This window comes from Sciurus carolinensis, chromosome 13 (genome assembly GCF_902686445.1).
Source record: "Sciurus carolinensis chromosome 13, mSciCar1.2, whole genome shotgun sequence".
NCBI lineage: Eukaryota > Metazoa > Chordata > Mammalia > Rodentia > Sciuridae > Sciurus > Sciurus carolinensis.
This window is the reverse complement of record NC_062225.1, coordinates 81275168-81397063: the sequence shown is the minus strand read 5'-3', so window position 1 is coordinate 81397063 and position 121896 is coordinate 81275168. Positions and strand designations below refer to the sequence as shown.

The window sequence follows — 121896 nt, the reverse complement described above, 5'->3', positions numbered from 1 at the left end:
CCATAGTGCCACAGGTTGGGGACTGAACCAAATTTAAATGTAACACATGGGCTTTGGGGGTACATTTCAGATCCAAATAACAGCATCTATGTTGTGTGTCAGGTCATAAATTTAACCAGAATGTCATTGCCTCCGGACATCATAAAAACTTAATCTTTCTTCCTACAGGTAATTTTCACTCAGGAGAACTTTTTAATCATACATTTTGGATCATTTGGTTTTCATCACAGCAATATTTCTGATTCAATTCATAAATCCCAGTCAATAGTTCCTTACATAAATTTAAGCATCTTGCTCTCCACATATAAAGGACCAGGCATTACAAAGACATGCAATCCTCCCCTTCTCAGTAACTATGCTATTTACATCTTGGCTCACTACGACTTATCACATTTGTCAGTTTGAGAATGATCTTAGTCATTGTCAGTGCAAAGATTTGAGAAGGTAGGACTGAAGATGAAGGAAGTCTTTCTTCCTTGTTTCCTGGGACTTCACTCTAGGAGTTGAAGATCAACTGTATGATGCATTTAAGTGACTATTAATAAAGAGACTCAAGCTGGACAATTAATATACTACCTTTCCCAACTCACAAAGTCATGAGCTTAATATGTATAATTTTGTTTTATTTTTAGAAGTTACATGTATTTTAAAAGAACAATTTCTTTTTATTCTTTTACTCTAATATTACTACTACTTGGAACATAGATGAAAATATTTTCACTTAATGATGGTTGAAACCAAAATTCTGTGAGACCAAAGCAATGAATGATCTTCAGTTCAACAGGAGACATTCAGATACCTGAGTATTGTATTTCCCATTCTGTATTTAGAAGCATAATATTCAAAACTGTCAGAAAAATTCAGTCACTGAGATTCCTTAGGTGATAAAAGTTAATGCATTTGGTAAATTCTACTCCATTTATTTGAAAAAGCACATGTATGTTAAAATAGTTTTGATGCAAATGAGTTATAAATGTAACTTAAAAATCAGTTTTTATATGGTCAGTGAATGTTTAAAACACTCAGCACACATTTTCCTCTTTCTATAAATTCGTAAATCAGAAAACACAAATTTTTGGATTTTTCATTTGGCAGCTTATCTCACTTTAAATCAGAATTAGACTCCTCCATCACCAAAACCAAAATCCAGTTTTTAATAACTATAGAAATGTTACTGCTCTTAAAATACTGCTTTTCTTAAAATATTTCCTTTTCAGTTTTATAAATACACATTCTAATATTTATTGCTAGTAATATAAGGAATGCTTCTTTTTGATATTCAGTGTGTTTTTTTAATAGTTTAGCACTAATTCTAGTATCAAACAGAGAAAATAAGGGCAACAGTTTTATTCATGTTTTCTTAAAAAAGTCATAAATAACTTTTTTTTATAATACACTATGTTTGATCATTCTAAGAAGCACACTTTTTAACATTTCTGAAAATTGGGATGTCTTATTGTTGTCGACAGCTTAGCATCAAAGGTGTTCTGGCTCATGCGGCTACTAACTGCTCTCCTGCTCCACAGCGGCCACCCCTGTCAGTTTCCCCAGCTCTTCTCCCAGCCCAGTCTGCACAGACCCTCTGTCCTGTATCATCTCAGCTGAATCTGAAGCTGGGAGCCCCTGGACTGCAAACCGAGGGCTTTTAAACCAGACCAGCAAGCATCAGGACAGGGTAGAACACTGCATCATTGCCCAGCTGACACTGGTTACAGATTCTTATATAGGGCACAGGTAAAGATATGAGGAGAATGTCAGAGTTGGCAGTGCTTCAGTGCTTCATAAGCATCTTATAAACAGGCACATCTTACATTTGATGATATACAATAATAAGAAGCCATAACCCTAACCTACAGTTGCACCCCTGGGGTTAAAAACTGGCTGTAGGCAGGGATTTTGCCCAACGTACTTCTGTTCCTGTGGCGGTCCCTCACAACCAATAAATTTTATTTAAAAAGTAGGTCTATGTAAACCAGTTTTCCTCCATTGCCCACACTTGCACCACTTCTGCCATGTGAAATTCCTTCCTTCACCTACTCCTGATAATTTAATGGTAGAATGTAATATTCTGGAAAAGCAAAACTAAATATAATCAGATACTCAAATTTTTATTTTAATTCTTACAAAATACTATAGAAATAAACCCAAACTAAACAGATATGTACATATGCATATATATAAAATTTTACTTCTGAAAAACAATCTACAAAATTAGATGGTAAAAAAACAAAACCAAAAAACAAACAAAAGGAACTCAAAACAAACTTAAAACGATTTAAAACCAGTACAATGAATGTGATTTTCTCAAAGGAAAGTAACAGTAATTTTCGATTGCTGGTTTAATATAGCTGGTTTCCTAGGCTTACTTAAACACTTTATTATGGTCAGATAAAAGGAGATTCTTTTATTTTAGAGTATCTCCAGTCTCGTTTTATTCAAATAGTCCAGAACTTTTCCCCTCACAAACCTTTCACCATGAGGACAAGGCATATTAAATTACAAATGAACTTCAGTTGTCGTCATCTTCTTGAGTCACAGGTCGGAAAGGCAATGTAGTTTGTCCTCTTTCAGGATCAGACATTCGAAGAATTCTAATCAGTTTACTTGAAGGAAGTGAGCTAGAGGAAGCAAAATTAATTACTCAAATTTCCAAGAAAGTTTTTGTTCATTGAAAAAAAATCTAGGTGTACAGCACTTGCCTACCATGTGCAAGGTCCTGGGTTCTATTACTAGCATGTCAGGGGAAAAAAAAGCAAGCAAATTAATGCTACTTCATGAAAATATAAATCTAAATGGTTGTTATTTGCTAAGAGTGGGATAAAAAATCTAATATCAGAAGTTCTAGGAGAAATATAATTTGAAATATTTGTTTTCATTTTTAAAAATTAACTTACTACTAGATCCCATGGGTTTTCAGTATAGAGGAAAAAGAAAATAAAGGAGAATATTTTATTCATGGGTTTTCAGTATAGAGGAAAAAGAAAATAAAGGAGAATATTTTATTTTACTTATTTATTTATTTTTTAAATCTTATTTTATTTTATACCAGGGACTGAACCCAGGGATGCTTAACCACCGAGCCACGTCCTCAGTCCTTTTTTTTTTGAGATAGATCTTGGTAAGTTGCTTAGGCTGGCTTTGAACTTGTGATCAGCACCACAAGGTTGCTAGGATTACAAGCACGCACATCCTTGCCCAGCTCAATTATTTTAAAACTCTTACTCTTGTCTATCCAAGAAGGAGTCACCAGAATATTCCTGATCAAAAGTTAAAGTCCCCATACCATCACAGGGCCACTTTAGAGGCAGAATATCAGCTCTAAGTGACAATGCCTGACACACTGTAGGTACCCAACAAATGTAGAAGGAACTCAGCATAGTAGAAGGAATTCAGCATAGTAGAGTTCTTTATTCAGAAAGAATAGTATTTTTAAATCCCCAAGAAAAGAGATAAGACTAGGGAAATCATGCATTATTTCTCTGTACTACATAGAATTACTAAAATTATTTTATATTATTAGTTGGTCATAGTAACCACAAAGAAACAAATTCAAAACAGAAATACTAAGAAGTTCATAATCATATTGTAATCAGTTTGACTCAGTTATGGAATGGAGATCACACAAACAAAATTTTAAAGAGCTAGAAAAGGAGAAATCATTCTAAAATCTCCTGAAATAGTGTAGGTTTTCTTTTCATTGGTCATTTATTCATTTGCATTTAAAAGCTAAGATAAATGTAAGTTTTCAAAGAAACAGAAGATCCCCCCCCCCTTTACATATATATACACTCACATAAAGTTTTAAGAAGTTACCTCATGCTTTGAGGGGTAAGCAAGATAAATTGTCTAAAACGCTGGGAATCTGCCATCTTAAGTATCATGTCCATTGCAATTCTCCTGTTAACCATATCCTGAAGAACAAAGACAAAGATTAGGATTGGTACTATATTTTATCACATTTCTGTAAAACCAGCATTCTACTGGCTGATACAAACTCCTGCATTTACTTTGTCTATGATGCCAAGGAATTCATACATGGAAAGATAGAATCAGAAACTATTAGGGTAGAATAACTGAATAAATATATCTTCCAGGTTATTCCTATAGTCAAAATATTGGCATGTATGGGCCTGTAGCTCAAATTCAAGTAGCAATTAAAATAATAAGAAAATGTGCAAATGACACAACTAAATGCTAAGTATAAATCTAATTAGTTCAGTAATGGTTTAATCATTCAGGGTAATGATAACAAAAGTGTCTAGTTTCATATTTATCAAGTCTCTCAAATTGTCCCTCTATGATTAAGGGACAATGTTTTCAAAGGTCTATCTTTCCTCATTACCTTCTACAGCTTGTATGATTGTAAACTAATTTGAATTTACAGGTCAATTTCTTGAATCTTTAAAATAAAAGTTAAAGAGGGCATCAATGTATACAAAAGAATAATGCTTCATATAATGCTTCATTAGAGTGAGAATTTGAAACTAAATGAATAGACCCTGCTTACACTTTGAGTTAAATAACAGAGAACAAAATCAAAGTATCCCTCAACCACCTTGAAAATTCCTGAAAATTAAAATCAGAGACAAATGAATGCATATATCATCAAAGATCTTATTCAACTTTATATGTGGCAGTATGCATCATGTTGAGAACATGGGCTTTGGAACCAAATGGGCCACAATTTTGGCTATATTTTCTAAAAGAGAAAGAAACTGCTCAGAATTGAATTTGACATACAATATGGGCAATAAGACTACATAATGACATTTCAGACAAAAACACTGCATGAGAAGAATAATTATCATCTCTGACTTGTAAATTAGCTTGAAGATAATTCTTAGAAGTGTTCTGACCCATCTTTAGCAATGACATAAAAGGAAAAAACTGACAGTGAATAATTATAGAGCACTAACAAATATAAATTCTGATTTGTGAATAATTATTTACTAAGTATTTATTATGGGCTAAGCACTAGAAGACATAAACATAATTAAGACATAGTTAATAACCTCAAAAATGTTATAGTCTGCTGGGAGATTCAAACATGAAAGTAGGTGATTATAACAATGAAAAATACTATAGTACATAATATACAGTATAAAATTTATGTATCTTCATAATATAAAAATAATATGTTAAGGCAGCGTCAAGGAAATTCTTAAGACGTTCTAATCTTGCTTGAGAGGATTTGGGTGGTCATAGAAGGCATCATAAGGGTGACATTTGAGCCAAGTCTTGAAAGATAAGCAGGGCCTGACACACAGTTAAAGAAGGCCTGCTAGGCAGAGACGCCATGTTCAGAAAGTTACAAAGAGCTGAGTGCAGCTGAAGAGGTCCACAAATACTACCCCACGAAGGGTCTCAAAATTACACTACAGAATTAAGCATTTCACCCCAAATATAATAATTAACCACTGAGGGGCTTTAAATAGGTGAGATCAGATCTATTTTAGAGAATATAAGCCTGCTAAAAAGATAGAGGACACACCAATGGAGGAGCAAGGCAAAAGTCTGGGAATATGGACAAGAGGCTCTCAGCAGACAAGAGAGAGAGAGGGATGATAAGCACCAGAGTCACAGTGAGAAGGAAGAAGAGGGCAGAGACTGGCTGAAGTAAAAGGGAAGGAAGAATCATAAATAAACAGCAGGGTTCGAAGTTAGGTGACTGTGGTGGTAATGACAGTTTGCTACTAAACAAGGTAGGGAATTTAGGAAAAGCAAAAGGCTTTCAGAAGAAGACACACTCAGTCTCAAACAAACTCATTTGAGAGGCTGGTTGTTTACCAGGTGATAACCAGCGGGCACACAGATCTAGAACGTAGAGAGATGTCAGGATGAGAGGCTTCCAACTGGAAAGTGCCCATTTGCAGTTAACAGCTTTGGGGACTCTGTGTGTCTGTGTGTATGCACACACACCCAGGAGTGTGTAGGGAGTAGGAAGGAGGATACAGAGTCCTAGAAAATCAATAATAGTGTAATAAGCAAACAAAGAAAACATTTAAGAACACCAGAATTAGAGAAGGCAGCCCAGGAGAATGAGAACAGCAGAATACAGTAAAACCAGGAAGCAAGTTGTGAAGCTGGCAAGATGAGGGATGGAGGACAAGGTCTGTGGTGCCATGGACTTGAAATAGAGTAGGTGTAAGCTCATTTATGATTTTTGTTAAACAAGTTTTGCTGGAGTAGGGTAGCCTAAATCCAGACCACAGTGGACTTAGAGAAGCAGGTAAGAGAGTAATTGCTGATTTGAAAGCACCATGTGAGGACATCACATGCAGGACCTCACTTGATCCTCACTACAACCCTGTGGGGTAAGAAGCATTTTTTTTTTTTTTTTTTTTTGCAGTACTGGGGATCAAACTCAGGGCCTTGTGCTTTCGAGGCAAGCACTCTACCAGCTGAGCTATCTCCCGAGCCCGGTAAGAAGCATTTATAACCTGTTCCATTCATGAAGAAACTGAGCCCCCAAGAGCTAAATACCTGCCTCAACTCACTTAGGTAATTAGTGGTGGAGGTAGGCCTCAAATTCTAGGTTTTTAAACCTCAAAGTCAAATGCTCTTATATCCTTATATTATATACACTGCCACAGGAGAGCCAACAGCAAATAGTAAAAGAAAGAGTGATGACCCGGTGATGATTCTGTGTTAGATGTAAGAGCCTGAGCATGTTTCTGAGTTGATGGAAATAAGCTAGGGAAGAGGCTGAAGGACAGTCTATTGGCTGGACAGATAGGAGAGAAGAGGTGAAATTCAGGACGGTCTCCGGATGCACAGTAAGGTAGCAAGAGACAGAACCCCAACTCTAGGGTCTTCCCTGCTACCACAAAGATTGACAGGGCAGGCTCTTTCCTGTTATGAGAAAAATTAAAGCAATATCTGCTTTCTAAGTGTACATTTTAAACTAACAAAAATTACATGCTTTAAAATTTAACAGTACCATGTAAACATCAAACTCATCCAGGCATCTGAAAGGTGATTCGGCGATGGACCACAGGGAAAGAATGAAGCACACCGTAGAGAAAGAACGCTCACCACCAGACAAGGCTCGCATGTCATTGAAGGCGGCTTTATTTCCCTCTCCAGGCTGAACCTTGAAGAAAATGAGGTGACAAGGAACAAAAACTAAGTGTGGGAAAAGTCAACTCTTTACAAGACAGGTAAAAAAGGCATGGGTTTACAGCATCAGAAGGAATGGATTTAAGTTAAAAAAAGCGGGGGAGGTAAGTGGGAGGGGATAGAAATAAACTGATTTGGTGGTGTGAAAGTATTTATTCCATTCAAAATATTTTATAGTAAGACAGTGAGCCACATAACAGTGTTTTTTTTTAACTTTCAAGAGAATCAAATTGGAAACTTTTTACTGTAACTGAATCTAACACATCAAAATTCCAAAGATTTAATAAAGTTTCAATGTTAGCCAAACATTATTTATCAAAATAGAGAATTTAAACTAGTCCTGACACTTTCTGTCTCAAACATTTAAGAGTGCTGAGATAATATTTTGTTACCTGAACTACAATGACATCTAGTGGTTACGCTGCTTTAAAAAGTGTAATTATTCAGTATAAAACAACACCAGACCAACTGGAAGATGCTTAACGGCCAAGGAATCACAGCAGAAATGGATTAAAATATATGTTTAAATAATTCTTCTTTGCTGATTTAAGTTCATGGGAACAATAAAAAAAAAGCAATGAAATTAAAAACAACCTCTTTAACACAATTTCCTGATATGATAATATAAAATCCATTAAGAGGAGTTCTATTTCATTTTGACAGAATTTCAGATACATGCATATTCAACAAAGTGAAAAAACAGCACCACCCAGTTTATACTAATAGCACTTAGTTGCCAATATTTTCCAAATCACTATCTGAAAAAATGTTGCTCTCAAATAAGCAATCTTTAATATAAAAGTTTCAAAAATTTTAAATGTAAACATATACTCAATATGTTTTTGAGGATATAAGCACTCATTTTTCTTAGGTTTATGCCCAAGAGTGGAACTGCTTTCTTTAAAAGACCTTGACGGGTTTTCAAATGAATTCTACAAAATTATACTCCCACCAGAAATGTATCAGGGTTCTAAATCTACATCCTTACCAATGTAAGATTTCCAGTCTTGTTCATTATAGTCATCCTAATAGAGGTGGGACAGAAACTAAATCTACATCCTTACCAATGCAAGATTTCCAGTCTTGTTCATTATAGTCATTCTAATAGAGGTTGCACAGTAACTTACTGTGGTATAAATTTGTATTTCTTTGATGACTAACGATTCTGAGCACTGTTCCGTGTGTTTATTCATTCTTTGGATATCTTAATTTACGAGGTTCTTGTTTAACTTTTTGGATATAAGTTTTTTCTTAATATTTATTATTCTTTAAAATTCTAGCTGAGTCCTTCATGGTACATACGCAGTGCAAATATCTTCCCAGCTTAGAGCTTCCATCATCACATTTTTAATATTACTTTTTTGATGAAGAGTAGTTCTTTATTGTAATAAATTGTCAGTCTTGATTATTGCTTTTTGTGTCCCACTTTACAATTCTTCATAAAAGAACATGAAGATACTCTATTAATTTGAATTAACATGTAATAATTAAACATATTTAGGAATATATAATATTTTAATACATACACACAGAATGTATTGATCAAGTAAAAGTAATCAGCATTTCCATTTCCTTATCATTTCTTTTGTTTGGAGCCTTTGTTCTTCTTCCATATCTTCGTAAAATAAATAATATGTTGTGAACTATAGTCACCCTGCTATTCTGTGAAACAAGAACTTATTCCTTCTGTGCTTAAGAACTCATTATTCAACCTTCTGCCCCCTTTATCTCCTGCCCTTCTGACCTGCTAGTAAATCGCTATTTTATGTTCATATCAAATTTTCTGAGTTTTCACGTATAAAAGATAACATGGGGTACTTGTTTTTCTGTGCCTGGCTCATTTACCTTAATATGTCCTCCAGTTCCATCTATTTCACTGCAGATGAGAGGACTTCATTCTTTTCAACAGCTGAGTAACTGACACATTTTGCTTATCTACTGATCTACTATGGGCACTAAGGCTGACACCATGTCTTCTTGACTAATGTGAAAAGGACATCAATAAACATGGCAGCGCAGCTATCTCTTTGGTATGCAGATTTCTTTTGGATACCTACTCAGAAGTGGGATTGCTGGATCATTCAGTCATTCATTAAATTCAAAAATTCATTTAATTCAAAAATTAAAAATAATTTTTTGAGGGACCCTCCATTCTCTTTTCCATGAGTGTACTAATTTACATTCTCACCAATAGTGTTTATGAAGACAAAGGGGAAATAATTTAAAACAACATTACAGTCAATAATCTTTTGGACAAGACCCCAAAAGCAGAGGCAACAAAACGGAAAATAGAAAACTGGAATTATATCAAACTAAGAAGCAATTAACAGAGTGAAGAGAGATACCCTGTAGAATGGGAGAAAATATTTGCAAACTGCTGACCTGACAAAGAATTAATATCCAGAATATAAAACAAAAAATTCAATAAAAACAAGAAAAAATCCAATTAAAAAATGGGCAAGCAATCTGAAAAGACTTTTCTCAAAGGAAGAAATAAAAACTGCAAATAAATTTATGAAAAAATGGTCAATATCATCAGTCATCAGGGAAATGCAAATCAAAACCACAATGAGATTATCTGGTCCTAGTTTAAATGGTCATTACGGATGTGGAGGAAAGAGAAGACATTCTCTTCTTCTAGCTTTGCTGCTTTATATTTTACATGTAGGCATGGAGGTCTATAATCAATTTTTGTTTTGGTGCCAGGGATTGAATCCAGGGGTGCTTAACCACTGAGTCACATACCCAGTGGTTTTTTTTTTTTTTTTTTTTTTTTTTTTTGAGACAGGGTATTGGTAAGTTTTTCAGGGTCTCACTAAGTTGCTGGGATTACGGGTGTGCCCCACAGCACCTGGCAACTTTTATGTATTTTGAAGCTATCTTATTAGGTATATAAAAATTACAGTATTTTTTAAAGTAATTTTTACCATTTGTAAAATGCTTTTTATGGTATCTTCTTGAATAAAACCTATTGTTTGATATTAATATTGTTTTACCAGATTTCTTTCAGCTAATATTTGCATGGTACACATTTTTTCCATATTTTACTTAGAATAGTTCTCTGTCCCATGTTACAGCATTAAAATTTATTAAGTATCTCTTCTTTGTTTGTTTGTTTTGTTTTTTGCGGTGCTGGGGATCAAACCCAGGGCCTTGTGCTTGCAAGGCAAGCACTCTACCGACTGAGCTATCTCCCCAGCCCTGTATCTCTTCTTAACAGAATAAAGTTGGCTCTTACATGCTTCTATCCAGACTATCTTTTCCTTTGAGTTCAATTATTTATTCCATGTATACGTAATATAATTACCGGTGAATCTAGCTATAAGTCATTTATCTATTCTTCTAGTGGTTGCTCTAGAGATTATAACACATATCTCTGATGTATTAGTTGATCATAAATTAGTAATGGTATTACTTCTCAAAATGTGAAGAACCTTACAACAGTTTAACTCCATATGCTTTTATCCCCTTTTAGTGCAGTCATGTACTTCACTTTTTATATCTTGTTAATCCCTCAAGACACTATCTCGTTGCTGTTCTAGACAGCCAAAGCTATTTCATATCAACCCACACATTTGCCTTTCTTAGGGATCTCTGTTCCTTCAGAAGTTCCATGTTTCTATCTGGAATCACTTTTCTTTCACCTGAAGACATTCCTTAGTACTTCTTATGAACCAAGTGCACTGGAGAATTTCTTCAGCTTCTGTCTGAAAACTAAGACATTCCATCCTCATTTTTTAAAGATCATTCTGTTGGTTATAGAATTCTGAATTCCAGGATTTTAAAAAACAGTATTTTCAAGTCACATGATATTGATCTTCCACAATTCCTGTTAAGAAGTCTGCCTTCAGTTTTACTGTTGCTCTATGGAAAGTAATGATTTATTTTTTTCTTCCAATAATTCTTAATATTATCCCTCTGCTTCTGGTTTTCACTTGTTTGACTTCTATGTGTTTAGGTGTGACTTTCTTTATATTTGTCTCACTTGGGGTTTGCTAGGGTTTCTGAATTTGGGTTGATGTATCCTTCTTTGCTTATTCTTTGCTTTATTCTATAGGAACACCTCTTATACTTACGTTAAACCTACTGATTGTGTTCCGCATACCTCTAAATGTCTGTTCAGTACTCAGTGTTCCTTACTCGGTTTTCATGCTTTTCATTTTAGATACTTCCCTTTGACCTCCTTTGAGTTCTGCTAATTATATCTTTCTTTGTGCCTAGTTGGCTGTTAAATCAGTCAATGAATTCTTAATTTCAGAAACTGCATTTTTCAGCTTTAGAGTATCTGTTGATTCTTCTTCTACATTCTAATTCTATGTTGAAACTCTGCATCTTTTTTGTTCATTTTGTTTACTGCTAACTCTACTTTCTTTAACCTGTTAATTATGGTTAAAAAAAAAATCAGTCAGCTCTTTCTTGTTACTATTATCTGTGAGTCTGTTTCTACTTTCCACTTTAAAAAATTATGAGTCACATTTCCAAGCTTATGCATTTATTAATTTTTACAGCTTTGAGGTATAAAATACAACTGCATATATTTAAAATATACAATTTGATTAAGTTTTAGCAAATAGGCACATGTATGAAACAAATGAAGATAAAGAATATAGTCATCATTTTCAAACTTTCCTTCTGTTCCTTTGCAGTCTGTATCCTGTTTCACTAACCTATCTATCTTAAGGTCTCTATACCAGTATCCTGCTGTCTTTATTACTGTAGTTATATAGAAAGTCTTCAAGTCCTTTAATTTTGTTCTTCCTTTTTGAAGCTGTTTTGGCTATTTTAAATCCTTCCCATTTCCATGTACATTTAGAATCAGTTTGTAAATTATCTACAAAAAGCATGCTGGTATTTTGATAGAAATCGTGTAGAATCGACAGATCAATTTGGGGAGAACTGAAACCTTGATACTGAGTCTTGATCCATGAACACCATATTTGTGCCATTTTCTCAATATTTCTTTTTAGTTTCCATTTTAGAGGACTTGCATACCTTTTGTCAGATTTTTGTCTAAGTATTTCATATTTTGATGCTATTATAAATGATATTATTAAAATTTCAACTTCTGATCATTTGTTGCTAATATATATAGTTCATTCTGCGCATTGATTGTGTCTACAACATTGGTAGGTAGTTGTACTTTACAGTAGCTCTTTCTGTAGATTCCATCAGATTTCTGCCACAGATGACCACGTTATTTGTGAATAAAGACAATCTGACATTTTCTTTTCTAATGCATGCCTTTTGGTTCTTCGTCTTGACTTTTAGCATTGGTCAGAACATTTACTACAATGTTGAACAGAAATGGTTGAGTACAGATACACCTGCCTTCTTCCTAATCATAGGACATAAGCTTGATATTCTGTGTAAAACAATAATGGAGGCTTCAGATGACGTAATATTTCACCAAGGGGTAGGGGAAACATATTCTTTTATGAAATCAGAGGCATGGTAAGGCTGAGAAGTCAATCTGGGAGACAGCTGGGTTGCATTTGAGTTGCAATTTTAGTAAGGCTTAATTTATCTTTCATTCATCCCTGTTCCTTGAGCCAGCTGTGCACAACTTCAGAACTCTGAAACCTAAGTCACATGCTTAACACTTCTCAAATATCTACTGTCTTCCCTCTACAAACACCAAAATTCCAGAATCAGCAAATGCCTCCAGGAAAGAAAATATTCAGTAACTGTCAGCTTACTTTAGGAAGGCTTTCCTATCCCTTGGAATTCCAAGTTGGCTGTTGTTTCTATAGCTTTCCAATGTCTTCAAAAATGAATTTTTATTATTTCCCTGGTTTTCTTGTAGTTTGCAGTGAAAACAATGAGCTGTCATGACGTATCACCTCTTTACCCACAATTCCTCACAGTACTTTTACATTTCTATCTTTAATGACAGGGTCTCTTAATGTCCGATTCATTCTACTGACCTTCCTACTCCCATACTCCCATACTCCCTACCCTCCGCCTAATCCAAAGTATATGTACGTATGATGTGTCAAAATGCATTCTATTGTTATGTGTAACTATTTAGAAAATTTAAAAAATGGTAGGTGAGAAGCTACCAATGAATCTTCAGTGGAAATTTAAACAAAGAGAGGGTAAAAATTAACTTCCTAATTTGGTTAAAATGCAGAGGTTCCAAATGACAGATGTTCTAAACACATAACTTACCTTCCAAGGATTAAAATGAAAGGATAAAATTTATGGTACTAAGAGTAATAAGTATTTGAAAATTTTCCCCCAGATTAGTGTGTGTAGTTGTTCTTGAACTGACTACACAATTTCTAATGCCATAGCCCCATACCCCGCGTTTTAATACATATTACTTACGAATGAATCCACAGCCACAGAACCCACAAAGCTGAATGTGCTTTGCCTATTCAAAAGAGACTGGAGCTAGGGACTACCTCAGAAGTAAACAATGGAATGACAATTATGTGAGGCAGAACCTTCCTGGTTTTCAGCAAAGTAACTAGAAACTATGACCTTTCCTTAGTGTCCCACATAATTTAAAATGCTGTGTAAATTTTTAAAAAGGAACTAATGAAGTAAAAAGACAAGATAACCACTTGCCAATGACAATAAAGTTCATAATTATCATCCTAAGAAAATAATGTGGTTGTCTGGAAAAAAAAGCAAAACTAAGCTAGTAGCTTTATTCAGGAAGATAAACTTTTAACACATTAGCAAAAAAGACTATCCTTAACTTAGAAATAAGTTCTTGTTTTCCAAAGACAATAGCTTAAAGCTCATGAATATTTCATCAAAAGAAAAGCAGCTAATTTTCCTAATGATTACGATGCAACAAATTAAGATACTTACTGATATAGTAAGAGTTTCATTCTTATGGTCAAAATTCATTTTTCCACAATAAGCTCGCTGAGATAATAAGTTGTCAAAGTACAATTTGCACCGTAAAGTCAAACACCTTAAAATGAAGAAATTGAGCATATTAAAAAGAGGATAAAGATACACAGAACTATATTTTCACCATGATTTAGGCAAAGATAAATATGCCACAATGTTGACATTGGTTGTTCCTTTAATAGGTGAGTTTTACGTGTTTATTTCCTCCTGTGTTTTTATACTCATTTGTGTTCCCACATTTTAATTAGTCCATTTACTTTTATAATAAACATCTATATAATAAAGATGTCATCCCACATTTAATATACCCCATTATACAAGTCAGTCCACATGAATATACCAATCATTTGACTAATTTATATGAGACATTATTAGTCTAACACATAAGACAATCCTTGTCCTTAAAAGAATTAAGCTCTAGAGGTATTAAAATTAAAGATTAAACTATTCATTGGCCTATTTCCTCCCAACTACACAGTATCAAAAAGGGTCAGGGCAATCTCTTTATTGTTATAATAATGCTTTATACAATGCCTGGCACAATGCAAACTCTAGTTTCTTCTCTACATAGTAGGTGGACGTTGTACTACGAAGAACTTTCCTTTTTTCTTAAATATTACTTATTTACCTTTTATTTATCAGGTTGGAATTAGAAATTTTTATTTTACTCACTGTACCATTTTATCCAAACTACTTATTATTGTTCTTATTTATTTTGATCCTCACCTTTGTCCCAAATTTTGCCAATGAAAGCCCCTTCAAGTTGGCTCCTATGTCCTTTAATTGTGATCCTCCCCACCACCCTTAAGTGCTTTCCTTCTTTTCTGGCATAGTAAGAGGCTCTCTTGTACCTTCTCTGCCCAGGTTTGCAACTAGCCATTTCTCCATGAAACCCTGGTTCTTTTTAGCATAGAATGGTATTTAGAAAATAAGTAGAATGTTCAATTCACAAGCTGTGTCTATGCATGTATATTTCCATACATTTCCTACATTCAGGAAATAAAGAAAATAAAACAAAATGGCAGCCAATGATACATCTCTGGCTAGTTGAACTTACTGATAGATGTTTTATTTTGCCTTTACATTGTTTTGTTATAATAAAAATTATTTTAAAAGTGTGAAAAAAATAAATTCTAGATAGAAAAGGCTTTTTTTTCTTTAAACTATCTTTACTCATTAATTAGTGTAAGGCTTATTTCTTAAGAATAACTTTGATTTTATTCTTTTCCATTGTATTTCCTCCCTAAACTGTTTAACTCCCCACACTAGGAAATACTGACAGTATGAGTTCTCTTCAGCAACCACTACTAGCTGGTTTTCAGAATTCCCGGTTTACTTTTTTTCTTGCAGTTTTAATATGTATTCTTCAATTGCTTCCATTCACAGGATGTCTAGAGATTATTGTCATGAAATGGCAAGGTTCTCCAAAGTAAAGAAGCAAACAATTTAGAAAATTTTAAGCATTTTTATTTTCCTCCTAAGACTAGGTAAACAATATAGATCATGTCAGCAGTGAAGCATCATATCAAGGTAATAAACCACAATAGCAATACTTCTTAAAAATAAATTTAAATGTCAATTTCTGGGTAATCATATACAAACAAAATTACTCCACCTGGAAACACATAGATATAGAGATTGGGTTTAGTCTTTTGCCTAAAACTAAAAACCTAGATAATATATATGAAACAACAGTTTTCAGACTGAATATTGGATGGCACAGACAGCTAAGAGTCACAATGATCTCTGAAAGACACAAATTAATTGAGCCCTATGAATATCCCAACTCCTACTCATTGAAAGAGTAAGGAGAGTGGGTCTCTACGTAGAGCCTGGTATGCTTCTTATTAGGAGACAGAGCTGTAAATCTGGGGAGCAGAGGACTAGAGAGGAGAAGAGGGCATACAGGGACAACTCCAGAGATCCACCAAGGTTTTGCTCCAGTCTTGGGCTGACTACGATCAGTTCACATGTGTGAAGACACTAGTGAGCCTGGGAAAAGCAAGCAGAAGCACCCAGGCTCCCACAGGGCCATGAAGAGTTCATGTTCCCACTGGCAGGAGTGAAGAACCTCATAATTCACAAGACAGAGTACTCAGAAAGAGTACTGCCTTGATGTATTAACCCCAATTAAGGCTGCATTTAGTTCCACCTTAAAAGCAGCCTCAATGGGATAAAAATTAATCCCATTTAATTCAAGTTTAAATAATACATCTAAAAACTGAAAAACACAACTGTGAATATCCCCAATACAAAGAAATGATAAATGTCTCAGGAGATGGATATGTAAATTACCCTAATCAAATCATTACACATTGTCTACATGAATTGAAATATCATACTATAACCTATAAATACGTATTACTATTGTGTCAATTAACAAAACAACTGAATATGCATTTCAAAACTAACCTACTTATTAAGGAATATGGTCAACTGTATTTCTCTTTATGGCTTTATCTAAATTTCTCCATATGTACTAAAGCTAGGTGTATTTTTACTCATTTTATGGTCTAAAGATTGTAGAATTTTGTATATAAAGATAGTTAAAAAGCATGTTACTAAAGGAATGCCACTGGGAAAAACAGAGATGAGTGGGAGGACAAGGGTATCTTGGATCTAGATATGTTCAGAGTCATCCCTCCATATCAACTGTACTCTCATTTAATTCTGCAACCTGCGGTATTAGCTGGGGTCAATCCATTACTAAGAATCTGTGCACATGCACCTCTGAATATGCTGTTCATATTCCTATTTATTTATTCAACCAATGTATACCAAGTGCCTTCTATATTTTGGACACAGTTGACAGTGAGGAAACAACAGTGAGTTAAACAGTTTCTGCATTGACAGAGCTATCTTATTCTAATAGACCATGGTAAATCAACTGGGATACTGCCTTAATAGGCCCCACCAACTCTTTTATCTCCTAAGACCAAACCATGTACAAGTGCAAAACAGGCTTTTTCATAACCAACAAGTTCTCATTCAAAGAACCTATTCAAGCAATGAAAGCCATCTATAAGCCATCTAGTGAAGAGTATCTAACAGAGTAGCAAAGTTGGACAAGCTTGCTTCCTATTAAAAGTTCCTTCAAATCAGAATTCTCTGATTACAGAATCCTAAATGACAAGTAAGTACGGTTTCTGTTACAAATGAATAACACAACATACATTCTTTTAACTTAGTTTTATTATCTATAAAGCATAATGTGAAGAGAAAAATGCAAAATATGCAATTTTTTAATATACTCACCTTCTAAACTGTTGATATGTTTTGTATCTATGGGTCATTATTTCTTCTAGTAATTTAATAAATCTTTTTAAAGTCCTTACTTTATTATCCAGATCAAGGTATGTTTCCCTTGCTTCCTGGTACTGCCTATTTTAGGAACAAAATATTAAGTAATTAAACATTCACAAGAAATGCAAATCAATCTCAAATGCAATTAGCTGGGAGAATGGGAGGGTAGAAAATATGATGAGTACAAAGTAACAGCTGATCTCCTAATTCCCAGTCAAAACACACCTCCAGAATGAACAGGTTCCACAGAACAAATGCACTACAGAATGAGAAGAATTCAAGCCACAGAGAAGGTAGAGTAGGAGAGAATACAGGTTGGCAGATCTCAGAGATACCAGCAAATACACACCTTCTCAAAGTGAAGGGGTCACAAGGAAAAGTGTTTCTTTGGGGAAGAGATGGGGAGCTTAAGGTGGATGCAATTCAAAGCATCATATGTATATGTACGGAAAGATCACGGCCAAAATCCATTAATTTGTATAATTAATGTGTGTTATTGATTATAAAAAAAAAGGTAAGTGGAAAAAAATGGGTTTCCCTTAGTGACAGATGTCCAAAATACTGAACAAAGGGTTAATATTAAATCTCTCTACCCTGAACAAGATAAGATCAAAGAGTCAGAGAAGGAAGGCAAGGCTACTCAGAAGCGCTATCAGAGAAGGCAGTACTGACCGCCTGAGACCGAAGTAAGGGAAAGATCCTACCTACGTATAAAAGGAAACCCTGGTCCAGGTTCCCAGAGTTACCCTTCCCAGCCTCCAAATAATCAGTCCAGGAAAATTCAGCTATTAAAAAGTGAGTTACAAAAAAATGTGTGGATAAAGATATTTATGAGAAAAAGTTATAAAGGTACAGCAAAATTCTATAAACAATAAAAAACTTACTAGAATACTACCAAAAAGACAGATAAAAATTTCAATTAAACAGCATAAATAAAGGAAACATGATTCAAATTCTAGTAGGAAATAATACCGCCTCAAAGTAGAAATAAAATACCTCAGAGAACAGGTAATGAAAGTGATTAACTGGAAAGTAGGAAGAGGTAAATTAAGAACCTGGAGAACCAAAGGTGGGAGAGGTTTGGGCTGGACTGAGAATTGAGGAAGAAAAAGAAAAAGAATGCAGATATGAAGTCAAAATGTGAAGATGCAGAGAGGCAAGCAGAAACATGGAAAACACATTAATAGAAATAAAGAACAAATAAAACAAAAATTTTAAAAAAATGGTTTGACAAAATGATAGAAGACAAAAGTATCCAAAATATGTATAACTGAAAACCTCAAAACAATAAAATAGAAAATATTCAAAAGATAAACAAAATTCTAAAAGACTTAAACTTACATATTTTAAAACACATAATGCATATAGAAAGGGAAAAGAAATCACAGAAACTTACATTACAGACAAGTTGCAGGACTTTAAAGAAAAGTGCAATTGTAAACAAGATACTCAAGAGAAAGTCTTAAGTCAAATATTTTACACTATACAAAGCTATTCTCTAAAATATAAAAGCTAGAGGAAAATACTTATGAATCTGCAAAAACATAGACAATGGTCACATATGAGACATTTTATAGGAAACAGAACAACTTTTCAAATGGTTGCATTTGGAAAACAAAAAAATTAATTCCTCACACTAAACACAAGAATAAACTCCAAATAGAACAGAGATCTAAATATTAAAAAAATGAATATATGTAAATTATAAAAATGCATAGGTGGTGCCTCCATAATCTAGATGTAGAGAAAGGCTTTTAAAATATTTGATACCAAGCCAGGATCGGTGGCACAAGTCTGTAATCCAAGCAACTCAGAAGGTTTATGCAAGAGTATCACTAAGTTCCAAGCTAGCCTCCACAACTTAGGGAGGCCCTGTTTCAAAATAAAAAATAAAAAATGGGGATATGGCTCAGTTAATGCTTATAGTTAAGACTTCTTGGGTTCACTCCCTGGTAACAAAAAAAAAAAAAAAAGTTACACCAAATCCAGATACAATAAAACAATAATAAAAAGAACTAAATAATCTTTTAGTGGAAAAAAACAAAACAAAACAAAACAAAACAAAAAAAATCCCAATTAAAAGAACTCAAATGATGAACTGAGTAAAATACTAGCAACATATGGCTAGTATTTCTAATACATATTATCTAAATATGCTTTAAAATTTTAAATTTAAAGGAAAAATGTTTAAAATGCTATAAAAAGTGGGAAAGAATATAGATAATTCAAGGTATAAAACTGGTTTTTAAACATATGAAAAAGGTTTTAGTTTTATTGAAAATGATGGAATATAGTTAAAACTACATAAATATTCCATTTCTCAATCACAGGACAGGAAAACTACTTAGAACCTTTATAAAATATACTCTGTTGGCAAGGTTGTAGGGAAGCATCCTCTCAAACAATGTTGGTGCAAATGCAAAAATGTTCCCCAACCCATGGAGGGGACTTAGTAACATCTAATAAATAAATCACTCCTGTCTTCTCTCTTTTTACATGAAGTTTTTCATGGTGTAACAGCTGCAATCTTCTGTAATTTAGCCATTCTTCAACAGTTGCACACTATTTCTAACTTTCCAGTGTTACAAATAATGCAATAGACATCTCAACACAAACTTTTTCTCAATTTTATATTTTGTTACAGCAACAAAATAACCTGGATCATTGAAATTTCAACAAACATTTAGACACACATTGCCTAAATGCTTTTTCAAAAGACTATAATAATAACTAATATACATGTTTCCCACCTATTCTGTTTACTAAGGAGCATCTCACTAAATCTTCTAACCTTTTAAGGTTAAGTATTATAATCACACTCATTTTGTAGATGAGGATATTGAGGTTCAGGGAGAGTAGATAACTGTCACAGCCATATCAGTAGGTAACAATAGTACTGCAACTCAAACTGAAACATTCTTTCTTTAGAATCTGTGCTCTGATTAAAGTTTTAACTTATTTTTTTCATTAACTTATTTTTTTCCCGGTTGTGCTGGGGATCAAACCCAAGGTCCCACATGCCAGGCAAATGCTGTACCAGTGGACTATATCCCCAGTCCAGAGTTTTCATTTTTACCAGTAATGTAAAACTATCCATTTCACTGAAATTTCATTGGCTTAAAGTACTAGTGGGTTTTCTGTAGAATTTAACATGATGTATTTTTGATTTCCATTACTTGATTTGTGAAATGGAATATTTTCCTGTCTATATGAATTTTACAGGTATAAAAAGAATTATGTTATAAATGTCATTTCATACTTAAGAATTCAGAAAAGAAAATGTTACAGTTAATTTTCAGTAACACATATATAAAAGACTGGTTCAGAGTTGGGGAATAGCTCAGTGGCAGAGCATAGCATGCATGAGGTCCCGGATTCCATTCCCTAGTTTTATACACACACACACATACTCACGCACACACACACTCACACAAAGTAGTTCAGCTACAACAATATGCCTTAGCAACACTTCATCCAAATGAAAGATAAACATTTTTTATGTCCTGCTAATATGCTTGGATAATAAGCCAGAAAAGCTACCAACCACTTACCTCATTATTTCCTCTCGATCTCCATGACTAGCATGTTCTGCCTGTATCTTTTGTCTTAATCGATTAATTTCCTTGTCTAGAATTGATGCAGACTTTTTTACTTCTATTCGCTCTGGGCAGATTTGTCTTGCTTGTGACATTTTCTCCTAAGAATACAAATGTTTAGTATCTTTTTAATGTTTTGTTTTGAGATAGGATCTTATTATGTTGTCTGCACAAGCTGGGCTTGAACTCATGATCCTACTGCCTGAACCTCCAATGTAGTTGGGATTTCAGGTGTGTGCAATTAAACTAATCTTCAGTATCTTTAAAATTTTTCTTTTATATAATTCATTATACCATTTTTGCCAAAATATGCCAAGTAAAATTCTGAACTTATGTTCAAGATTTATATTTTAATTACACTTAATATCAATGTTATTTATCTAAACTTTATATTAAGGATACAGCTCAGAACTATTATAAATCTTCAAGAGAATATTACTTTAACTGTGTGTAATTTTGATAACTTGTAAGCTCTCCACAATTTCCTTTGAAACAAACTTTAAAAGAGCAGTCACAAAAAGTGGCCCACAAGGAGCTGAGGTGTCACACAAATTTTCCATGTGCTTTACGATGCATACTAAACATTAATGGAATTGAAAGTGCAAACAAAAAGACCCTAGTATTTGTAAATGATGCAAAAATACAAAGAACTTTTACATACCAACATTTATTTTATACTCAAAACCTTCTCTACTAAAAGTTTTAATAGTGAAATGGATTACAGGATTAAACTGCTTTCTTTAAGATATATAAAAGCAAAACTAGAATCCATCTAGTTGTAAGACTAGTTTCAACTTATTCCCTGAAGTCAAGGTTGCTACTTAGTTGTCAACAAGTATGGTTGGCAGGAGCTAAAATCCAGCCCAAACCACACCCCAGAGACTCAGATGAAGGGGTGACTTTTTCTGACAATATGTTGGCTAAGCAGGCATCGAAGGAGCTATATTAGCCAGGAGAGTGCCATTTTCTCAGCCATGCAAACCTCTATGGGATTGCTGGAGTCTTGTCTATTAAGTCTTCACACTTTGAGGGTCCCTAAGCCTCCTCTTGTGGTGATTCACCCAAACACCTGTTAGTCTATAAGAAACAGAAATTCAGACATTTGTCTGTTTTCAAAAACATGACATTAGAGAAAACACACTTTAATAATCATGAGTAAGGCTACCAAAAAAAATTAACATGAAATAAAAAAAGTTATAGTCAACCTCCAGCTCCTTTACTTTCATGTCCAGTTCTCGTTTCTTTTTATTTAAGGTATCCAAGTGTTCTTTTTGTTTTTCTTCATAATGCCGCTTCCCTCGTTTTTGGTTATCCACTTCAGCATCAGCAAGATTTAATTCATCCTGTTTGAATAAAAACAAAACAATTTGTAAAGATTATTTTTAAAAAACTTGCCAGTCCAGGTATAAAATTAACAACTCAGTAAAATGGATAGGATTATGTTGCATGAAAAGACAAGTGTTAAGAGTTTATGTTTACGTGCTAGGGAGATAGCTCAGCTGGTAGAGTGCTTGCCTCACAAGCACAAGGCCCTGAGTTCAATCCCCAGTACCACGCAAAAAAAAAAAAAAAAAAAAAAAAAAAAGAGTTTATGTTTACAACATGTCTGAAGTGAGGAGTTTCCCAAAATTAAAAAATCATTTTATATCCAAATTTTTATAAGAAGTCTCCATACATTACGGTACATTCAACTCTATTTTTGTAAATAAGGTATTTTTAAAGAATCATTTGCCTTAAAAAACTTAATGTAAGTACTGGATATAAGAGTGTCCTCTTAATTTGTAGGGATATAGTTCATGGACATTAACGAACCTTATATGTGCTATGTTTTTCCTATATATTAGGTACAAAAGATTAACAATAACAAAAGAATAATTATAACAATATATATATTTGTCAAAGTGGTCTCTTTCTTGAAAGATCAACACAAGTACTACTTTAAACTGCAGTTGACCATGGGTAATTGAAACCAAAGAAAGTAAAATTGTGGATAAGTGGGGACTAGTGAAAATAATCCTAGAAAATATGCAAACTACAGTAATAGAAAATAAAATAATGGTTATCTAAAGATAAGGGTCAGGAAATAGGGAGGGAGAGATTAAGAAAGAACATAAGGAAACTTATGGGCATGAAGGATTATGTTCTTTTTTCTGATTGTAGGGAGAGTTTCACAGGTTTACAGATGTCAAAACTTACCAAATTGCACTTTTTTTTTTTGCTATGCTGGAGATTGAACCCAGGGCCTTGTGCATGCAAGGCAAGCACTCTACCAACTGAGCTATCTCCCCAGCCCAAATTGCACATTTACATATGCATATTTATTGTACATCAATAATTTCACTAAAATGACTTTTAAAAAGGCTCCTATGGGGCTAGGGACATAGCTCAGTTGATAGAGTACTTGCCTCGCATGCACAAGGCCCTGGGTTTGATCCCCAGCACCCTGGGGGAAAAAAAAAGGATCCTAATGTAAGAACCACCAAATAAATTTTAGTAAGTTTAGTTAATTTTATTTGTATTTTTGAGTCTGACATTGGTCAAATATACCATAATCATGTTTACCTTCAAGAATCATAGCTGTAAACAGAGACAAATAAACAGAATCCCAAACAATATCATAAAAGAGAATAGAAATTCAGAAAAGGAAAATAACTCTATTCATATCAGAAACCAAGAGACCCTCCTACTACTACAAACCATTTATCTTCATAGGCTCAATGTGGATGTCATTTCCTGTACAAAGGATTTAATTTATACCAAAAGCATTACGTTTGTGAGTGCAAATCAAAATAAATTGTTCAAAGTGGGGGAAAACAAGACTACCTAGGCTAAGACTTCAATGACTGCGTATTTAAGTGGCGCACTCTACAATCTGTACCACCCCTCATCACACAATGAAAATCCTACCCGCAAAAAAATTATACCTGGAAGCTGATTATATATTATGATAGAATATTCTAAGGAATTAAGTTATTTTGTTTCCTAAATCCTCTTGGTTGGGCTGTTATTGACACCTTGTGTGTCCTGACATGGAGAAGGAGAAGTCTCCTCCTGGCTGATTACATGCAGGTTTACTAAAGGACCACTTCCTACCTTTCAATGATCTGCAGCCAAGGTTAAGAGCTAAGATCAAGAATTCTTATTCCTTCTGCCCAGTTTCTGCTCTTGAACTTAATTACGGACTCCCAGATCCAAGAACTGCTTTAACCTAGAGATCCCTAAAAGAACAGAATACAAGCTGGGGGTGTAGCCCAGTGGTGGAGTGCTTGCCTAGCATGCATGAGGTCCTCAGTTTCATCCCCAGCATCACAAAAAACAAACACAAGACAAAAGTCACAGAAAATAGCTTGTTCCTCATCATTTCTCATTTTTACTTTTCCTGAGACAAATAATTTACATGCTAAGTTTGTTCTTTTCTGTATGGAGTACAACATTTTGATTAAGTAACCCTATTCAATTATCTATGGGTAAAATGTTTCTCTATGCTTTAAAAATAATTTCACTGTTAACTCCTGAGTTCTGAATTTTACTTTTTCTATTATTGAAATTCTTAATGTTTATTTATTCTATTTATTTTCTTTAAAAAACTAATTTGATATTATTTTCTATTCTTAAATTTTTAGTCTTTTTAGTTCTTATTTCTTATAGTAACTATTTTCTCATCTATCTTTCTCAATATTCTGAAAAATTTTCCTTGTACTTTACAATTTAATTTTCTAATCCTCCTAATCAACTCAGTTTACTTTCTCATTTTCATTCTTCTCACTCTAAGAAGAAAAAGTCCAGTCACCTTGTGCTGTCAATGCAGGTAGGAACCCCAGTGAGGCCCAGGATGCTGAAGAACCCCCCACCACCACCACCACAGGGAAGAGCTGTTCTGTGCAGCTCTCCTCCAACTCTCTCCCACCTTCTCCCAGCTCTCCACACTATGTTTCTAAAATTTCCAATGAAGACAAGTAAAGTACTGTAAATGCTTTTAAACTTTAAAAATATTTAAACACATTTGGATTCAAAGGGGGCAATTTCCCTGAAAATTAGAGTGATATCGGTAACTCTCTCCCGTAAAAATACACTATTACATCTTCTCAGTGTCTCATATATAAAATTTGGGGTTCTGAAAATGAGTTATTCATAATGTTAATAAGCTACCTAATAACTAAGTTATTTAGCAAGATGGAAAATTTGCACAATTTAATTGTTAATTTTATTTCCTTAAATTTAGCCTCAAAAAACTTAAGTTAAAAATAAAAAACTGACTTCAGCCTGGAATGTAACTGAGATAGGCTGATGAATGGGAGTTGGGCAGGACTTTATTTCAAGATGTAGTTTACAGTAATTAATCCATTATTGAAGGAAAGGGGGGACAAAAGAACAGGTAAGTACATAAACTGTATAGATGTATAAGATGTCCCTGAACTTTGGTCCTGGGAAAAAAAAAAAAAATCACAAAATAAAGAGGCAACAAAAGTTGTAATTGTCTGGGGGAAAGAGAAATTCAGTGGTTTATTCTAAAGGCAAAAAGCAGAAGTATTTTTATACTAATTGAAAACTGATGAAAAATCTGGTTCTACCATTCATAACACTCCATTTTATGTGGTTATATTTACATTTAATCAATAATTCCGATAGGGTAATATCCTTAAATACACTTTGGACATAAAACTAAAACATAAAATACACCACAAACAGGGTAACAGTGATAAATACCTTAAGCGGATCTGCTAGCTCTGACAGTTGATTAATTTTCAGTTTAATTGCATCATACTTGTTTTCCGCTTCAACTTTAAGACTTTTATGATGCTCCATATTTTCTTTTTGTTGCTCCATGTTTTTCTCAACCATTTTCATTTTGATTTTATTTTCTTGAGCCTCATCTTCCTGATAATATTTAAAGATCACATAGAGTTAATAGACTTAAGTTATGAAACAGAAAAAAAAATGAACCAATTCTGTGAGGAAAAACTATAGGCTACAGACAAACTGCATCAAAGATAAGCACATGAGAATCTTTTCATATCCTTAATGGTAAATTTGGAAATAAAAGTACAAAAATAAGAAGGGAAGATATTTAGCACACAAGTCAAACAATATTCTGATTGAGATCATAATCAAAAGAAATAACTTTTATTTACTAACCTTTTTTCAAAATAGTTAGTGGTATAATATATATTACCTTATGCCACACAATGTGTGAGATGTTATCAAAACTCAAGACAGTCCATGCCTTTATGAAATTTAATCTATCAATCAAAGGAGATAAAGCAGAAAACTAAAAAGTAAAAAAGTGGAAACATTTCTAGTAAAAAGTCACAGCAGGTGCCATGAGAGTGAAGTTCTGCTAGCCTGGGACTTTGCTGCTTTGTTCACTGCTTATTTCTCAGCACTTAATATACTGCCTGATAAGTAGACAGTTCACAAATAGTTGCTAATTTTTAATAAGATGCATAACTTATCTGTTTACTGCAGCTCAGAAAAAGCTAAGCTGAATGTCATGAACAGATGTCTGAAGAAAATAGAGAATAACAAACACATGGAGAATTAAAGTGGGAACCATTAACTTAGGAAAAGAGAAAAACAAGGAAGAAAAGGCAGAGAAAATATGGTTGACTAAAAGGTGGTATTGCCATCTCTGTCTACTTGTACTGATGCTGTTTAACTGAGATGACTAAATGGGCTATTGTACAGAAGCACAATTAGGTTTTTGATGAAGTTTTATTTCATGAAGCAGAAGACAATCAACTATGCATATTAAGTTATATACACAAAACATGTCTGAAGGTCAGGCAGTTTCTAACATAATAATGCATGGAGATAGCAAACATAAAAAGTAGCTTTAACTGAAGGATTAAAAAAAAAAAAAAACCCTGAGACTTAATGGTCATGAACTTATATGACAGTTTTATCCTTAAACATTATATTCAATTAAAGAGAAGAATTTTACCAGGGTTGCAATATCTACAGACTGGTGTTCTTCTATATTCTCAAGTTCCCGAATTTCAGAAATACTTTTTCTTATTTTCATCTGAAAGTAAAATATTTAAAATTTAATAACATTAAAACAAAAAAAAAAAAAAAGAAAAAGAAAATACTTAGAAAGGATAAAGGATGCACTAATCCATAAAGCGCAATGACCGAGAAAGACCCCATGACTGACAAGAGGCGCCTTCCAACCAAAGGAAGTTATAAATTCTTCCAGCATCATTCTCACTGCTAATCCATTCCCCCCGCAAGAGATAAAAGTAATCCACCTTAATATTAAAAATGATGACTTTTTTGAATACACAAAGTATTTTTCTGACACACCCAAAATTTCAAATAATTAGAGATCACTCTAACCCACTGATTCTTAAAGTAAGATCCAAGTAAACCTTGGGCATCCCCAGACTCTTTAAGGGAGTCTACGTGGTCAAAATTATTTTCATAAAAACACTAAAACATAATTCATCACTCTTAGAAGCATTCTCTCACAAACGCAGAGGTGGTTTATAAATATATGATGCACAATATCACAAAGGACTGAATGCAAAAACTAATATAAATCAAGTGAATTTTAATGAAACGGACGTTAGAAATTACAAAAATCTAAAAACGCCAATCTCACTAAAATCTTTTTGGTTTTGAAAAATATATTTTTCATAGTATTTGAAATTAATTATTAAATATTCTTAGTTTTATGCTTAGCCAAAACAACCAAGAGGCAAAAATTTGACTTTTATTTTTATAAGTGTTCAATATCTCTAGTAATTAGAGAAAGGCAAACCCTAAGATTTCATCTTACTCCAATTAGAATGACTATTAGCAAGAACACAAACAATAAGAGATGTTGGCGTGGATGTGGGGTAAAAGGCACACTTTTACATTGCTGGTGGAGTTGCAAATTTGGGCAGCCACTCTGGAAAGCCGTGTGGAGAATCCTCAGAAAACTTGGAATGGACCCACCTTTTGACCCAGTTATCTTACTCCCAGTTCCATACCCTAAGGACTTAAAATTAGCACACTACAGTAACGCAGCCACATCAGTGTTTATAGCAGCTCAATTCACAATAGCTAGATTGTGGAAGCAACCTAGATGCCCTTCAACAGACGAATGGATAAAGAAAATGTGGTATATATACACAATGGAATATTATTCAGCCATAAAAAAGAATAGTATTATGGCATTTGCAGATAAATGGATGGAACTGAAGAATATCATGCTAAGTGAAATAAGCCAATCCCAAAAAACCAAAGGCTGAATGTTTTCCCGATAAGTGGATGATGATATATAATGGGGGGAGGGTATGAGAGAATCATGGAGGAACTTTAGATTATGTAGAAGAAAATGAGAGGGAGGGTGGGGTATGAAAAATCGTGGAATGATTTTCACCCTATGTACATGTATGATTACACAAATGATATGAATCTAAATCTTCCACAACCACAGAAATGAAAAGATGTACCCCATTTGTGTACAATGAATCAAAATACGGTCTGTAACATTTTAAAAAATTGATAGATATAATCCACATAAATGAAAGTTCATTTAAGAATGTAAGGGCTTGCGGTCAAAGAGTTTGAGAATTTCTACTTGAAGTGAATGACCAGATTTTAAAGTAAACTTGAAAGTGTTAAAATGAGAAAAACAAAAACAAAATGAGGTGGTTTTCTTTCTTTACCTTTAACTCTTTATAATGTAGTTGGCACCTTTTAAGAAGATCTTCATTGTGTTTAATATCCTTTTCAAGGGCAGACAGATGCTGCTGAAGATTTATTATCTGGGCCTTCTTATTTTCAACCTCATTTTCCAAGTCACTTTCAAGAGAAGATGAAAAAATACTTTAAATCTATTTCTCAATGTAATAAACACTTTCAAACACTTTCAATTGTTACAGAAAAGCTTGTTTGTAATAACTTGTTTACAAAATCCTCTTCTATTAAACCAGTTTATAATTTGGGCAAATTATTAATAAAATGAAAATCTATTACAGAAATGTTAAAAAATATCTTCCAAACTGAAGTCAAGTTTTATTTATTTCCTTAACAAGTATTTACAATATGACTTCCATATGCCATGAATGTGTGCACAGGGGTAGGAAGAATTAGAAACAGAACTAAGGCAGGATTCCTCAAAAGGAATAAAACCAGGAAAAAAACTGTCACACTAAAATGTGACCACGACACATTATTACAATATCTATAGAACGATGGAAATACAAAAGCGAGTCTGGGAGAAAAGACAACTTCATTGCATTCTCTAAAGTTTTCATCAGCTGGCCCAACCAGGGGAGAATTCAGAAAAACATACACAAAGGCAGAGTGATGAAAACAGATGTAACTAACAGCTCAACATTTTCTGCTGATGGGGAAAAAAATGCCAAGAATGTGTAGGGAGTGAAAAGGAGGTCAAGGAAAAGAAATGGAGATAAGGACCCAGATGCCCAACCCTCCAGGCAAGAGTCAAGTGGCTTTAGATGTTTCCCTGCCTCTCAAAGCTGTGTGCCTGGAGACAGAAAACCACCTTTGCGGTTGTGAACAACTTTTTCCTGGTCAAGAGGGTTGGCCAAATTATACTGAGATGCATATTTTCCCACATTTTAATACCTCTGAAATCTGAAACAATTTTTTAGTCCATGCTTCAAAATCACCAGCATTTTGTTCCTTTTTATTGGTAGGTGAAATAGTACATAAACTATACACTGGTATATACCTTGGGAGAATTTTCAAATAAAAGAAAGCTCACTAAATGTCAGTTGAATAAATGATGAATGATAAAAATAGAGAAAGCTATACCATTTCTGATAAAAATGGGACCAGTTGCAAAATTTTAATATGGCTCCACAGCATCTAGCATGAAATATTTACTTCATCATATACAAATCTATACCTTTATTAACTAAGTCATTTTGCAAATGACAAAATTTACCAAGTAAATAAATATGGAATGGAACCTTGAGACTAAACCAAAAATTAAAATAAAAATGATCAAAGACTAGTGTTATCATACAATTTTCTGAATATCAGCAAAAATTCAAGCAATCAACCTAACTCATTCACAAAATTGCTAAACATGACAATTTCATTTTTTCTAGATAGGACTAAATGCCATTTTCATACAGTGTTCCTCTTTAGTTTTTAATTCATTCTTACATGGAGAAAGAGCACTTGCTACCAAATGAAAGAGTTGTTTGTGTGCGACTGCAGGTACACTCCCTGATGATGTGGACCTGGTTCTCACTTTGCACTGTGCTTTGTCTGTTTCCTCAGCACTGATAACCACCTGACCTGGCTTTCATGCAGTTTACCTCCCCTTGCTTAATTCAAGTTCCAGGAGAGAATTTTTGGGTACTCTGTTTCCAGCTGAACTTGGGGCTTAGATTAAGCCCAATACATGCATGGCATGTTAGGTTACATTAGTGATCACTAAATATCTGTTGTCTGAAGAAACAAATGAAAGAAAAAAATTTGAAAAAAGGACTTAAAAAATGAAAAGGTAACATTTTTTTCTGGTACTAGGGATTGAACCCAGGGGGTGCAGTACCACTGAGTTCTGTTTCTATTTTTTTCTCTTCTAATGACAGGAACTCACTAAAGTTGCCCAGGCTGACCTTGAACTTGCAACTCCTGCATCAAACTCCTGAACAGCTGGGATTACGGGTGTGTGTCACCATGCCCAGGTAGACGATATTTTTACAAAATTAGTAATTATTCTGAAAGCTTGCTTACATATTATGTAACTGAAAACCACATTGGGATAATGAATAAAACCAAATGTCACTTTTTTTCTGTTGCTAAATAAGAAGTTTTACTAAACCTTCCAATATCCATAATTATTTTATACTGCTTTCATAAATCACATGAAAATAAGTATTATTTGAAAATAAGAAATCTATTACAACTAAACTCTCATTTTCCCTAAACAATCAAGTCATTTAGAATACTTTGCTCAATTTTCTTAGGTATTTCTTTTACTTACATTCTATATTCCATTTAAGATCTTTAAGTCATTAATATAGGCACAAACAACTGAATTAATTCAAGTCAGAAATCATGTTTTTTATGATACAAAAAATCTTTGTGCATACTCTTGAATTAATAATTTTTTGTTTAATTTCTCAGTTTGTCTCCTATAACAGCTCTGTTTTTCTAGGCATGGGTCTAACTGGGTTGACGGATCTTTCTAGAATGGTACAACTCAAAGTACCAGTCAGAAACATAAGAAGCGTTAGCCACAATGAAACCAGCAAATGACCCTGAGAAAAAATCAGCAGAACTCAATGGTGGACACAGTAATATAGTTCATTTACCATCTAAATTAAATTTCTTTACAAATCCTTGTGGACAGGTAACAAACACTATGCGATCAAATGGTCAAGAGAACATATTTTGCGTTCTAAGCCCTGAATACTGTTGTCAAAGTGATGAAGGAAAATAAATGTCAACTCAGAACTTCACATCTACCTAAAGGATCTTATAAGAGCAAACACTTAGATAAATTAGAGTTCTTTGCTGAAATAACTTTAATGAATGAAAATGAACCGCCAAAGGAACTGGGAATAATGCAATAAAGATCAACTTGACTCCAACCTTATTTCAGAATCCACGTCTCTGCTTAGAAACTTAGGTCGTGTATTTTCAGATGAATAATAACGTCCTGCAAAAACTTGATCACCATCAGCAGTAAAAGCTTCTCTACAATTTTTGGGTGGCTTTTGGAACTGCATTACTGCACGAGCTACAGAATTATTCTAAAAGAATAGAGGGGAAAATACATTTTTAAAACAATGTCAAAACATTTCCAATGGACACAACTTAAAAATATTACCTGTCTTTATTACTGTAAGATAATTCAAGTCTTTTTAAATGTTCAAATGAAATACGTCCATGAAATTAACATAAAAATTTCAAAAACAACTTCCAGATTCAAGGAATTAAAACTATTTAGTCATTAAAACAACTTAGAAAAAAATGTTTTCTGATAAATCGGTATCTTTATTTTTAAATTCTCATATAGTATTCACTTCAAAGTAAAATTTATTTTAAGTAACTTTTCACATAAATATATTTACTTTAGAAAAGTTCATACAGATATTGTTTTTTCTAAATGCTATGAGTGGCTAGTAAATTCTAAGAAAAGAGAAGCATATGAAATTATATAGGGAAAGCCTAGAAATATTTAAGCCCTGGAGGAAATGAAAAGAGAATGAGGTTTAATCAAGGCCTCATAAACCTCTCTAGGGACAGACCTTCACATCGAGGCTTCATTATTTATTTCCAATTATTTTTCTAAAACCTGAAAACCAAACTCACAATTATAGTAGAAATATTCATATGTACACATTTGAGATATCAAAACCCTTATTTTTAGTTTTTATGAATGAGAAAAAAAGACTTTATATTATGTTGTCTTGATTATGGATTTGTTTTGAATTTCCTTGCCTCCTGGTTCAGCAAACTTGTCAAAAGATGAAATGAAATATGATGACCTAATCTAACAAGTATACAAAAATATACATACAGATGAAGAATAAATATCTAATTTTTATAGAGCACAGTGATAGGAAAAAAATTTACAAAATATCAAGTAATTTATTTAAAAAGTAGAATTTTTATGTATATATATATGCATATATATGTATACACATATACACACCACACTTGTATATATATATCTATCTACATATAGATATATACAAAAGCAAATAAAAAATGAATTTGGTAGCCAATCAAGTAAAAAAAAAAAAAAAAATATAGCAGTGTACCAAAAGAATAATATTCATTTGTGACCTTATTTCACAAAGAATAGTTCAAAGTTATAAAGTTATCTGGGGAAGAAAACATACAAACCAACTAGCTCTATATTACCGTATAGGTTTTCCTAAGTATAAAGTATAATAGTGAAACGTAAAAATATTTCACAGTAAAGAAAGAATAGGAATTTATAAAGCCTCCTTGTGTTTTGAAAATTTTAAAGTAACATAAAATACAATGAGCATCTCATCTTACTTTGATTAGCAGCACTGTCTCTATGCCCCTCATGTCGATTAGACTATTAGCAACAACTGCATTATCTATTTCTAAAGCTGTCAGAACAGTTGGGAACTCTGGATGATGAGCAGCTCTAGGAGACAAAAGAGGCAAAACTTACTGAACTTTATAATTATAAATATGTATGTAAATTTTATATACATAAAAGTTGTATATATTTAAAGGGTAAGATTACTTAATCATTCTCTCCTTTTTTTTTTCCCGCAGGTGAAGATGCTTCAAAGAGTTTAAGTTCCCTATCGTCATAAAGCTAGTTAAATAAGACTGTGCAAGTACTTAAACTAGGCAGTACAGATTTAGAATCCAGCTTCTTAACCTTTATGCCCTTTTACTTATTATAATTAACAGAATTTCCTTAAATCTTCCACTACAATCATACATAAACCTAAGTCAATTAATTAAGATCCATTAGGTCCCAAGTTTTCAATTCTACATAGGATGATGGAACATAGTGAATTAAAACACATCTTAATTAGTTAAATAATTATCCTGCTAATACAAGACAAGAAAAAAAGAAGGAAAGTTTATTACCAACAGAGGAGAGAAATAATTCTTATGAATTGAAATTTGGGCTCCTTAAAGAAACATTCAATTTTTCAAGTAAACATTGAAACACACAAGCTATTAAGAGCACTAAAGGATGGACATACTAAGAACAGTAGGTACAGGAGCAATGAATTGCTGAGGGGAAATAACTACAGTATTCTTAGAGTTTTTACTCAGTCCTAGGATTTCAAAACAAGTATGCGTCTTCAAGCATTAATTCAACATGTATTTGCTGAGTACCTAACTATGTGCAGGGGAGGTGCTGCTCCAGACAACAGAGATCTTTTAGGCTAGACATGTAAGTTATTTGGGGAGTTAGGGATAAAATGTTTTCTCTCTCTGCATAAGAATCTGAGTTATGTTTATTTCCTTCTCTGATCCCTGGTTTCTAAAACATAATCCTCACCTTAAAAAAAAGAAGAAAAAGGAGGGGAAAAAAAAGCTTCTCATGGAGCTTACATTTTATTGAAGGAAAATATAAAAGGAGGCAAAGGTTGCGTATAATGCTCACACACAAAAACAGGTAATAAAAACCTCACTGGGCAGACACTTGAGCAAATGAGAGACTCATGGGGAATAACAAGTGCAAAGGCTCTGAAAACAAGGTGGCCAGGGCGCAGCAGTAGACTGAAGAGTCAGGGGGACACTTTAAATTCAAGACGGAAACAGGGTCGGAAGCCGAATCATGTGGGCCCTTGCTAAAGGAAAGAGATGAAGTTTACAGTGCTGGGTACAGAAAAATGACAGGATCTGACTGCTGTCCTAAGACTGTGGTGTCAGGAGACAGAAGTGGGAAGATAAGCCTACTGACTGCAACACTCAGGTGCAACATGAGAACGGCATGAACATGGATAGAAGCCATGAGTGTTCTGATCCTGCATATATTTCTAATGTACAGTCAACAGATGTGGCATAGCTGAGTCAAGGACGACTCATGTTTGGATTGAGCAATGGAAAAACGAAAAGGAGGGGATTACAGGAGCAGGTTTTAGGGTGGAAATCAGGAGTTTGGCTTTTAGACATGTTATGTTTGGAAAGTCTATTGGACATCTAAGTGAAAAAAAGAGCCAAGTACAGATGTAGTTTGGTGATTATATGTATTTAAAGACATCAAAATGGGTGAATTCACTTTGGGAGGAAATGTAAATCACTAAGGAGAGGTCTGGAACACTGATACAGTCAGAGGTGAACAGGAAGAAGCAAAAATACTAAAACAGAACACTTGGGGAATCAGGAAAATCAGAAGTGCTTAGTCCAGGGCACCAAGTGAAAAATGTGTTTTAGGAAGAATGAAATGATCAACAAATTCAAATACTGCTGGTAATTCAAGTTAGTAAATAAAGTAACAGTTGACTATCAAACTCAGCAATGTGAGGCTTGCTGAAGCCTTGACAAGAGCCATTTGTGGGCTCAAAAGCCAGACTGGAGTTGGTGCTGCGGCACACACCTGGAATCCCAGGGTCACTGGGAGCTGAGGCAGAAGATCACAAGTTTGATGCCAGCCTCAGCAACTTAGTGAGTCCCTGTCTTAAAAAAAAAATTAAGTGTTGGGGATGTAGCTCACTGGTAAAGTACTCCTGAGTTCAATCCCCAGTACAAAAAACAAACAAACAAAAAAGACTGGAATAGATTCAAGAATAAAGGGGGAGAAAGAAAGCAGAGATCCAGACAACTCCTTCTGAAGAGCATTCTTAATGAAGGGAGACAAATGAGATACTGATAGCCAAATGGCCTTCTCAGGACAGAGTTCAAGTGGAAGTAAAAACAAGGATAGGAAAGCATAAGGGATGGGTGCTCTCGAAATGTCAAACAGTGTCAATGGAACAAAGTAGGGATCAAGGAGATAAAGGAAAGGGAACAGGAGTCTAGAGAGGAGGAGGCAGAAGATTCTGGCAAAATTTGAGTAAGCACATATCATCATTAGATGGAGTTGCTACTACTGGTTTGCTCTAAAGCACCAACTCACCATCGTGCCTTCCTTTTGCTATCCTTCTGTGGGATTTACTTCACATGGGCTTATATTACAATAATTACATTACTATCAATTGGAGGAAGTTGACAGATGTTATAAAATCAGCCCAGGAGAAAAAGTAAAAGTAGAAAGGGCCTTAGCAATGAGATGTCAGTGGCAGACGACAAGGAGAGGACACTATGAAACAGGCTCACAAAATCAAGATAAGTAGAAAGCCTGAAGGAAACACAAAGGGCAGAGGAAAACTCGTAAGTTCAAGGAAGCATATGAGCCTCACTGGTAAAAGAAGTTCCAGGACAAAATGATTTTATGATCCATTAGGCTTTAAAAAAAACATTTAATAATATGTCATTTCTAATAGCTGAGTAAAAGGGAAAATCCCACAATCAAATTTAAAATAAAGGAAAAAATATGCTTAACATTTGACACATTTTTAATAACTCCAAACACAAGAAAGGAGTAGATAAAAAAAAAAAAAATGTGCACAGCACAAAATAGGTTGAGAAGTATCTAAGGGGCAGAACCTCTAAGAAAAAGGTTTCATAATAATAAAAGGGGTTAAAGTTTTAAGGAAGGTGTATCTAAGTGTATCTAATGCCTAAGAGAAAATAAATACACATACAGAAATATATACATATTTCCCTTAAAGCTGGCAACAAAGAATAGCTGAAGAATGTGATGAATATTTTAGGAGCAGATAGTAGTGCCTAAAAGAGTAAGTGCAAAGTATACCTTAGGAAGAGTTTGACCTAGTATATTTAAAGGACAGAGAAGTCAATGGAAAGTGTGTGGCTGAGGAGTTATTTTTTTAAAAAGGGTTCACAAACCAAGCAAGAAAGTATGTGATTCTGAGCACAACAGAACAGCCTTAGAGAGAAAGAACACGTCCTCTGTTGAGAAGGAGGTAAGAGAACACATGCAGACACGTCTACGGCTGGGTGATGGCAGGGTAAGTAGTTCAGCAGGTTCTACTACTGCTGAAAAGATGTGGCTCTTTTAATAAAAAAGGAAACTACAGTTCCTGACTATCTGTCTCCCTGGGAGCTAGGCATGTTCCCAAGTACCTTTATGTGTGAAGTAACTGAAGTTGATAATATTAAATATATTCAGGATTCTTGTCAATATCCTGTCAACAAACAGGAATAGAATCTAACTTCTTCCACTATTTTCAACAACTCTGTGCTTCAGCAATCTACTCTTGAAGTTAAAACATGGATTTTACTACCACTGGTACCTGTTCTATTAAACTCTAAATTTCTGTCTTACCACAGCTTCCAGGTTATATTCTCCCAGGCTGGTGTTAAACCTGCCGTCTAGTCTTACGTAGGCTGACCTAAACATTTCCCCTAGACCTCACTTTCTTTGAACTACTCACTCAAAAGCATCCTCAATTTCTTTCTCTTCTTCTTTCATACCTACACCCTCTAAAAACCTGTATCATAGTATTAATCCAATAGGACATATTATCTAATGTCATCTATAAATAAACACAAATTAATAGTGAAAAATCCTGCAGCCTCTGGAGGACTTTAAGTCTGCTTCCTCTTAGGTTTGTGGCAAATAATCTAAACCCTTAAATAAGAAAATTCCCAACCCTTCTGCCCAACTCCTGAGACCCAGCACTCAGCACATGAATTCGCCAACTTCCAAAACAATGGACACTATATTACACAAACTTAGCTCACCTCTCCACCCCTTCAAAGGATGCCAGAAGTCCCACATTACATCACTAAACCAACTGGAAATCACACAGGCCGTGAAGCACGTGTGCCATAGGGCAAGGCCAGGCGTTCTCCTTCACAGGGGTCCCTGGGGCAGTTCAGAGGGCAGCTGGTACAGCTCTCCAGGACTATCCTTTCTTGACTCCAAAATGACAGTGCAAGTTCAAGGATATTTCTCACAGAGGCCACTACCTCTCATAATAACTTCCTAAGTTCTCGGTCCTCATATGGCATCCCACCAGGTGTGCCCAATTCTCCCAGTCCAGTAACATTAACTTGTCATGGGTCATTTTTACCATTAAACAATGCTATCTGGTAGCACAAATGAAATTTCATTTTTATCAGGTTTTAGAAACCTGGAATCAGAGCTAGAGATAAACACAGGTCAAATTTTCAGAAGAGGGAGAAAACACTTTACACCTCACTCCCAAATATTTATATACTATAGCCTGAAGTTCAGAATCAACACTTCAAAACAGGACTTCATCTACTTTTGATAAATCAACTTTTTCCCTTATACTTTTCCTAAACCATGCAGTGGCACATCATTCAGCTAGTTACTCTAGTCAGAAACCTAAAAGTCATCCTTGATTTTTCCTTCTCTTATAATTAATAAATTTTATTGAATTTGTGCCTGAATCTCTCTCTTAATCTATCCCTTCCTATAAAAACTGCAAATGCTATTTTGGGGGAAAATAATTTACAATGCCATGCCTTCATGCATCTTTCACATAGAATTTTATTTGCCTAGAAGGTAATTAGCCTTTTCTGTCACTTGACAAACTCACCAGTTAAAAAACTGAGCAGTTATCATTTCCTTTCTAAATTCTTCCCTTAATCATATGACTTAAGGACTTCTTCATTTGAACTACATCTGCATCTTATTCAATTTTATCAAAGTCCATAAAGAATATTTAAAAAGACATACAAATTTACTCAAATATGAAGGACATGACATTAGACTTATTTTTTCAAAAAAAGAAGCACAAAAAGTGTTTATAAGAAAATGTGGAGGCCAGGCATAGCGGCGCATGCCTGTAATCCCAGCAGCTCAGGAGGCTGAGGCAGGAAGATTGTCAGCTTCAGCAAAAGCCAGCCTCAGCAAAAGCGAGGCACTATGTAACTCAGTGAGACCCTGGCTCTAAATAAAATACACAACAGGGCTGGGGATGTGGCTCAGTGGTTGAGTGCCCCTAAATTTAATACCCAGTAAGCCCCACCCCCAAAAAAAATGTGGAGACGGGAAATATATTTTAAAATACAATCTGAGACAGGGTTTGGCTATGACGCCCATAATGGCCTTGAACCACTGGGCTCCAGAGATCCTCAGTCTACTAAGCAGGTGGGCCTACTATAGCTGTACACCACTGTGGATGGCTCACCGACTGGACAGTAGTTAGCAAACACGTCAGTTCAGGTGCTCTTAAGGTTTGTCAGGGTCATCAAAGTTAACAAAGTGCTTTATGAATTCTGTAAATCACTTTGAGAGTTTAATTGTGGGTAAGGAGTGCCAATGTTCCTTCCTTAAGACCCCCTCTTAATTTGGTTAGGTTTACATCATTTTCCTCATTGGTATAATTTCTATACCATACAACATTGGTGTCCTTGAACTCTCTCCACAACAAATCTCAGTAAGAACCTCAGTCTTCTTAAAGAGCCTCTTATTTATCTTTCTCCAATGCCTACACTGAAAATAGAGTGGTTTGAAGGAATTTTATAAATCCAAAAGAACAATATGGTTAACATTAAAAGCATATTAACTCTTTCCCACCTTACACAGGATTAAGCAGAATCAGAAACAGGATTTAATTTGATTACCTGTGTCTTACATCATACATCTCATTCCGAAATTCAGAAACTATTATCTGTGGCCGTGAGGTCCCTGGTGGATAAAACCTTTTCATCAGTGCCTGAAGTATTCTTTCATCAGCATGGTTATGGCAACAATAGGCTTGGAGAAGTCCTTTTAAACAGGATTCAATAGCCAAAGCATGCTCAGGGTCCCGAAGATGAATACATGCTCCTGAAAGTGAGAAATCAAAGAGGGGCTCAAGATACTTATTTTGCAATATTAATGTAATTCTTATTATAATAATTTATAAAAGACAATATTTTCATATAAGGCTGCTTAAATGATATTACAGATCTTATTTTATCTCAATTGGAAATACCCACATACCCACTGAGGAAACACAGCAAATTCTACAAACAAAATTATCCCACGCTAATGTATGTCAACAGTGGCTTTTCTATGTTTAAACTTCTGTAACCCCCACTGGTGTTTCGAAATCAATCCTCTGTTATTTTCTATAAAACTGTTTAATATTTAGATTTCATGGAGGAAAAAAGCCTCATCCACTGAAATGAATGCTGGTATATAGGTACATATTTAAATGAAGAGACATTACTGCCATAGTTAAATGGAATAGTTTAGTATTAAAATGTATTTAAATTTATAGCATCATTTTTACATAATGATATGCAGAATTAGAGATAACTCCCAGGAGAGCTTAATTTAAAAAAATTCAAATATTAGGCATATATGAAGATAGTTAAACACAGATTTCAAAATTGAAAGAGGATTTAGAAATCATGCTGTCCAGCTTAAACAGAAAACTAAGAAAGATTAAGTCTTTTTATAAAGGCTACATAAAATTCAGGTGAGTGTTCTTTTCACTATACCTTGATGCCACTGGATTATCTCATTAATCAATTGCATTCCAAATTATTCATTATTCAATTAATGATTCATTAATTGAATACATGATTCATTAATCAATTACATCCAAATTATTCATTCACTTATTCATTTGGGGAAAAGAAAAAAAAAAAAAAAAAAGCAGATTATTAAACTCTAAAATTCCTTTTCCAAAGTTTTTTTCAAAAGAACGTTTTATGCTTTACAGGTACAATAGGGAAGCTACAAAAATTTAAAGTGATTTTATTATTATTTTAAAAACTAGTATAATTAAAGTACACATAAAAATAAACACCTAGCCTGTAATCCCAACAGCTTAGGAGGCTGAGGCAGGAGGTTTGAGAGTTCAAAGCCAGCCTCAGCAAAAACGAGGCACTAAGCAACTCAGTGAGACCCTGTCTCTAAATAAAATATAAAATAAGGTTGGGGATGTGATTTAGTGGTCAAGTGCCCCTGAGTTTGCTCCCCAGTACTCAATAAAACCTATATACCTAGATTCAATAAACACCTTTGTGAAGACAGAAACCTAACTCCTAATGTTTATTACATACTCACTAAATTATGACAAATACCTAAAGGGCCTATAGGTTTATGAGTAAAGTGTCCCCGTCTATAAGCTTCATCAATTGCCTCCAAAAGAGCTGGAACATGAGAGCCAAATCTTTTCAGTCTATCAGTTTTACTATCTTTCAGTTCTTTCAGTTGCCTCTGATTATAGGTCAGTGCATGCTTCACATCAAGTTCTTCTCCCCTAAAAAATAAAAGTAGAAAGAACAGAAGAGATATGTGACAGTTACACAGAAACAGTCATTGGTATGCCCATCATACCTGCATACCACTGAATGACCCAGCTACCCTAAAAACAAAAAGCAAAGTTTTTTATTTGAAAATAAACTATACTACAAGTCCTCAAAACTTACTAGGAAGAAAATGTTGCAAAAGTAATGAACCAGCAATCTGAGAAACTGTCCAAATGTACAAGTTTAATAAGTCTTAGAAAAGTTATTTTGAAAGATACCTTATTTGTAGAAGAAACAAATAAAAACAGGATTTCTTTTCAAATACAGAGCAAAACTATATGAAAATTCAAGTAATTGAAAAAAAAATATTTTAAGGAAGTTGTAACTTACTTAATTCTGGTATATTCTTCTTTGTCCTTTTCTATGGCTTGTTGAAACTGTTCAATCTCTTGATTGATTGAATTTTCCTGATCCTGTAAGGTCTTTACTCTCTCTTTTAACCAACATATTTTTTTTTGTCTTTCCAACCTCTCAGGTTCCAAAGACTGATCAGTGCTAACAGTAAAGAAAGAAAAGTGAAAAATGTTAAATAACATTTAAGACTGATCAGTGCTAAGAGTAAAGAAAGAAAAGTGAAAAATGTTAAATAACATTTAAAACTCATAAGCCAATAGTTACACTAACAATACAGAAAATATAATACTCCAACTACACCTAGATTACTTAGTCACAAAATGAAGTATTCGTGAAAACTGCAAAATAACTCTTACCTTTTTTTTAGTTCTTCAATTCTTTTACACAGCTGCTCATCATCTTTCTTTAGTGCTTTATATTCATTTAAGGAACGGTTATATAAAACCTAACAACAAAAAAAAAAACGACATTTTTTAGCAAAATGAAAAAACAAGTATCCCATTCAAGTCCACTTTTGTTTTTTTTTTATTTTATTTTTCCCCTCCCCCCCACCCCTCCCACCCCTCTTTTCCCTCTACACAGTCCTTCTTTCCTTCATTCTTACCGCTCTCCTTAGCCTAACTCTAAACCTAACCCTAAACCTAATGCTAGCCCGTCCCACCCCCCATTATATGTCCTCATCCGCTTATCAGCGAGATCATTCGTCCTTTAGTTTTTTGAGATTGGCTTATCTCACTTAGCATGATATTCTCCAATTTCGACCATTTGCCTACAAATGCCATAATTTTATCATTCTTCATTGCGGAGTAATATTCCATTGTATAAATATGCCACAGTTTCTTTATCCATTCATCAACTGAAGGGCATCTAGGTTGGTTCCACAATCTGGCTATGGTGAATTGAGCAGCAATGAACATTGATGTGGCTGTATCTCTGTAGTATGCTGATTTTAAGTCCTTTGGGTATAGGCCAAGGAGTGGGATAGCTGGGTCAAATGGTGTTTCCATTCCAAGCTTTCTGAGGAATCTCCACACTGCTTTCCAGAGTGGCTGCACTAATTTGCAACCCCACCAGCAATGTATGAGTGTTCCTTTTTCACCACATCCTCGCCAACACCTATTGTTGCTTGTATTCTTGATAATCGCCATTCTAATTGGGGTGAGATGAAATCTTAGGGTAGTTTTGATTTGCATTTCCCTTATTACTAGGGATGTTGAACATTTTTTCATATATCTGGTGATTACTTGTACATCTTCTTCTGTGAAGTGTCTGTTCATTTCCTTAGCCCATTTGTTGATTGGATTATTTGTATTCTTCGTGTAGAGTTTTTTGAGTTCTTTATAGATTCTGGAAATTAGCACTCTATCTGAGGTATGGTTGGCAAAGATATTCTCCCACTCTGTAGGCTCTCTCTTCACATTTGTCAAAGTTTAAAATCAAAGCTTATACATTTTTAAAAAAGCATACATAACCATTTGAAATAATTACATTTTTAAAGCACAGAAACGACACAAATTTTAATTCCAATATCTAGCCCTTTTTAAAACATGATTTTAAAAAAAAGGGGGTAACAATCATTATATTCACTATGCAGCTTTACTATTCCAGCTTGGAACGATTCTCTCACCTCAGCTTCATTATAGGCCCTTTTCTTAGCAGTGACATCTGCTTTCAATGCCATACATTCTGGTGCTCGTGCATTTGTCTCCTGACTAATCTTTTCTAGTTTATCTTGAATATCCTTGTATTTTTTCTCTGCTTCATTAAGTCTGACCTTTTAAAATAAAAACATAATTTAAGTATATTTTATTTTTTATCAATAAAGAGAAAAAATTCAAAAAGTTATGTAGTTCACATCCCCGAAATAAATTTAACTTCACAAGAGACTAGGTAAACAAATATAATTGTATAAAATACTAAAATGTAACAATTTTAATCAAGTTATCCAACAAATATGCTAACCATCTGGGGATATGAATATAAAACAATTGTCTTCAAAGAAAACAACTCATGAAAAACAGCTTAAAATGGAATCCTCTAGACTACAAAGGACAAGATATGACCAAATCTGCATGTCAGATCATTCTGAAAGCATGTGGAAAGCATGGTGGAATTAAAAAAAATAATAAAGGTTTCAGTAAAGAGTTAATATTGCAGAACAAGAATCCCAAGGGACCAAAATGAGATATTGACAATAGGGATGGACTAGAGAGGAAAAACTGGTGAACTATTTACATAGGGGTTAAGGAATCTTTTCTATCAAAAGGCAGACTTTAGATGTTATGGGCACACTTCCCTACTTTAGGTTGTACGGGCCATAGGGTCTCTGTCACAACTACTAAACTCTGTCATTGTAACATGAAACCACTCAAGGACAATATTCTGAAGCATTATTTTATAATAAAAATTCAAAATAAAATTTAGGTGTTACATGAATTAAACATAATTCATGATATGAACATTCATTCATATCATTTTAAATTAGGTTCTAAACAAAAAGTTTAAAGTCTGCTTTAGACACGTTTTTTGGTACCAAGATTAAATTCAGAGGCACTTAACTATTGATCCACATTCCCAGTCCTTTTTCTTTTAATTTTGAGACAGGGTCTTGCTAAATTGCTTAAGCCTTCCTAAGTTACTGAGGCTTGTCTCAAACTTGCAATCCTCTTATCTCAGTCTCCCAAGTCACTGATATTATAGGCATGTGCCACCATACCTGGTCATTAGACACTGCAAAAACCTTTGATTCAAAACTCATTCTACAAGCGAAAATAAAGTGTATACTTTGTGAAAGGCTCTGCATAAAGGCTGGGAAAGAAATAGATAAAATGAGACAGTCCTTACCCTTCAAAAATTTGCCATTTACTACACAGAGTGCCAAAATGCTTAAGGGAAGAAGATTTACAGAACTAATCATCATTATGAGAAAAAGAGGTAAGCATCTATTTCTTGGACTGGGTTCCATGGTTACATTGAGAGATGTCTAAGGAGAAAAATACTGACGGAAAAAAATCTCAGAATACTCTATCAAAAAATCTGAAGTGAGAGAAGTGGGAATGGTAGAACTTACATTTATTACCTGAAGAGGGTGTAAGAAACTCATCCCAGAGATCACTAAGTAAACGTTCTATTTTCACCATTTCTATTGTTTTTATGTGCTCAAATATTACCTTTGATGGATTAATGCCATAATCCTTAAAAGGAAAGTCAAGTATGACAGCACACATTTGTAATCCCAGCAACTTGGAAGCTGAGGCAGGAGGTTTGCAAGTTTGTGGCCAGACTTGGCCATTCAGTGAGTATCCATTTCAAAATATAAATAAAAAGGACTGGGGATATTGCTCAGTGGTGGAGCACTTCTAGGTTCAATCCCCAGTACTGCAAAAAATGAAAAATCAAAATTTAAAAAACCCTTAAAATGAATATATATTGAAGAAGATTACATCCCATATTACACAACCAAGAAGGGGGGCCAAAACTTCCGAAACAAAGTACAACAAAATACTACAACATACATAATCTACCCTGGCACAGTGAGTGTATGGGGAGGGAGCATCCTATCAAGAAAGAAGCCAGGAGTTCTAGAATGAGTATGAGCAGCTCCACAGTAGGGGCTGCACGACCTTGTGAATACACTGAAGTCCACTCAACTAGACCCCCAAAATGGGGAAATTGTGTAGAATATGGACTATGCCTCAAAACTGTTCAAAAAAGAAAGAAAAGGCAAGTACAAAGACTGGATCTGCTAGACAGCAAAAAATGTCCATATAGAAACCCCCCACAGAAATGACTGCCTTTACTTATCGTTCAACCAACTTCTACCTCTAGGCCCACAGGAATATGTCTGTGACTTTCTTGGATTTTTAGACAGAATACTTTTTACATGAGCTTTTAAAGTTCAGATTAAAATTAATCTAGCCTAATAAGTTATCTAACTTGTGTTCTACCTATATGAAATCCTGACAGGAAATCTGGGTTCTGGGATCTAAAACTCAGTTCCCTTAAAGTTCCATTAGCAATCTCTGGGCATTGTTTTCAGTTCTCAATTCTTCTTGAACTAGCTTGGATGCTACTCTGTCATATTAGCACCTCTCAATTTCTCAGTTCTTTTGTGTTTCAACTCCTTAAAATGAACCCAAGAGTGAAAGCTTAATATTCTAATACCTCTCTGTCACGTCCACATGTCTGAAAGATATGCAACCCTAGCCTCAAATAGACCTAGGTAGACAAACACAGTTTTGTTTTGTTTTGTTTTCAAAAGATGGTTGCCACAACAGTCCTTGGAAAAAGTGCAGGTCTACTTCACCTGAACAATAAATTCAAATATAGATAAAATATAGATTCAAACTGCCACTTTTGTAGGCCATAAGTAGTCTAATATCAGCAATTTCATAGAATTTAACTTACTACATCTGTATAAAAAGATATCATACCAACCTGTTGCTCTTCCATTTTCCTATCAAGTCTAGCAGCACGATCTTCTCCAATTTTGATATTATCTCTGATAGCATTTAATTGTTTTTCAATTTCGTTGACCTAAAAAGAAATTATACAGCAAATCATTAAGACACCAAAATGTTCCTTATGTTACAAATACATGTGAGTAAGTAATTAGGTGAAAATTACCACTGCCCAAGCCATTTCATGTTTCAAATATTCTAAATTAGTCTTCATTGTACTTAAGCCAGCAATACTCTGAAAGCGTTCTTCTTTCTCCAAACACTGGCGCTTTAGCTCAGTAAGCCGCTTAAAATGGGGGGGAAAAAAAGGATATATTTCTTAACAACATTAAAAAATTTTACAAATTTATTTCTTTTGAAAGCAATGCCTATACAAGTATCACATAAAGGTTTGTTAGAAAATGACAGAAGTGAAAATAAATGTAGTTTTGGTTCTTTGGTATACTTTTGCTAGGTGCAATAGCTTTGCTAATTTCTGCACTAAAAATTGGGCAAAATAATCTTCAGATGAAGAACATGGGAATTAAAGGTCAAAAGTACACAAGTAGAGACAAGTGCCAAAACTCACTTTCCCATTTTCTTTCTTTATTCCACATCTGAAAGATAGACTGATTTTTCCTTAAAATATAATCAGGACCCATTCCAAAGATAACTGAAGGACCAGAAGAAATTCATTCCTCAAATTCAAACAAGTTTTATTTTTCATATTCAAGTTCTCTTAATAAGTAACAAACAAAATCACCAAACATCAAATATCATGTCATCAGAACAGCCTGTGAAGGGCTTCTAGACTTCATATTCTGCACACCTGATAGTGTTTCCTCTTGACTCATGCTTTCCATATCCCACAAGAGACTTAACACTGTAGACCTTACTTTTCCCCCTATCCAACACTTCCCCTTTCTCTAGGATTATTTTAATCCGTATCACTCTCTTCAGATCTCATACACAACTGCCCCTCTGCTCCCTCACTCATTCTCCCTGTCTCCAGTCTCAGAGAATATAAAAGCCAGACAGAAACTCCCTCCCATTTCCAACAATCTTAGCTATGAATGTAAAGCAGTCATATCTACTTCCTATGGCAAAAGACGGGGATCTCATTATATCTAAATCCAGTCTCTATCCCTACTGTATGGACTGTATCCCTTTCGACTCCCAGAGGTCTAAATCCACTGACTTTGAATTCTATCTTTTCATTCTGCTTTCCACCTCACCCTCTTCACTGACTCCTTTCCATTATCATGCTTTAATCTCTAGGTAGTTAATTTCTGAGAAACAAACAAAACCACCACTACCCATCCTTGCCACCACCTCCTCCTCTAAAATTCTTCCATTTTAACTGAGTTTCATCAAAATTATCTCCATCTTTTCCATTTCCTCACATCTTCCAGCTCCCCAAGTCTGGAACCTGTTCTCCCTCTAGTAATGAAACCTTTCTTGCCATAGTCATCTATGAAGATTATGCCACTGGATACAGTTCATGTTTGTCAATACTTGTAGTATCCGACCACACATTGTACAGTTGTGATTAATTCCATCTCAATTCTCTCTTCCCTTGGCTGAGAACTGATTCTGCCTTTCTTCTCCCTCTAAGTCCTGTGACTTAGATCATATACTGAAGACTGCCAAATGGTTATCAAGGCCACTTGATTTCTGTATTCTTAACTCAATGTACAACTTTATATTTAACAATTTCACTTGGATATCATATAAGCACTTCAAAATTAATGCATTCAAAATGTTATCTTAAAAACAAAACAAAAAAGAAAAAAGAACAGAAAACCAGCTCCTTTCTAAGTTTCTATATTCCTAACTCAATATATTCTACTTACTGCTGAGGTGATTAATCTGGAGGTCAGTCATTCTTGATGCCTCCTGTCTCATCTTTGCCCCTCTATGCCCAACACATCTATCCAAATCATTTCAAAGTTCTTCTCTCCCTTACTAATGCCATCCTCCTCTCTATGAACAATGATACTTTCTTTGTTGATCTCCCTACATCTGTTCTTTCCTTAGAGCAACTCTCTCTTCTACAGAATAATCTAGAAAAGATTTAATCAAAGTCATCCACTTTCATGTCTTCCATTACCTGTAAGTTTTACAAGGCCTTGCATAATCTTGACCTCTTATCTGTAACTCCAGTGTTCTTCATTCTAGTCATTCTATAATTTTTCTAGTTTTTCAAAAGCATCACAGGCTTTCTGGTACAGCGTGCTATTTCTTAAAACACCCTTTCTTACTCTCACCATATTTTGCCTGTTATTAATCATTCTGCAGTTCTCATTTTTACATATCGCTTCGCTTCCTCAATAACTCCTCCCTGTTGCTACCTCCACCCTCTGACAGCACCCTACTAAGTGCTTCTGTACAAGTCTATAACTCCTTTGGCAGAGCTCACCTTAATCACATCATTTACTGTATTTCCTACTGAATGGTTAAGCTTAGGACCCCCAAAACACTGATATTAATTTTGTAACTATATGCCTATGGCCAAAGCACAACGCTAATAGGCACATGATATTAATATATATTTGCTGATAGAATCATTTCTAGTTTCCAACCTTCACATACTATTTCTTGAGGATTTAACTATTCAAATCTAGAGTTTGAGAACAAGGGGCATTTACTCAATTAGAAAAACATTTCTTATTAATATTATGAAGGAGGAATTTTGCTACAAGATAAAGGAAAGAAATATTTTTCACTGTTGAAGACAAAATATACCATGAAGAAAGCGGGTCTTTAAACATAAGTGTCTCAAGAAACAAATTTCTTGAGTGTACTGATTTATAACTTTTTACAATAATAAATGTAACATATCCTATGTGCTTTTTAAAAACATGCAAATATTTCCTTTCCCCAAAACAAAACATATTCCAGGAGAATGTGCTATATGGGTTATAGTGTATCCATGCACACCATATAATCAAAGTGTGAAAGAATGATGTTGGGAAAAGTAAACTTAGTTTCTTAGTTTTCACTTAATGAACCATACAATAACAATTATGAACCTAAGTTAAAATATGCATTTCTCAAAAATTTTTGTAAGTAAAAACGTCAGTGTAATATCTGATATCTAACTTAAGTCAGTCATTAGTACAATTCTGTCTCAAAAGTTCAAGCTAAAAAGCTGCTGAAACCTCAACCAGTTTTTAAAACTAAATAAAAGAACAAGATAAGGAATCAGGTAAAATTGATAGGATTTAATGTAGTGGCTAAATAGCTAAAATGTTTAAATCTTATGACTTTGATGTCTCTTATTATTAGACAGAAATGTATTCAGGAATATAAAGAAAGTATAACAACAAAATACAGCAGATGTAAAAACAAACCAAAGTCATGGTTGACAGAAATGCTGTGGTTTGAATATAAGGTACCCCCCCAAAAACTCCTGTGCTAACTAACTCAGGAGATGAAATGATTATCTTTATGAGCACTATAACATGATCAGCAGGTTAAATTCACTTGATGGATTAATGATTTTAATGAATTACTGAGCTTAAGTATAGGTATGAGGGGGTTGTAGCTGGAGGAAGTAGATCACTGGATGTGTGCTTTGGGGATTATATACTTTGTCCCTGATTCTTCCCACTCATCTGCTTCCTAGCTGTCATAAGGTGAGCAGCTTTCCCCTGCCACGCCCTTCCACCATAATGTTCTGCCTCACCTCAGGACCAGAGTGATGGAGTCTGCTGATCATGGACTGAAACTGTGAGACAAGATAAACTTTTTTCTCCTCTAAGTTGTTCTTATTAGGCATTTTGGTCACAGTGATGAAAAGCTAACACAAGGAGTACACTAGCACTCTTCATGGATGCCAATTTGGAGAGCACTTATGTGATATATATACCAAGTTATCAGTTGCTTAAAGAATGTTAACTTTATAATAATACAATGATCATTTACCCATGTGATTATAAATTAATATTATTTAATATCAGTTTGAAACTTTTACTTACTAGCCCAGCACAATAAGTGTTAGTTTTCAGACTATTTGTAGTGGGAGTTAGGGATACTTTATTATGAAACTAATCAGTCATGTATCAAAGGATAAGAAAGCAAGAGTATCATGCTCTCGAGTTTATGGTCTAATAGCAGAAGACAGGTACAAACTCATTATTACAAAACAAAAAGTAAAGGCTAATAAATATCCTTCACATAAAAACCACACATCCCAGGCTGGGGATATAGCTCAGTTCATAGAGCCTGACAAGCACAAGGTCCTCAAAAAGATTTACGCTGACTATTTACAAACCTCTTCTCCTTGATTTATCTGTTCCTTTGTTCTTTCTTTAGTTTCCATAATGTATGAATAATCTTCTTTCATTTGTTCAAGTTGGGTTGCTTTCATGAAGAACTTTATCGACAAAAAGAAAAACATAATTGGGAGTTTATAAACTTCCATAGAAAAATGTGAAAAATACAAAGAGGAATTTTGTCCATGAAATTTTAGACCAATTATGCAAAAAGATATTTAAAACATAGAACATACACATAAACACAAAAATTTCATACTTGAATTTACTAAACCTGCTATAAATTTATATCTGTACATTCATTTACAAAAGTTCTTAAAACCCCAGGGGGAAAAAAATTTTTAGGTATGATAATAAAATTTGGAAAGCTGATTTTCACCAACTATTCCATTCTTAATACCAAAAAATGGAAGAAAATATTCATATCTTTGATCTTAGTTCACCTTAAATTTTTAGACTATGAAAAACGAACTCATTCAAAAGGCTACAGTAAATTTTAATAATAGTTGATTGGTGGCTTTTTAAATAACTTAAAGCTTACAAGTTATTATGTATATATGGCCAATTGTTGCCTTGTATTTTCTTAAAGATTAGTTTCAGAAAATAAAATCTACCTTTTCAGATTAAAAATCAATAAAAGGACTTACCAAGAATATTATATTTATACCTCATTTAATAATTTTATAATCTAATCCTACAATATTACTTTAAATAAGTGGCTTTGAGGAAAAAGAATCTCAGTGTTTATTATATTAACAACAATAATGCTTGGCATATAACTGGGGTTAAGTTTGTATTTACTTTGGTAACTCTTACTTTGTATTTGTCTCCCTCATTTTTAGACTGCAAGAACTGCTTACTCATCTCTTGTGTTAAAATAGAGACTGGGTTATCCACCTAAAACAAACAAAAAGCAAAAGTTCATTTTTAAAAATTTCACTTTGATGCCTTAAAGATAAACTGAAATATACATAACAATTGAACCAGAGTGTCATCAGGATGGCTAATGATTACACAAATGGTATGAATTTACATCATGTACAACCATAGAAACGAAATGATGTACACCATTTGTGTATAATAAATCTAAATGCAGTCTGTAAAAAATTTAAAAATAAATAAATAATAATAAAAAAAACCTGCCAAAGGTTATAGCATCAGGGTAAAAATACAAAGAAAATGTCACAGATGTTTTAACACATGGAAAAATGTTTCAGAATTTCATAATACAAAAAAAAAAAAAAAATTTCAACATTTTTCCATATTAAAAGGATACAAGCTCAAGAACTTTCTGAGCATCTGGTATTAGAATGTTTCTACTTTCATCTTTTTTTTATAGATGAGCTCTCCTATGTCCCTGGGATCACAGCTGTCATGTAGGTGTATGGCTCAATTTCTCAGTCATATACTTCAAGTGATCAAGAGCCCATGTGGCTGACCAACCAGATAGCAGAACATTACTACCACAACACAAAGCTGTTCTAGATAGCATTGTGTAAACCAAACTGGGAAAGAGACACAAACTACTCATTGTTCTTTCTCTTTGATGAGAGTTTTGGCAATCTCAATCTTGGGATAGAACACAAAGGATAAAGCATTAGAATGAAACAGTGAGGTCTGAATTCCAATCCAGGCTCTATCAGTAATCACATCTAGAAAACCTGAAGTACAAATTTATTTTCTCTGGCTCCCAGTTTCTGACCTGCAAACAAAAGGGTCTGAAGTAGATGATCTCCAAGGACAATTTCAGTGCTAATATTATAGTTCCATGCATGTCCCATTTTCAAGTAGTTCATCTAAAGTATCTCAGTCTAAAAGGATTCAATCCTTATTTCCTACAGGCATGACCAATAACTTCAAAATACACACAAAACTTTTGTTCTTTCTAGAATAACGGCTTTTTCCCTCAAAAATTTAGCAACTGAGTACAGAGAACAAATAAGCAATTTTGCCTATAGTAGAAAGCAAAGAAATTTTATAGTCTTATTAATTTTTAAATAAATTTTAGCATATACCAATTTGGATTAGATGCTCCTTACTGCTCTACCAAACTAAGGTGTTGTACACTTAAAAAATCATGTTGAATTGATAACTTTTAAAGAACTTCATTAACAACAGTTATAGTACATACTTTTCCTCTGTTCATATCACTTTTTTTTTTTTTTTTTGCGGTGCTGGGGATTGAACACAGGGCCTGGTGCTTGCGAGGCAAGCACTCTACCAACTGAGCTATCTCCCCAGCCCTTCATATCACTCTTATAAGAACATTTTAATTATCTATATACCACAAGTGAAACCACACCAAAAATAACTACTTGCATTAATTCAAAACACAAATTTAGCAATTACCTGGATATTAAAATGATCCAGAATTGCAATTAGTTCTTCTTTCCTTGTAGAAACCACAGCACCTAATTATGAGAAACATAAAATGATCATACTGCTTCTAGGGCAATAAATGCAGGAAAAAAAAGTACAACCATCTATTAAACATAACTATTAATGACCTTTCAATGTATCATTAAGAAAAGTATCATTCAATACGTATAAGTCTGAGTGAACTAGGATGAAAGCCTAGTTATGGCACAAGAACACAGAAGAGGAAAATGTGTCCGTGTGCAATGACAGCATCTATACTTTCCCAGTAGCTAAACATCTTACTCTGCTCTTCTTTTCTCATCTTACTCTATTTTCTTTTCAACAACTTTAACCTCTCATCTCTTCCTTTATGTCCCTTTTTACCTTCTATTAACTCTTTCCCTAAGCTATAGAAACTATTGGAATGAAAGGAGATCTGCAGTTGAGAACAAAATGGCACATTCTGTTTCAAACTGCCTAATTTTTCTAAGCATGGTCTTGCCACTAGAATGTCCTGTGATAAAATAACTGTGTAATATATGCGTGTACCTATATGTGTGCATGTATACATACATACAAATCAACCACATTATAAGGTTTCAAGAGATTGGAAAGAAGTGTCCTTTCAATGAATTGTATTTACTAATATCATATGAAATGAAAAATAAATAAATAAATAAAGAAATAAACAGAAACCAAACCTGTTTCACTTTTTAGTTTATAGGATCGACTTCCATCCATGCTGATGTGCTGTTGCACAACTATGGAGTCACCATACACATTTGCTCTATAGGCGTCATCTCCTCTGTTCCTTAATGTTATTGTGATATCTGCTGAGCTACAAAAATGAGGTGAAGATAAGTCACATAAAGATACAGTTCAATTACAATACCAGGATACCAGATTTTCAAATATTTCCCACACCCCAAAATAATTCATTTAATTCACTGAAAACTAGTTTTATATCAATAGCTAAGGACAATAGTCTACAACAGAATAATATTAAAGATATTGTGTCTGACAAAAAAGTTGAGAACAGAAGTTTGATAAAAAATAATCCATGGGGCTGGGCAGATAGCTCAGTTGGTAAAGTGCTTGCCTTGCAAGCACAGGGTCCTGGGTTCAATCCCCAGCACCGCAAAAAAAAAAAAAAAAATCACTATTCTATGCATAATAAAAATACCAAATTTGCACACACTATTCTGTGTTGGTTGTTCCAAGCCATGAAGTTAGGCATTTTATAAGGAATATGTAAACAAGTCATACAGTTAAAGTTATGCATTTTCAACATTACACTGCCTATTATGAGTTACATAATAAAGCATCATGCCAACAGTTGGCCTTTAAGAATGATAAATTAAGAATTATAACAACAGTTTCTAAGAGGATTATAATTAAGGGAAGCAATGTTAATTTTTCAATTACTTGGCAATGAGAAATGAAAGAATCTGATATCAAGAGACAAATTGCGGGGAGTGAGGATGGATAAATGGTGAAAGATTAATTAATGGGTACTAGGTTTCAGTTAGATAGGACATGAAATTCTGGTATGCTACTGCACATGGCAGGGTAACTACAGAGGACAATGTACCATTCATTTCAAAAAGCAAAAAAGATTAAGTCTTCACCATAAAGCACTGACAAATGTTGAAATGGATATGTTTAACCTGACTTAAATGTTGTAAAATGTATACATGTGTATTATAGGATATCCTATTAATATGTACAAATTTTATGTTTTATGTATCAATTAAAACAAACCAAAGAAAAAAAAACTAAAGCTCAAAATTTCTTAAAGCTTCATTAGCATTAAAAATAATTACTTTAAAAGAATTATAATGCAGTCTACTACAGATGAATATTAAGAGTACAAATCTGAGAGATGGGGATGTGGCTCAGTTGGTAGAGTACCTGCCTGGCAAGCACAAGGCCCTGGGTTCAATCCCCAGCACCGCAAAAAAAAAAGTACAAATCTGCCAACAGCCTGTAAAAGTTCTTGAGAAGTTTAAAGCATTTATAGCTATGAATATCTTAAGATACAATAGGAAAAAAAAATCAATCCTTATTTGCCTATGACAAAAGACACTAATGAGCACTTATAATTTGCTTATATGCAAAAGCAGACAATATTTTCTCTGATTCATATGAACATCTGCCCAAATACTAAAGTCTTGATACAGAACTATTTTAATTGGCAATTAGATGAAACTTAACAAACTTGCCTTCAGGAATTTGTAAACATACTCCAAAACTTCGCATTTACAGGAAATGTAAGAAAATATACTCAAGATGAGTTTCACTGTAAACTACTAATGTGACAAGAAGTGTCTGCTCCTCCCCTTCCTCTTTACAAGTTCCCTCACAGAAAGAAAGGGTTGAGCATTCCTATCATTCCACATCCCCTCCTGCATGGACTGAGCTAAATCTAGAATTTTGTACTAATGGAGCAATCAGATACTCTTCTCTTTTAAAATTCAACTTGAAAAGAACTGGTTAAGTCCAAAAATAAGCCTTTATTTTAGTTAACATTATACTAATGTCAACTGTATAGCTTTGGTTATATAAGACAGCAACATTAAGGAAAATGGGTGAAGAATATATGGAAAATTCTTGTACTATTTTTGCAACATTTCTGTCTAAATTTTTTCAAAATAGTTTTTAAAATTCGAATTTAGACATGACCAAATCAAGTAAGAGTGATTCCTTGGTGCTATAAAGTCTGAGTTCTATGTAAGTACAGAAACCAATTTGGTACATTATACTCTAGTGAGAAAATAAGCTGCAGAAAACCACATAGACAAGATGACAGAAAGAACTCACAGATACTGGCAATGAATCACGGATTTGGAGAACACAATATCATTTCTTACACATACACACAGACACACACACAATGACAGACAGAAACTTGTACACATGAAGACACAGTGACAAAGACTAAACTGAAGAATAAGAAAGCACACACAAATTCCTCCACAGACAATGAGAAGGAAGAGTCACATACCCAAACACTGGTCACAAAGAGAGAAGGAAGGAGGAGAGCACACACAGAGAAGTACAGCTGTGAAGGTAAAGAAGGGTGTGAGAGGTGCTGCAGAGGAAGAGATGCGGAACAGACCCAAGGAAGAGAAAGGGAAGCAGAGGCCTCAACAACCAGACAAAAACAAGAGACAGAGGAGGCAGTGGTTCCTTAGTCTGGTTCCTCATAAGATCCAACTGGACTTTCTCCCTGCAGCTTCCAAGACATATATTCCTACATCTTTATGATAAACATTCTTTCCTAGAGCAACCTTGAGTAGATAAGTGGTTATTATATTATTTTTTAGTCAAATTACCTAATTAAAACAGGTCCAGTGGCATATGCCTGTAATCTTTTTTTTTTTTTTTTCATGTAATCTTAAGACTCAGGAGGCTGAGGCAGAAGGATTCCAAGTTGAGAGGTCAGTCTCAGCAACTTAGCAGGATCTTGTTTCAAAATAAAAATAACTGGAGATAGCTCAGAAGTAAAGCTCCCCTGGGTTCAATCCCCAGTACCAAAAAAACAACAAACAAAACAAAACACACAAAAAAATGTTATGTTCCTGAAAAACTGTAATTAATGAGATTTTTTTTTAAAGTTCCCCCAGTTGATTACGTACACTCAAACAGGAGAAACACTAACAGAAACAGGACAGAAGAATGACTGATAGCATGAGATATGGAGCAAAAAACTATTTTATTTCATTAATGACTACTACTAATCTATCTACATTATCAATGTTATTAAAATTTCTCTTGATTAACAAACATCTACTTCATTATCTTCATTCCTAGCTACTCCCTGCACTTGAGAGCAGGGAGTATAATATACTTTTTTTTTTTTTTTTAATATATCAGGAACTTTGGGGCACTGGTATCCTCCAGATTTATGTTTAATAACACTAAAAGTGTTTTGTGAAAAATTAAATTTATGAAATAAGCTTCATAATAAATGCTCAAAAAATTTGCATAAGGAGACAGGAAAAAGCAAGCTATCAAAGCACTAACTCTACTGTCTCCCCCTTTATAGGGATGTGGCCTTTGCTGATGCCAAATTTGGGTCAAGAGCTGGTGTACTAATGCCTACAAATATAGGAGACTCCAAAGTGAAAACAGATACTATTAATAAGAGTTCTTCCAGAATGACAACATAGGCAGTGCCACAGTAAAAATATGGGTTCTGTCTGAATTACAGAAGAATCTGCCTACCCAATGAGAGCTGGCAGCAGCATGCTCCAGTGGAAAAAAGCAAGAAGGAAATATGATGTATCTGCTCTCTGGGTAGTGAGTTCCCTACAATAAATTCCACATCCTTAAGTAAGTAAATCAGTGGTACAAAACGGAGCATGAGTTTCTGTCCCTCTATAACCATGCCATAGTCAATATCAAAAATAGAACTACTGCAAATATCCCAAGATCACTAGGGCTAGTATTAGAAAGGCTAAGAGTACAAAGAGGGAACTGCATACATTCAAGCAAGTGGCCTAAGGCCTAGTTTCATTTAGAAACATTTTCATGTGAGGAAGTACATTGGGAAAATTCATTCACTGACCCCATACCATTGTAAGACTGGTGGATAAGCAGAGGACTGAGTTCCAGGCAGTGTCCCAAGGCAGAGTTCTCTGGCATCTTCTAACCATGTTAACTAAGCATCTCCAAGAATTAAAATACCAACAAAAAGGGAGCACACATCCTGGGGAGGGGCATAGTGCTTGAGATGGAGGGAGAGTCTTCAGGACAACCTCAAGCCTGTACCAGACTGACAAGCTCCATGCTTCACAGACTTTAGCTGTGGAACACTGAATAGGCACAGAGCTGTGAATCGCAATTAGCCCATTCTCCAAAATAGTGATGACAGAATCAAAGACTATTAAGCAAAGAAACTTTTTACAGATAGCAAATGTGTCAAAGAAAGGAAAATAAAAGGAACAGAAATGGAAAAGCTCTTTTAGCTCCTTTTTAAGATAAGGTCAGTAAAAAGGAGACTAAGTTCAGGTTAAAGTTTTTGCTATTATTAATTCTGTTTTAAAATATATTAATATTCCCCACTACAAGCAGTTGTGTCCTTGAAAAGTCAATGATTTGTGTAAACTAGTATAAGTATCTTTCAAAATAGTATTCAGGACAGCTCTCAGTTAGAAGTTTCTGCTTTATTTCAAGTACTTCCCAAAGGGAAAATTAAAATCTGAAGTATTTTAATTTTGAGACATAAAACACTGAATGGTACATAAAAACATCATTTCTTCCTCAAGCTTGTATTTGAGTCATGTCTTTACTTATCTGGCTAAGTAAATGAGATTACTGGACAACTAAGAAACCAAGTTAAGCGTAAGGAAAGAGTTGGGACCATTAGCTTAAAAGTGATGAAATACTGAATTCTTTACTTCAGACATAATTTTGTTTGGAGGGAGGAGGGAATCAGAAGACTTTATTGGGCTGGGACCCAAATAAGATAAGTGGAAACAGAAACCGTGTTAGAGAATTGACATCAAATAGTCCTCTTCAAAGCCACAGAGCATGGGAAATTATTTTCTGCATATGTTTTATTCTCTTGCATCAATTTGAAATCCTAGCTTCAAGTTAAGATTGCTCTAAGGCTTCTGAGCAATACACAAAAGCTGGCAATCCAAATTAATATCCTATTCTCATTCTATTTTTGAGTAATAAAATAAGAATTTAAACAGATATAACACCAAGGAGAAAGAAAGTCTATTACATGACAAAAAGATATCACTGCTAATTATCAAATCTTCCAAAGTTCTGGGCACTGGGTGCATGAAAGAAAAAAATCTCAGGATGGAAGAGAATATTACAGTTTGGGACATTTTACCGTTATGAAACAAGAATTCCCTCAGAGGTTTCTGGAGTAGTATGAAAAAGGATAAAGATCAGCCTGGAGAGAGAGCTGCTAGTGGCAAAAGGTCATGCCTGATGTAACATACACAGTTACATACATGAGGGTAACACAGGACAAAAAGAAATATGAACAGAAAAGTCAAAAGAGAATATCAATATGACCATTGTGTAAGGGTTCAGACAAAACTACTGAGAGACATGTGGTGATTATGGTCCTCAAATCAAACTCACTGGGCAAAGGAAATAAAAGCAGAATCAGAGTAGAATACTTTCCTGGAATTCTTAAAAAGCTAGAGATAGAAACTTTGTGCAGGAACAACATGGCTGGTCACTGACTTTGCTCTCACCCCTATCATATTAACGTGGCCTTGCTGATGCTGGGGTTGGGTCTACAGTCAGAAAGGGGCTATATATATAAACATTCCCTTATTAACAGAGTATACAAATCTATCACTGCTACTGCTTCCAGAGAAGTAACAGAAGCATGACTATAGGTGGGCAGGCAAATGGCAGTAAGTTACACAAGGTACTTGAAAACAGAAGACAACAGTCAACAGCGGGCCATGTTGGCAACAAGGGCAAGAGAAAGGAATGAAGATATAGAACCTCTGTTCCCATTCTGGGAAGGCATTTTATTTCCATCCATGTCTGCACGGACTGGGAATCAAAAGTAGCTCCTTCTTACTGAAGGAATAAAAACACATAAAAAGAACAAACACTTACTTCTGTCCATCTTTCACAAAACCTTTTAAAGAGGATCCTCTATTAGTAGCGACAGCTTTTCCACCAAGACCAACTATGAGAGCTGTGAGTACTGCACTCTTCCCACCTAAAGAACAGGTGTTGAAGAAATCACATTCATTAAGAAAAAGTTGACTCCTACAAGTTGAGGCAAAAAGACTGCAGAATAAATTAGTCTTATTCTGAAACAAAATGTTATAATTCAATTTTAATTTTCTTCCAGTACTAAAACAGCAAACTTTAAAAAAAAGGATCGTAAAAATCACGAAATATTTAGCTGTCACTACTAGGAAAAAATTAGTATATTTCAAGTTTTTGCCACTAAGGAAATGGAAAGAATAATTATGATACCTTTCCTATCTGAAACTCATTATATTGTCTTGGCTCATCAGCCTAATACATGAATTTATCCCTCTATTTAAACAAATATACTTATATAATTTTAATTATATTTTAATTAAGTACAATTATTGCTTTTTCCACAAATTCTCAGACACCAGAAACTATTTTTAACATCTCTCAAATATAAGTTCGAAATGGACAGGAATGTTGTCTCTTTCAATGTTGTAACCTCAATTTCAGCATAAAATAAGACATCCACATATCTGTTGAATGAATAAATGAACTTAGATAGGAAAAAACTAGCAAAGTCATAAAGATGTTTTTATATAACATTTTACTAATTATTATCCCCAACTTGAGTATTCATTTTCAATTTTTTTGAAAAGTCTACTTATTTCTATCCTAATATAGCCAAAGCTCCAATTCAAAATCTCTGAAAATTACCCAGAATATGGTAACCTTTTCCTAAACACCATGATCAACTAAGCTAATCAACTCATCAGCTCATTATCTTCCACCATACACTCCAAATTAGCCAACATACACCAATGATTAATCCAATTTACTTCCTGCTTTCAAATTCCTATTCTAACTCTCCCTTCTCTCAATACCAAATGTATTGCCTCCAACCCTTGCATTACTTCCACCCTTCTATTTTGTTTAATAAAATCATTGTTTCAAAGGTTTTTTAAAAGAAAAAAGGCCTAAGTTCAAAACCCAGGAATCTTTTTCTTGTCTCACGTGATCTCTCTGTAGCACTGATCTCTTTCTCTGTCCATGCCCTTCTCCTAAAAACCACTGCCTTCTTGAATAATTGCAGAAGAGAGAAAAAAGAACAAAACGGACTCTGGAGCTACATATATGCCACCTCCTATTCCAGCACCGTTACCAGGTTGTAGGCTGTGGTGTCACTCCTCTCCTTGTGCACTACTTGGGTGGAGCTATCAACAGCTGGCAATTGCCGGCCTATCACAAGAGCTGCCTAAGTTGTCTTTCTGCCTCCTATATTTCCCCACTTCTAATCTATCCTCCACAATGTGGCCAGTTTATTTGTCTTGAATTTCTTGTCGGTGTCACTCCTTTACTCGAAATAAAACTGGCTCTCACTAACATCTGAAAAACTCCAAAACCTTAATTATGACATTCGAGATTCTTAACAGCATAGCCAGCTTTTGCCCCTCCCTATATATACCACTATTATTATTCATCATTCCCCATACACATCTTCTGTTCCTCCAAACATGTGACGATGAGCAATCTTTGCCTGGAATATTTAGCCGCCTTCTCAAATGAGACCTAAAGAATTTGTCATTTTCATTCCAAGTACCACCAAATATATCACCTCTGCATAAAAGTGTTCACTGGTCACAAGAGTAAGAATTGTTTTTTCATGTTTAGAGTCCCAAGACACTTCATTTGTGCTCTAACAATTATCTAGACAAGGTAGTACAAGGCTGCCTCAATCTCAATGAGGACAGTCTGCCACTCTTCTATGGTATTGACTTCAAGGTAAACAAATTTTTAAAATATGAGGGAAACTGCTGGGTACAGTGGTCCACATGTGAAAGTCCCAGATACTCAGGAAGTTGAAGAAGGAGGATCCCTTGAACCCAGGAATTCCAAACAGGCCTGGGCACAGTGAGAGACTCATCCCGAAAAAGAGAAGAAAAAAGAAAAAAAAGAAAAGGAATATTTATCCCTACTGCTTAAATAATATATTTAAAGTTAACCCAATATATTCCTAAAGTATACGATGACAGTAACTACTGAGAATATTACAAGTCAAAGACCCATAAACAAAGTATCTATCAGTAGTAAGAGATACCAGTTTCAAAAAGTGAAAAGTAAATGCATTCTCATCTCAAAGTACTATTCAGTCAAAGAGGAGGGTAAAAAGCACTTACTTCCATTATTACCAACAACAAAGTTGACATTAGAACCGAATTTAAAGGGTCCAAGCATTGAATGGCACATGAAGTTTCTTAGATGAATACTCTCAATTATTCCAACTTCTGCTGCAGTCTATTAATAAAGAAAAAGGAAAAAAATAAATCTGTCTCACTCATTATAAACTTATTATAAAATCACTCATTATTATAAACTTGTCTATATCTACAAAATCTCCTGTTGGGATTTTTATTTTTATTTATTTATTTTTTTTTGCAGTGCTAGGGATCGAACCCAGGGCCTTGTGCTTGCAAAGCAAGCACTCTACCCACTGAGCTATCTCTCCAACCCTCCTGCTGGATTTTGATAGGAACTAATTAAACTTGTATATAATTTTAGGAAAGAACTGACTTTTGTCAATGTTGAGTCTTCCAACTTGTTAAGTCTATCTCTCCACTTACTTATATCTTTGATTCTTTTCATCAGCACTGCATAGTTTTTAGCACAGAAGTTCTACACATATTAAATTAGCTGTTATGGTTTGGATATGAGGTGTCCCCCAAAAGCTCACATGAAAGACAATGAAAGAGGGTTCAGAGGGGAAAGGATTGGGGTGTGGGAGCCTTAACTCAATCAGTGAATTAATCCCCTGATGGGATTAACTGAGTGGTAACTGAACGTGGGTAGTATGTGGATAGAGGAGGTGGGACACTGGGGGGCATGGCTTTAGGGTATATATTCGTATCTGGTAAGTGGAGATCTCTTTCTCTACTTCCTGATCATTATGTGAGCTGTTTCCCTTTGCCACACTCTTCCACCATGATGTCCTGCCTCACCTTGAGCCCTGAGGAATGGAGCCTGCTGTCTGGAACTGAAAGCCCCCAAATAAACTTTTCCTCCTATATAATTGTTCTAGTTGGGTCTTTTAGTCGCAGTGGCAAAGGACTAAAACATTAGCTTTACACCTAAGTATTTCATTTTTAAAGATAATTTTTAGACCAGTTCTAGATGCACAGTAAAATTCAGAGAAAAATACAGATTTCCCATATGTCCCTTCCGGGCACATGTACAGCCTCCCCCATTATCAACACTCCCCACCACAGTGGTACATTTGTTGCAGTTAAAAAACCTACATTGACATATCATGATCATTCCAAGTTCATCTTTTACATCAGGGTTTATTCCTGGTGTTGTAATTCTGAGTTTGAAAACATTAATAATGATATGTACTGACAATTAAAGAGTGCTTTCCCTGCTCTAAAAGTCCTCTATACTCTCATCCTTCTCTTAACCCCAACCAACCACACACCTTTTAACTGTTCCCAGAGTTCTGCCTTTTCCAGAATGGAAACTTAAAATCACATAGCATGAAGCTTTCCAGATTGGCTTCTTTCATGTTGAAATATGCATTTTTGTTTCCTCTGTGTCTTTTCATGGCTTGATTGAACATTTGTTTTTAGTGCTAAAAAAAATACTCAACTGTCTGAATGCAGTGTGGCTTACTGATCCATTCATCTTCTGAAAGCCATTTTCTTTACTTTCATGTTTTGGTAATTATCAATAAAGTTATAAAAATCTGAGCAGGCTTTTGTATGGGTATTAGTTTTTAATTCCTCTGGGTAAATACTAGGGTGCAGGATTGCTGCATTGTATAATATGAGTATATTTAGTTTTGTTAAAAACTGCCAAACTATTTTCCAAAGTGGCTGTACTATTTTGCATTCCCAAGCAATGAAGGAAAGCTCCTGTTGCTCTATATCCTTGTCAGCATTTGGTGGTGGTGGTGGTCTGGATTTTCTCCATTCCACAATGTATACATTGGTATCCCATTTTAATTTGCAATTCCATGAAACATTTTATTTTTTTTAGTGATTTTAAATGACATATTTGCATTTCAATGTCTATATATTCAATGCCACTATATTTAAAATATAATTTTTGAAAATGTTTACCTTGTAATTTTGTTGAATGCACTTATTAGTTTTAAGAATTTTTTTTTTGTAAATTCCTTGAGATTTTTCTATGTAGTCAGTTCATTGCAAATAGTAACAGTCTCATTTTTTTTCCTTCTCAACTTCCATATCTTGTTTCCTTTTCTTGTTTTAGTTGGCACCGTATAAACCTCCCAGTACAGTGTTGATTAAGAGTGATGAGAACAAATACTCTTTTTAAAAAATATATATATTCTTTTGTTTTAACCCTTATTTTATTCAAACCCAGTGCCTCACACATGCCAGGCAACTGCTCTACCACTGAGCTAAAACCCCAGTCCTGAGAACAGATACTCTTGTCTTATTACTGATCTTCAGGGAAAAGCATTCAATGTTTCATCTCTAAGTATCTTAGCAGCAACTTTTTCTCTCATTGCTCCTTATGACATTAATTTCCTCTATCTCTATTTTTCTAAGTTTTAATCATGCAGGGGTGTCAAATTATGTCAAATACTTTGGCCCCATCAACTGCTATGACCATAAGCTTTGTCTTCTTTAATCTACAATATGATGAATCACACTGACATGATTTTCTGATACTGAACCAGGCTGGCATGCTTAGAAGAAACCCATTTGATCATAATGTGTATTTCCTACTTATTGCTAAATTCTACCTTTTAGTAACTGTTAAAGATTTCTGCATCCATATACATGAGGTAAATGCACACGTAGTTTGCTTTTTTGGCTCTTCCTTGTCTAGTTTTGGTATCAAGATAATGAATTGAAGTGTTCCCTCCTCTTCTGTGTTCTTAAAAAGACCATGTGGAATCCATGTTAATTCCTCCCTAAAATATTTGCTACAATTCTCCAATGAAACCAACTGGGAATGGAGATTTCTTTTTTAAAGAGGGTGTTAAAATATGAATTAAGGTTTCTCAATAGTTACAACAGAGTTATGCAAATGATCTTTTTACCTTGGGTGAGTTGTAGTTGTTTTTGCTTTCCAAGAAACCAGTCCACTTCACCAAAATTTTCAGATTTATGTGCACAAAATTGTTAACTGTATTTCCTTATCCTTTTGATCTTTTTCATGTCAACCGGGTCTATAGTCATAAACCCTATTTCATCTCTGATATTGGTAATTTATGTCTTTTCTCTTTTGTTGAATGAAGTCTGTCAATTTTACCCATCTTCTTTGAATATTTTCTCTATTAACTTTTAAAATAACTAATACAAACTCAAAAAACAGTCAGAAAAAGCTATTTGTACCTTGGCTCCTTAAAAATCTTACTACTTTTTCCTGATAATGCATTATTATAGAATATGGACATAAAGCAGCCATGAGAAACAAGCCAATCAAAAAACATAATTTTAAGTGGGGGGTGGGGGGGTGGCACATGCCTGTAATCCCAGCAGCTCGGGAGACTGAGGCAGGAGGATCTAGAGTTCAAGACTGGCTTCAGCAAAAGCGAGGCACTAAAAACTCAAGTGAGATCCTGTCTCCAAATAAAATACAAAATAGGATCGGGGATGTGGCTCAGTGGTGGAGTGCCCCTGAGTTCAATCTCCAGTAAGCAAAAACAAAAAGCAAAAAACCACAATTTTGCACTTACCAAAGTAGAGGTACCATTGGTGAAAGAAACTGTACATTCATCTTCATCACCATCTTTATCAAAATCCTCCAGTTCTTCTTGTCTTGGTCTTTTGGCATTTTCAGGAGAAAAGAAATTTTCTTCCTTTCTTTTGGCCATCAGGTCTGAACAAATATTTACAATAAAAATGAAATAAATCAAGTACAGCATGTGATTATTTGATAAACATTAAACTTAACAAAATAAGTCACACAAGCTCTGGAGGGGGAATTTGAGAGAGAGAAGAACAGTGAAAGACATTCCTACACAGTGTTTAACTTTTAGTCCACTACTTTTCAAAGTTATAAAATGACAGACTCAATTCTGCAGAAATAACAAAGATGTATATATATATATTTTGGAGTAACTGTTTTGGGGAACTATCTTTGTCAGGTCTTGATACTATGATAATGAATGCTTCATTAAGCGAAATGGGTAGCTTGTTCCCCTTTTCAGGCTCTAAACTGTCTTCTGGGGCATTGCATTTTAATGTTTTATGAAAATGAAAAAGAACTATGCTTAAACCTATTCTATTCAATAGTGAAGGCCTTTTTAAAGCTAATTTTATGAAATAATTTCCATTTTTTCCTTATATACTAGATTTTACAGGTTCACAATATCTTCCTAAACTGCCATTTTATAATTTGATTTCTCAAAACATTGATAACAAAGACTCAAAATTACTACGTTACATCTTACAAAATTCTTATCTGTAGTCACAACTTTTTTCATGCAAATTTTACTGTTTGAGAGCTGTCTTGAACATTTTTCTCTAAACTAGTTCTTGTGTTATCAAATCGAGCTTTTCTTTAAGGAGACTTTTAATGATAATTCACATATTTTTATGCAACTAAATATAAGGGGTATGTACTGGGGCTAGAGTTAAATCTCTAATTCCTCCTTCCAAAACACAAGTTTAAAAAGCAATTGGAGAGTTCTGCTTCCAGGACTATAGAATAAAGGTATTTTTTCCTACTAAAAACTTTGGATGTAATATATAAAACAAACTTAAGAACATTCTGAAAGATGAAAAGAAAGCATTATTTAGACCAGGGATCCGGACCCAAGAACAACATAGCAGTGAGTTCTCAGCTTGTTTCACGCCTTCAATATTCCAGACTTGGAGGAACCACAACTGGGAAATATCTACATGGGCAGGAAAAAAAAAAAAAAAAAAAAAAAAAAGCCCCAACAAAGCCTGATCTTCTCTATTCTTTTCTCAAGAAAAAGGATAATGAAATAAGATAGAACACTCTTAGACAATAACTGCCTTACTTCTGTCAAACACCACTGAAAAAACCAAGGCTCCTTCTCCTCTGATGCCAGCAAAGTTCAAGCATGGACTCTGATCCTGGGAAGGCTAAATAAAAAGGAGCATCTCCACAACCCAATGGAGGTACAGTCAGAGGGGGCTAAGTAGACCAAGCAAGCAGACCAAATAGGGGGACCAGGATAATGGTGTCAGAAGAGACCATTTAAAGGGCCTAGACTTCCATCCACAGCAGGTAATAACAAGGTACTGTTTACTTACTCCACTCCCTGGATTTTTGTTAGGAGAAGCCTAGTGAAAAATCAGGACCTGCACAGATATGGGGAGACCACCCTCACTGCAGTGTCATTGAGGACCACACAGGGGACTGAACTGCCTGCCACCTTAACCTACCAGTCACCACAGCTAAGGAAGCAGTTCTGGTTAAGTTCTAGATCTGACTCTCCATGACCTAATATCAAGGATGACAAAGGCTATGATCTCCTAAAAAGGTACAAAGACCTTAAAGGGTTTTTATTTAAATCTTTCAATATTTATCATATTAGAAATTACAATTGAGAAATCTATACAACAAACAACACACAAGTACACATTCTATTAGACAAAGCAATGACATCCATCACATGTTGTTACCTCTGGAAAACTCCAGAGTACACTAAACAGTAAATTAGAGTGAAAAAGGCAAATGATGTTCCACTATTATGAAAATAGTTTTGATTCTGTAGACCTCAGGAAAGAGCTTCATGGATCCCTGCACTGCACTTTGCAAACTGCTGCTGCAGAGGATACTATAGGCAAATCCATGATATAGTGCCACACATGATACAACATAGCAAGCAAGCAGTAAAGTTAGAGCAGTTAGGATAAAAGGAACCACAGAAAGACTTACAGATTCTTTATTGCAGAGTGTGGTCCAAGAACCAACAAGCATCATCCAGATGCTTCCAGGGAACTGGGTAGATAACCAAAATCTCAGGTCCCACCCTAGAGCAAGTGAATCAGAATCTTCAACCAAAAAGCCTTCAGGTGATTTATACAGAACATTTTTATAAAGTTTTGAGGACTGTGAGTAATCTTGTTTAAGAACTTGGGCTTTATTCTATTTTGAAGGCAATGTAAAAACCTAATACAGTATGACAAATCAAATGCCATTTAAAGGCATATTATGGACACACCCAAAATCAAATGTCTTCTGGGACAAAATTGCCATTAGAGTCACATCTACATAATATTCAGCGCCATTCTTTGCAAATAATTTATTCTGAATCTCTTATAGAAGCCAAAACTTCAAAAATCAAACATATTTTTCAAGTTATTTAATAACAAGAATCAATGTACTTTATCTTCAACTTGTGGCTAATTTACATCTCTCAAAATACCTACCAGGTTATTACACTTCCTTCTCTCTAACCCATTCTCTACTCCCTTTCCAAACACTAAGCAGTAATTTACTTATTGCAGAATAGCAAAAAGATGCCATTACTTTTTGATTTTCCCAACATTTGCCCTCTTAGATACTATTTTTATTAATACCTAGTACGTGATCTCAAATTAGAAAACTGATTTTAGTATTTTATCATTAGAGAACAGTGGTTTTGCAAGCTAAATCAAAGGAGAGAGATGCACTAAGGTGTTACGAACTTCTTATAATAAACATGAGAATCCATACCAAATGGAAGATAGTACAAACACTATATGATGACAATGTTTTTATTTGCTGGGTATAGCCTGGGATTTGCAGTTTGCAGTTAGGTTGCCAAGGTAACTTGCAATCTACCACACTGAGGAGCCTACCTTTTAAAATAGGAATCACTTGGTAATTAAAAATAGTAAAACTGTTCCCAATGGGATAAAGAAAGACATTAACTGGAAAAAAAACAAAAAACAAAAAAAAAAAACACAAACAAACAAACAAAAGAACCTAGAATGTACACACAAAAAAGAAAAGGCTCCTCTGGCAATTTTCAATACATAGATAAAGCTCTACACAGCTTTAAGTATTTGCTAACACAATTAAAAAAAATCTGAATTAAGGAATACATCATTTCTCCCTTTTAGGAAGCAAATACCATCAAAGCAGACACTGAAGATCATCAATTAAAAAATAAGTTCAAAAGAAAAATCAATATTTAAAGGTTCATTATAGCAAATAGAAATTTGAAAGCTATCACATGAATTTTAATAGGATTATAAATTTCTAACTTAAATTTTAATAAGTATCTAATAATTCATACTTCCTATTAATACCAAAGTGGGGACTAACCATAGTAAAAGACATAACAGAATAAGAACTGTCTAGTGCTATGAGACTTTTAGAATTATTGGGATTTTTTCGTTTTGTTTTGTTTTGGTACTGGGAATTGACCACAGGAGTGCTTTACCACTGAGCTAGATTCCCAGAGCTTCTTATTTTTTAGTTTAAGACAGGGTCTCGCTAAATTGCTTAGGACCTCACTAAATTGCTGAGGCTAGCCTCACACTTGAAATCCTCCTGAGTCACTGGGATTACAGGCATGCACCGCTGCACCAGACAGAAGTATCAGGTTTTATTAAAGGCAAGTTACTGCTATTTTTGAATCTGCCCCAGCTTGTGTTTACCTCATCCCCAATTCCACTCTTCCCACCACAAAAGACACATTCATTTTACACTAAACAACCTCACATTTGCATGTGTGGTGCTGGGAACTGAACCCAGAACCTTGTTCATGCTAGGCAAACACACTACTATTGAGGTACAGCCCAGCCCCACAATCTTATGTTTAATGTAAAGAATTAAGTATATTGTTCAGAATATATTATGGGATTCACTAGATATTAAGTATTTAAAACTTTTTTAAGTTCATTCATCAAAAATTTAAGATCAGCAAAACTGGGAAGTACTGTTCACATTTTAGGTAATAAAAATGTGAATACTCAGATTCGTTTTCAAAATATCCCTATGGTCTCAATATAGTGGACATAGGAACAGTGAGAATAACCAGATTTAGTGAGGTTAACTAGATGAAGAGACTAGATTCTTATCTTATAAAGGGCTGAACAAAAACTTTGGCCAGTATCAGGGATGAAAGGAGATGAAACCAAAAGATTTAAAAAACTGGTTATAATTCCAAATGAGTAGAATTAACATTTGTTGAATCACTATGCCTTAGTTTTTGAGATACTTTATCTTTTTTTATCTTATACATTCTTACAAATAATGCTCTTATTTTATAAAAGGGGAAGTTCAGACTCTAACAAAAGACCTGAACTTAAGTAGATACAACTTAGTTCCAACTCATAAAAGGTAATACAACTTAGCAGAGCCCAGATCCAAATCCAGGTTTGTCAAACCTGAAGTCCAACCTCTTTAATGGCCAGTTTCTTACCGGCATAAACAAATGAAATTAACAGCTTATTCACAGGCAGTGAAACCCGCTATTAATCTGTTCTTTATCTTCTTATCTATCCTTTATTTAAACTACAAAAATTTTCCTATTATGATGTACCTGTCACGTTTTAATTAAACTTTAGGCTTGCTTTATAAGATTTTAGTTTGTCTTTCATCTTCTCACTTAATGCTAACTGCCATTATTTAAGTACACAGCAGGTTTGTCAAGGAGGGAGGATAAATAATAGATTTATTTTGTTTGAAAAAAGTTTTAAGAGTTCCCAGGATATTGAGAGAGTTTTGTAGGTCGTAAAATATTCAGCAGAGGTGGATTTGGAAGTGTCGGGAAGAAAACTATAGAAAGTAGCTTGAATTTGGTGAGGAAGGAAAACATGTTGAGAATAGATGTAATTCATTCAACTAGTAAATCAAAAATTTGAACATTAATACAAGGTACTGTACTTGACCCTTTGCTAGCTGAACCTTAGGGTTTGTGCATACAGAACTGTGGCATTTAATTACAGCCTAAATATACTTTTACATAAAATGTTGAGTTACTTACTAATTTCTGAAAGTCAGTCAAGTATTGGGGGGGGGGGGGTCCGGGTGCTGTAGATTAAACCCACAACCTCAGGCACAATAAGCAAACAAACGACCAATGACCTACATCCCCAGACCAGTCAAGTGCATCTTTGATTTTAAAATTTTGTTTTAAAAATGACAGTCAAGATTTGGGTAAAATTACATAAAATTCAAGTCTAGGCACTCAGTAAAATAAACCTTTAGGGAATAAAACTTGTTTTTCACTGTAACAACTTTAACATTCCATTTGAAATTACTTTTTGCCAGAGTCAATACTAAATGTTTTATACTAATTATAGATAATGATATGTAACTTTGTTTTTCCCCATATGTAAATATAACTTTGTTTCTCTCCCATCCCCATATTTAAGAATTGAGTTACAAACTTAAGGTGGTACTAATCTGCCCAAAATCACATAACTGTCTCAAACAAAAACATATTTCTAAGCAATATACTAGCAGTCTCCAAAATTCTGTACTTGCACTCATTCAGCAAAAGAAATTTTGAATATGCATTCCAATACACATAACACAAATATGTCAGTCTGTACGCTTCACATACTAAGAGAATGAGATAAAGTAAATCCAAGTAAAAGTTCTGATATGTTCCCTCCCAGCTCCATTGGAACTCTCTGCAGACCACTCTGCACATGCTACTGCCCATTACAAAAGCCTACACGTTTCTGAACAGCTTGTCCTTTAAACAGTGGCTCTTAATCTCCTGCTCATTAAATATACCCAGAATTATAAAAACACATAACTTCGGTTTTCAGGGTTTAAGCATCAAATAGGTGCTCTTTCTAGGAATCATCCCAGAATTATCTCAAGTCCTAAGACTCTGACAGCCCTTTCTTTACCCTCGAGTCCTGTTTTCTGCAATTCCCAACCGGGATTCTTTTCCAGTTAAATTCCCCAAGACACTGGGGAGGAAAACATGCCACCACAAAACCTTCCAACACCACGATTTCATCTGGATGATGCAGCGGCGTTTCCACGAGACCGGGACTTAACGGCAGACCCCGCAGCCGCGATGCTTGTTCATGTCCCCTAAACACACTCGGGCTGCACCCGCGGGTCCCACGGATTCGGGACGCGAGCCCAGCTCCCTGCGGGACCTCACCCGTGACCGCCGACGCCGGACGCCCGGGGACGCGGAGGGCGGGCCGGGCACAGACCGCCAAGTTTCCCGCGGCCGCGACCTGCGCCCTGCGGAGAGGGCGCCGCGGTCCACCGCGCGCTCAAGGGGTCGCCGGCACCGTCCGCGCCCGCGGGGCGGCCCGGGACGCGGCGGCCCTGCGGCTCCCGTGTGGGCCCCGGGGGCCAGCCGAGGGGCCAGGGGCGGGGGACGGGTCCCGGGGCCAGGGACAGCGAAGAGCGCGCCCGCACCCTACCTCCAGCAAGTCGAAATCTCTCCAAGGGACCCGACCGCCAGGGCTGTCGCGGTGCGACCGGGCGCAAATGCCACCGTGAGAGAGTCGCGGCCTCGGCTGGCCGCTGTTGGGCCGCCGAGAATCGCGCGCCGGCCGCAGAAGAAGGCAGGAGCTCCGCCGCCCCGGCGCCCACCGCGGGACGGTCCGCGCCTGCGCCCGCCCACCACCCCCCGGACTTCTCCCGCGCCTGCGCGCTTCGGGCATTTCGCGCCACTCGAGCTCGAGTGGAGGGGCCGGAAGTGCCGGCGGGCGGGCAGAGGAAGCTGGTAGGCACGCCCCTCGGTGGCAGTGGCGGCGGAGGTGGTGCAGGCGGCGCGGCGGGAGATTTACCCACAGGCAAAGACAGATCGCCAGACACCCCGGGCAACAGGTCCGCGCATGCGTCCGCGGGCCGGCTCGGGGCAGGAAGAAGCCGCCCCGGGAGGCTCGGGCCGGGAGAGTGACTAGCCATTACCCGGAAGAGGCGGGCCGGCGGGGGAGGCACGGAATTCAAAAGTGCCCGCCGGACCTCTCTGCGCGGCCACCGTGCCGCTTCGCTGGCGTTACGAGGACTTTTTTTCCCTTTGAGAAAACCCGAAAGGTGGAGGCGGCAATAGTTAGGCTTCAGTCCAAACTGGTAAACGACGAAGGGCTTTTTCCACAACCCAGGTGGAAGGGCTGTCCGGGTAAGTCCCGTGGGACCCTGGAGAGCCGACCCTGTTCTTCCGCCGGCTCTTCGGAAAGGCTGGGCTGGGGGCGAGCTCCGAGGTCGCGGACTGGTCCGCGGCCCGCCCTCCTCCTCGACGGCTTCTGCGGCGCCCCTGGTATAAAGGGGAGGACGCGGCCCAGGCCTCTCGGCCGCAGTCCTGCCCCTGCTTTTTGCCGGCAGGTGGGCTCCGGGCCCGAGCCACCGAGTGCAGGGTCCCCATTGTCCCCCTCCGGCCCCCGTGGGACTCAAGGCTATGTGGGCGAGCCTGTCCTCTGCTCTTTTACTTTAGTTTGAATAGTTCTGTAGGAGTCGCTTCTGAATTGGGGTTGGGTATTTACAGTCTCGCCCCCACCCCCGCGCCACCCTAGAGTGTAAACCACGTCCATAGATATCGCACCGATGAGTTCCTTGGCTTAGCTTTCCGCTCACTTCCCAACCCGACGCTTATCCACCCTGTCAGTCATTACACAACCTTTCCCCCGAATATGCAGACCTCGTCGAGTAAGCTAGTCAAGTTCCATGATCCAGAATCTTCCGGGTGGGGAAAAAAAATGGCATTTGCCGCCACTCCACCCCCATCTGATGTCCAATCCCCGGTTTTCCAAGAACATTTTACTTGTGAAAGTAAATATATGTTGTGGCCTTTGCCAAGGAGCAATGCAAAGTTGTATAATCAACAGACTAAAATACGAGGCCAAATCGATCCTGGTTGGAAACTAATAGGAAACATTCGTGGAAGTTCCTACTTGGATGTCACTTCCTTCAAGAAACCTTGATGCCCAAGACTAGGTAGTGCCTCTATTTCCTACTGACACGAATGACTCGCTCGCCTTACCTCTTTGCCTGTACTGGTCACATTGTGATACTGCCCTTTTTTGTCTGCAGTCTCCCCCTACCAAGATGTTTAAATGCTAAATGCAGAACCTGAACTTAATGTTGTATCTATGGCTCCCAGAAGCATTCCTGGTGAATAGTGAACACCTTACATTTTATTGATAACAAGTCCGAGAGTAAGCCTTAAAGCTTTGGCCAAATTCATATAAAAGTAAAAGTGAGGGCTGGAGAGATAGCTCAGCTGGTAGAGTGCTTGCCTTGCAAGCACAAGGCCCTGAGTTTGATCCCCAGTACCGCAAAAAAAATAAATAAATAAATAAAAGAGAAAAAAATAATTTAAAAATCAGCATTAGTGAGATACGTGATAAGTCCCATACTACACAATCTTGCACTGAAACAAACTTTATACCATTTAGCAATCTTTATGAAAATAATCATCCGAATGGATTTGAGAAATTTATTCCCTGCCTTTTTGTTAAACTTTCTAATTTTTTGCATCAAGTTGGAATAAATTAGGAAACTTGCTTTAATAAAATGCGTGTTTTTACATAAATCAGACCACTGACCTCTTTTTGTCTTTAAATTTGATCCATTAGTAGAATTAGCAAGGTACTGTTTTTTTCTCACCTCATTCAGTTTTATAATTAACCAATAAAAACTTATTAGCTTTTAAGGAAGTTTTAGGGGCATAAATTGATTTATGGGTACCATATGGTTACATCAAAGGATTGTTTTTTGTTTTAACTTGAAGTGCATTTTTCAGCCCTTTATTTAAGTAGAAATACCAAGCAGTAATTTCTGAAGTAGATTTTTTTTATTCCAAACTACCAAAACTGGTTATGTGATTCAAAGGATATTAGAAATTTGGAATTAATCTAGTTGAATAACTGTCACTTTGGAGAAAGATTAAATGTATTTCCAAGGTCATGCAACTGATCAGTGGTATATCCAAGGCCAAAATCCTAGACTTTTTGTATTCCAAGTCTAGTGCTCTTTTCACTAAACAAAATAAATTGAAGTCATTAATAAGATATAAAGCTGTTTGATGAGTGTTCTGATTTTGATACCCATAAGTTACCTAAATAAAGTTATAGGTTATAAAGTTATTTTCTATGTTTTTCTAACTCTCTTGGTTCACTTACTTTTTTTTGTTTGCAGTGCTAGGGATTGAATCCAGGGCCTTGTGCTTGTGAGGCAAGCACTCTACCAACTGAGCTATATCCCAGCCCTTGGTTCACTTACTTTTGTATCACAACTGTTCCTAAGAACTATGAATATGTTAGGAGACACCTTTTTATATGTCATATGTACTGTATGGTCAGAATGACATTGATCAAGTCATTACATAATGAAAGATTTGAATAGAAACTCAAATCCCACACCAAAAATTTCACATTTTACCCTATTGAAAATTAAAAGCAAGGCAAAATTAGTCTTTGGTGGATTAACAGGTGTTGTAATTTTTTAAATTTTACTTGATGCTGAACATTTTTAAGTAACCTCATGTTGATTATGATCTACAAGAACCATCTATTCCTCTAGAGTAATTCGGTATCTTAAAAGCTGTTGCATTCTGCCCCTTTTGGGAATTTCATATGCTTTTGTGTCTTAATCATAGCTGTTTAGTATCACGTCAGAGAAATGGCTGGTACAAAGAACATAAGGAGTGGAAACTGTAGATGATAGAAATGTTGGATTAACTGCATTCTTAAACTAAGGTGTACTTTTGAATACATTTCATACCATTTTCCCTTTCAGATTTGAGATATTCTTTTAATATCCTGCTTTTATGAGTGGTCTTCAGAGATCGTGTATTTTTAAACTTCAGTTGTAGATATATTGCAGCTAATCCTAAAATATTGATTTTTTAAAATGTATGCATTTAGTACACATGTAATTTTACATTAATCCCTTTTGCATTCTATAACTGTCTAAAGACAGCCACCATAAATAAAGAAAATTAACTTGTGATACAAAGACTTACCCAAGAGGAAATTCATTGTCCATTACCAGAAAGATGGTGATTTGGGATTTTCTTCATGATCAGTCTATCTAATGTGAAAAGGATTGTGTGGGAGTAGACGATAGTGAAAGTGGAATCAGGGAGACTAGTCAGAAGACTTACAGTTGTATGGAGACAAAATTATGGTGGAATCCAGAACTATGCATCCTTGTGAACAGGTGGGCAGTTAGAGGCTAGTTAGGAGCTCTGGGGACATGTCTGATGATGTGGGAGTATATTAGAGAAGATGAAAACACTGAAGAAAAGGTCTAATTCCTGTCCAACCCCCAGTCTTTTAGATTGTTGCTTAGCATAGTTCTGATCCATAGTTTTTACTTGAAAGTAATGAATACTGTTAAATACTGTAATAATTCAAGAAGACCTAGTAGAAATGCATTAATGATGAATATCTAAGGGAAAAAAGGATTTATTGGATTGTGACATATAAAGAACATAGCTCCTGTAAAAATGTCCCCTTGATTCCTATCATTTAGAGAAGAAAGTGAAAAACTGGCATATTCCATAATAGGAACTCTTTGCTTATGAAAGAGAGGGGTTTTAAAGATTTTTAAATCCCATTTCTGTAGATACATGGGGACTGTGGGTTAAGGTACCAGAGTGGTTTAAAAGGTTTTGAGATGGACTAAAGAATATGGTAAACAGTAAGACTGATTGTGAAATACATTTTTCTAGAAAATGTCACATAACTAAGGAAAAATGGAGAAGAGAACACTTTTTAGCACAGATAGTAGCTCAAGTTTTACTTTCTGGAAACCAGATAATTCTGTCAGTAGTTTTATGAGCAGTGCTACAGTGAGTATTGCTGTATATAATTGTGTATACATCTAAGAGTATATCTTAAAGTAGGTACCTAGAAGAGGTATGGCTAAATCAGAAGATAATTTGCATTCATACTTTGACTACTAGAGTCAAGGTCACATTTAAAAGAAATGGGATCAGTTATGATAACATTGCTCTAGAGAGGAATTACTATTTCCTTCAGAACCAGTATATTCCAGTATCCAGTGTGAGTCATAAATGAAAACAAAATTATCCCCTCAGACTTTCTTAGTTTTATGTATTCTGATGGTTAATACTTTAAAAGTATTATTTACTTCATCGTAATGACTTTATGCACCCACTCTTTCCAGAATTAACCAGAAATTTCACATTAACTCAGACTCTGTCACAGTGGAGTATCTATGACCAGTGGAGTTTTTTGATGTAGGCAATATTAGCATTAGATCATTATTAACTACTGAATGTTTCTTTGTATTTAACTCTGCATATTTTTCTTTGTAAACTAACATGTCTGTGTATTTTTGTGCACTCTTCATAAAAATGAGTGCACAGACTAATATTCAGTGGTAGCCTGGCCACATCATAAAGATTCAGAAAAACAGGCTGAGTTACACAGCAACACTTGCAATATTTATTTTCTTTGCATCCATGTGCAATTTGAGAAACTCTGCTTTTAAAATAAATTCTGTTAAAGATAATTCAGTGATTTTTAGTCACAAAAAATCCACATTTAGGTGATAACCTTTAGACTTAATGTATTTTTGCCTCCTGCCTTGTTTTTTTGGAGTGAAGATAATCTGAGTTGTATATGTAGATAGAGTCAGACTTAATCTTTATTGCAAGTACTATATAATATCTACATCAGATAATAACAAAGAAAAAAAAAACAGTTGTAGATGTTTAAAAAGGAAAGTTTAGCCTATAAAAAACAGCAAAGCACAGAACAACATCCAAGGTTAAGACAATTTTGTTCTTAAAATGTCCCTTACTATACATAGAAAATTGTTTAGCATTATTTTCTTTGGATGGTAAAACTATATATAAATGATTTAAACCTTTTTTTAAAACTTCAAATTTTCATTTTTCTGCAATGAACATGTGTGACCATGCAGTTTAAAAAGCCATTGTCCATTAGCTGGGCATGGTGGCACATGCCTATAATCCCAGCAACTTGGGAGACTGAGGCAGGAGGATTGCAAGTTTGAGGCCAACCTCCTCAACTTAGAACCTGTCCAAAATAAAAAGAACTGGGGATGTAGTGTTGCTCAGTGGTAGAGCTAAATCAATCCCCAGTACTGCAAAAAAACAAAAAAAGTGCAGTTTTTAAAAAGTAACTCCATAATCTTCCAACCCTCCATCTTTCCTTGTTTGTTCTCCCCCCACTTTCCACCAAAATTTTCTTTCATTAACCCCCTTGGTTTTTTTTTTTCCTTTAGTCATTTCCTGTTTCAATGCTTGCTCGCTTCTTTTCTTTTTGTTTTTCCTCATGATGGAGCACTAGTCCCCATCCTCTTTTTACAGCATCTCTATATTTTCTACCCATCTCTGCATTTGTAAGCTTCTGTTATTAGCTAGAACAAAGCCAGTTAAAACTATTTTTAATGTTTCAGGTGTTTCAATTCACTTCAAAAGGCTGACTGGTGAAAGAAATGAAGATAATCATCTACGCATTTTCCTGAACTAGCTCAAAATATATTGTTTGAATTTCTGTTCTGAATGTCTGTTTCCTCTAACAATTATTTTGTGAAATATTTCAAATAACAGTAGATAATCAACAGAATGGGAGTGAATAACTTGTGGCAAATTTTGGAGCCTGTTAAGCAACACATCCACTTGCAGAATCTTAGTGGGAAAACCATTGCGGTTGACTTGAGTCTCTGGGTGTGTGAGGCACAGACAGTCAAAAAAATGATTGGAACTGTCACGAAGCCACACCTCAGGTACAGTAAAAGTTCTTAAAATGTGAATGTGTGCTTGTGTAAAGTGTCTTCTTGGTATCTTGGTTTTATTTAAACTTTATTTCTTGTTGTTTTATATTTCGAGACTTTAAAATACATTTAGCATGTCTAAACATGCCATTTTTATACTAATGACTCACAAATTTTTACCTCTTACTCTTCAAGCTTCAGATTCACATTCCTACTTATTCTAACCTATACTGCAGGATGTTACAGTTGCTAAAAGCCAGCATTTAGGGAGCCATTATCTCCATCTTACCTCACACATCCAGTGCATGAGTAAATCTTGACAGTTCTATTTCTAAAACATGTTTTGTGTTCACAAACTGCTCAATGTCCATAGATACCACCTCAGTTCATGCCACTTCTCTCATCTGTACAGCTGAAATAACACCTTCACTAGTTTCCCTTCCTCTGCTCTGCTCACAGTCTCCTCCTCCAAACCATTTTTCACATAGCAACGGGAATAGTAGTGAATCTCCCTCACATAAAAACATTCAGTTGTTTTCTACTCCATGTTAACTAAATCTTAGTAATTAAAATGTTATTGCATGTAACATTTTTGGTACTAGTTTTAATATTCTTGTCTTTGTGTCATACCATTTGACTTATATACTGTCAATATATTATGGTTAATATATTACTAATTTATATATTTCAGGAACTTATTTTTTCGTATCTCATGTTTAACACAAATGGATGTAAAACTGGTGTTTGTTATGGAAGGGGAGCCGCCAAAGCTGAAAGCTGATGTCATGAGCAAGAGGAATCAGATTCGGTATGGGCCTTCTGGAAAAGAATGGTCTCAGAAAACGGGGAGATCACATTTTAAGTCAGTCTTAAGAGAGGTGAGCATTCAGATTCAACTTAATAATTCTGATTTGAATTGAAGAGTACATTTTACTCAAAATTTATAAACTTTAATACTCATTAACTATACTGTGAAGAGAAGACAAGTTTGTATAGAAAAATGGGTGTATATTTTAGAGTGAAACTGATCTGAGCTGAAGTCCTGGCACTGGCATTTAGAAATTTTGAGAAATTACAGAAAAATATATCTAAAATACAGATACATGGTAGGACCTTGAGTATCTTTTATAACATTTTCAGCACTTAAAGAATTCCAAAACATATGAGATCTCATTAATTCATACAACTTTCATTCAAAAATTCATGGTAGTTCATATATAGATAGTTCATATATTTGGCTTCCCTTAGGGCTTGTAATTTTATAAAATAATTATTATTATAATGTATTATTTATACACTACTTATAATTTTAAAGATATAGCTTATATTTTTATAAAAAAGACTGGGTATGTAACTCATTGGTAAAGCATCCCTGGATTTAAACCCCAGTATCAAAAAAGAAAAGAAAGAAAGAAAGCTTGCGCTAAAAATATATTTTTATATTCTAAAATATAATAATACGAAGATATAGTCTTTGTCTCTTTTCGAATAATTTTAAATTACAATTTATAATTTCGTATAATTTTAAAGATTCATAATAGTGTATAAATAATTTTTATCATGGGCTTTTCAGTTATCAAACACATTTCCCTGTTGCCATATTCTATTCAAAATCACAATTCATAGTGGTTGTACAACATGTATAAAGCTGTGAATTATTTGCCTCATGTACCATTGTTTGCTTTTTAGTTGTTCTCCATTATACATGAAATTATGATGAGCATTTTTTGTGTATGTAAGCTGTCTCTTGTGATTTGAGATTTTAGATAAAATTACCCAAAAAGGAACAAAGTTTTAGAGTAATTTTGTAGCTCTTGCCAGGTTTTTCTACCAGTACAAATGTGAGATAAATCATTTTGGTGCACTATCAAGAATGGTGGAGATTGGCAGATTTGTCTTTGTACTCTGCAAAAGCAAAGATTTCATTTAATATGTATTGGACTTTTAATGGTTAGGTTAAGAAGGTCATCTATTTTGAGTCTATCTTTAAATAAGGTCATCATGTCCTTTATCTACTTATTTCTTGAGGTTTTAATTTTTTGTGTGTGCAAGTTCTTTGTATATTAAGCATATAAACTGTATGTTTGCTTTGGTTTCATTTCCCTGTTTTCCTTTTCAATTTTGGTTAAAAATTTATTTTAAAAGACACTGCATAAACTAAGTCACCTGTCTCTTGTTGAAATTTTGAGTATATTCTTAGGTAATTTTTTAAAATAGTTTTCAGTTAGTGAGTATTCCATCTTAATGACTGTTAGTAATTGGAAAGATCTCTATTGGATTCTAAATATCATGGTGCTCTAAGGCATTTTGTGTCAGTTCAGTTTTGCTGGTCTATTCATTTTCCTATTTCTGTACTCTCAGTTAGTAGGCCCCATATCCTTCTAAATACACTGCCAACATTTAGGTATGAGTATGAGAAGCACAAATTACTCAGTCTCCTACACCAGCTCCGCTACACGATGCAAGAATAGGGTAGGAAAAAATTGTAGCCAGCCTCATCACTTCTGTGCTGGTTTTTTGAAAAGAGTTGTTTGTAGTGACAAATGGTGCAAGACCGGAAATGACTTTGCTTATGAAAAGACACTTCTTATCAGGGGTTAAGGTAGAAACAGCACCTGTAATAAAACCATCTCCCTAAAATCGACTATCCAGAACCCTGAGAAGTAATTTTTTTTTCAACATAGTATTTTGTCTTTTTGAATCTTATCTACCTCGGGTAATATCTGGCAGAAGTTTTTGTTATATATGGTAACATTCAAGTGATCAGTCATTCTAAGCCAAAGGTGTTTATTCTGTCAGTCTCTAAAAGTACAAGTCAAATCCTCTTTTTTTCCAGCATTCTCAGTATTCCCCAATACAGAGAGAACAATATAGGACAGAAAAGATGAACTAGGCCATGTGCATAACTGTAAGCTACTCAGCTGGGTATCTTAACCATTAATCCATAGAAAACTCACAATGAATTATTGCATGCATAGACATTTGATTTCCTAGGAGGACACCAACAACTGACTCCATATGGTTTCTCTACAATATGAGAGTTTCATATTGTGGAGGCAGGATAAGTAAAAGAAAAAACTTTTTTAAGTCTTCAAGCTAAAGTTGTGTACTAGGATCTTCTTCCAAAAAGCTCATATGGGTTTGACCATCATGTGAGATAAGTATTGTAGTTTTGTAGTTTATGTATGTGAATCTTCATGTAGTCAGTTTTTATTGAAAAATATTTTCAGAATCTGAAGGTAATAGCATTGAACAAAAAAAATGACAAATACAGATTACTTTGTAATTGACATTAAAAAAATCTTAATTTTTGGTAACAAAAAATCTTAATACAAAAGTAACTTATCACCAGTCTTAAACACTTATCAGCTGTTGGTCTATGCCATCTATGTCTCGATCTACTGCCCTATTTCCACATTATTTTGAATCAAATGCCACCCATGATATTGTGTAATTCTCAGTATTTCAGTGCTGTTTTCTAAAAGATAGCCTTTAAAACATGAAAAAAAAAGATTAAGCACAATATGACTTTTATTATCAGACCCCAAAGTTCAGTGTTCCTTAAGGCCATGAGGTATCAATGTTCAAATTTCCAAGCATTTCTTAAATATAGTTTTTTAAATACCTAATGACTACTCTTAATACTTGTAATGTAGTAAATTAAACACTGAAGAAACTAGCAGTAGAAATGTTTTTTTTTATTTCTTGCACCCCCTTTTTGCTTCAGTGCCTAGATATGCTGGAATGCCTAGGAATCCCCTGGGTTCAGGCCACCGGAGAAGCAGAAGCCATGTGTGCTCACCTTAATGCCAGTGGTCAGGTGGATGGCTGCCTCACCAATGACGGTGATGCTTTCCTCTATGGGGCCCAGACTGTCTACAGGAATTTCACTATGAGTACAAAGGTATTTGTTTTCTTTCTTTAGTGTTTGTTTATAAGTTAGTTACTTTTTTTTAAAGGGCTGATAAAATGAAATAATACATGTAAAATGCTTATTGTAATGCCTGGCAAATAGCTTTACTAAATAAAATGTTTACTATTGTTAAAAATATCCTTGCTATACAGTTCAAAGAGCTAGAAAAGGTTTTGAAAAATCTTGCCATAAATGATAATAATAATGATAATATTTGAGGAAGTAGGTATGAGTAATTCAATTTAAAAATTACACATTATTTACATGTACTGAAATAATTCTTAGTATCCCATGCATATATACAATTTTGCTTTTTATCAATTTAAAGATAAATTTTCAAAAAAATTTTTAAAATTACCACCACATAACTCATTTTCTTAAAAACTTGGATTTCTGTACTAAAGACTAGACTTTCACATAATTTAATTTTTTTTTTTTTTGTAGATGGACACAGTACATTTATTTTATTTATTTATTTTTATGTGGTGCAGAGGGAGGATCAAACCCAGCGCCTCACACATGCCATTCAAGTGTTCTACCACTGAGCCACAACCCCAGCCCCCATAATTTAATTCTTAATTAATTTCAAGAAAATAACACAGAATTGAATATGAAATATGTCGCCTTGACCCACATTTCCAGTTTTAGTATTTTATCCTCAAAATGACCTCCAAATATGCAGAGAGAGTGTAGGCAAGATGTCCATTGTAGCATTATTAATAAGTACAAAAATTTAGCCAACAATCCAGATGTTCATTTATAGAGGACTGCTTTAATACTGTTAATTCCTCAACAGGGAACACTGCCAGTAGTCAGTTTGGTTGCAACAATTCAGAATTAGGCAAGGAAACCTATAAAGACCAAGCAAGTTAAACCTCCTGTCATACAATCCTATTTTCCCTCCCAAAATGCTAATAGTATTGCCTCAGAGTCCATATCAAATGCTACACAATCATTTAAAAGGTATGTATTGTTGACATAAAAGATACCCAGGAAGATTGTTGGGAGAAAATGTTGTAAAATGGTATTTTATGGAATTCTACTTTTACATAAAAATGTAGTTAATAATAAACATTAGCTATACATGTGTCAAAATAGTTTTTTGGAAGAATGTGCACCAAGGTATTAATAATGATTAAGGCAATACAGTTATAGGGAGTGTTTATTTTCTATAATATATATTATATGCTATCTTTTTATAAACCAAAAAGCAATAAAGAAGAAAATATAATCCACTATGGTTTATTTTTTAAACTGTTTTTGAAACTATCACTTTATTTCTATCAAAGTGTCAGAGTCTATGAAGATTCTGGTGATGAGAATGATTTTCCTACTTAAACTTTGGAATAATTAAACATTTAAAGGTAACTACCAGGTGCAATGGCACATGCCTATAATTCCTGCAACTTAGGAGGCTGAGGCAGGAGGATTACCAGTTCAAAACCAACCTCAGCAACTTAGTGCAATGAGGCTTTAAGCAACTTAGTGAGACACTTTCTCAAAATAAAAAGTGCTGGGATATGGTTCAGTGGTTAAGCATCCCTGGGTTCAATCCCTGGTACCAAAAAAAAAAAGAAAGAAAGAAGGACGATAACTGACAAATTGGTTTTTGTAATGTTGCTTAGTTCATAAACATTTACCTTTTGAAGATCATACTGCACTATTCTTTCTTTAGGACCCTCATGTTGACTGTTATACAATGTCATCTATCAAGAGTAAACTAGGTTTGGATAGAGATGCTCTGGTTGGACTAGCAATACTTCTTGGCTGTGACTATCTTCCAAAGGCAAGCTGAAATCATGTTTACTTACTTTCATGTGTGTCTTTTTGGTACCTTACTTGCTATATTAATATGAATATAGTTATTAAGAATCTACCTTGAAATATAATTTTAGGCATAATTAGTCATTCACCATAACTAAAACAATCAGCATTTCAAATGGTATGAAAGAGCTGACACGTGACACTGAGCCTTATAAACCAGAATATAATAGAATAATAAATGGTATTACAGTTTGAATCTCAGTTAAACCATTACTCTAGATGGAGAGGTTTACATTCAAGTTTGACCACCCTAATAATGTAAAGAAACATAGTAATTGCTCTTTTCTTATTTCATACCAATGCTAGTTTCTGTCATTGTTTTGTCCATTTTTTTAGTTCTTGGTATCCATTGTACCTTTCCAGTTGTACATATGCTTATTGTTATTAATGTTGCTAAGCAACATGCTTCTTGAGATAAGCCATTCATATTTCCATGCCACTCAGCATTGCACTGGGTTTTGTTCACTGAAACATTTTATTTATATCTTAGGTTGTACAAAATGGTACTCTGTAACAAGTAAGTAAAGTAGGGTGAGTGATAAATTAAGAATTATAAGACTAACCCATTTTTTAAATTTGTTCTAATTACTTATACATGACAGTAGAATGCATTTGATACATCATACATAAATGGAGTATAATTTCTTATTCATCTGGTTGTACATGATGTAGAGTTACACAGGTCATACTTGCACATAGGGTAATAATGTTCAATTTGAAAATGAACCATTTTCTTAAATACTGTGCACAAAAATAAAAATGACAGGCCCTGTAGGTACTATATATTCATATCATTGTATCCCTACAAATCATCTCTATCCTGACATTATCTATCCCTCATATTACCTCTATTCCTAAGAGAAGTACAAAGAAGAGTGACTTTTGGGTTTTTTGTTTGTTTTACTTGCACCTAAGAGAAAGGAAAAAAATAACAGGAGAGTAAAATAATTAACTGATTTCTAACTTATGTCTTCAGTGGCTACATATAGGAATCAATAATTTTTTTTTTTAAACTGGTAAAGAAAAGCAGAAGGAGAGAACTTTAAATACAACAAACCATTATTTTATTGTAATTCTCCTTCTGAAATAAAAGACACTTATTTCCTTGTAAGTAATGATATAATTAAAATCTAAGAATAGCCCAATGTTGAATTCAACAAATTTTGAACTTACAACTTGAACTCACAGAAACCAACTTTAGCTATAGTGGTGTTACAATATGCAGCGAGCCTTAACTGGTTTGATTTTCTGTATCCTTTGTAACTAAAGATTATTTCTCTTTATGGTATTCTTAAAGATTTTTAAGACAGTATACTACCATGACTTAATATAAGAATGATGATATTCAAAATATCTGACAACTGGTATGTCAAAGTCATAGGCTATAGAGATGGAACTGACTTTGTTCCTCTGCTATAGCGCAGACTAGCTTTTTAGTAGCTGGATCTTGAGTGTAGGCGAGTTGGCATCATTCAAGCTTGCAGGGTCAGGCAGACATTCAGGCTGCTTGGTTACTGGCCATTTACTAACCAGTTGGTAAGTATTTTAAAACCAGTACTCTTAGTGAATAATGGACAAACAGCAGCCTTATTTATAGCAATATATTCTTAAACTTTGACAGGAACCAAGAAATAAGAGACTCACCTGAAATTGTGATGTGGATATGTTTATGTGTATAATTTTTGTGCATTGGATTCTTCACATTTTAACTTTGTTTTTAATACTAAGAGTAAACTTGGACCTCTTCTTTTTTGATGTTTCCAGGTCTTTAAATATTAAATGTTCATATAATTAAATAACCGATTTTCCTGATAACAAAGTTAGGACAAAATAAAATTACCAAAATAATTAACTTAGTAAGTGAAAGCCCTCTAAAATTATGTCCCTTTCTCCCCTAAAATAAAGCACTGTCAGTGGTTTGGCATATAACTTCTAATTTTCTTTTGTTTACATAGTCTAATAATATAATTGCTAACAAATCTACATCATACATTATTGTGTAGTTAGGTTTCATACTTAATAATGTATCTTACATATTTTTCTATCCTCACCCAGAGTTCCCTCTTTGTTTCTTTCAGCTGCATAGTCTTCCATTGAATGAGCTTACTACACTTTATTTAAGCATTTCCTAGTTACTAACATTTGAAATTTTTATTCCCCCTTCTGAAAGGGAGTCCCTGGAGTTGGAAAAGAGCAAGCATTGAAACTTATACAGATTTTGAAAGGGCAAAGTTTGCTTGAGAGGTAACTAAAAATAACTTTTTCTCACACCATTGGACTTTCATTCTTGTTGAACTTAATAGTTTTACAAAAAGGACTATGCCTTCCAAAAGAGGGTCTTTGTATTTTTTAATTGTTCTGTTTTCATTTAAAATAATTTATTTTTACTTACTCTAAAGCTTTTCCAGAGGGAAAATGAGAACATATATTCTGAGCTCACAGTATTTTTAAAAATGGTAGCTCACTAAACACTATTAGTACCTTTTGAAATGCTTTTATTTGTAACCACAGGCATTTTGCTACAGACTGTTTACCACTAATACTTGATATTGTATTTACTTCCTATACATGAAATATTTGTGGCATGTTGTAAATATTTAATAATAATCAAAATTTTTGCTTGACTGACTTTTGTTCTCCAGGTACATATTTAGTGATACATAATTATAATTAAATTGAGCTCTGCAATTTGAGGATTCAAGACAATTGAGATTCAGATTATAATGTAGTTTAACATCTGTGCTACTTAAAATCCTGTGAATTGTATTTACATGACAGAAGCAGTCATTAATAAAAATTAGCCTTAATGACAATAAGGTATAGAATCAATGAGAAAGAAAAAACTGGGACACGGAGAATTCAACAGAGTTTTGGCCCCAGTAGTTTGGGATGGATGATGAGTGCTTGAAAAGAAATGCTAAGTGGTAGAACTGAAGAAGAAATGACTATGAAAGACACTTCACATCCCTGTATTCTCTCCTATAAAGCTTCTTTTTTAATTATAAATCTACTGATAGATCTAGGACTTCAGCTAACCCATTATTGACATCAGTGATTATGGTGCCAAAGCAGGAAGGAAAAGGATTCTTTTGGCATTGGTATGAGTGAAGGATTCATTTGGGAATTGCGAAGAATGGTAAAAAAGAAGGAAAAGCAAGCAAATATGTTAGTGGCTAACACCAGGACATTTCCTAAAACAGTTTCAGCAAATACATACTTTATGCAGTTTCATAAGTGTTTGTCTTAACACTTAAAAATACTGAAATTATATTTCTTTTTATAATTATCTATCATCCTAATTTTCATAAATTTAAACTGGTTTTCCCTAGATACTTTTGATTTTTATAGCTCCTTATCATTTATCCAGAAGCAATTGGTGCTAATTTTTAGCAGGCTTGTACTTGGTCTTTGTGATAAATCAGTCAGAAAATCTAACAGCTAAAACACAATTCTACGTACCATATATTACCCAAAGAACTAAAGAGGTCGTTTAACTTTTTATTAAAACTTTAACTTCTGTAAGTAGAGGAACACAATTCAGGGTACTTAATGCTTTGTGCTTACTACCTAGCTTTGATGGTTTTATGTTAACATGGAATGTTAGACAAAAGTGAAATTAACTTTTATTTATTAGAAATTTCCATATAATATACATTTTTTTCATTAAACGAGTACTGTTTTTGTTTGCATAGCAGATTAAGAAATGATCATTTGAAATAATGCAGATTTCTTAAAGTTTTTCCCCAGAAGCTTAATTTTTTATTTAGTTTATACATTACTGTTTGTTCTTATGTCTGATGTAGAAAAATGTTCATGTACCCAATTCTGTTTGTTTTAAAATCTGGCACTTAGAGAAGAGATCAAAGATACATAAACCATTCTCCCCATGTATTGCTGACTAACAATCTTCCTCTGAAGAAACACTGAACAAATATGTAATATTTGATTATAATACCCACGTGTATCTATACCCTTTGGCAATTCTGCTTTTTTTGTGGGGCTGGAATTGAACGTAGAGGCACTTAACCATTAAGCCACATCCCCAGGCCTTTTTTACATTTTATTTAGAGACACGGTCTCCCTGAGTTGCTTAGGGCCTTGCTAAGTTGCTGAGGCTGGCTTTGAACTCTCTATCCTCCTGCCTCAGCCTCAGCAGCCGCTGGGATTACAGGTATGTGCCACAGTGCCCAGTCAGCAATTCTGCTGTTCCTAAGGCCACATTTAAAACTTGTGACTGAGGGTTTTTACACATAAAGCTATCAAATTTGTCTTCCACCAAAGAGAACATAGTTTGGCAGGTGTAAGGGAATAGAATAAATTGACGTTTGAGAACATAGCATTTTTGTGACCTTTTTTTCCAAAACCAATTTGTATTGCAGGTTTAATCAGTGGAATGAAAAATCATGCTACTCTGCTGTACAACCGTCAGTAGCTAAAAAACTGACTCACTGTTCTGTGTGCTCCCATCCAGGTAAGCAGACAGAGGGAGTAGCCCCATAGTATGGGAGTCTGATATCCACACTTTCATTCCTGTTCTCATTGTACTTTTTCATACCTTTATTAATGACACTTTGAAGGCTTTTTCCCACTAGATTGGAAATGGCTTGGAGTCAATTTGTTATACACAGATATGGGCTCTCAGTAAATATTTGTTGAATGAAATGATGTGAATAGATGATAACTGTACAATGAGTATGATTTCAAACTGATAGCTAATTACTTAGATATTAAAATTGTCATGCTTTCAATATATAAATCCATTTTAAGAACAACATATATTTGGGGAAAATGGAACTGAAATCATTTTATTTTGTGGTGGTTATTTATTTATTTAAATGATTATTCATTGTCCCACAGTGTGCTTTTAATATGTGTAAGAATAAGGACTTCAAAGTAATTTCTAATGTGTATTTACTCTTACTGAAAATAACTTGGATCTTCATTAGTCTTGGTTAAAAGAAAGAAAAGAAAAAGGTATCACTGAGCATGGCCTGTGTCAAAAAGGCCTTTCACTCCCAAAAGAGATTAAAAGATCATATTAACTTATCTCAATATAAGTTTTCACTGATTTTGTTCATTTACAAGTGAAATCACGGAAACATAAATGCTTTTACAATATGCCAATAATGTGCCATTCTGTGGTTTCTTGATACCTTATAATTGACAACTTTAACTCATATCAAGTAATATATGTTCTTCCGTACTCTGAAAACACTGTAGAAGTTAAGCACACTTTTCCTTTTTGAGGAAAATCGAGCCCCACACCTATGCTGTAGTCATAATCTATTTATGTTCCAAGCCTAGTTTAAAAATAATTATGTGTAACTGAGAGCCAGACACTGACAGAGGTAATTAACTGGAATATGCTTTTAATATGCTAATCAAAGAAACCCTCCCATTAGTTATTCTATTAGATAAATCATCATTTTGGTAATAATTGCATTATGCTTTTCTAGCATATAGCTACTACATAAAGTTTTCACTCTATTCAACCTTAATTTATTAAAACCTTTCTCTATGCTAGGTAGTATCAATTTTTGAAAATTTAGATAATGAAAAAAAAAGGTAATAGAAAGTAATTCAGAAGCACTGAAAATTATTTTTTTTTGTGTCTCCATAAAGGCTCATCTAAAGATCATGAACATAATGGATGCAAATTATGTAAAAGTGATAGATACTGTGAACCGCACGATTATGAATACTGCTGTCCTTGTGAATGGCACCAGACAGAACATGATAGGCAATTAAATGGAGTAGAGAACAATATTAAGAGGTATGTTTTTTAAAAGACATTTTTTTTTCCTATCATGATCTGTATATATGCCTGTGGTTAAACTATTTGCATATAACCTTCTCCCATATCTAGATTAGTCATACATTTCACATATACTTTTCATGATTCTGCTCTAAAATTCAGCCATCTCAGGAGATAGTCACTTGGTATTCCGCTGCAAACTTGGTGACTATTTAAGAACTTCATGTGATATTTTTAAAAGAGAGTTTGGACAAGTTCATTTCAGATTCTGTCTAAAGTTGTCTTGATTATAATAACATATATTAAATTTATTTTCAGGAAAGCTTGCAGTTGTGAGGGATTTCCATTCCATGAGGTAATCAATAATTCAATTGTATTTTATTTCACAAACTTTTAAAAAAGTTTTATGGTCCCAATTCCTATTTTCTTTTCCCCGGCTAGGTTATTCAAGAATTCCTTTTGAACAAGGATAAATTGATGAAGGTAATCAGGTACCAACGACCTGATTTGTTATTGTTCCAGGTACCCTAAAATGAATTATTACTTCATGGTACAAAGTTAGATACTGGAAAGAGAAGAAGGAATGTTCACTGTGATTTGTCCAAGAGGTTTAAAAATTAAAACAGATAGCTGTTGACTGTTCATTTTTTAGCACTTATTTCTATCCTTTACTCCTTCACCACACAGTGGCCATACTTTCCAGACCATAAGAGAGACCACAGTAATGCTATTTTTTTTAGAAAATGTCTTAAGTTTCCATATAAGACATTTTATCAAGAACTATATTGGTGGGGGGAGGTACTCCTCCAAAGAATGTCAGGATCACATACATGATTGTGGAAGGCAATGAGTTACAAAAGTTTTTGAGATTTGAAATCTGTGACCTAGATATAAATTCAGTCTTTCATTCACTGTGTGACCCAGATGTGCATTATCGTCAAAACAAAAATAACATTACTTGTCTCACAAAGTTACTGTGAGGATTAAATGAGATTATTTTTAATCCTCAGGTGACTTCTCATTAATTTTAATTTTAATTCTAATGGAAAAATGGTAATACCTAAGAGTACTATTTGTTTCTAAGAACCTTTTAAAGTCTCATCTTATTTTTATTATATTTACAGAGATTTACCTTTGAAAAAATGGACTGGCCCAGTCCCTATGCATGTGAGAAATTGTTGGTACTTTTGACCCTCTATGACATGAGAGAAAGAAAACTTGGTAGAAGGAACTCAAATCAATTACAGCCAATACGGTAATGTAGCTTAAGAATTATATCATGAAAACTCCATGTTCCCATTAGAATATGTGACGATCTGAAATATTCATAGTATCTCTCAAAGTGAAGTATATAACTCTTTTGGTTTTCCAAAGGTGGAGGAAAGACCTCCTGGGACATTAAATCATATTCAGGGCTTTTAGTTAAGATAGCATAGTCAATTCATGTTGTGACATACTCTCCTACTTCAAAAAAAGTAACAATAGGTTATAAAAAGAAAGAAATATAAAAAGAGATAGCCAGGCTTAACAAGTTAACAATTTTAGCGGACTAGGGAAGAAACAGAAGTATAGAGGGAATTGGGAGGGGGAGGGCTGAAACTGATTTTTCAGAGCTATAAATCTAGGTGCAGCAACATCATCCAAGAGGGAAGCCCCTGTTGGGGAAAAGAAAAGGAGGGTCCAAAAATGCAAGATCTGATGGGGTCAGGTTTGTTTCTTAAAACCCATTAACGAGGCTAGAATTGTTGCTGGAAAATACTCATCAAGAAATGAAGAAGAGGAAGTGAGAACAGAGATAAAATACGAAAGAATTGAAGAAAAATAGTAGATAAAGAAATATAATGGTTTAAAAAAAATCAACAATTGCATCATGAATTCACTCCAAATCAGTTTTATAAAATAGTTAACTCTGATGGTTTTTAATTTTTTTTTTTTTAATTTGCCTTTCTGGATACTAGGAAGACTCAAGGAAATGAAGTATATGTCCATTAGAAGGAGAAGATGAAATTACAAAAGCAAATAGAAATGATTTTAAATAAATGAATATTAAAAAGTGAACTATTATGAATCTTAAAAATTAGAAAAAAAATCTTAAGAAAAATCATTTAAACATGGGACTCTAGACTTGATCACAGAGGATTAGGGAATTGGAAGACTACTAATCAAGTCACAGAAGACAACTTAAGACTAATAAATACTTAAGAGTAGTTTTAACTTGAGAATAATTTGAGAGTTTCTACCTATTTTCTAGAACCAACTAGAAGGATAAGTGGACTATAGTTTTTGAAAAGATAACATTTGAAAGTTTTCTAAAATTTAAAACAGACATATTCTGAGATCAAATTACACTTCCAAGTGCAATAAATAAATCCAGCATATCTAGACATTGAACATAAAACAAATGTCTTAAAAAGTGCTAAACTAGTCAGGAAAGAATCATTAACAAATATTGAAGACATTGATGAAAGGTTACTGGAGAAAAAGTATAGTTTCAACTATCATTCAACAGATTAATTACAAAGGAAATATGGTACCTTCAGAAGTGGACATCAACTTAATTAAATTAGTAATGACCAATAATAGGCCAGTAGATGGACAATATATCTATTCTACTGTAGTAAACTAAGAAAGACTCCACATCATCTATATGTATGTGTGTGTATGTGAGAGAGAGAGAGTGTGTGTGTGTGTGTCTGTATTTATTTACTTTTGATTTTTTTGGCCAAGCTAGAAATTGAATGCAGGACCTTATGCATTCTAGGCTAGTGCTGAACCACTGAGCTATATCTCCAGTCCTGTGTATTGTTTTTGCCAAAACAAGTTTCATCTCAATCTGATGAGGAAAATATAGTCTAATGAATCCAAAGTGAGGAACAATACACAGAACTGCCATTCTGGATTTTAAAGGGAACGTCATTATGGAAAAGAGGAACACTGCCTAATAATGGAAGGAACGATCTACTGAGAAAAATCTAACAATAAAATTATTCTTGTGCACCTAGCATAAAATTATTCTTTTAACTAATCAAAGGAATAACTAGACAGTAATTTCTTACTTTACTTAGAATAAAAATCAACGGAAATTGAATTATTCAATCTGTAAATTGAAAATTTCTATGACTTAAAATTAGACTTCATTAAATGAATTTATTTTTCAGAATTGTTAAACCCCGAATCAGAAATGGAGTTCATTGTTTTGAAGTAGAATGGGAAAAGCCTGGTAGGTATTCATTATAAGAAAAATGTTTTAACTTATATGTGTAGTAAATTGTGTGTGTGTGTGTGTGTGTGTGTGTGTGTCTGTGTCTGTGTCTAACATATGATGCATATAAGCAAGTACCACAGATTAATTTTTTAGTTTATTTGTGTAAACTAGTTTACTTGTATTTTAAGTAGACTGTTTTAGAACTGGGGATCAAACCCAGGGCTTTGCAAATGCAAGGCAAATGCTTTGCCACTGAGCTACATCCCAGCCCTTAAATAGACTTTGATTAATAGTATGATAAACTTCAAGTGATTTTTTAATGTTTTAAGTTGGTATTTATTTTGTAATGATTAAGAAAATATCAAAGTATTCTTTAAAAAATTCTACAGAAGGTCTAGTCATTGGATTTCATATATGGCTGTTTCTAAAGCAGTTGAAATTGCTGGATAATCGCAGGGTACTCTTCCTTTCTTTATTCTGTTTAATTTTCATGAGAATTTATAATTGTCACATTTCTCTTATTTTTGCCACACAGAGAAAGTTTGAGTTCTGAATTATCTTCCTAACCAGAGACAAGTAAAGCACACATAATTTAAAATGGAAAATGATCCCAAGTTTTTATCTTTTTTTGAAATTAGATTGTGTGATTATATTTAGATGAATTAAAGAGTAGATTTGTTCAATGGAAGTTTAAACTGTAGTACACTTTGAATAAAATTGTGTAAAGAATGAGGTAACCATTCTAAGCAATAGTAAGAATATTGAAAGCTAAAAAATTTGGAAATTGTATAGGAATAGTTCTACCAACTAGTGTATTTTCAGGAAAGAAAATATTAGCCTAGTTTAGCAGTACATCTCCCTTGTCTGGAGCCGAGGAACAGGTACTGACTTTTCCTTGTCCTTGTGGGAGCTGTTCCTTAAGGGAAGAAGTGAACTAACCAAGAAACACCTTCAGATCACTTGTTTCCTTTGCTTCTGCTGTAAACTTAGAGATATTTTCATTATAATTTGACTTTGCATGCAGTTTTGCCCACATATAGAATACATGGGAATCTAGTCTACTATTTTTATATGGTATTATAAATTTGCATATATGCATTCTCATTTATCATCTTCTTGTGAATCCAGTAGTACTGGGAATATCCTCAAGAGATTTGTGACAGGACCTGGGTTATATGTCTGTGGTAGAAAACTAGCCTAGCATGTGTTAGGCCCTGGGTTCCATTCCTAGTACTACAAAAGAGAAAGATAACTGTGACATAATATTTTTGATGACCTTTTCTATTCTGTTCTTTTCAGAAGGCATCACTTTTTTTAAAAGCTGATGTTAAAATCATAGGAAACTGTTTAGTCCATTCCTTATCCAGAATTTTAACACTTACTAGGAGAAATTTAAACCAACCAACTTTATCCAAAGAAAGTTTTCTTCTTTTTTTTTCCCCTGATGGTTCTGGGGATTAAATCTGGGACTGTGTATATGCCAGGCAAGCACTCTACCACTGAATTATATCCTAGCCCAAAAATTTTTATTCTTTAAACTGCTGCTACCATCTCTGAAGCAAAAGATTTTCAAGTTCTAATTTCAAATGAATTTCCTTCCAGCTCTCTCCAGACAAAAGAAAATAAATTCTATACTATTGGAATAGAGATCTTGTAAAGCAAGATTTGTGATAAATTATCAATTTGTGGTATGGTAGTTAAGTATGATTTTTCAAATCCATAAGTAAGTCTGCTTTATTGCATTTTTAATCTTTTAGAACATTATGCTTTAGAAGAACAACAACATGGAGAATTGCTTCTACTTACAATTGAAGAAGAATCATTGTTTGAAGCAGCCTATCCTGAGATTGTTGCTGTCTACCAAAAACAAAAATTAGAAATTAAAGGGAAGAAACAAAAAAGTAAGTACTGGTTTGGATAATTGTATATAACATACACCCATGTTATGTAAAATTCACCTGTTCTATTTGAATCTGTCTTGTCTAAATTTTGTTGGAAATTCTATAAAATCAAAAGAAATAGTCATACTCTTCCTCTTTGTCTTCATATACTTTCTTTTAAAGCTGAAAAACTAGAAGTATACCATTCTTTTCTGTGTCTACTAACTTAACCAAGTATTAATTGGTTAACTGATTTTAGAACATTAACTGTGTAACATTTGGGGTTATAAATACATATTTTTTAATTATTTCTTAAAATTCAATGAGGAAAACAACTCAATTATAACATTATTTCCAGAAGAAACTTTATAGTATTTCCAGAAATGAATTGAGAAAAAAAGAAAAGGCAAAAATAGCTCACATGGATTTCTGATCTGAACTCTATATTTTTACTCAAGTTAAGGAAAAGAAAATACTTGTTCACTGTATTTTTTTTTTCTTTTCAGATATGAAAATTAAGCCTAAAGAAAACACTTCACCAGAATCAGATGATGTAATGAGTTTTCAGTCACTTAAGACTTTAAAACCCTCATGTAAAATCTTTCCTAAGCAGAATGCCAAGGTAAATTTGGAAATTTCTCCTGATCCTCCATTACCACAGGAATCTATTTCTGCCTCATCCAGTGACTTGCTTTTACCTCAAAATGCTTCCTGTTTGAATACACAACAGCAAATGTCTTCTCCAAGACCTTCAGCTATAAAACAAATTAAAGATGTCAGTAGGTCTCTAATTTCAGAATCTAATCAACCCAGTGCTTCATCTTGTAATATATCTGTGATTACTGATCTACACCTGAGTGCCATTGACTGGGAAGGTACTTCTTTTAGTAATTCTCCAGCTATTAAATTGAACACTCTCTCTCCTGTTTTACCACAATCAGAACTTGAATCACACCTATCGGCCATCCCCAATGACTTTGGAAATATCCCACAACAGTTGTCATGTGAGTCAGAATGGTGTACCACAAACATCAATAAAGTATTGGACAAGAATCTTCAAAAGATTAGTCCTGAAGAGCATTTGCTTTCTGGCATTAATGATTTATATCTTCAGGATATACCTTTAAAGAAACGAATACAAATGAAATCATCATATCCTCAGGGTAATGTACAACCAGATATTCATCTGAAAACTTTGTGCCTTCCAAGTATAAAAGAATCTCATATTGATAACAGTAGTTCTGACTGTCTGTTGCATCTTTCAAAAGATCTTTCCGAAATTCATTTACAAAATGAATCCAGAAACTCTAATGTTCTAACAGGAGACCAACTTTTTCAAGAAAACTGTGAAGTGAGTACTTCTGTACCTTATCCTGTCAATAATCCAGTTGTGAAGACCACCAGTATTCGAGTTGAACCACCATATCCTGCAATCGATCATAGTAGAAAAGTTGATAGGCAAACCACTCAAAAAATTGTCATGAAGAATAGCGCTTGCCTTGACAAACATTCCTCTGATGTAGAAAGTGCCCCAGTATTTGGGAAAGCTAAGTGCACAACTCAAAAAATGAGTTGCAGTTCTCAGAAGCATAACCCAACCCACTTCAAAGAACACAGCCACAGCAAATTGTGTAACCCTAAGATGTGTATTGAAGAAACTGAACTGTGTGTCAATTCTTATAAAACAGCTGGAAATGAAGAAAAGTGTTTCCTAGATACAGCAGAAAGTTCTCAGAGTTTTCTGCAGAGTCATAAGAAAGACAGGGACCCTGGTACTTATTTGGATAGTCCTCTTCCTTTAAGCCAGAGATTAAAAGTAAGGTTCCAGAATACTTGAAATATAAAATATTTAAGTATAGGCCATCGCCATGGCACATACTTGTAATCCCAGTGACTTGCAAGACTGAGACAGGAGGATCACAAGTTCAAAGCCAGCCTCAGCAAAAGCAAGGCTCTAATCAACTCAGAGACCCTGTCTCTAAATAAAATACAAAATAGCAATGGGGATGTGGCTCAGTGGTCGAGTGCCCCTGAGTTCAATTCCCGGTATATAGTTTATTATTCTACTACTGTCAATATAAACTAGGCAGAGGGAGCATGACTGGTTAGTGATTGGTAGAAAAATTTAATTTTTATTTGTTGTGAAAAGTTTCTGCCATTTTAATTAAAAGATGGATTCTAAAATTTGGGTTTTAAAAAATGACTTTCTGTGATGAAAACTTCAGATATATATTTTTAGGACACATTTTTATTGTTTTTTTAAGTATCCATATTGTTCTTTATTTATAATTTTAAATAGTGCATTATTTGACAGAGTGAATGCTTTATTCATTACTCATTTTTACTATTTCTTCCACAAGCCACTGAAGCATTTATTTATATTGTAGCTTGTTCCCAGGAGAGTAACTATTTGTAATTGTCTTGCAGCATTATGTACTGTACCTTTCCTCATAGTTATATTTTCCAAAGTTCCACTTTTGGTAATCATTTTTCCTTTGTAAGGGGCAAAGGAGAGAGGTTGGTCAATATATGTAGTAAAAATCATGGTTGTAATGGTTGAATGTTTAAACTAAGGTAAGTTACTCCTTATCCCTGGAAGTTCATGGTATATCAAATGGAAAAAGATTTTGAAAATCCATTATGTAACCAGAAGAGGATTATAAACTACCTCATTAAGAATGCAAAACAGCTAATTAATAACGCAGTGGTACTGTAGGAACCAGTTTCCTTGCTTTCAATTCTTTGAGTTTTCTGCATTTTCTCTTCTACAGCACTTTTTTCTTTCCCTTACTTTTGTTTTAAAAATTATGCATTATCGACTTGAATACATCCAGATACTAAGGCTTTCATAAATTTGTCTAGTACTGAAAAATTCTAGAGAGCCTCCAGAGTGGGAAAGAGTAAAACTGCTTCTATTTGCAAATGACAGAATCTTATACATTGAAAAATCCTAAGGAATCCATTAAAAATCTATTAAAACTGATAAACTCAAGGTTGAAGGATATAAGATCAGCATACAAAAATCAATTGTATTTCTATATACTCACAGAGAGTACAGATAGAAATGAGATTTCATTAAATGAAAATTAAGAAAACAGTTCCATTTACAGTAGCATCAAAAAGAAGAAAACACCTTGGATTAAATTTAACAAAAGAAGTGGAAAACTTATATTCTAAAAGTACCAAGTATTGTAAAAGAAATTAATAAATGGAGAGACATCTCATGTTCATGAATCAGAAGACTTAAAATGGCAATTCTATTCAAACTGATCAGATTCAGTACAACCCATCAGTTCTGGGTTGCTTTTTATTCCTTTCCTCCTCTCCCCTCTTCCCAGCAACTGATTGTAGCATCATACAGAAATTCTAGAGATACCGAACAACTAATTTTGAGAAAAAGAGAAAATTGAATGATGAAAAAAGTATTATACTGGCATAAAGTTAGACATATAGGTCAATGTAGATCAATGGGATAGAATCAGGAGTTCAGAAATATGCCCTCACATTTATAATCAGTTGGAGTTCACCCAGTGCCAAGACATTGCAACGGGGAAACAATAGTCTTTCAGTAGATGTTGCTGAAACTATATTATTTATTTATATGATATTTATATGAAAATGTAGTTTAATCCCTACTTCACATTACATTTTTTAAAAAAGCAAAGTGGATCAAAGACTTAAATATAGGAACTAGAACTATTAAACTCTTAGAAGGAACTAGGTTTAAATCTTCAGGGCTTTGGTTTAGGCGAGGGTTTCTTAGATATGACATCAAAAGCACAGGCAAGAAAGATAAATTAGACTTCTTCAAAACTGGTATTACAAAGGACACCATTAAGAGAATGAAGAGAGCTGTCATGGTGGTACATGCCTATAATTCTACCACTTAGTAGGGTGAGGCAGGAGGATTACAATTTCAAGCCCATCCTGGGCAACTTAGACCTTGTCTCAGAATCAATAAAAAGAGGTGGGGGTGTAGCTGAGTGGTACAGTATTTGTCCAGCATGCACAAGGCCCTAGGTTCAATAGCCAGTACTGAAGGAAAAAAAAATATATATATGAAAAGACAACCCATGAAATGGGAGAAAATATTTGCAAATCCTATAAGGGACTTGTATAAAGAATTATTACAACTCAGTAGTCAAAAGATAACTTACAAATGAGCAGAACAGACATTTCTCCAAAGAAGATCTACAAATGACCAATTAGCACATGAAAAAATTCTTGACATCATTAGCTACCAAATGCAAATCAAAACCACAACCTGTTATTGCCTCACATCCAATAGAATGTACAATTATTAAAACAGGATGAAGAAGACATGGAGAAATTGGTACCTTCATAATCTGCTAGCTGTAGTATAAAATGGGGGCAGTCACTTGGGAAAACGTCTGGTGTTCACTCAAATATTTAAATGTAGAATTACCATGCAATTCTACGCATACACCCAAGGGAAGAAGAAAATGTCCACATAGAAACTTTTCAACAAATGTCCATTGTTAATAAAAAGTAGTAGTCCAAATTGCTGAGGAGAAAAACTAACATGTATTAAGTACTAGCCATATGCTGAGTGCTCAGCTAAGTTCTTCACAACATTTTTGTCATATTCATTAACTCTCTAAGGACTGTATTGTTTCCCCCACCCCCCAAAAAATCCCATTAAAATGTTCTTCCAGTGGTCTGCTTATCAATTTGTCCATTACTCTGAGCTCTGATAATCAGTTTAGAACCATCCAGTTAAGGCAAATACTTAAGACAATATCTACAATTGTTCTTGAGATTTTATGAGATGAAAATACCAAATGTGTGAGGAGTGACTTATTTGGATTCATTTAGCTATAACTATGCACTTTAATGTCAGTTTTTTCTCTTCCTCAAGGGCTCATTTTACAGCCTGAGTTTTGCCTCACTTTAAAAGCATTCCATGTTGCTCTGATTCCTTGCTAATGTGGTCATGTTGGTACACAGTTACCACAGCTTACTGTTGATGCGTTTGGTTACCACTTTATGACCATCATGTCTCTGAAATTTGAATGCCTTTAGCATCTGCCTCTTGCCTTTATATTGGGGCCCTGCTTTTGTGTACCTACTCAAGGCTTTGTAAGATTAGTCTTAAGTCCTTGGGTGGATGACCTGTACTTTGAGTGGCATGGCTCAAGCCCTTTTGTCAGACATGCCTAGGTTAAGTTTTTTCCTGCTACAGATTTTTTCTATGACATTGGAGATATTTCCTAACTTTTCTGAGACTCATTTATTCAAATGTTTATGTAACATCTATTACATAGCAAGTATTGTGCTGGGCCCTGGAGGTATAGTAGTGAGTAGTATCCTATAAATCTACTTGAATATCTAACAGTTATCTTCCATCACTGACACATTATGCAACACTCAGTAAATGGTAGCTATGTCCCACCATCTGGGGGAATGTTCAGATTTGATTTTAAGCTGAATACAGCCAAATACTGTCCTTGGTATAAAAACTGACAACTACGAGGGAGCAGTATAAGTGTAGGAGAGGTGTTTTCAGAAAAAGGAAGTTCTTTCTCTAGGTTAGCATGATAAAAGGTATTATAAAACCTGGAACATGAGCTTAGGTTCTAATATTGAAAGAAGAAAGTACTTGTTCAAATATAATTTGGTGACTAATATATTATCAGTCTAGTTACCTAACATTTATTGAGCGTCTCAATATGTTGGTGCTCTGTGAGCTTAAAACAAGTTTTCCAGGTCATCCAAGTAGAAAAGGCTAAAGCTGGAACTAGAACTCATATTTCCTAAGTCATTAGTGAAGGCAATTTGCTGCATTTATGTTTCCACACATCTTTCAGTTCTTTCCTCATATAACACTTCAGAGTTTTTCCCATTAGTTTGAGGCATTCATAGCCGTAAACCTCAGCTTTGTTTTGTTTGTCCTTGTACTCAGACAAAGATTGAGATCTCTGAGCACAGGGATGAAATCTTAAACTCTGTCTGAACCCTGCCCAGGAACTGACATAGTATCTCTTCTCTGCTTTACTAATTCTTATTGACTTATCAGAGAATCCGTGTAAATGCAGTCCTCTCTAAAAAAGATTGGTATTGCTTCTGTGGATCTCTACTATTCCTTGTAGACTTCTTTAAATGGTTTGCGTTTGGTTCACATTTTTGTCTCCCACCCCAGAGAGCATCCTGAGAGGAGAGAAGCCATCTTGTACTTCTGAACCTGCAGCAGAGAGGCTGGCATAGAAGTCATTCAGTGAATGGATGTTGACTGGTGGTGAATTCAGGGTCTTATTTCTTCACTTCCTCGTGAGGAAAGATCAAATCCGATTGGAATGCTCCCTTCATCAGCTGGGTCACTAGTCACTGGAAGCCAGTTCAAGATACCTACTGAGATGCTTTCTGAGGGTGAAGGAACTAAACTGCTGTTCCTGTTGTGCTGAAGCACTTAGGGTAAAACAGCTTAAATAATATTGCTAAGGCACCATCCTTTCATCTGCAGATGAACATGGCACTGTTTATCTCCTTAGCCAGAAAAAGCTTTTATTAGGCTCAGCTCACAGCTTGCATTAGCCTCTTTCCAAGGACTTGCCACATTGTCTTTAAGGGGACATGCTGCAGTGTCAGCGTGTAATGCATGCCCCAGTGATGGTCCAAAAAATATGGATCTCTTGCGATGATTGGATAGCTCATTTAGGCCTCTGCCAGATAAATCTGATAAATTGCCTGTTTGGCAATGGAGGGGAGAGTCAACATCAAAGTTGACTGGTCAGATTGACTGACTACTTTGCTAATGTTTGGAAGAATTCTTTGGATTTTTTTTGTTTACTCTTTTATAATTTGAATTTACATTTACTGGGATCATTTCAAAGCAGTTATAAATTACCTTGGTACATTCATTGACAGGAACCTACCAAATATATCTTTAGCTTTTTCATAGTACAGTTTTAATATAAATATATTATAGCCTTATTGAGATATAATTTAACTCCTATACAATTCAACCATTTAAAAGGTACATTTTCATGGTTTCTATATAAAATTACATGGGCATCAACAATCGATTTGAGGATCTCCACCAGCAGCATAGGAGGGTTTCCGTTTTCCCACACCTTTGCTAAGTCTTGTTATTTTTTTTTTAAGAATACTTTTACTTTAAAGCAACATACAAAATTATGGATTATTTTTAAATTAAGATAGAAGGAATTTTAATCTCCACAAGGAAAAACAGAAGCATGCATTTCTGTTAGCACAACCCAGAGGAAACAGGAGACCATAGGTCTGAGTTGGTTATGGTAGGCTGATTGCTCTGGGCTAATTGAGTATTCTGTGTTGCATTCAGGCTGGCTTTGTCACTCTCCTAGATTTGCAACTTGGGGCATACTTCTTCTCTGAACCTCAACCTGAAGGGTGGAGGCAATAATTACCATGAAGGGCAATGGAGAAGGTTTGAAGAGAAAGTTCTAGAAAGTCCCAGGTAAAGTGGCTGGCACCTAATCAATGCTCAGAAATATTAGTTCCTTCCCCTTAAAAGGATCCTTAGCTTGATTATCAGCCTCAGGAAAGAATGAGAGAGTAGGGTAAATTTTTCTCTTCTTCTCTTCCTTTTTTCCTCTCACTGACACACAACATTTATACATTTTTGAAAATTGTCTTCAATATGCCATATTGTTAGAAAATATTCCCCCCAAATCTGTTCATTTTATCCTTAAATACTTTGCAGTGAAGTTTGATTTTCAGATTTATGATGTTAAAATAGTGAGAAATTTCTAATTACCTCTTATTTAAATTCTACCTACTGCAGGAAAAAAAAAAGATAACAGGATTTTCAGCAACAATTTTTAAACTTTTTTTTTATATTCCCATTTTATCTAGAAATTATATCTTAAGTACAACATTCGGCTCCAGAGCATCCTGTGCCTTATGGTACTACCATGAAGTTTGTGAGCAACATTCAATTGTACACATTTAAAGTCAGGAAGTCTTGGCTATGCGTCTCAACTCTGCCACCTCCTCGTTCTTGTTGGACAAGTCCTTCAACCTCCCTGTGCCATCTTGTCCATATTTGAGGAAATAGTAATAATAATTAGGGCCAGCTCATGTAGCCTTTGGGAGAATTAAGTGAAATAATACATAAATTTTTGGTACCTAACAAATATAAATGGCTAACTAAAATTAATTTGTTAAAAGAGCATCCTTGGGAAAGAAAGATTTTGTTGGAGAAAAACTATTCAGTTCATGAATAGTTCATCCAGGAAACAGAGAGAACAAGCAAAGTACCAGAGACAAAATATAAACCCAAAGGTATACCATACCTGCCCATAATCACCACCCAGTATTTTTATTCCTTCAAATGATCAATCCATCAAATGGATAAATCTACTGATTAGGTTACAGCTGGCAGAATCTAGTCACTTCACCTCTGAAAATTCCTACATTATCTATCACATGAGCTCATTAGGGGACACTTCATGTACAAATTGTAACGGGAAGAGATAATGGTAAGCGACCATCTTGGTATTGATAATGTTTATTAGTATATTGATGGTGAAAGGAAGAGAGAGACTGCCTGGCACAAAGGAAGCCCAGGATGTTTGTACAACTAATTCACCCTTAAAGAAAGGCTGCCCTTCAGGCCACATGGAGTTTCCTAACCTTTCCTTGTCTTTTTCATCTTATTACAAAGCATAATCTGGGAACTTCTTAAAGTAGGCAGAGATTTGATCAAACTGTTACCCTACTTTCATATAAGCTATTGGCTTATTTTTCCCACTCATTTTGAGCATCAGCCACCTCGTTCAGATTTTACCTAAAAATAGTGATATATCCTCATGGAAACAAAGAAATACAATAGAATAAAGCCTTATTAAATTACCATTTCTAAGTCAGTCTCTCTTGGACTGTTTAATGGAACACATATATCAACTCCTCTCTGGCTCCCCAAGATCACCAAAATATCAGACCCTTGGAGGCAGCCATGGTAAATGCCATGAAACCCAGCAAGCCACAGTATGGCTGGAAAGATCTTGGCGAACTCACATCAGGGATGAGTACCTCAGGGTTTCCTTCCTGCTCCTTGAATGACCTCACAAGGTCTCACTCACTCCTTGAATGACCTCACAGGATAGCACTCCCTGGATGTTTCCACAGCAGTGGGGTTAACCAGGGGCTTATCACCAGGACAGGATTTTAATTTTCATTCTTGTTGGAGAAGCATTTCTGCTTTATCTCTAGAGATGTATGTGAAACATCCTTTTCCATGAACTGTTTCCTGACTCTGACCTCAAGTTAAGGACAAAAGAGAGACTAAGTTGCCTTAAAAAAAACCCTTCCCTTTCTACATCAGTGTGTGTGTTGGTGGCCGGGCGAGGGAAGGGTTCTATCGGGAAGACAGGGAAATGTGAGTTTGAATCAAAGAACAGATGAGTTGGAAACTAAGAGGTCTTTTCATATCTTCTCATGACAACTTGCAAAGTTATACGTATATTTCCCCCCTGCTTTTCTTATCATATGTAGTTCATTAAATGTTTGCTTTGGGGGCTGGGGAGATAGCTCAGTCGGTAGAGTGCTTGCCTTGCAAGCACAAGGGCCTGGGTTCGATCCCCAGCACTCAAAAAAAAAAAAAAAGTTTGCTTTGATTTTTTTGTTTTATTTTTGTGGTGCTAGAATCCAGGGCCTAGCACAGGCCAGTCAAGCTGTCTACCACTGTTAAATCCCCAACTTTGGAAAAAGTCTTTATATAAGCACCAAAGTGAGCTATATTTATGAGGGATTGTCTGCGTTTCCTCAGTATTCTGTGCTAAAACCCCAAAAATGTTGACCTTCCAAAACAGCAAAAACTACTTATATATTTAGAATTATCATATCAAAACCGCAAATATTTCAATTGTTTTCCAACATCATAACACATCTCTTCATCTGCTGTTTAACAGATCCCTGCCTTTCTACTGAGTCAAGTCTGAAAGGGCTGTCCTTTCAAATGCTTTGAATCCAAGTGAGAATGCATGAAGGTAGACTACAAGTCTGCTCCCACGGGAAGGTACAAGTCCTTTGCCTTTTTGTTTTCAAGCACTACAGGCTGCAGTTACTGTTTGGATGTGATCATTGTTAAGATCATTTACATTTCTGTTAAACTGAAAATGCTGACTGAACGCCTGATGCCAGAGGCTCACTTTACAGGGTTATTTAAAAGGTCTCCAGTCCAGGCTCTGAGGGCCCCTCAGCTTCACAGCTGGGATAGTTTTAGGAGAGGTGTCAAAGGACTCAGTACAACCAGGTTTACATCCTGTGAGACAGACCAAAGGACATTTTCTTAAGCCAGGGAAACAGTGACCTGAGTAATTATCCCAGTTCTGTCAGAAAGGAATGACATCAGGCAAACCTCCCTAGATTTCAGCTTGCTTCTCTTCTATAAGCAGGAAGTGTCCTCTTCCCCCTAATCTTGAGGACATTTTGAGGAAAAATGCCCTTTCAAAAGATGTGTGTCAAAATATAAAGTTCAGCGTTATTGATCATATTTGCCATGTCTACTCATGAATCAAAAATGATGTATTTAGAATATGTTGTAATCTATACTTTTTTGAGGTAATGATTGTCCCTAGTTCACATATGAAGAGAAAAGAGTCAAATCGCTGGGTACAAATGACTATAAGTAGTTCAAATGATTTGGAAATTGTGTTACATAAAACATCCTTGGGTCATGGAAGATGACATTGGATATTTACTATATGCCAAATGCTTTGCTAATTCTTCAAATTCCTCAAGAGTGTTTCACAAAATCTCTGAAAGAGGCACTTTCCCCCCTCCCTATTTATACATAAGAGGGCTCATCCAAAGTCAACATCCAGTCAACAGCAGGACCAGGATTTGAATCCAGAGCTGGTCTAACTCCAAAACTCCACTTGCTCTCTCCCCACTCCTTTCTGCTGCTTTGACAAGAATTAAGGCGTTTTCATACTCCACATATAAGTTCATGGGACTTTTAATGAAACCAAGCACCAGAGGTGCCATGACCTCTACTGATCTGATTCATAGAACACTGACTACTAAATGAGATTAGCTCAGAGTTCCATAAAACCAGTCTCATGAACACTTAAGAGATTATCATGAAATTTATTCATATTTCTAGAATTAAAAAATGGCTACTACAATCAACACGATGCTGGGGCGGGGGTGTTGGTGTGAGAAAGGAGTAGGATGAGAGAGGTACTGTTCCAAATTTTCCAGAAGTTAGGTCTGTCCTTCAAAGTTCTGTCCACCTGGAATAGATAGTCCTGAGGTCTCGGTCATCTGAAAATTCTTAGTGGAACATTAGTAAGAACATCTCCTCTTTAGTGTTCATTTCTTACTGGAATCACCGTTCCACAGTCCCTGCAATGAACCGGGCCCTTTGCTAATTGTGTTAAGTGTATATTTGCTCATCTTGAAAGCAATACAAGAGATTAAAGCAACACGCCTGAGGTCACACTTGGATTGCTACCTCTAAAGGACAAGGGTCATCATCTCTTGCAGGAACAACTAAAATAAACTTCCAATTGATCTTCCCGCTCATGTCCTATTGCACATATACCAGCAAGATAAATCTGTGAAATCAGATCACATTCTAACCTTCCCCTTCCTGGCTTCCTATCACACTCAGCTGAGTCTCCACTTCCCTCACGGAGCCTCTGAGGTTCTACACAGCTGCCTGCCTCTCCCATCACTGTCACCTGCTTCAGTCCCCTGCTCATCTTGCTCCAGGAGCACCAGCTTGCTCGCTTTTTCTTGAACACACTAAGCTCATTCCACACTAAGGCTCTGGCACTTGCTGCTCCCTCTCCCAAGATTTCTCAAAGATGCTTGAATAGACCCTCCTTACCACTCCAGTCCCCATTTTCAGCTAACACTTTTGTGACCAGGCAAGCTAAGTCGTCACCTCCCACTCCAGTCCCCACATCTTCACTTCTTACCCTGTTAATTTCTACACAAGTTAGTAGATTTTTTTTCACTCTTCTGCTATCACTATAGTAACAGCACAGAATAAACTTCATCTTCTGCATATCCTTAGAACTTTGAAGAGTAGCATGCATTTCATATATACTTGATGGATGGATGGATAAATTAAACTTTGAACCTAAATCTATCTGAAACCAAAGCCCAGGCTTTGACCACAAACATGCTGTGATTTTAAGATGGATTCAGTGCTGGGTCAGGCCTGGTATAAAGTACAGGGCTGGAATAATATCTGCTTCCTCCTTTCAAGATTTATAACTAAGTTGTGATGCCAGACTCCTTTGTTCTTGAGATAACAAGTACAGTAAGTGCTGGGTGAAGAATGTGGCATTGCAGTGCATCGGCATGCAGATGAGAGTAGTCAGGTAGGACACAGATGGTCCTTGCAGACTTCCATAGGGGCCCTGAGCAGCGGGTGCCATTTAGAGAAGGGAAAGGTAAGACTGTCAGGTTAAGACTTAGGTGAATTTATCCATAGAAAGGTTTAATGAATGCAAGTGTTTGAGGACTGTCCAGTCTAGGGACATTCATCAGATCCTTTAGTCCAGAAAAAAAATTCACACATTGCATATAGATATATTTTTATGAGAAAATCAGACCATTAAGAGAAAAAGAGGAATGGAAGGCAAAAATAAATAAATAAATAAAATTTAAAAAGACATTTCTTCTTTTTTATTTACAGTAGTATTTGTGCTGGGGGCCAGATGGACCAAGCCCTACAAAATGTCAAGTGGTCCTCTTACTTTCCAAGGTCTCTGTGGTATTTACCTGAAGCTCCAACTTTCTGTAGAAATAAAGTATGAATAGTGGAACTCACAGGAGGAGGTTATCTCTGTGGGAGCAACCAGTAGGGCAAAGATGCCTGTAGCATCATGTATGCCCACAGCTCTGGTCATTGGTAGGGACTCTCCGGCCTATCTATGAGTTTCTCTGAGGGCCACCACTGCCCCTCCTGAGGGTTGTTACCTATCACGAGTCCCTATGAAGTATACAGCACTGGGATTCCTGAGAACTAGGCCATCAGCTAGTGAAGATGACTTTCTATGCTCAGAATCAACATTCAGTCAGCCAGCAAGTGGGTACTCTGCCAAGAGCCATGCAGATTGCAGGCCCACCCACGATTCCAGACCTGGGTTGAATGAAACATTTATCACACAGCCAGGCAATGTGATAAATGAGCACAATGGCAAACCAAAATATTCCACAGAGGGAGGGACTACAATTAACCTTTTTCTTTATCTCAAGCCCTTCCCAGGAAGGTGCTAATGAAAGATTTGGTCCCAACTGGGTGGCAGGCAGGAGATTTGCATTTTAAAGTTTGACAGATATTTATAGGCCTTTTGATCTCCTTTCTTCTCTGTACCTACCCACCCCATCCTTGCTGCCTCTTCCTCCCCAACCTGCTCAGTTCTCTATACCAGATACAAATGTAAGAAATGATGGCTCCAGGCCCAGAAGCCTCAGGGAGATGTGCCCTTGTGGTGCGCTATGTTCATAGTCATCTAGCCCTGTTCATCCAGTAGCATCAGTGTTTTTCTTATTTCTTAACACGATTCTTACTTCATAAACTCACAGTTTCGCTGCAAGGTTTCTATCACTTACCTTTCTTTAAAGTTAGGAGAAAAATGAGACTCGGAGAGGTCAACTCACGTGTCCCAAATCACTAGTAAGAAAGGGAGAGAGAACTCAAGCTCAGGTCTCCAATCCTATATGACCTTCTCCTTAAGTGAAGCTGATTCTAGCACACAAGGCTGGCTATTGTTAACTAAGATCCTTCTTGGAAAAGGTAATCCTGCATTCCAGTTTTCTTGCTGTGGTTATTTTGGAAATAGCCCAATAAACGTCACAATTTGATTTACTTGAGGACCAACTTGCAGCTGTCTTTTCCTTGGCAGCTCTTCCCGGGCTCTGACTTTTTCCTCTCCTTCTACTCGTCTTTCACGCAGACCACTGCATGAACAGCTGCACGTCTGGGTTTGAAATTCTCATGTGCAGCTCCATGGGATCAATGGAACAGAGTCCCTCCAAAGAAAGAATATTGGAAACAAGCATAGGGTCTCAGACCTTTTTATTTTTGCAGCTGGAAGGAATCCCAAAGCCATATGGGAAACTGAGTTTCAGGAAATGTTGTCACATTTGGTAGAATACAAATTTGCTATGTGAAAGTGAAAGACAAAGGAGGCAAGTCACATTAATGAATACCACTTTGTGCCAGAGGCTTTGTCTCATTTACTCATCAAGCCAGTGAGTCATGATTACCTATAGTCCTTGTGTTCCAGATAATCCCTGGCTTGTACAAATAAATGCCTCAGGGTTCTACAGTGAGTGGCCAGCGGGGCCAGGGTCTGCACTCAGTGATTGTAGATAGCACAGGCCTGAGGAGCAAATCCAATAGACTGCCTAAGGTGACTGATTTGCCTGTGAATCCCTCCTTGTGCTGAAGAGCAAAGAACCAACACAGGAGATGAATTCAGTCATTTTGTAGACATGAGGAGGTCAGGTCTGTAACTGAAAATCATCTGGCATTCAGAAGGACCTGAGTTCTATTTCAAGTCTGAGAGAGTTCCCCTGAAAAACAAGGACACTCACATGGCTGTTGCCTCTCCTAACACTTTCTGAGGTTTGTCTGTGACAAGTCAGAAGATTCTGCAAGTTCCTTTCCTCCTTAGAAAATCACTCCCCCTACTCTCAAAGAGGGGGCCTCAGAAGTGCCAAATTGGGAGCCATAAGAAAGTTGTTGCTGGTTGCTGTGTGTTCCTGTTGAGGTTGAGAGATCAGGTTCAAAGCTCCAGCCGCAGCTCCCCCACCCCATCTCACCTCCACTCCAGAGAGGGACTGATCCTTCCCTTCCCCCATCATAGTTCCTCATAGAAACCTCTGGATTGTGCGCAGCTGGGGGAAGATTGGGTGTCTGGGCAGCCTTTCTGTTCTTTCCAGATGAACTCCAAGCCCACAGAGGAAGTATTCAGGAAGTTCCTCTCCAGAAGAATAGCCACAGAAGCATAAATCTCCCCTCCTTATCACCCGCGGTAGATTTGGGTGCGGGCTGGGCTGCTCCAGAAGAAAGCTCTCTTCTGTTTCCCCATCCCACCTTGCAGCTCTGGGTCCAACATTCAGCACAACAGAGGTGGGAGGCGAGGTTGGTCCAGTGGTTTCAAATCTTAATCAGTGAGCCCTGGTCCAATCCCAAGTGCTCTGTAGGGTACACCCAGCTCATTTCTACCAATGTATTTTTCTTGATTGTCTGTACTCATCCCATTCTCCTCAAAAATACAATGTACCCTCACATAACTACCATGATAACAGACTGTCACTTCTGACCTCTCTACCTAAGGACACTTCTGCATCTTGATCTTATTCTGGAGCAAATAAATAACCTGCTATTGACAACATTTCTAAGAATCCTTACTTGGCATCTATCATTAGCTTTCCAATCAGGACATTTTCTCTTATTAGCATTCATCATTGTTATCAATCCATCCAGTAGCTCTTAGCCTTCTTGGAGTTGTGCAAAACCTTTAAGGTCTTATAAAATCTATGGATCTCCTTATCAAGAAAATAGACACCTTTTTTTGTGGTACATCTGAAGCCCATCCCTGACCTTTCTTAGACTAAGGACTCTGTTCCAAATAATGAGCTCCCTGGCATGGAAACCTCATCTGGTTTCCTGTATGGCTTCAGTGCATAGTGAGGTGTCTGAAAAATTATAGATACAGTACTTAGAAAAGACACATTGAATGCCGAGTGAATTAAATCTGGAAGCAAGACATTTGCAAGAGTAAAGTCAGCCTGGTGGTACCTGTGAAGAAAGTAGTACCCTTCTGCCCCAGTAAGAATGGCATTGGGTGACTATATACCCACATGAGCCCTGAGATTTTACTGAGAAAATAAGAAAAGGTAGGACACAAGAGGTTGACCAGACTGAAAAGGGAAATACCTTGGACGACATGTACTGGATCGGGTGCCAGGAAAGTAATCCTGAGGATTATAAATCTATAAGCCAGCAGCTCTCAAATTCAGCCTTCCCAGAACTCATGTAAAAAATCTTCCATAAAAACAAATTTGGACCCTGCTGCCTAGATTCCGATCCTGGAGGTCTTTGGATCACACTTTGAGGAATATTGCTAAAGATTGGAGAGAGAAGTGAAGAAATGAAGGAAAAAAGAGAGAGAAAAGGAAAATAGTGGCATGCTTGGATACAGATCCATTAACCAGCATGGTCAGAATAACAAATCTTTATCCTTTTCTCTCCTTCTTAACTCTAATTGTTTCTTCCTGCTTTTAATCTACTATGGCTGTATTTGATATGAAAATATGAAGAACTCGTGATCGTTATTCAGAGTGATCACATATAAGCCTGTAGAGATTTTTATTTCTTTCTCATCTCCCCCCACCTCTCTTTTGTGGAATTACAGTGCTACTTCTGACAGAATCATTTCTCTGTGTATGTAGGAAGGGACACTTAACAGCTACCTTAGGTGGTAATGGAGGGGAGTATCAGCTAACAAGACTTTCCTCCTGCTTCCTCAGGGAAGTGTACAAACCCAGCAGAAACCTTCTATGGGTGTTCTGAGCTCCATTTTTCTGGAATCAGATGAGCTGTAGGACGATCACCCAAAAACTTTGTGGAACCCATGTCTGGGCCCCACAGCCATGATTCCTGGCTCATGAGGTTTGGGGCAGTGAGCCCCAAACGAATCGACCGAACCCAGGTAATTCTGATGGACCATTTGATTTGGAAACTGAGGAGGACTCTAGGACCTCCTCCTGAGGCCAAAATCCCCATCCTGGATCTGGGTGTGGATGCCTCTAGACTTTTCCCTACAATCCTATCTTCGGGCCCCATTCTGAGGCCACTGTTTTCAGGAAATCTTCCTGGAAACTGAAATTTATGTCTCCTTTCCCTATCACAGTTCATTTTCAGTGTCTTTACAATACTTTCTAGCATCATCTCTCTCTTCATATGACATTTATCTACCATCACTGCTACAGAAATATAATGCCAACCAGATATATGATAATTTTCCCATAGCCACACTTAAAAATATAAGTGAAATGGCATCAAATATTATCTTTGATTTAACATAACATATTCAAACTGTTATCTCAACATATAATGAATACAAAAGTCTTTAGTGAGATATTTTACATTTTATATTCCCATTAATTGGAAGTCAGTGTGTATTTTATACTTGGAGTGTATGTCAGCTTTGACTGGCTACATGTCAATGGCTCAGCAGCCTTGTGTGGCAGTGGATGCCATTTTGGACAGCATAGTGCCAGTGTTTTTTGTTTTTGTTTGTTTTTGTTTTTGTTAATATTCTTTTTAGTTGTAGATGGACACAATACCTTTATTTATCTACTTTTATGTGATGCTTAGGATTGAACTTAGTGCCTCACATGTGATAGGTAAGTGCTCCACCATTGAGCTACAACCCAGCTCCAAGTCCTGACTTTTGTGAAGGCAAGTCTGGAACTTTTGCCTCTGGGTTCTCAGATGGAGCACAGTTTCTGAGTGTAGGATAGGTACTTAGAAATATCTTAGCCAATTCACATGCATATTTCTCCCAGAGAATGTTTTTTGTATAGCTAGATGTTTTAAAGCATGGTATCTTTGAAGATAAAAGTGGGCAATAGACACACCAGTTTTACAGAAGGGGAAAGCCATCCAGAACAGGTTTCATTTGAGGAGAGTAAGGGTAGAAAGAAAGTTGGGGCACAGGGTATCACAAGGAGCAGAAAAAGGAGGCTGAGCCTGAGGCAGATAACAATTATTTGCATCCTGCCCTGCAAATTGAACCATGTGGATGAGAGGCCATGGGGACTCTGAACCACATACTCAGCCTCCTTTTTGCCGGTTACCTTGGGCTACCTGAAGCCACCAAACTGACTGCCAAAGGATTTGATTTGGGTCACTGTGGTCACTGAAATCTCTAAAACACAACTGTAGCAAAAATGTGTTCTCAACACAGATTTTTTCTGAAAACAGGTTAAACCAGCCCATGCTCGGGCCACAGGCTTCCTGAGAGAGTTCACTGGCTTACCTCAACTCAACTGTAATTGGTTCCATTAAGAATAAAGGCTATCACTTTGGTCAATAAAGAATTGCCTTCAAGGCAGTGCCCACAGAGATGTGATCACAGCATTCCAGAAAGCAGGCACCTCCTGAGGAAGCCAAGTTCAAGTCCATTTATACGTCCTCTGAGGTCAAAGCATGAATGCACAGAGGTACAGACTGGAGTTGGAAGTCCCCAGCTGGTTATCACCAGCAATGTAATACTTTTCAACAAAACACCCAACCACTACACTGTTGCCAGATGAGGCCCTGGGATGGTGGCAAGAATCCAGTCTTTGGAGAGGAATGCTGTTTTCCAAATGCCAGCCTACTCATTTATTTGAAACATTCATTATGTTAGAATTCTTAACTTGCATACTTTTTCTTCTTTATTTATTTGGATTGCTATTTATTTTTGTTTTTTTTTTCACTTTTTAATATTTGTTCTAATTATACATGACAGTAGAATGCATTTTGACACATTGTACACAAATGGAGTATAAAACTTGCATCCTTCTTAAAGGGGTTTGTAGTGGTTTATGCAAAGCAGTGTGGCAAAGAGCTAAGGCCTGGGATCACTTGCATGTGACCTGGAGCCAGTTACTTCACCTCTTTAAGCCCCAGGTCCCTCAGCTGTGAGACACGGGCAGGGACTGTCCCCACCCTCTAGGGTTGCCTGTTCATTAAACTGCGAGATCAAGTGCTAATCAAAATGCATGGAAATTGTTCACAAAGGCTCATCACTCTGAAAATGATACCCGACACAAAATAGGATATTTAAAGCAGAAATGTGAGCATAAAAGAGTAGAAAAATAGACTTTCTCAAGCCAGTGGGTGTAGAGCTGGAGTCGAACAGCAGAGAAATGAGGAGGGCAGGCCCCTCAACTGCCCCTAGTTTATAGTAGGGTGGACTACCCCACAGCAGGAAAGTCGTGTTCTAGGCCATGAAGCACCAACTATAGGCACAGTAGGAGCCACCAAGGAGCTCACTGGCCAGATTGTGCCAGAAAGAACAGGCTAGGCCTTGGAATGCCACCATTCACCCCCCGCAGAAAGCCTGCGCCAGCCGAGGCACTGCAAGGAACGGAGCACCTGTCTTCCTGAGAGAACACGAAGAGAAAGTTCAGGAGGAGGAAGGGCAAAGGCGCGGGAGAAGTAGGAAGTTTTAATGACAGGTAAAATGGGCAGAAAGAGCATCAAAGACAGGCCAGGACACAGTCCCCGTGGCAACCGCATTGGAAGACAGTGCTCAGATCCAAATGAAGCAAAAGCTTCTCTTGTGGGGAAGGTCAGGGAGAGGAGTGGGGAATTTATCTCTGATCCCCTTGTCTGTTCCTCAGCACATCCCCACGGTCTGACCTCCAGCTCGGCCGAGAATACTTCTGCAGTCTAGTGGTCATCACGAGCACTGCTGTGAAGGATTAGAACGACTGTGCAGCCCCCACAGGCTCTCTGTTCCATTCTCAAGACAGCTGAGCAAAGGCTAGCTTGACACTTACCTTCTCTCTGCCTGGCTTTCTCCCTTACACCTGCCATGCCTGGCCTTCCTTTAAGGAAAACTTAGATTCTATCTTTAAACACTGTGAGCTAGGAGTGAGGAAGATATCACACACATACATGCTGGTCATCAGGGTAGGATTCCATTTCCTCTGTTCTGTTTGAATCCATCTCCTGACAACAGTTGTCCGAAGTCTGAAGGCAGCAACAGCTGTGGTAAGGAGCCTGCCATTCGAGTGTGGACACCACAGTCTCAGCCCCAGGACGCAGCCGTTCTTTAAAGTAATGACTTGCCCCTCCAGCAGGTCTGGACAACAGAGACAGTCATTCATTATACTCTGAGTTTCAAGTTTTCCTGAGGGGAAATCCCTATTCCTTTCCCCAGAGGTAGTCTTTTAATTCTGCCACTTACTGGTAGTTTTACCACAGGTAAACATTAAAAAAAAAAAAAAAAGAAAGAAAAGAAAACCTTTCACATGGTTTTTCTCAACTCTCCAATGGCATTACCCTCCTCATGAGTTGTGATACTCCAAAGACATAATACACCTGCAAATCTTTTACAAATTGAAACACAATATTTCTGTGTAAGAATTATGAAGGTTCTAGATCCTAAGTTTAACACATAAAATTACCGGAAAAAATATAGGACAATACAGTAAACGTCTGACCTGGATTGCACAGATAAGTGGTCACTGAGGACTGGAGGAAGCAGACAGGGATTCTGGACAAGAGGGTTGGTCCTGGCTTAGAAGGACTAGTAGAATCTGAGAGGTCAAAGGAGAGGGAGGGAGGGTAGAGTGAAGGGCACAGCCCAGTAAAAGGACAAAAAAAAAAGAAATGTGGTCTCAAGACAGTGCAGAACCATCTGGAACAGGTGGTTACATAGAGTTGGAAGGGCAGGATGATCTAAACCAAGCACAGTCTTAAGTGACAGGCAGAGAAGTTATCAGGGGAGGTTTTACTTACTTTTTAAGGGAGATTACATGTATTTATTTTATGTGCCAAAGGGCTCTCTTATAGAACAAAACTTTCTCTGGCACATTTACCTCGTTGCCTAGTTGGGCAATGCTTGCTCATTTGGACTTGGTGAATTACCTGGTTATTTTATTAGTATCACATGGCCAAGATCTTACAAGTAGGAACTTCCACCTTCCTAGGAGTATCTAGATGTTCCATTTCACAGGCTGCCTTGGAAAAAGGAAGCAGGAGTCACTGATGCAAAAAAGAAATCCCTGGGTCTAATGGAGAGAGCAGGTCCTGCCAGAAGACTCAGGGTAGAAGCAGGAATGGGGAAACTACTGAGCAAGAGGCCAGGGGAGGTTTTAGTAGCAAGAAAATGTCAAGGCGTTATAGAGTCTAGAGATCCTGTAGTCCTGCTCCCTGTGTCCTGTGATCTTATCCATCGTGACAAAGTGGCCCATGCTGGGTGTGCTTTTGGCTAGGCTCAGTTGCTCTTGAATCCAGGAAGGTTGTCTACCTGTCCAAGTCGTTAGTTCCCAACTGTTTAGAAAAAAAGAGACTAGCAGGCCCCAGTCCTGACTTACCAATCCAGGAGAGGAGCCTGGGAATTCTCCTTCTGAAAAGGTGCTCCCCTCTCCCCTGGGAGGCTGCACATCAGGGGAGTGGGGGCATGTTGTGAATGTGGCTTTTGTGACTGGCTGTGGGAGAGGCTCATCAGGCCTGCCGGAGGTGGAGCACAGTCCCGGGCCTACAGAAGCCGAGCGCAGCCATTCTCCTGGGCGGGAAAAGACTGGAATCTTTTCTTGGTGGGAATAGTGTTTTCTCTTTCTCCTTTTTTTTTTTTGCCTCCTTTTGTTTCATCTCTACTCACCCAAACTGAGTATGGCACTCCAACAAGGACTCAGTGAGGACTTCCATGTCCTGCCTGTCAATTTCCTATTATCATTTTGCCCTTCCTCCTTCCCTCTCTCCCTGTCTACCTACTTACCTACTTACTTACTCCCTCGCTCCCTTCTTCCCTTCCTCTCATCCTCCTTTCCTTTTTTTGTTCTTTTAATTTTTAAATAAGTATGCTACCCAGATGCTTTGAGGACACCTGCGATTCCTGACTTTCACTTATACAGGGACCCACTCAGGCCAGCCTTGCCTAGACACTGCTTTTAATATTGTAATTTTAAAATTAACTTTTCTAAAGTTACATAATACAGATAACTATGAATAATATTAGCAACTTCCAACTGTTCAGTGCTTATTATGTCCTAAGCTAGTTAACCCAAATTTTGTTCATGGATATTAATCTTCACGAGGACCCTGTGACATAGATAGTGGTATTATCCCCATATTACAAACAGAGAAACTGAGACATAGAGAGAGGTCCCCTGCTATGATCACATGGTTAAGTGGAGGCAGCAAGGTCTGAGCCTAGGAAGTCTGGCTCCAGAGTTAGGCTCCCCGCCATGACATTAGACTACCTCTCAAGACCAAAATAAGATGAATGAAGAAAAACTAACTTGCCATTTCTATTACCAGAAATAACCACTCTTACCATTTACTGGCTTTTCTATGAAAAAGAAAATTTAAATTGCATCAAAGTTTAAGTTTTATATGTCCTGCTTAAAAGTTCTAATATGATATTATATTTCCTATATTAAATGTTCTTCATGAATATGATTTATTTATCAGCTGCATAATATTCCATCATGTGAAGAGGGTATAATTTATGAAGTTACTTCTTTGTTATTAGATATATAAGTTGATTCCACTTTTTTATTCTCATAACTATGGTGATTATTCTTGTCCATAAATATTTGACTGCAAATTTGTTTAATTTGATAGAATAAAGTCTTTTTGCCAAAAGTACTTTTAAGTCAAAAGTGTATTTTAGTGACTTCACAGTATTTTAAAACTCGAATCAGTTGATTCTTCCATAAGCAGTGTGTGGGAAGGACCAGTTCCTCAACCTTTTGCCAACTTTACCAATTTGAGAGGTGAAAAATGTCCTCTCCTTGTTGTTTCCATTTACATGCCTTTGATTATCAGTGAGGTGGACGTTTTCTCCATGTTTATTAGTCATTTGCATTTCTTCTTTTGTGAGTTATTTATTCATCCCCTGTTCAATTCCCCAATGGCAAGGTTGTGTTTTTCTTATCCGTGTGTATCGTATTCTTCACAGCAATAATCTATTGGCTATCATTCTTGACTCTTTCATATGAAAATATTGAGGAATAGCTTTCTAGAGTGTTCTTTGCCTTGTATTTACTTTGCAGAAATTCACTTGGAAATAACAGAAATCTGACTTAAAAATGGTCAAAAACAGAAGCCAAACTTTGTGAAAATAAACATGCTCATGATGCAGCTATCCTACTAAAACATTTTAATATTCCTTTTAATAATGGGAGTTTGGGCATCACTAGAGAAGAACCAAGAAGTAACTGTACTTTTCTGTTCCATAGACAGACAAGAAAAGAGGGTAATCCTTGAAGAACAACCTCCCCACAAATTGCTTTCAACTTTTTGACATGGGTATTAAAATGCCACCCCAAATACCAGTGGTAATAAAGAATCTGACTTAAAAGGGGAAGTAGGTGTAAATGTAACACATGAGTTTTTTTTTTTTTTTTTTTTTTTTTTTAATCTTGCCTGCCAGTTGCTGAAGAATCATTGGTGACTCACTCAAAGCTATTGCCCATCTCCAGTTGGTGGAAAACCTGGACTTTATGGGGTACGTGTTGACATTCTAAAATTTTTGAACAAGATGAGCTGCTACTTATTCCTTTGTAATAAAAATAACCAAAACATCCTTTCTTGATGCTCTCTGGGGAGAATTAGCTTCTGCTTCCTCTTTTTATTGCGCCTTCCTCTGCTCTGATGTTTCTCCACCCCACGCCTTGCCTGCCCCTCTCTGCCGCCCTCCTGTCTTCCACATAAATTCTCACTATGGGCAGATGAGATGACTGGATTTCTTTTTTCCCAAATGAACATATTTTTTTAAAAAAAAAGTCTTCAATTCAGATGCCAGTGACCCTGCAGGGACATGGCTACCTTGGACTTGATTCTTTTTAGAGAAAGTCACACTGACCTGGCCTCTGTCTAATTCAGTGGGCAAAAAAAATCTACACAGCACCCACGTGGAGGGCTGACAAGACTTACTCTTGAGCACACATTGTGCACGTGCTCATGAGAAAGGAAGTCTCTCAGACGGTCCAGAGGGAGGACGCTGCCCTTCCTCAGGAACCCCCTTTGCTAACAGGTAGAGGGAATTTTCAGGAATGCCCAGGGAAGCTCACAGCAGTTTTTCCTTTCTGTGCTAAAGAATTTCCACATTTTAGCGTATTTCTCTTCTGTCTCTTCTCTGTCCTATCCAGTGAGTCTATCATTCCTTTGTTGTCTGCTGCTTGGCCCCGTCCATAGGCTTGGGACTCAGACTGTGAAAAATCATCTACTTCACCTACCATGAGACGTGCTACAATTTATTTTTTAAAGAGAGGAAAACCAAAATATTACTCTTAACCTTTACGATGAGCCACAAACTCAAATCAGGAGAGGCAAACACTTTTGCTATTGCCTCGGTTTGTAGTGAGCATGATGGCAGTGACAAAGTCACGCTCTAAAGGACCTCACAGCGGATGTGCTGAATCTCTCACAGCCTTGACAACTTGGGGGCTTGAGACACAGGGGAGTGCTGCTTTTATTTCTCTTTACCAGGTCAAGGACATCGGGAGGTTATCACGTTGCACTTAGCTGTTTTCTTCACACGCACACACACACACACACACACACACACACACACGCCACTATACTCCATTTGCCACAAATTGTTTATTTTTTGTTGAATGATAGTTGGTACATAGACTGCATGATGGAGGGAAAGAGTCCAAGTTTTTAACTTTTCCGGACTGTCTTAACAGTGGTTCCATCCCTTGGCTGGCAGGAAGGCCAGGAACCAGGCTGGCCAGTGGCTTCTGTGTGACTGTGGCTGGAGGAAGGAACTGTGGAAGAGGCAAAGGTGGGTGGGATGTGTAGTGCTCAGGGTGGGCAGGAACCCAAATGGCCAGACCAGCTTTGGAAATCAGGACACACAAGGCCAGGGGTCTGAGTGTCTCAGGGAGAGGCTCAGAGGACAGGAACGGATGACGTGCCTGCAGGTGGCTATAGGTGTCTCAGTGGCACAGCGGTGGGGTGAGGCTGTGGTTTCGAGAGAACTTGTGCCCCATGACCTTGAGCACCATCCTCAGCCTTTGAGTTTTGCTTCCTCTTTTGTAGGATGAGGGCCAGGCCTACCGAAAGCACTGTGAGGATGTTGCTAGGAGTGGGTGTGAGCAAGAAAGTCCCTTCTGTTGACCTCCCAGCACAGAGAAGATGCTGTAAGTACCGAAAAGTGGAAAATGTTATTACAATGATTGATACTAGCACATAATGTGTTTGATTTATAAAACAATAAGATATTCTTTCTAAAAGTTCCAATTATAGGGAAAAGCATAAATATCATCTTTATCTCCTGCTTGATAATATGTGAGCTCGAGGCTAGAGAAAACACTAGAAGTGGTGGTGATGCAGGGCAGGAGACAGATGCCTTCTGTTCTGGAGCTGTAAACTCAGAAACTGTAAAGAAACTGCAAACCTTACAACAGGCAAGGGGCCTCCCAAGCCCTCTCTCACCTCTCTTTTCCCGAGGGAGCAATTCCCTCTTTGCACGCTGCAGCTCCCTGAGCCAGCAGTATCCCTGAGTCGAAATCAAGCTCTTCCTCTGCCTCATCTGGTCATGTGGAATGACTCTTTGAGCTCCTCTAAGCCTCAGTTTTTCTCTTATTTAAAATAGGAACACAAAAAGATGTTTGCAAGATTTACATGGAGTGAGCCATGTGAAGCACTTAGCACTGGATAAACCTATTACTATGATATTAGTATTGCTCTCATCACTGGGAGGATTGCGTATGTGACCAAGGAAGCAGTGTCTCAAAGGCCACATGGGTACACACGTGGTACTCCCAGGGGTGTGAGAACAGGGCCTGTCCACTGTCCAGGATAGAATGTAGTTGTGTGGGTGCCTGTCTTAGCCCACCATCTAATCTAGGAATGAGGACAGAAAGTATGAACCCACCAGGGGTCCATTCCAAGACCCCATGGGATGAGATGAAGTTAGGTGAATGACGAAGGCCATGCAAGGTTGCTTCAGCACAAGCACGGATGGACCTCAACAGTCCACCAGGTGACAGAGAGGGCTGCTAAGTGCCCAACAGGTGGGTCACATATACAGCATGGGTATGCTGGACAGATATGTCCCTGACAAGATGCAGTGGGACAGACTAGATTTCATCACACAACTCTACATAGTGCATAATTTAAAACATATGTCTATTTCTAGAATTCTCCATTTAATATGTTAGACCACGGTTCACCTGGGGTGACTAAAACCTCGAACAATGAAGATGAGGATAAGGAGGGTACCACAGTACTTCATTTTAGGACCAGCAGTGCCCCGCGCATGGCTAGTCTCTGGTGCCCTGTCTCCACTGGCTGCATGAATTAATAGGCCAGTCCGTCTTCCAGACCAAGCTGGAGTTCCAGCCTCAACAGTTCAGCAGGGCGTCAGGATGATGCCGCCAACTGTCTTCAGGAGGCAGCAGAGCTGGCCATTAACAGCCTGAACTCCAGTCCCCTGGCAGTTCTAACCCTGGGGCTACCAGTGTTTGGGTGTGGAACTTCAGGCAGGCTCTGTGGCTTTTTTGGTCTTCGATTTCTTATTAGCAAAACAGGGCTGGTGGTGATAACATCACCCATAAATTATGACTTATTTCCCCTAATTACATAGGAAATTTTTTGAAGGTACAGAAGATTATTTTGCTAGGTCTTAGCATGGTGCAAGGAGCTAAGAAGATGATTGTCTATCTGGTCTATGAACTTCCTGAAGACAAAAGTTTTCAAATTTACTTTCTGTCCTCAGCATCCAGCACAGAACTTGGCACTTAAATAGATGCCCATATCCACATAAGTAGATCACTAAAACAGCATGCAGTAAATGGAAATGTCACATGAATGGGACCAAATCCAAGTGCTGCTGATTGGAGAAGGGAGAAATTCTGAGGACTGAGGCAGGCAGGGAAAGCTTCTTGGAGGAGGTGGGATTTGAACCAAACCTTGCGTCCTGTGGCTGTTCTCAGTGATTTCAACACAGTAAACTGGGGAGGAGACACCACTGTGCAGACAGCGTAGGTGTACCACATGTAGTATTTGCGCCAAATCCCACAAGGCAGGCTTTGAACAAGTGAACTGTCCTGCATGTTGATTTGCCTGGTGCTATACAATAAGGCAGTGCGGCCAGGTTTGGAGTGGATAATTTCATTACTAATTACCAATTTCATTGAATTTTATTTTCGTCAATCTTAGAAATGTTGAATCATATTTCTATAGCCCTTTACACCTCTCAAAGTCAAGTCTCAATTTTTATTTTTTATTTTTTTTGTGAGGGGAGTACTGGGAGTTGAACCCAAGGATGCTCTACCACTGAACTACATTCCCAGCCCTTTTTATTTTTTATTTTGAGACAGGGTCTTGCTAAGTGTTGAGGCTAGTCTCAAATTTGCAGTCCTCCTACTTCAGCCTCCCTATTTGCTGGGACTACAAGTGTGCTCCACTAAGCCAGGTTCAATTTTTTTTTTTTTTGGGGGGGGTGCTGGGGATACGAACCCAGGGCCTTGTGCTTGCAAGGCAAGCACTCTACCAACTGAGCTATCTCCCCAGCCCCTCAATTTTTAATTTTTTATAACTTCATACTAACATGATATGTAGGATGATACCAATTGTCACATGAGGATTTCTAACCAGAGGTGACTTGAGGTCAAGAGAAAATGGGAGTAAAGTGTTTGTGGATGTGTATATTGTGACTCTAACTTCTTCTGACTCAAGGGACCAAGAACTTCCTCAACACAAAGTTGATATTTACAGCAACAGCAGTTACCACACTTAAAGCTGACAGTGTAAGTCTGGCGAAAGTACATATTCTAGGAGGCAAGTATTGGGGAGACAGTCACACAGATGGGGCTGAAGCTAAGAGAGATTGGATTAATGTGTCCAAAATCAAAGTTATTCAGCAGCAGATGTAGAGTTTGATGCAGCTTCATTCTGACTCCAAGTGTTACACTCAGCTTCATTCTGACTCCAAGTGTTACACTCCTGCCACCACTACTACTTTCTATCTGTTCACCAGTATTTGAACAGCCCCATCCTTTGTGGAGATTGTAGCCTGCCCTACACAAAGGTGACGGGTCAAGGAGGTGAGGAGGGCGGAAATAAACCAAGCTCAGCATTTTCTAATGTGCACAGAGGTTAATATGAAGGCCCAGGAGTCAAGAGCTGAGGTAACCGATTGCTCTAGGTCACTGTTTGGAAAATTGGACCAGGAAAATTTTCAAGGTGTCTTGGGAGTAGGTGTCTCAGGATTGGGGCCTCTATACAATC

The 121896-nt window shown here is 36.0% G+C and overlaps 2 protein-coding genes and 1 non-coding gene across 7 annotated transcripts; 2 read left to right on the top strand and 1 right to left on the bottom strand.

Moving 5' to 3' along the window:
* Positions 1-2091: 2091 nt before the first annotated feature.
* Positions 2092-71298, bottom strand: Smc6 (structural maintenance of chromosomes 6). Of its 3 annotated transcripts, XM_047522071.1 has the most exons (28): positions 71088-71297; positions 66637-66731; positions 64460-64602; positions 60933-61050; positions 58669-58774; positions 52773-52909; positions 52063-52124; positions 50530-50610; positions 49713-49814; positions 45624-45743; positions 45435-45533; positions 42625-42771; positions 41354-41442; positions 40974-41138; positions 40416-40594; positions 38964-39168; positions 32865-32979; positions 31446-31606; positions 28538-28673; positions 26824-26904; positions 25590-25760; positions 22088-22225; positions 20838-20983; positions 17239-17364; positions 13939-14044; positions 6941-7093; positions 3814-3911; positions 2092-2618 (listed from the first exon to the last, which is right to left on the bottom strand). In XM_047522071.1, the coding sequence occupies exons 3-28, from the start codon at positions 64595-64597 to the stop codon at positions 2510-2512; spliced, it is 3288 nt and encodes a 1095-aa protein (XP_047378027.1). In that variant the 5' UTR covers positions 64598-64602; positions 66637-66731; positions 71088-71297; the 3' UTR covers positions 2092-2509. The 3 variants fall into 3 exon arrangements, with proteins under 3 accessions (XP_047378027.1, XP_047378029.1, XP_047378028.1); XM_047522073.1 differs by lacking the exon at positions 45624-45743 and having other exon boundaries at positions 71088-71298; XM_047522072.1 differs by lacking the exon at positions 66637-66731.
* On the top strand, positions 53955-54028 carry Trnaa-ggc (transfer RNA alanine (anticodon GGC)). Its single transcript has one exon. It is a non-coding gene; the product is annotated as a tRNA-Ala (tRNA).
* Positions 71299-71653: 355 nt separating the features above from the next.
* Positions 71654-97858, top strand: Gen1 (GEN1 Holliday junction 5' flap endonuclease). Of its 3 annotated transcripts, none has more exons than XM_047522076.1 (14): positions 71654-71791; positions 77216-77391; positions 78071-78257; positions 81107-81283; positions 82968-83078; positions 85287-85360; positions 87496-87587; positions 88739-88889; positions 89190-89226; positions 89313-89354; positions 89996-90126; positions 92030-92091; positions 93834-93977; positions 94463-97858. In XM_047522076.1, exons 2-14 carry the CDS (start codon positions 77231-77233, stop codon positions 95791-95793), a joined length of 2700 nt encoding a protein of 899 aa, XP_047378032.1. In that variant the 5' UTR covers positions 71654-71791; positions 77216-77230; the 3' UTR covers positions 95794-97858. The 3 variants fall into 3 exon arrangements, with proteins under 3 accessions (XP_047378032.1, XP_047378030.1, XP_047378031.1); XM_047522074.1 differs by having other exon boundaries at positions 89313-89393; XM_047522075.1 differs by having other exon boundaries at positions 71665-71791; positions 77062-77391; positions 89313-89393.
* The last annotated feature ends 24038 nt before the right edge of the window (positions 97859-121896 follow it).

Coding starts and splice junctions, on each gene's coding strand:
- Smc6 (XM_047522071.1), bottom strand. CDS start 64,597: ATGGCCAAAAGAAAGGAAGAAAATTTCTTTTCTCCTGAAAATGCCAAA. Junction 7,094..13,938: donor ATGAAACTCTTACTATATCA/GTAAGTATCTTA, acceptor ATTTTCTTCAAG/GTTCAGCCTGGAGAGGGAAA. Junction 3,912..6,940: donor ATGAGTTTGATGTTTACATG/GTACTGTTAAAT, acceptor TTTGTTCTTCAG/GATATGGTTAACAGGAGAAT.
- Gen1 (XM_047522074.1), top strand. CDS start 77,231: ATGGGAGTGAATAACTTGTGGCAAATTTTGGAGCCTGTTAAGCAACAC. Junction 78,258..81,106: donor TTAAGTCAGTCTTAAGAGAG/GTGAGCATTCAG, acceptor TTTTTGCTTCAG/TGCCTAGATATGCTGGAATG. Junction 89,394..89,995: donor CTGATTTGTTATTGTTCCAG/GTACCCTAAAAT, acceptor TTATATTTACAG/AGATTTACCTTTGAAAAAAT.